Raw genomic sequence first — 116181 nt, 5'->3', positions numbered from 1 at the left:
GCAGTGATATGAGAAAACAGGTTCCCAGGAAAGATTTCTTGCAATTAGAATCATTAACATAGAGGCTAAGAAAATCATACCCATGATTAAGATATATTACCACTGTGTATTCATTAGCTCCAGCTCTAAAGAAAAGCTAGTCCTCCAAGGCAAGATACATTGTTGCACAAGGCTTAGGGAAAGTATGAGCAAGATATATGTTGCCTGTGCAGCCTACCCTGACTAAGGCAAAAGAATGTGAAAGGGCCTTGCACTCCCTATCAACCTGCCTAAGCTTTAACTCTCTCAGATGGAGCCAGACATAAAGAAAAATATGCTGTTCCAATTGTAACTAAAACATGGCAACATCCTAACTGTTCATCAGTGGAAGTGTAGATTTTTAAAAGTGCTTTATCATACAACAGACTGCTAGAGAGCAGTTGAAATGGCCTAACTAAATCAAGCTATATCAGTATGGATGAAGGAGAAGGCACATTGAAAAGCTTCATTAAGTATGGTACCACTCAGGAAAAAAAATACCAAATTTATTGTAGGTACATGGGTATGTAATACATGTACAAAAACATGCATCTATACTATCTTCTTTTGGAGGTAACTTTGGAGAAAGGAAGATAGGGAGTGTGTTCACCATGGACCTGAATATGTATCTGTATCAGTTTATTTAAGGGGAGCTGCAGAGTCATATCAAGTGGCTCCCACTGTGAAAATCTGGAACAATTTGAGCATCAAAATAAAAAACTGATAGTAACAAAAATTATGCCCATTGGAAAAAAATTCATGCTGATATAAACAATGATGTCAACTAATAAATATAGAAGGAATGATGGAGTTAGGAAATCACTGTTTGGCAAGCAGCATAATAACTGTTTCAGGCAAGAGCCATCAATAGTTGTTAAAATAGCGGATGAAAGTTTGATGGGTAACAGGAGATCTATAGCATATCAAAGTATCTGGCTTTTAGTATGTGTCAATGTGTCATATGATAAGTTAAAGAATTAGGAATATTTTACCCCGAAGTGAAGTGAAGTGAAAGTTGTGTTCAACTCTTTGCAGTCCCATGGCCTATACAATCCATGGCATTCTCTGAGCCAGAATACTAGAGTGGGTAGTCTTTCCCTTCTTCAGGGGATCTTCCCAACCCAAGGATTGAACCCAGATCTCCCGCATTGTGATCAGATTCTTTACCAGCTGAGCCACAGGGGAAGCCAAAGAATACTGGAGTGGGTAGCCTATCTCTTCTGCAGAGAATCTTCCCGGCCCAGGAATCAAACCAGGGTCTCCTGCATTGCATGTGGGTTCTTTACCAACTGAGCTATCAGGGAAGCCACTGTATAGTCACAAAGAGTAGGACATGACTGAGTGACTTTCTCTTCACCCTGAGAAGAATGGGGATATAACCATTGTTTTTTAATATGACTTTAAAATGCTGTCATGGGTGGTCTCAAGGAAGGATAGAAACTGTAAGAATTCCTATTTTAGCTCAATAAAGGAGCTACAACAAGTAAATAAAGGGTTTTAAAGAATATTCAGTTATTCCCAAATTGTAGCAATTTTAGCATTCATTTTTCTAGGATTCTAGGATTGTATCCTTCTATTAATTATGAGATTCTGGGACTCATAAGTATTTTATGATTCTAACATTCTACCCTTTTAAAATTCTGATTCTAAGATACAAAGATTTCACTATTTTGGTATCATTTCTGTGTCTGTGGTCATGACACTGTTACAAGAATGAAAAGGTAAGTCACAGACCTGGAGAAAATATCAACAAAAAGTGCATCTGAAAAAGGACTGTTATCCAAAATGCACAGGAACTCTTGACATTCAGCAATAAGAAAATGAACAACCTGATTAAAAAGGAGGCAAACTGAGCAGACACCTCCCCAGAGCAGATGCCTCCCCAGAGCAGACGTATGGATGGCAAATCAGCATATAGAAAGGTGCTCCCCATCATATCTCATTAGGGAAGTGCAAATTAAGACAATGAGATACCACTGCACAACTATTAAGAGGGCCATAATCCAGAACACGGGTATCCCAAATGCTGGCAAGGATGTGGAGCTACAGGAGTTCTCATTCATTCCTGGTGGGAATGTAAAACATCTTCCACAGGCACTGTGGAAGATAAGCACTTTCCACAAAACTAAATATACTCTTCTACTATGCAGTAACCATGCTGTGTTTACTCAAATGGATTGAAAATGTATATTCATTCAAAAACTTGCACAGAAATATTGATAGAAGTTTTATTTATATTTGCTAAGATTTGGCAGCAACCATGATATTCTTCAGTAGATGACTAAATGAACTACGGTATGTCCAAACAATGAAATATTATTTAGTGCTAATAAGAAATGAAATATCAAGCTATGAAGACATGGATGAACCTTAAATGCTTATTACTCAGTGAAAAAAAGAGCCAATCTGAAAAGATTACATGCTGAATGATTCCAACTGTATAATATTCTGAAAAAGGCAAGACTATGGAGACAGTAGGCAAGCCCTGGTGGCTCAGACAACAAGAATCTACTTCCAATGCAGGAGAGAGTTTCGATCCCTGGGTCAGGAAGATCCCCGGAGAAGGAAATGGCAACTCATTCCAGTATTCTTGCCTGGAGAATCCCATGGACAGAGGAGCCTGGCGAGCTACAGTCCATGGGGTCGCAGAGAGTCAGACACAACTGAGCGACTAACACAGTACTACATGGAGACAGTAAAAAGTTCATTGGTTGCCAGGAGCAAGGGGGAAGGGAAGGATGAATCTGCGGAACACAGAGGATTTTTAAGGCAGCGGAATTATTCTGTAGGATACTATGGTGGTGGTTACATGTCAAACATTTGTCAAAATCCGTGGAGTGTAAAACACTAAGAGTGAACCCTATTGTAGATTGTGAATTCTGAATGACAATTGTGTCAATGTAGGTTCATTGAGCATAATGAATATACTGCTCTGGTGCAGGATGTTGGTAGTTGGAGAGGCTGTATGAGCCTGGGGACTGACTGCAGTATATGAAAATTCAGTATATTGTATGCTCAATTTTGCTGTGAACCTAAAACAGCTCTAAGAAATAAATATATTTAAAATAAATATATACATAAGTAGGTAAAGTTCATTTAAAATTTCTAAAATTACACTTAGCACTTTAAATAGCAATCAATATATATTATTTCATATAATTTCTGTGGGTCAGGACTTTAGGAATGACTAGCCAGGTATTTCTGCGTCAGGGTCTTATGTGAAGATACAATCATGATGTCAGCAAGCACCACTATCATTTGAAGGTTTGACTGGAGCTGGAGGATCCACTTCTAATTTGGGTCACTCACATGGCTGAGAGCAGGAGGCCTCAGTTCCTCATCATTTGGAGCTGAGCTTGCCTGAATATCCTCCCAATATGGTGGCTGGCTTCCCCAGGGTGGGTGATCCAAGAGAGATCAAGATGAAGCCACAGTGTCTTCTCTGACCTGGCTTTGAAACTCACACGCCATCTTTTTCACAGTATTCTATTGGTTGCATGGCTCAGCTCTGAGCAGTGTGGTAGAGGACTACACAGAGCTATGCCTTCCAGAGGGTCAAGGTTATTGTGGGCCATCTTGAAGGCTCTTACCACACAAGGCTTATAAATTTATCAGCAGACAATAATTTTTAGTGTTTGCCAAAGAGTCTTTAAATCTCTACTGTATCTACAGTTGTCCCTCCTACTATCCTGAAATTGCTGCTGTGCGATTTTTGTTTCTGGATCAATCTGTCAGAGACTTGTCTATTTTAAAGAAGCAGCTTTTAGATTTTTCTTTTTTAAAGTCTCTAGTGTATGGTTATTTTATATGTATTATCTATCTTATTACTTTATTTTTTCCCCTTCTACTTCCTTTAGGTTTGCTCTGGACTATCTCTAATTTTTTAAGTCTAATCACTAGAGCATTCTTTATCTTTCTTTGTTTCTGAAGTATGCATTTAGGTTATAACTTTCCTGTGAATATTGTTTTTAGCTGCATCCCATAAACTTTGATGGATAATGGTTTCATTTTCTTTCAGCACTGACTATTTTCTAGTATCCATTATAATTTCTTTTTAAACCCAGGGATTATTTAGAAGTATTTTGTTAATTTCTAAACATGTGGAAGTACATCCACATGTTTAGAAATGTTTTTTATCTTTGTACCATCATCAGAAAAAGTGATCTGCATGAATCTTCGGTACTTGATTATGTTAGTTTTTCAGCCTACTGTATGCTCAATTTATATATATACATCATGAAAGTTTGAAAAATGTGTTTTCTCTAATTGTTGAATGTAGAAATCATCAGATCAAGCTTATTAACTGTTAAATCTTCTACATTCTGAATGTTTGTTACCAGTTACTTAGTTGTTAATTTTCAATCTCTTTTTTATAATTATGGAGTTGTGCATTTTTTTCTTAGAATTCTACCCAGTTTTGGGACTTCCCTGGTGGTACTGCTAAGTTGCTTCAGTCGTGTCTGACTCTGTGCGACCCCATAGACGGCAGCCCACCAGGCTCCCCCATCCCTGGGATGCTCCAGGCAAGAACACTGGAGTGGGTTGCCATTTCCTTCTCCAATGCATGAAAGTGAAAAGCGAAAGTAAATTCGCTCAGTCGTGTCCGACTCTTAGCGACCCCATGGACTGCAGCCTACCAGGCTCCTCCGTCCATGGGATTTTCCAGGCAAGGGTGCTGGAGTGGGGTGCCATTACAGTAGATAAGAATTCACCTGCCAATGCGGGGAACACTGGTTCAATCTCTGATCCGGGATGATTCCACATGCCTCGGAGCAACTAAGCACAGGTGACGCAACTACTGAGTCCAAGCTATAGAGTTCCTGAGCTGCAACTACCGAAGCCTGTGAGCCTAGAGCCTGGGCTCTGCAACAGGAGAAGACTGTCCACCACAATGAGTAGCCCCAGCTGGCTGAAGCTAGATGAAAGCCCTTGCGCATTAATGAAGACCCACTAAATAAATAAATAATAAATTTATTATAAATGTATAGCCTAAATAAATAATAAATTCTACCAAGTTTTGCTGTATATATTTTGAAGGGTATAGTGTTAGATACAAACTTTGTCATATATTTCTGGTGAATTGTTTCTTCTATTTTTATATGATGACCATTCATTTTTATCTCCAATAATGCTTGTTGTTTCAAGATTACTTTGTTATTAATATAATGGTGTCAACTTTCTTCTGATTAGTATTTACCTACTACATCTTTTTCTGTCACCTTCTGTTCACATTTATGTGTCATTGTTCTAAATATGTTTCCTACATACAATGCATAGTTGCTTTTTGCTTTGTTTTGTGTTTTTCTCCAATCCGACATTCGCAGTCTTTTAACTGGAAAGTTTTGTTGGTTTTTTTTTGTTGTTGCTTTAATTTTTTTTGTTGTTTGTTTGCTTTGGCTGAATGGGTCTTTGTTACTGTGTGCAGGCTTTCTCTAGTTGTAGCAAGCGGGGGCTGCTCTCTAGTAGTGACTTCTCTTGTTGCAAAGCATGGGCCCTAGGGCACATGGGCTCAGTATTTGTGGCCTGTGGACTTAGTTGCCCTGAGGCATGTGGAATCTTCCTGGACCAGGGATCAAACCCATGTCCTCTGCACTGGCAAATAGATTCTTTTTTTGTTTAATACCTATTTTTATTTATTTATTTGGCTGCCCCAGGTCTTAGTTGCAGCTGATGGGATTTTTAGTTGCTATATGCGAGATCTAGTTCCCTGACCAGTGATCGAACCCAGGCCCCCTGCATTGAGAGCTCTGAGTCTTAACCACTGGACCACAAGGGAAGCCCCAGCAAGTCGATTCTTAACCAGCAGACTGCCAAGGGAAGTCCTTATGGAAAGTTTAGGTCATGTGCATTTACTTCAGTCACTGATATGTATACTTGAAAATAGTCTCACCACCTTATATTCTATTTTCTATATATTTTATTTGCTTAGTTTTGCCCTTTTGCAGGCCTTAACGAAGTTTTCTATATCCGCTTATATTTCCTCCCATGTGCGTTTTTAAGTTAATAAATATTTTAGGTTAATAAATATTTTTGGTTAATAAATGAATCAATGTCTCTCTTCCTCACAAACAAATAAGGACTTTGGAATACTTTAACTCTGATCATCCTCTCCCATCGTACATGTATCTTAGTTTCACACTGTTTTCATGTACCTCATATTAGTTCAAGCATGACCAGATCCACATGCTCAAATGACTAAAAAGCTAAACAGAGACCCCAGAGCAGTGGTTCAGACAAAATAAAGTGTATTTCCTACTCACATGACAGGGCAGAAGCAGGCAGGTGGCCCAAGGTTGCTGAGAGAGCTCAGTTCCAGGAGATCACCTAAGACAAGTTTCCTCTATTTTGTTCTCTATCCTCCCAGACCCAGGGCTAAATCCTGGCACCAGAACTTTCTTATCCTCTAATGCCCAGGTGATAATTTACATCTGCCATGCCCGCATTCTATGCTATGGGAAGGAGAAAGATGAAGTTGAACCCACACAACTACCTTAAGGAAGTGGCCTGGAAGTACACACAATTGCTCTTTGCTGTAGAGAATTCGGAAAATGTCTCTGGTTGGGTAAACAAGAGCCCAACTAAAACGTGGAGGTTTCTGCTACTAGAAGGAATATAAGGAGAGAATGAGTGCAGGGGGGAAATTGCAGTTTTTCACTGACATCATCAGAATCCTGCATCCTCTTCTGATTTTCTCTGTTTGCTTCAGCTTTAGGCAGGCAGCCTCCCCCAGTGATAGCAAAGATGGTCAGTAGCCTCATGGTCTCCCATGTAGCAACTTAGTGAAAAAGAGAGTGGCTCTTTATAGGTGATTTCAGCTAATGTCTAGAATTTCCTCCAGTTGGTCTAATATGGATCATGTGTCAGTCACTAAATAGTCCCTTTGGCCAGAATGATGCAGGGACTAGTAAACAGGTGTGCGTCACAGAGTCACCTCTGGAAGGTGGACTGAGTAAGGCTAACCCCACCCAAATCATATGGACTGAAATTAGAAAAGAGGCATATCCAAAGTCAACCAATGAGGTGTTGTTATCAACAGAATTGATGCTAAGCAATCCATGTAACAGATAACCATTAGACTTGATTAGCCCATCGGGCCATTAGATGGTTCAAGGCGATTATACAATTGAACGTATTTTAAAAATCTAAATGAATGAATGTGGAAGGTGATACTGATGATGAAGATGCCTGAAGTGAAAAGTGAAAGTCGCTTAGTTGTGTCTGACTCTTTGCAACACCATGGACTGTAACCCACCAGGCTCCTCTGTCCATGGAATTTTCCAGGCAAGAATACTGGAGTGGATTGCCATTCCCTTCTCCAGGGTATCTTCCCAACCCAGGGATCGAACCTGGTTCTCCTGCATTGCAGGCAAATTCTGTACCGTCTGAGTCACTAGGGAAGCCCCTTAAAGAAGTTGCCTGAAGCATTATTAATGCTTACACCTTGACTAGGAGAGTTCCTGTTCAGCCATCATTAGTCATTCATTCAGTACCTTGTGAATGAACCTCTGTTATGCTGACCATACTATTTGCTAATTATTTATGTATGTCTCCCAGTCCTTTCATAATACACCCCTGTAATCGAGGGCTGCCCTAGAGCTAGAACCCATCTGTGTTCCATAGTGCCCAAGGCACAGAGTGGGCATCTAAATTAAGGAAGGGTAAATTCTCAATGACTCTTAATGACTTCCACCTCTGATTGCTAGTCCATCTTTTATCTTTGGAAATTGTTATTGGAAAGACATAAACCAAATCCCAGGGAGTTCCAGAACTGGGGAGAGGAAGGGCAAGACCAGATTATTTTGTTTATAGAAATGTATCCCCTAATAACTGGAAAACAGTGCCAGGCATCATTTTATTTGTGGAAATCAAATCAAGTTACCAATAGGCAAAGACCCACATAGGAGGAAGTTCAGCATTTAATTGACTAGTCAGAGCTGTCTTCTCATTGTGTTTGATTCTAAGTTTTAAAAAGAGCTATATTTTGAAATCGATTCCCAATCTAAACACATAAATGACTTTTCCCCCATAGATATCAATCCCCCCACCCCCAACTTAATTGATGTTGAAAACTCTGGCTGTATTGGAGAGAAACAGAGCTACAGGCCAGTGAATGTAGCTAGGAGTCAGAAGTGGAAGACAGTGCAAGGAGATACCAAAAGGAGACACTTGGAAGAACAAGAAGTCTTGCTGGAGAAGGTGTCCAAGAGGCTGGCCTGCTTGGGAAGCTCCACCTCTGGGTTTCCCTCGGTGGGTTCTGTGAATACAAATAGCTACCATTTATTGAACCATTGCTATATTCCAGATGTTGTGGCAAGGGTTTTTAGTGATTATCTTTTTAATTCTCAGAGCAACCTTGTGAGTTGAGAACTGGCACCCTCATTCATGGATGAAACTAAAGGTCAGAAACTTGCAGTAATGTGCCCATGGCCATGAGCTAAGACATGCAAAAGCCAGGATTTGAACTCTGAGCCCTTAACTATCCACAAAACCACTATGAGGTAGCTATAATTTCCTCCAGGTGAGGAGACTACAGTCTGGGATGACTCAGCTTGTCCAAGTGACACAGGTAGTAAGTGTCTGAGCAAAAGCAGGAACATCTGACTCCAAAATTTTTCTGCCTCCCAGATAGAAGAAGAGCAAAGGCCAGGGGTCAGGAACACGGCAGAAAGCCACTGCATGTCAGGCCCTACCCTTTCCCAGGATAGTATCTGGCTGTTTCCCACCCACCCCAACCTCCCCACTGAGGCCCCTTTTGAGAATTTTCTTCTCACTTCATCCCTTCCTGTGTAGCCCCCTGGGCTGAACAGGGACTTGGTAGTTGTTGGGATGTTCTAAGACATCCCTCTCTGCAAAGGGTCCCCCGGAAAAAGAACAGCTAAGGTACCATCAGCCTGCAGTTTCCTGACTCCACATATGAGCAAAGCCTATGCATAAGACTGACAAGTGCTTAGGTCAGAAGCCAGCCAAAGGGGTTCAAATCCAGGCCATAGAGTTTGGCCAATAACAGGAGCTCCTTTAAATATATATATATATATATTATATATATGTATATATATATATATATATTCTGGGACAGACATTTCACTAGGGGTTTCCTCCGTATTTTTAAACTGAATCTCCCTCCTTCCCCCATGTTTAACCCTTATTTCACAAAAGAGGAGCCTGAGGCTCCCAGTCTGGAGGCCAGAGTAAAGACTGCAAGTCATAAGGAGCCTGGGACTTGAACCCACCTAGGCCCCAGATTCTGTGGTTGCCTAGGAGCTGAAGAGGGAGGAGCTGGCAGATCAGAGGGAGGGGAAAGAGAAGGCGAGCTCCCAGCAGCGCTCGCTGACGACAGCAGGTGATTTTTTTTTCCTGCAGCGCTCTTTCTCTCAGCATCTTTCCTGGATTTTCCCCCCCTCTGCTGAACGGCAGAAAAGGGTGGGGCCGCTTCCCTGCAGCAGAGACAGCAGCGGCGGCTACGGCAGCGGCTGCAGCATCCTCGGGAGAGGCGGCGGCGGCAGCAGTGCTCGATCTCCTCGAATGGTGATCTCCTCCGAGCCCTGCTAGGTGGCTAGCTGAGACTGGACGCCGGCGGGGAGAAGAGAGAGCTTTGTCCGCGACCCTGCGACCGCACTGCCCGGCCCTTCTTCTGCGCCATGGCTTAAGCCTGCAGCCACCTCGCCTCGCGTCGCCTCGCTTGGCTGGGGTCTGCGCGCCGCCGCAGCCGAAGGGAGGGGCGCGTCCCAGACGCCCTCGCCGGCGACCCGGGTCGCCGTGTCTCCCGCTGCGGTGCCCGCAGCAGAACGCGCTCCCGAGACCTGTGCGGCGGCTCCAGGAGGCGTTTACAGCAAGGTATCGAAGGACTTTACCGACTTTTATCTCAGTGTTAGCTCTGCCAGCCCGACATTCCGGGTGCTCTCTGAGACAGGAGGGCGCGGTAGCTCAGGACACCAAGGAAAACAAGGTGGGAACCAGACTGGCCGGTCGAGGGGACTGAGGAAGATTAGGGACTTGCTTTAGAATCCAGCAAGAAGGAGGGCGAGTTCTGCAGCGAGCACCATGGCGTGGCCGTGCATCACGCGCGCCTGCTGCATCGCCCGCTTCTGGAACCAGCTGGACAAGGCGGATATCGCCGTGCCGCTGGTTTTCACCAAGTACTCGGAGGCCACCGAGCACCCGGGTGCCCCGCCGTCGCACCAGCAGCCGGCGCCCGCGCCCCCCTCGGCGCGCACGGTCGCCATAGAAACACAGCCGGCCCAGGCCGACGGGGATGCGGTTGCCCGGGCAACAGGGCCGGCACCGGGGCCTAGCGGAGAAAGAGAGGCTGGGGCCTCCTCTGGCCGGAGCGGACCCGGCCCAACCTCTGGCTCCGGCTCCACCTCCAGCGCAGGTCCCGCGGACTCGGTGATGCGGCAGGACTACCGCGCCTGGAAGGTGCAGCGGCCCGAGCCGAGCTGCCGGCCGCGCAGCGAATACCAGCCTTCGGACGCGCCCTTTGAGCGCGAGACCCAGTACCAGAAGGACTTCCGCGCCTGGCCGCTGCCGCGCCGCGGGGACCACCCGTGGATCCCCAAGCCCGTGCAGATCGCCACTTCTTCCCAGGCGGCAGCGCCTGCGCTCCGTGCCCCCCAGCGCCGACCGCAGAGCCAGGAGCGCTGGCCTGTGCCGGCCGGCGAGGCCTCGGAGCAGGAGGCGGCCCCTGGAGGAGCAGGTGTCCTTGCGGCTGGAAAAGCGTCCGGCGCAGATGAGCGTGACACACGCAAGAAACCTGGGCCCGCCTGGATGGTGCGGCGCGCCGAGGTGTCGCAGAGCCAGGAGCGCTGGGTAGTGCAGGCCGCTGAAGCCCAGGAGCAGGAGGCGGCTCCTAGCGGAGCAGGCGTCCTTGCGGCTGGAAAAGCGTCCGGTGCAGATGAGCGCGACACTCGCAAGAAACCTGGGCCCGCCTGGATGGTGCGGCGCGCTGAGGTGCCTCAGAGCCAGGAGCACTGGCTGGGGCAGGCCGCTGAAGCCCCGGAGCAGGAGGCGGCTCCTAGCGGAACAGGAGTCCTTGCGGCCGGAAAAGCGTCCGGTGCAGATGAGCGCGACACTCGCAAGAAACCCGGGCCCGCCTGGATGGTGCGGCGCGCCGAGGTGTCGCAGAGCCAGGAGCGTTGGCTGGTGCAGGCCGCCGAGGCCCCGGAGCAGGAGGCGGTTTCTGGCGGAGCAGGTGTCCTTGCGGCCGGAAAAGCGTCCGGTGCAGATGAGCGCGACACTCGCAAGAAGCCCGGGCCGGCCTGGATGGTGCGGCGCGCCGAGGCGCTGGGGCAGGAGCAGACGCAGCTGTCCGCGGCCCAGGACCAGGTCCAGGCCACTGGCCCCGAGGCGGGCAGAGGGCGTGCGGTGGCCGACGCGCTCAACAGGCAAATCCGGGAGGAGGTGGCGAGTGCAGTGAGCAGCTCCTACAGGTGAGACGCGGTCCACAGCTCAGGCCTCGGGGCTGGTCATCCTTACCCTCTCCCATAGATTCTCCTTACCCTCTCCCATAGATTCTCCGCATCGCAGGCATCCCTGGCCTCCACCTCCCATTCCAGAACACACCCCCTCCTTCCCCCAACTCCTGGCCGACTGCTCTTAGACTCTTTTGTGAAAGCTTGCTACTAACCACTTCAGCCATCTTTTCCCCATCCCCGCCCCACCCCAAGTCCCTGCCTGCCCAACAGAAACCGTTGCAGTCTCTTCACAGGCTTTGCGTCCATTCTGCCCCACCCAAGCCACCGGCTTCATTAGCCTGGGCGCTGCCCTTTGCTGGCTCAGCTGACGCCAAAGAGTCTTGGTGCCTTCCTGCAGGGCAGATTCTCCCCCAAAGAGAGTGATCTCTACCCCTTCCCCACCTCCCTAGCCTGGTTCACCCAGCCCTTCCTTCTTCCCTTCTCCATCTCAGTCCTTGGCAGACACCCAAGCACCACACCCTTTTCAAGATTCCCTGCCAGCCAGAGCTTATAGAGCACCCTCCTCCTCCAGTCCCCTAGGTTTTGAAGGCAGATTGCTTATGCTTCTATTTGTGACACATTGGGCAAGTTTCTTAACCCTTCTTGGCCTCGGGTTCTCATCTGTAAGATGTGATGGATAACAGATTCTTCTCTTAGGTTGTCTGCTCATGTACTGATTTAATATTAAATACTCAACTTATTTTTGAGCACCTATTATATGCTGAACACTGTGCTAGACATTTTGAAGATTAAATGAGATGATTCAGAAGAATTATGCCTGGCACATGGTAGGTAATTAGTACATCTTGGTTCCTTTCTGACCTTCTCATTATTTTGATTTCTATGTCCAAGACACTTCCAGCCTTCTCCCTTATTCCTTTCTTATTCATCAGATGTGGTTCTCATCCTGTTACCGTCAAGAACCCCCTCTTCAGCACAATTTAAATTCCCTTTAAATGAATGCCTTCAAACCTGAGCATATTCATTCACTCTGTTTCTTTCTAGAATTCTCCCTCTGCTGCAGCCTCAGCCCTTCCAGGCTGCTTTCTCACCATTTCTCCCTGTAATATATATTTCTGAATGCTTAGCTTTCAGTCCTGCCCTTATGCTTCTAACCAAAACAATTAGCTAACAGATTACTGTTGACTCTGAATACGTGGCATTGGGCTTGGGGTTTCCGGGGAAGTAGATGTTCCTGATGAGTGATTGAGCTAGAAGTGTGCAAAATGTGACTTATGGGGTCCTTCATGAATGCCACAGCCAGCAGCCTCCTTCCTGCAGAAGGGTGTGGATAGGAGGACTGCAGAGTTAGTGTCTTTTGCCAGGACCTTATATGTGGCCTCATCACACTGATGTCCCTCTCCAGTAAATATGACAGACAATCCCTCTTATGCTGAGGAGAGAACAGCATTGATAGACAAGGTCTTTTGTTAAGACTCCTCCCAGGTTTTGCCTCTGGAAAGCATTTCACAGTTAAAAGGGGCAGCTTATCAATTGGCCCCTATTCCTTCCTCTTGAATTCTACCTCCCACCTGGCATTTCTTTCTTCGTTGACCAGTAGCATGATCATACTGGTCACCCAGGAGTACACCACTTCCCTTTAAAGCTCTGGGTCAGGCAAGGACACTGATCTTTTCCCTTGGCTCTAGCTAAGAGAAAGTGGAATGTTCACAAAATCTTTATGCTGTTACCAAGGAGGATCTAAAAGAAAAGAAACGAATAAGCAAGGGGACTACAAAAGCAAAGTCAAGATACAGTTTTGTGACTCTGTCACGGCTTTCTTGTTTATAAGGCAAGAACCCTAAGGCTGGCCTAACATCAGTTTTCTGGACTGACCTCTTCATCATCATACTCCCAATCTACCACCCTGAGGCAGGTGGGAACTTACCACCTACCAGACAGAACCAACCTCTCCTCACGTCAATACTGGAGTAGGAAACAGAAACCCACTCCTGTACTCTTGCCTGGAAAGTTCCATGGACAGAGGAGCCTGGCAGGCTACAATCCATGGGATCGCAAAGAGTGGGACACGACTGAGCAACTGAGCATGAACACCTCAATATAGTCAGTACCAATCAAGGGAGATCCAGACTCTCAAATTTCATTTGACGATCCTACTCAGTTTATGTTTCCAGGTTGGTAGGACTTGCTTTGTCCATCAGCGATTGGCCAGACAGTCAGGGTATAAACAACCCTTCATAGGATAGTGGGGGCAGGCTCAAGAGGAAAGGGATATTTGTATACTTACCACTGATTCATGTTGTTGTACAGAAGAAGCCAACTCAACATTGTAAAGCAATTATCCTCCAATTAAACATAAATTTTTTAAAAAAAAACCACCCTTCAGACAATTCACTCCAAATATTTTGGTATGTAACTTTGTTCTGTATAGCCTCTTCCTCCTAAACAATACCTTAACTGTGCAGTAAGCTGTCATACTGCTAGTTAGAATTACATACATCCTGCAAGTGATTGGACTGAATAGGGGAACTATGCTCTTGCAGCTGTTAAGAACGATTTTTCATAGCTATCAGAATTTCATCAACCTGTCCAGAAAAATCTCTGCATACCTTAAAAATTTTTTTTTCTAATTTGAATCTTCTGTAAAATTTAATTATGCATATGACTTTGGGGTCAGTAGTTCCATTTTGCTGTGTAATCAGAAGGGTTTGAAAGCATTAAGAGAATAAGCATTGCTAAGAGACATCAATTTCTCTAATGGACAATTTAAGTGCATGACAAATTTGATGTGAAATTTAATATTTTTGTTCCAGAAGAAAAATTAATAATAGGGAAATGCACTTTGGGTAAAAGCAGATATGAAGAAATAAGATAATTAATTAAATGTACAATAAAGAAAAAAATGCCTGGAAATTATAGGCTTATCTGTAAACTTGATTTTTTTTCCTTTTTATTCTCTCACATCCTTTTCCTTGCTAGGATTTTGAGTATCTCTTGAATTTAAGTATGCTGTGTGTCTTACATCACCTTAGAAGCCAAACTGGGCTTCATTTTACCAATAATTTGATTGACAAAGCCATTTCTTCTGTCACTCTACATAAATAATTGTAGTTTATACCATGGTGACTGGTTCATCTTATGGACTTTACAAATGACATCAGTCATATAGCATCAATGTGAGTAGTTTGCTTAACTAGAGAAAGGATACACAATCCATCAGCTTAATATATCGGTATGTAATATAAAATATATATTCATCCAGAGTCATATATCAATACATGCTATTTGGTTTTCCCCTGCAGTATACAATCAGTAGTTAACATCAAATGTCCTTTGATGCCATGGTTTTGAGAAATTGTCCCTGTTCAACAGTTCTAATTCATAGCTTATCCAGACTAGCCAGGTATTTTTGCATTCAAATGGTATCTGAGGTATCTTTAGAATTATTTGTAATCATGAAATTGATTTTCGCTACATTCATATTACATAAATGATATTATAAAAATTGAGAAACATGTCTTTATTTTCATTTTAATGTTAAGGATGATCTCACCGGGCAGCTATCTGTGACTTTAGACCTAGCATTCTCAATCAGAAAATAGATAAGTCATAGGAGGGGATTAAAATTCCTCTCTCAGCCAACCCCATTGTCCCAGCCATTAGTTAAGAGTGATAGATGGGGTAGCAGGTGCTCCCCATAGAAATGTTAATAAGCAACTTTTCCTGGAAGAAATCAGCTGGAGCACCAGGAGGTAGAATTAATAAACCAGAGGCAAAATAGTACTTGAAAAATGAGAGGGGTAACAAGGAAATCAGAAAGAAAAGGAGTCTTTACTATCCCTACATTTTTCCATAAATTTTAGAGAAAGGTCCATCTGACATGGCTATGCTATTCAGAACTGCCCTGGGCTTCCCAGGTGGCTCATTGGTAAAGAATCCGCCTGCAATTCAGGAGATGCAGGTTCCATCCCTGGGTCGGGAAGATCCCCTGCAGAAGAACACAGCAACCCACTCCAGTATTCTTGCCTGGGAAATCCCAGGGACCGAGGAGCCTGGTGGGCTACAGTCCATGGGGTCGTAAGAGAGTTGGACACAACTGAGCGACTAAGCAGCAACGACACAGAACAGCCCTATACCTACAGGCAACTGCCTATTTCTCTAGTATCCTCCTGACTGAATCCCAGCAACTCTTCAAGGCCAGTCTCAGATACTAGCTTTCAACAATGCCCTCCAGGTCCTGCCACGAGGGACTATTTTTTCTCTCATTTCTTTTTCGTGTTCTGTGCACTTCTCATTGTCTGCTTGATTGGAGGATACTTTTGTCTCTATCTGCCTCCCCTACCAGATAGGAACACTTAAAGAGAAGGGCTATATTTTGTTCGTCTCTGTATCTCTCACAGCTTAACATTGTGCCTAACTACCATATAGGTTTGTTGACTCTAGTGAACTTTTTAGAGTTTGGTGAAGAATTTATTCACTTACATATTGATTCATTTCACTCTGTTTCATTTAGCTGAATTAATTTTGGAAAATGACCACCAAGTCCCTGCTATGTATCAGACAGGAATCTCAGGACACCAAAAGGTGATAACCCTTATGTAAAGAAATTGTGTTTTCCTTAGTCAAAATAAAGTGGGATTCCTACTCGGTTAGCACTAGAAGAAATGTTCAAGTGGGGAAGAGCAGCAAACCTTACAGACCTGATTCTAGGTGTACCTTCAGCAGGGCAGCTGTGGCCCTCGATCTGAGCTCTACAATGGAGTCATTAAGGTGAAGTCACTCAGTCATGTCCGATTCTTTGCGACCCCACGGACTGTAGCCTACCAGGCTCTTCCATCCATGGGATTTTCCAGGCAAGAGTACTGGAGTGGGGTGCCATTTCCTTCTCCAGAGGATCTTCCCTACCCAGGAATCGAACCCAGGTCTCCCGCATTGTGGGCGGATGCCTTACCATCTGAACCACCGGTCACTGGTGAACTATAAAAGTGCTGTTGCAAGGTCTTCCCTGGCAGTCCAGTGGTTAAGACTCCGTGCTTCCACTGTAGGGGAGGCAGGGTGAGGGTGTGATCCCTGGTTGGCAACTAAGGTGCCTCATCCCCTGCAGCACAGCCAAAAAAAAAAAAAAAAATGCTGTTACATAACTGCCTTGCCAGATATTCTGATTTAATGGGTCTGGGGTATGACCTGTGCATGTGAGTCTTTTAAAACTGCCCCCGGATAATTCTCATGTTCAATTCAGGTTATACCCTCTTCCCTTAAGGCAAAGTTTCTCAAAATTTAGTTCACAAGAGAATCATCTGGAGAGCTTCCTAAAACACAGATTCCTGGCCTTATCCTCAGACATGCTGATTCAGCAGGTTTAAAATGGAGCCTAAGAATCTATATTTTAACCAGCACTCTAGGTAACTTTTAAAATATTTACTTATTTGGCTGTGTGGGGTCTTAGCTGCAGCATGCAGGATCTTCATTGCAGTGCACAGGCATGTAGGATTTTAATTCTCTGCCCAGGGATCGAACCCACGTCTCCTACATTCCAAGGTGGATTCTTAACCATTGGATCACCAGGGAAGTCCTGCACTCTAGGTAATTTTGATGCAAGTGAACTTCAGGCCTTACTTGGGAAAACACTGCTTGGAAGATTTTCTGTCTTTAAGGTACTGTATTTTCCCATACACAAATATGGTATTTTTGCCATTTATTTGCCTTTTTGTCCTTCACTTACATTTTGTAATTTTCTCTGCAAAAGTCACACATGTACACACATACGGCTTCCCTGTTGGCTCAATAGTAAAGAATCCACTTGCCAAGCAGTGAACTCAGATTTGATCCCTGGATCAGGAAGATCCCCTAGAGAAGGAAATGGCAACCCACTCCAGTATTCTTGCCTGGGAAATCCCATGGACAGAGGAGCCTGGCAGGCTACAGTCCATGGCGTCACAAAAAAGTCAAACACAACTTAGCAACTAGACAACATATACACATACAAAATAGTTTTTAAGTAATAACATATTTATGCATGGAATGTAGTAGGGATCTAATTTTCCTTTTCCTGTATGGAAAGTCATTTATTTCAATACACTTTTTACAAGTTCGTTTCTGCATTAATATCCCCACTGATAATCTCTTTATCACATAGGTTGCGTATGCTTCAGTATTTTTGAGATCTCTGTTCTATTCCATTCATCTGAGCTAATACCATACTATCATTTTTTTCTGAGCTATTTAAAATTAGCTTTCTTGCTTTCAACATATATCTTATTACATTTTCTAATTTGTTGTTGCTCATATGTATTAATTTTTATACGTTTATATTATATTCAGCAATTTTTTACCACTAATTTTGTTTTCAGATTCTCTTGGACCATCTGTGGAGATAATGTATGCTTTTAGTAAATGTCAATTTATCATCTTCATTCTGATATTCGTGCATTTTTGTGTGTATTTATATTGCTACATTGGTGGGGATATCCAGTATAATTCTGATGGTAGGTGATAACAGGCATCTTTGTCTGAGACAAATGGAAATGCTCCTAAAGTTTTTTCATTAAGTATGAAGTTTTCTCTGTGTCTTTAGGAGACAGCATCGTATCAGGCTAAGAAACTTGCCTTTATACTAATTTCTAGGGGTTTTAAAAACTATGGATTTGTATTGAATTTTATTAAATGATTTTTGGGGCCATCAACTGAGAAAATTATATGGTTTTCACTTTTAGTCTGTTTATAGATTTTTCTGATGTTGAGCCATCTTTTCATTCCTAGGATAAATCTTACTTAGATAAAAATGTATCTGTGATGCTGAATTCTTTAGCTACTTTTTATTTGAAATGTTTGCACATGTATTCATAAGTAAAATTATTCTAAAACTTTTTTCTTTTTTATATCACTCTGGTGCAATATTGGGATCGTGGTTATAGCTATACAATTAGATAGGCAGATTTTCTCCTTTTCAGTTATTGGAACAGTGCTTATAACAAGTGTTCCTCCTTAAATAGCTGATAAGAATTGCCTGTAAAGCTCTCTGTAATCATGTCTTTTTTAGTGAATAGACTATTTTTTTAACTACCAATTTGATTTATTCAGCTTTTGTATTTCTTCTTGAGCCAATTTTAGTAATTTATATTTTTCAAGGTAATGTGATCACTTTCTTTATAATTTTTAAATTTATTGACATGAGTCCTCAGCGTTGTCTTGTGGATTTTATATTCAACTCTACTTATCTGCAGTTAAATCCTCTTTCACACTTAATATTAATTGGTGCGTTTTCTCTTTTTTCATAATTGTTTTATTAAGGTTTGTTTCCTTTTTTTCAGGGTCACATTTTGGTTTTGTAAATCATCTCCCGTTTTAGTAAGCTTTCCTCTTATTTTCACTATTTCTTTACTTTTTATGCTGTGAGTGGTCATGCTAGGAACAGTTTTATATCCCTGGCTAAGGAGTTTGGATTTTCTTTTTTAAAGAAATGAGTCACTGAAAGAATCTAGGCTCAGGAACTACATGATAGTTGAATATGATTTAAAGTTTATAAATGTCCCACTGGCTGGTGACCTAGGGAGGTGAGAGAAAGGGTGGCAAGTAAGAGGCTATTGGAATAATCCAGAGAGAATGATAAAGCCTGGACTGTGGCTTTGGGATCTGAAATTTAAAGCATAGTACATATAGTTACTGAAAAACAGGTCTCAGTGATCAATTGAGATGCAAGGAAGAGGATAAATTCAAAATAAATTTTTCTGGTTTGCATTTTTCTGGTAACAGTCCTAGTCACTGGAACAGACTTTTACTTAGACTTCTATGATGAATGTAGAGAAGAAAAAGTCAGGAGTGTAAGTTGAGCCTATTTTTAGTATCTAGAATTTGAATTGTCTATGAGATATCTGACAAGAAGTTTGAAGGGGCAGCTGAGTAAATGGATCTGAACTGTAGTGCGAGTTCAGGGCTGTGATTTGAAACATCCTGTGGAAATGATTAAAGACATGGAAGGAGGTGAAATCAACCCTAGAGACGAAGTAGAGAGAATTAGCCATCAGAGAATGGAGCCCCGAGGGATACGTTCATTGAGGGTACTGACAGCAGAAGGAATAACCATGAAAAAGACAACCCATTGATCAGAAGGGAGGGAAGAGAAGTAGGAGAGAAATTAACCATGGAAACCACATTGGGCCCCTAGCTCAGAAAAACCTTATGCCACCCTGGAAAATCTTACTGAGGATTTACTGTGTGCAAAGCATTTTTCTGGATCAGTGGTTGACCTTGCATAGTTAGATATAATGTTACTGAGACTAACCCACAAAGATGAGAGGAAAGGAGATAAGATATACACACTAATAGTTGGTTGATCTCCTAGGGGGGAAAAAAAGGCATCTAATGCATCTGTGAGCTTTTAAAAAAGCAGTCAAGGCAGTGACAGTTCTAAATCTATAATCACAAAGAACCACTCAGTGTCCCAGATATAAAACTCAAATAATCCAAGTGTCCACTAAAAGCTAGAGAGAGCCATCTCTGTGATCAATGCAGCTTTGGTTTTTCAGATTGTCAGCTGTAGACACATAGACAAGTGAGCTGCTAATTCTCTGCCAGACGGAGAAAACTGAAAATGGACCTTGACCAGCAAACTAAAAATTCTCTTGATGTTCACTAAAAATGCTCGTTTTCGCCATTAGAAATAATAATAATAGTTAATCAAGTGCCTCCCATGTGCCTGGCAGGCTGCTAGAAACTTTGGATGCATTTTCTGCTGTAATCTATGTAGCAGCTCTGCAGAAATGGTTCTGTCACTTCCCTGTTAGAGCTCAGGACCCACAAGTCCTCTTGCGTATCTTTAAGTGATACAACTTGAAGGCAGACTTTGTCCAACACTTTGTCTACACACAGCATGTCTACTACACAGTCATATTAACTTGTATTGTCTCAAATCCTCTTCAGTCCAGCGAATATTGATTAGTGTCTTCTCTATATCTGGGTAATTCCTAGGAAGACAAAGTAGGCCTTGCTCTTGGAAGGCTTATGTTTGTTAGGCAGATACAGATGTGCTGAAAAGTTATCAGCGCCCTAACAAAAGTCTATGGAGGGTTTGGTGGGGCACAGAGGAGACAGGGTTAAATCTACTTGATTTGAGGGTTATCAGGAAAGGGTTCAGTAGAGAAGCGACTGGTAAGCCGAATCTTCAGATGACTAGGCATTCAATGGGAAAGGGATCTATCTGAGTAAAAGTACAGAAGAGAAATTTTCAGCCAGTAGAGCTTAGAGGTCTCACTGGATGAGAATAGAATGGTGAGAAATAGACCAGGTAGGCAAGCTGGACCAGCTCCTTTGTCCTATGAGCAAATGAAGAAGCAGGACTGGGTTTTGGACATTAGCAAAGGTGACTTTGGTAGCAGTGGGAAAGATGGATTGGAGGGAATTAGACCAGGAGCATAGAGTCCAGAAAGGAAGCTGGAGTCTAGGTAAGAGATAAAGAAGACCTCCAGCCAGGAAAGGCTGTAAACAAGCACTGATGGTACAGAAAAACACGAGACAATGGCTAAGTGAAAGTCGACAGAAAGTTAAAGGGAAGAGTCTGGGATGTTTCCTTTGGATGCCTTGGATGTCTGGGGAAACAGTCGTGTACTTAGCTAGATAGCATAGTTTTGGATAAGTCAAATTTGAGATGTCTTTGGAAGGATTGCATGGAGGTATTCAATAGAAAACGAAAATGGAAACCCACACTGCTGGAAAGGGGTGTAAACTGCTACAGTCACCTTATAAAACTCTTTAGCATTATCTATTCAAATCAAACATATGTTTGCTCTATGACCCAGCAATTGCACAGTATGTACCTGACATAAATAAGTGCAGAAGACTTGTACAAGAATGTGTATAGCAGCTTTTTAAATAATAGCTAAAAAGTAAAACTAACCCAAATGTCCATCCAGAATAGCATAGATACTTTGTGGTGTATTTATACAATGGATTATCACCTGGAAGGATGAGATAGGTAGGCAGAATCATGGTCCCCTTCCACCACCCCAAAATGTCTGCATCCTAATTCCTGGAACCTGAATATGAATATGTTACCCAAACATAACATAGTCTTTACAACAAAAGGGACTTTGCAAATGTCATTAAGACTCTTGAGGTGGAATGAGTATCCTGGATTATCCAGACAAGCCCACTGTAATCACAGGGATTCTTATAAGCAAAAGAAATCTCACACCAGAACTTGTCACTGTAATCACAGTACACGGTGATGCAGTGTGATAAAGATTGGCTGGCCATTGTTGGCTTTGAAGACAGAAAAGGGGCATGCATCAAGGAATGTGCAGCCTCACAGAAGCTGGAAAAGGCAAGGAAGTGGAATCTTCCTAGAGCCTTCAGAAGGAAACCTTGCTTCTGCTGACAGCATGATTCTAGCCAGTGAGACCCATTTCTGACTTTTAACTACAGAACTATAAGATAATACATCCATGTGGTTTTAAGCCATTCAGTTTGTGGTAATTTGTTACAGCAGTATTAGGAAATTAATACACAGGGTTTCTCAATCTCAGCACTGCTACATTCTGGACTAGCTACTCCGTTGTTGTGGGGAGCTGTCCTGTGCACTGTAGGACGTTTGGCATATCTCTGGCAACTCCTTGCCTTGCACATCTCTCTTTCTACTCCTTACTAGTAACATTCCATACCACGTTACTCAGCTCTGAGCTGTGCAGTCAAAAACCTTTCTAGACATTGCCAAAAGCCCTCTGTGTATGCCAGAATTGATTTTGGTGGAAAGCCACTTGAAAAGAAAATTACCGCAATACTCAATAATATGGAAAGATCTCAAAGACATAATGATGAGTGAAAGAAACCAGATAGAAGTGTACTTACTGAATGATTCCATTTGTATAAAATTACAAAGCAGGCAAAGGTAACTGAAGATGATGGGTGCCAGAACAGTGACAGTCTCTGGGGGTGGGGTCGATAATTGGCCGACATGTTGGAAATGCTCTATATCTTGCTCTGGGTGGTGGTTGTGTGGGTCCATACGCATGAACTAGGGTTTCTCTGGTGGCTCAGTGGTAACGAATCCACCTGCTACTGCAGGAGATGAGGGTTTGATCCCTGGGTCGGGAAGATCCCTTGAAGAAGGAAATGGCACCCCACTCCAGTGATCTTGACTGGGAAATTTCATGGACAGAGGAGCCTGGTAGGCAAGAGTTCATGGAGTCACAAAAGAGTCAGATACTGAGCGACTAAACAACAACAACATCCGAACCATTAAGGTTTATGGACTTTCTTTATTTGCTTGTTATACCTCAATAAAAATAAGAAACAAATTACAGACTGAGGATATGGAAATACAAATTTGATGCTCAGGAGAAAAGGCATAACAGAAAAGAACTATCTGGATATCAAGCTGTCAGTGAGGATCAAGCATGTGGGGGTCAGAGTGGGTAGGAAGAAAGGGGGTGAGAAGAACAACGTGCTGCAGCCAGAGCCCAGCAACCCCGACATCTCAGGGATGAGCAGAAGAGTCAGCCAAGGGAGGAGCGTACATATCTGTGTCGTTCTCTTCTGAGACTGAGAGCGTGGGCCCGCCGTAGTCCTACAAAAGCTTACCCACACATTTATAGCATCGTAGTGTTCTTGTCCATCCTTCTGATCCCATCCCAGTCCATTGTCAGTGTGTATTTCTTTTGAAACTGAATGAAGAGGCTTTGTAGGAATGAGCCTGATATAATTCTTTCAGTGGGAAAATAGGGCCCAAGCCCCAAACCACAAAACCCATCCTGAGTGCCTTTCGCTGTGTTGTTGCCTGTGGTCACTGTTTATTTCCTGCAATGACTTCAAAATGCTGGCCCATGTTGTGGAATATCTTAGAGTGGCCCTTAAGAGTTGTTCCTCGTTAAACCATAGTAGTGGGAGAAAAACAGTCAGTGGCAGAAAGCAAAAAAAGCAGATTGTTCAAGACATAACTGAGTCTCAACCTCATTTACTGAGCACACAATGCCTTACTGATTTAACATACCTTTTAATTTAGACTTTATCATGACCTTTTAAGGTAAACCTTTCTCTCTTAAAAGATGAAGGATAGAGTCAAGGCCATCTAGGGGCTGAGATCACTGACCACCAGTCAGTAGCTGAGCTGGTTCAGGAGCCTGGCTCTCCTCATTCCAGCCTCCAGCTATATCTTTCTTGTGCAGCCTAAGCAGCCCTCTGCCTTGTTCCCACAGTTCAATACGCCATTCCTGGGAGGGCAGCTGTCTGTCCCCCAATTTCCACTCTCTTAAGCCCATACTCTCTTCCTTCACCATCTTCTGCAGTGGCTGAAGGACAAGTGGTTTCACTCCTCCTTGTCCTGGGCTCCCCATGGATGCTTTTCCCTTCCAGGGCGAGGTCTCAGCAGCTTAGCCTCTGGTCAAGGCTTCCCAGGCTCTGATGTATCTGGAGCAGTCATCACTTTTCCCCTCTGCTCCCTTCGCACACCTGATGCTTTTTCCTGAAGATTCTCAGTACTGGTTGAACATTAAAATCTCAGGAACGCCAGGGAGTGATATAGCCAGATTACCGGCTGAGCTGACCCTTGACAAGCTCCACACACAAACCGCTGCTGGATTTTGCTCACAATTTTCCATCCCATCCACCTTCCATCTTCTTTCTAAATCCTTCTATCTTTCAGGGCTTTTAGTTCATGGTGAAAGAGGCTTATATTTATAAAAGCAGGGAATTAGGTTGGATTTATTTGATCATAATATCATCATTATAATAATATAGTGGGCTTAATGTCATTTTTATTCCAAGTTCAGTGCAGCATCTTAAGAACATGCAAGGGCTGGGGCTATGGGCTATGAGGATTCAAGGTGCAGAGCACATGGAAATGGATGCCCACCGCCCCCACCCCTCTCCCCTCCACCACCCCGTACAGGAGCTTGCTGTCTTATGTGGAAGGCAACATGCATGCAAGGATCTAAAGTACCAGGCAGGGCCTGCTGAGGTTTCATCAGGATCCGAGTTCTCAAGGGCTGCAGTTAGGGCTGGTTAATTCTGTTGGAAGATTCATGGAGGGATGATTGTATGAGTCCTGGGTGATGTCCTGGAGCCCTGTAAAGCAGCGATCCCCAACCTTTTTGACACCAGGGACCAGTGTCATGGAAGATAATTTTTCTACAGACCAGGGAGCAGGGATGGTTTGAGGATGATTCAAGCTCATTACATTTATTGTGCACTTTATTTCTAATCTAACACTACTGCTGATCTGGCAGGAGGTACCATGTGGCCCAGGGCCTTGGGATCTCTGCTGTAAAGGATTTGGTGACCAGTAAAACTAGGATTTGTATCATCTCTCTCTGACTAAAAATCGATGACCCTGAGAAACCCTTTATATTTCTCGTCAATAAAGTGAAGTGAAAGTATGAGTCACTCAGTCATGTCCGACTATTTGCGACTCCATGGACTATAGCCCTCCAGGCTTTCTGTCCATAGAACTCTCCAGGCAAGAATACTGGAGTGGGTAGCTATTCCCTTCTCCAGGGAATCTTCCAGACCCAGGGATCGAACCCAGGTCTCTTGCATTGTGTGTAGATCCTTTACCGTCTGAGCTACCAGGGAAACCATCAATAAAATGGAGATAATTTTGCAGTAGTGACCTCACAGAGTCATGATGAAGGTGAAGGGAGATAATGCTTTTATGAGTGTATGCCCATCAGTAAGTGCTGCCCACTTTTGTTGTTATCATTGAGAGAATGAAACAGAGTAGGTTACCAATAAGACTTTCATCAGTTCATTTATTTAACATCTACCACATCTGGTATCAGGCACTATGCTAGAACCTGGGGATATAGAAATAAATTACACAGAATCTGTCCTACAAGGGTTCCTGGTCTGAAATGAAACATAATAAGAAAATTATAATAATGATAGTAAGTGCAATAATAGAAATAAGCAGAAGGCAAAACCACAAACACAGGACACTAATGAAACCAATTGCATGGACCACAGCCTTGTCTAACTCAATGAATCTATGAGCCACGCCATGTAGAGCCACCCAAGATGGACAGGTCATAGTGCAGAGCTCTGACAAAACACGGTCCACTAGAGAAGGGAATGGCAAGCCACTTCAGTATTCTTGCCTTAAGAACCCCATGGACAGTGTGAAAAGGCAAAAAGACAGGACACTGAAAGATGAACTCCTCGGGTCGGCAGGTGCCCAGTGTACTACTGGAGAAAAGTGGAGAAGTAAGAACTGACTCATTGGGAAAGACCCTGATGCTAGGAAAGATTGAAGGCAAGAGGAGAAGGTGAAGACAGAGGATGAGATGGTTGGATGGCATCACCGACTCAATGGACATAGGTTTGAGTAAACTCTGGGCATTGGTCATGGACAGGGAGACCTGGTGTGCTACAGTCCATGGGGTCGCAAAGAGTCAGACATGACTGAACTGATCCTAACTGAGAGGAAAGGGGGATCTGACTCAGTCTGAATTAGGGACCACTTCCTGAGCAAGTGGACCTGTGCAGTGTGTTAAGAGCAGAGTTAGTTCCACCAGGAAAGCAAAAAATAGGAACTAAGTAGTCCTCCCTAGAGGTTTTTCCCAATGAGATAAGAACAAAGAAGGCCTTTTAAGACTACAATACTTAATAGGAATTCCAGCTCCTCCCAGATATCTAGCTTTATTTGGAGATTTGCGTTCAAATCCTGCTTACCATTTATTAACTGTATGTCTTTGGTCAAGTTACTTAACCTATCGTCTCTGATTTTGTTTCCCAGTTGGTGAAATAGAACCAATAATATCTATCTTGCAAGGTTTTCAAATGACTTAATGTTTCATGAAATCTGTGACTCTCTCACCTGTCATATTTACCATTGCCCTCCCAGAACCAAGCTTAGTGCATGGTTTTTGCTGCTGCTGCTGCTGCTAAGTCGCTTCAGTTGTGTCCAACTCTGTGCAACCCCATAGACGGCAGCCCACCAGGCTCCCCCATCCCTGGGATTCTCCAGGCAAGAACACTGGAGTGGGTTGCCATTTCCTTCTTCAATGCATGAAAGTGAAAAGTGAAAGTGCAGTCACTCAGTCGTGTCCAACTCTTAGTGACCCCATAGACTGCAGCCTACCAGGCTCCTCCATCCATGGGATTTTCCAGGTAAGAGTACTGGAGTGGGGTGCCATTGCCTTCTCCGATGCTAAATAGATTTTAATTGAACAAATGCATGAATGATGTATGTTTGGCACTTAGCACGGTGCTTAGCCCATAGAAAGCACTAAATAAAGGGCGACTCTCCTCCTCATCACTCTCAGTAGGTTTGAGAACCACTTGGCTTCATATAAAGAGGTAGTTTTGCCCTTCTGTGTGCATACATTCTGAATTTCTGGGAACAGATCCATGAAATACTCAGATAAGAGATTTTCCATGTTTGTAGTCTGATATGAAGAATCAAGGAAGACCTCAGGATGGAGGGTATCACCTAAGCTGAACTTTGAAGGCTCAGTCCGATTTTGGTAGAAACACACTATCAGGTGGGCAGGGAGGTGACACACTGCAGGCAGAAGGGACAGCGGGAGAAGTGACAGCCGGAACAGGTGTAGCAAGGAGTGTATTTGGGGAACCACAGCTATTCAGATATGACAGATGTCCAAGTGTGAGGGATGACACGGCAGGTGGCAAGTCTGAAAAGCTCTTGACCAGTGATCAGCATCTGTTCTGTAGAGGGAAAAATAGTAAATATTTTAGACTTTGCTAGCCCTTATGTACGGAGAAGGCAATGGCACCCCACTCCAGTACTCTTGCCTGGAAAATCCGATGGACGGAGGAGCCTGGAAGGCTGCAGTCCATGGGGTCGCTGAAAGTTGGACAAAGTGACTTCACTTTCACTTTTCACTTTCATGCATTGGAGAAGGAAATGGCAACCCACTCCAGTGTTCTTGCCTGGAGAATCCCAGGGATGGCGGAGCCTGGTGGGCTGCCGTTTATGGGGTCGCACAGAGTCGGACAGGACTAAAGCGACTTAGCAGCAGCAGCAGCAGCAGCCCTTATATAACCAGAAATAATAAATTTCCAAAAAGTTTCATTGATGAAATTCAAAGTATGATGATAATAGGTCTACTAATGAGAAGATTGGATTCTTTAGGGGAATAACATTTGCTGAAAATGGATCCAAAATTAGTGTTCTTTTTCTTCATATTGATTGCAAACATGTATCTTCAGAAACCATTCCCAGCTCCTGGCCGAACAAAAGCAGCTTGAGGGCTGGATTTGATTCATGGGTCATGGTTTGCCAATCTCTGATCTATATCACTGAGGACAGAACACTGTGCTACCAAGGTTCAGGCTCTGAATTTAAGTAGCAGATCACCTCCTGAACAGAGTGCCTGAGAATACTTGGTTTGACCATGCCTGATTTAGCACATCATCTCTTCTTCCCAAGTGACATAGTCCCTCTCTTGTTTCCTTACAACTGAAAAGCAACAGGGCACTGATGTATGTGAGAGTCTCTTTGTCTTCATATATAATGGGTAACCAGCCCATCTCTCATAGCAACAAGGATACAAGGTACAGAAGTCGCCATTGTGAAATATATCAGTCTCTGGCTGCTATGATCATCTGTTTGGAGTTCCCCAGGAGTGGAACGTGTGCTTGTTTTTTGTTTTAAACAGACAAGGAAAAAGTGGTGTTAGAAAGTGCATTGAGACTTAACCCACTTGCCTAGGACTCAGCACCTAAGTAAAGTATGGAAGAAATCTCTCATAAGAGTTTTATCTGACTCCTCAAAGAAGCCCCTGATCCAGCATCCCTCCAGAGTTAGCCTAAGACTGGCTGAAGACTTGGAGACTTGGTGATTTTAGCTGCTAAGAATCTAATCTAATACCATTCTCTGGGGAGCCTTTTGAGCACATCCTAGTCCTACCTCAAACAACATTTGTATGAAGGTGATATTTTAAAAGTGCTACCTTAATCTCTATCTAGATGGAGGAATTTTGGTAGAGAGTATTACTTTATGAATGAGTAGATTCAATTCATATTCAATTCATTCATTCAATTTAATTCAATTCCTATTTATCAAGTACTTCCTATGTATAAGACACTGAGCTTGCCTCTGGGGAAATGATTGTGAGGTCCCCAGTTCAGAACATCCTAATTTACTCATTGTCTGTTCCTACTTCAATAACAGGGAGATAGATGAGGAGGAAGAAGATGGTGATGATGATGATGGAAAAGGAGAAAAAGCAAAAGATCTTGCCTTGGCAGAAGCATGAATGCTTTTAACCAGAGAGGTGTTTTGGACTGGGGGCAAAAGGAGGGAGGCGAGCTCTGAGGAGACTAGTGAGGAATATAAGGGAAATTAATAGTCACTGAGAAGGCAATGGCAACCCACTCCAGTACTCTTGCCTGGAAAATCCCATGGATGGAGGAACCTGGGTGGCTGCAGTCCATGGGGTCGCACAGAGTCGGACACGACTAAAGTGACTTAGCAGCAGTAGCAATAGTCACTGATACTGATCTGGTGGCCACAGTGCAGTAGATCAACCAAATGTCTTGGCATCAGATAAAACTCAGTTCAAATTCCAGCCTTCCTGTTTACCATTTATGTAACCTCGGTGTCGTTATTTCAAGTCTAAGAACTTCAATTTCCTCCTCCAGAAAATGAGCAATATTATATATCATAGGTTGTGTGGATGTGGATGTGTTCTGTAAACCATTAGGTTTGCAATTGTAGAATATTAATACTCAGAAAGAGCGTGGAATCCAAATGCACAGAAGCCTAGAGGCCAGGAGTGCAGTCACTCAGGGATTCGGCTCTGCACTTGAGTCGCTGGACTAGTGCTATGAGCAAGACAGGTGTGATTCACCATGGGTAAGCAGTACAACAATAGATAGCGGTGTTAAACATGCATTCCCTTAACTAATATTAAACACAGCTATGAGGAATTCTAGGCAGGGGAAGTACAAGGCACTAACAGAGCACTTAATGAGAGCTTACAGGCCTCACCTAGACCAGGAGTTGGAGCTGCCAGCTGAGGAAGCAGCATTTGAGCTGAGCCCGGAAGGATGAAGGTGAGCCTTGATGACTGCCTCCTGGGTGACCCTGAACAAGCCTCTCCTCCACTGACTTCATTCTCCTCACCTGTCACTAGAGGGCTGGCCCAGCTCCCCTCGTCCCCCAAAGTCCTTCCCAGTGCTGAAGGACCAAACTCAAAGACCTCTGGGCATGATGCCAAAGCACCCTTGTCCTTGGCTTGCAGTAGACAACCCCATGTAGAGGAGAGAGCATGACCGTGATGGGAAACCTCCGTGACATTGAAGAGGGAGCTTGTGGCCCGGGATTTGGTTTCATCCATTTGATACTGCTCTCATTCCCTTCTAAATAGCTGATGCCATCTTGTCTGAGAAATCTTCAAAGCACTTTAAATTTTTTTTCTTTTTTAGAACTTTAAAAAATACTCCACAAAGAATAGTATAACACCCATATTGCTGCTACCCAGAATTGTAAGAATTATTTTATTATGTTTACTTTTATTCATTTTTGCATTAAAACATCTTTTAGCCCACTTGGTCCAGACCCATTCTGCCCCTCCCTCCGACACCCAGGAGGTCACCACCGTCAACCTTGGTGTGCACACCTCTTTATTCATAAACTATGTAAGACATTGCTTAATGTGTGTGTGTGTTTTCTTAAATGAACTCCAATGCTATGTATCATTTTGTGACTTTATTTTTTTCACTCAACATTATATATCTTGAAAGAAATACAAATATGTACATGTAAATATCCATTCATATACAGTTCCTTTTTCTTAACGGCTGTATAATCTGCCAGCAAATGAATATACCACATATTAGTATTTTATCTTTATTTACATTTTGGTTTTCCTGAACTTTAATTATCACAAATAATGCCGCAATGAATCCTCTTGTATTTGTCTCTCTGTGAATATATTTAAGAGCGAAGTATGAAATGATTGGATCTTGGGTTATATGAACTTTACTAAATATTGGAAATTTGCTGAATAATTTTTATTTCAACTAATAGTGTATAAAAGTATCCCTTTTTCTTCTAATGTCAGAATTTAAAGTTTAAATTTTTGCCAGTTTCATAGTGTGGAAATGGTATGTTGTTTAATCCCTAATTTTCAGTGAAATTAAGATGCTTTTCATGTGTTTATTGGCAATGTGCATTCCTCTCCTGTGGCTTGTATATTCATTGTGGCTATTGTATTATGAGGAGGTTATCTTTTTTTCTGTTCATTTACATTGATTCTGATTATTAATCCTTTTTTTTCCTGTGGCTTGTCTTTTACCTTTATTTATAGTGTCTTTTGTCACACAGAAAATTTTTGTTTTAATGTATTTACTGTGTTTATTCCTTGCCTTTATGTTTTTACTCCTAATTGAAGAAATACTTCACTATCCTTAAGAGAGGGACAGATTATTTTATGTTTTCTCCTGACAGTTTCAAGGTTTATTTTTACACATTGAGGGCTGTGATATTTACACCAGGAATTAGTTTCCCTGTTTAGTGTGAGATAGGGACACGTTTTCATGTTCTTCTCTATAGAAGACCAGTGACCCAAATCCACTTGTTTGAAGGGTCATTTTCTCCCCGATTTAAACAGTTCCCTCTATCTCATAGCAAGTTGCCTCATGGACTTATATTTTTGCTTAAGGGTTATTGTTTTCCTGAGTTTGAAGATGCATTGCTTCTTCAGTTCCATGAATTTCTTGACCTATGTCTCTGAATAATGCTTCTCCCCATTTTCTCTGTTCTCTTCCCTGGAACTTACATATACTGTTTCTTCTCATATATGCTCTTTGTCTTTGAAAATTCTTCATATTTTTATATATCTTATCTCCTTGTGCTTAATTCTGGATAATGTCCTCAATATGTCACTAATTTTAACGCGTATGATTTTACTTCATTCCCTGAGTTTTTTGTTTCTATAGTATTTCATTTCTAGAAGTTCTATTTGATTTTTTCAAATATGCTGTTCTTTTTTTCATAGTCTTACTATGATTTTTTTTCCTTGTGTCTTTCAACATTTATTAAATAGTCTCTTTCAGGTCTTAATGTTATTTCAGGTTCTTAGGATACTAATCATTATGGCAAGCCATTTCTCACATGGTTTTAAAGTTTTTATTGTGGGTTGTAAAAGTGGCTCCCTAGAGCACTTATGCACAATTAGGGATTCCACCCCCACACTTAGGGTATTGATAAACTGTGACACCCCTACCTGGACCCTTAGCAGAAAGGGACTTCCTTGTTACTACTCTAGGTCAGCGACACCCTTACACAGCAGGGGTGCCTTTGTGGCCCTGTTCCATGCAGGAGTTTCAGTTTCCACTGCCTAGACTCCAGAGGCCGAGTCTCCCTACCATCGGAGCCAGTACTGGGATCCAAAGTCCCCCCTTGGCCTTAGTGGAGTCACTTCTCAGGCTTACTGCTCTGATGTGGAGGTGCCTTTGTTTTTGGCATCTGAGGTTTCTCATTTATTTCTTTTGGGCTCATCTCTCAATGTGGTGGCTCAGACGGTAAAGCGTCTGTCTACAATGCAGGAGACCCAGGTTCGAGCCCTGGGTTGGGAAGATCCCCTGGAGAAGTGGCAATCCACTCCAGTACTATTGCCGGGAAAATCCCATGGACAGAGGAGCCTGGTAGGCTACAGTCTATGGGGTTGCAAAGAGTCAGACATGACTGACCGACTTCACTTCACTCAATGTAAAAAGATTTTTATTATATTTTATTATAATTTATCCTGATTTCTATGTGTTTTAACGGGGAGAGCTTAGCTTACTCAACCAAATTTCCATTCTTGGATTTTTCTATGTAAAGATCATATTATTTGCTATTAATGACAATATTTTATCTGCCTTTATAACTTCTCTCCCTCTAATTTATTCAGTTTCGTCTTAATTCACTGTCTTGGAATACCGGTACAACATTGCAGAGCTTCTCCATAGACTAGTATAGCAGAGAAGGAGGCAGAATATAGTGGCTCATTTTGGTATCTAGCACACCTGGATGGATTCAAGCTCTGTGACTTAATACTTCTGGTTTTGTGCAGATTGTTTACTTAATTAAACCTGGCTTTCTCATTTATAAACTGGGATAATAGTATTTACCTTGAAGAATTATTCTTAGAATTAAATTAGTTACTATGGGTAAACCACTTGGATTAGTCCCTGACCCTAATTCAATACAAGTATCATAAATATTAATTATCAGCATTAATGTTGGGTTGGCCAAAAAGTTCGTTCAGGTTATCTATAATACTGCACAGAAAAACCCAAATGAACTTTTTGGCCAACCCAGTAGTTGCTAGTATACATTATAACTAGTCTTCCCAAATTAATTGTAGAAGTTTGTTGTCTGAGGCTCAGAGAGGTTGAACACCTTTCCTAAGGTCTCCTAGCTAATAACAGGAAGCATAAGTTATAGCCCTGAACAGGTCCTCTGAGACTGTATCTTCCCCTTCCTAGATCATGCTCCGCCTGACTGGAGCAGTAGCTTGTACACTGTTGCAGAATCAGGTCCTGGGCAGAGAACTTGGCAGGCCATCAGTGGGAACCTGGAGGACAAAGGTCCTGGTACCTTGCTCAGCACTTCCAGAACAAACTTGGAGAAAAGCTCAGGGCAAGGCAAGATTCTTGAGAGGGACCTCAAAGAAAGAAATAAGCTTATAGCCTTTCACCTCTAAGAATAAGAATTCCTGTTTTCCAGGGTGTTGAAAACATCATCTATCATATAGAGAACAAGAAGCCACATAGGAGAGAAGCTGCTTTGCAAATCGTCCATCTATGCATACATCTATTCATCCCTGGATACCTAAAGCTAGATGACCTAGGTTCTAATCCCAGCTCTGCTCCCTAACCTTGGCCATGCTTTTTGACTTCACTAAACCTCACATTCTTCATCTATAAAATGAAAATAAATCATAACAGCACCTACCTTATTGGGGTGGGGATCAAATGAGTTAATGTATATAAAACACTTAGAGAAGCACCCGGCACATAACATATGCAGGAAATGTCAGCTTTTATTATCATTACTTGTTTCTGCATATAATCAAGGGCCTGCTCTGAGTTCCATCTCTGGGACCCCCAGGAAGGATGTATGAGACACGTGGAAACTGCTGTTGTTGCTTAGTCACTCAGTCATGTCCAACTCTTAGCCACCCCATGGACTGTAGCCCACCAGGTTCTCTGTCCATAGGCTTTCCCAGGCAAGAATACCGGAATGAGTTGCCACTTCTTTCTCCAGGTGGGAATTGCTGTAGGTGTACAGAATTAGCTGGTTCTACCAACTGTGAATTTCAAGAAAGACATGATAGATGAAGTCAGATCTGCCTTCAACACCTACCAGTGTCCTCCTTTGTGCCAAGAACCTTGTTACTTAGCAGGGTTATAAGGTAGAAAGTTCTAGTCTCTGCTATCAAGAAGTCAGCATTCTGGATGAAGAAGAAACTGTGTGTTTATAGATGACAGACTCATAGTTATTTTTTTTAAAAGGCAAGATTGGGCTGCTGTAAGAAAACAAAGGGGGAACATCTTCAGTGTTGCACTGAAAAATGATTAACAACCAGCTCCCAATATAGCTTATTTACAAAAAGGATGTGAACACACACTTGACAAATAATAAAATACATAATATTATTTACTGTAAATTTCGAACACCTATAACTTCTGTATGACTTTATATTTCTAACACATCCACCATCAGTTTTTACAATTCCACCACCAGCAAAGCGATCACAAACCAGACTGACTATGTGCTTCATCACTACTTGACTCTGCAAAGATATTGATGTTAAGGCACACAAGTGTGGTTCTGACTAATGTCAGCCACTACCTTTGTTTTTATTAAAGAAGAGATTAAAAGGAAGCAATGAAGATGCAAAGATATGCCAGAACTTCACTCTTTAGTCAGTGCTGTGAGCTTCTTTGCTCAGATAATAGTTTTGAATGCTGGAAAAATATTTCCTCAATTTTTTGTGCTGTTCACAATGAAAAAGCCTCAGATATAGCACACTTTTAAGTTTAACCTGCTTTATAAACATTTACCCTATCACTTGCTTAAGTCTGAACAATCAGCAAAACAAGAAAGCACGTGCTGGTTTGTATTAATAGCATTTGCTGATTTCCATGGTATCAACATCCCAGCACATCCCACCATGGCAACGACTGCCCACCTGACATCACCTCCCAACAGGGTGGTCAGGAGCACACCAGTATGTAACCTTTTCATCCAATGCATACAATAGATCTAAATCACTCCCAAAGCACGGATTACAGTAACATATGGTAAAATAGAAAGTGGTGTGTTTTAAGCATTCACTACCGTTATTTTTAATGTAACTTAATCAATGTTTGTATTATGTAGTTACATTTCTATAAATGCTGTGCTTAAAACAACTGGCTCAGAACATCCAGCAGTTGGCTCTCTCAAGGTAGTATGAGCTGGCTGCAGCACATCACTGACCTTTGAAACAGACATGAAAATCAGAGAAAGCTTCTGAAGGACTGGTGTTAGAGCAGGGTTCTGAGGGTTGAGTAGAAGTCTACTGGGTAAGGTAGAGGGAGGCATCTCATGCAGAGGGGACAGAGTGAGGGAAAATACATCCCCAGGCCTCTGAGGACCAGGGTGGGAAGTAGGAGAAGGCCAGAGAAGATGGTCAGAGTTTGTAATCTTGAAGGTTCTTGTGAACTCCTTATTCCCGAATTCTAGGGAACCATGGACGGATATTAAATAAGAAAGTGAGTGATTGGATTTGCATTCTCAAGAAACCTGTCTGGAAGCTGTGTGGTGAGAGGTTTGGAGAGGGCCAAGGCTGGAAGCGGAGCATGCCTTGGTGCTGTGGTGCAGTCACTAAGGTGCCAGGTTAGGGAGGTCACTTGGTGGGGGAAGTGCACCCAAACAGCATGGGCAAAGGCTTGAGGCGTGAGAAGCCAAGCACAGGAAGCAGGGATGGCATGGGAAGCCTGGGCATAGACTTCCTGCCAGAGAATAGCAGAGATGTGGCTGGAAATCTGGGCCCTGCTAACACAGTAACGGGGAGCCTTGTGCCAGTGGATGTGTTGGAGAAAATCCTGTGCTTGGACTGCACTGGCCCGAAGTGGGGTCAGTGTTCTGCATTCTCTCTGAACCATACTACGGAATAATTGCTGAATCCTATGGCTTGAGATCTCCCTGGTGGCTCAGTTGGTAAAGAATCTGCCTGCAGTGCAAGAGACCAGGGTTCAGTCTCTGAGTCAGGAAGATCCCCTAGAGAAGGAAATGACAACCTACTCCAGTATTCTTGCCTGGGAAATCCCATAGACAAAGGAACCTGGCAAGCTGTAGTCCATGGGGTCACAGATTGGGCCGTTGGCGGCTAAGTCCTGCATGAACCAGCCTCTGGGAGACTGACCGTTTAGGTTTTTGTTACTCAAAGTGTGTTCCAATGACCTGCAGCATCAGCTGCATCTGGGAGCTAATCAGAAATGCAGAATCTCAGGGACCACCTTTGGTATCCTGAGTCAGACTGCATTTTAACAGACTCCATGGGTACTCTAAAGTCTGGGCATCCCTGAGCTAGGACAGGCTTTCTCTCAAGTGGTCCAGACCAACTGCATTGGAATCACCTGGCCCCCTGTGCAGAATCCTGGGTCCAATGTCAGATCTCCTGAATCTGCATTTTTAAGTTTGGACCCGGGAACTTGAAATTTCAGTATGCTTCTGAGATTATTCATAGGAACATCAAGAATCACATTAATCACAAAAAGACTTGGTCCAGATAATCATGTTTGAATTGGGTCAGAAAAACTGAACTCAGACTGTTTCAGTAAGGTATTTCCTTCCTTTCGTATGTAAAGTGCTTCATAGGTCAATGGCTGGCAGATGGTTGGTACTCAATAAATGTTAGCATTGTTGTTGTAGCATTTGTGATATTTGAAATGTCGTGAGTTCTTTGTCAAGGCCCAAACTAAGCAGGATCTAGGGAAAAACGTTTCTGTGTGTGTGTGTGTGTGTGTGTGTGTGTGTGTGTGTGTGTGTGTGTGTGTGTGTGTGTGTGTTCAGTGTGTTGGGAGGAGGGGAAAAGGAGGCTGCAGAGTGCTAGGCAACTCCCATGTCCCCCAGCCTGTGCCTCACCCAGAGCCAGCGACCATCTGCTCTGAGCAGCCGCCTGTCTGAGAGTCAAGGGTATCCATGGGAACCAGTGTGGAGGTTGCCAGGAGGGCTTCGGGGCCACCAGCCAGAGGGGAGAGTGGAAATCAAGTGGAACCAGAAGTGGCAGACTCGTGTGTTCAGTGGAGTGGGAGGCATCAGCTGTGAGAGCAAGGGTGAGGCAAGAGCGCAGCCAGCCCAGCGTCTGGCCCCGGGAGGACAGCTCCAGACAGCAGTGTGACTCACACAGCTGCGCCCAGAAGGGTCTCTTGAGGCTGTTTAAATGGTAGCACGTCTCTCTCTCTCTCTTCCTCCCTCCCTCTTTCCTTCTCTCTCTCCCTCCTTACTTTAATAGGCTTTTTTTTTTTTTAAGTACAACTTAGCAGAAAAGTTAAACATGAAATTTCTAATTACCTCATATCCCACCACTCAATAATGGGCTGCTTTAATTTTGGTGTGTGTTTGTCTTTTTCTCTATGCATATTTTTGTAAGGTTGAAATCATGCATTTTCAGTTCTGTATCCTGCTTTCTAAAAGGTTCTTTTGAGTCAGGCATTTAGCTTTGAGGGAAAATAAACCATTGGAATTGTAATGAAATGCCCCCCCTCCCCTGCTTGCATCAATGATCTGCCTAGTTGAAAATGAATGGTTAAGGACAAAATGACAAACTGATCTGAAGTGGATATTCCTAAGTGATGGCTTATTGTGCCATCTGAGCCAGCGGTGTCCATTTCAGCCATTCCACCGGTTTTTGAATCGAGCATTTCTTGTGCGTTTAAGCTACTCTGGTGAAGCCTAGGCATAAAGAAAAGCAACTTCCAAAGGAAGAAGAGAAAGGAGATTGTTTTGCGGAGATATTTCTGGGAAGAGCACTGACATTGAATTGATGTATTGGATATAGAACATGACATAGTGAGTAAGAACTATATATCTAGATCACTTCTCCGGATTTTCCTGATACAGCCAAGCCCAATCATTCCTGTCACCCCAAGAGTACTTATGCCACACAGCAGGTGCAGCGTCCTCGAGTGACCAGTCAAATTTGAGGAAAAGTGGCTCCACACACTGAAATGTGCAAAGCACTGGTGAGACCAAGATGCCATTTCAAACAGAGTGTTTCTCAGATTCGTTCACTGTTGACGCCAACTCTTTTCTGATGGGTTCACTCAGTTGTGTGTGACCTAGAACAAAACACTCCACAGAGGTGGTAACAGAAGAGCTGTAATAAGGGCTACTGGTGATGAGTGAGGAGAGTGTGAGCAAATGGGACTCAATAAAGGCTACTCTAGTAGCCTCAAAATTTCCTGAGGCATTAAACTCCTTATTTTTTTTGAAGAATTTATTTATTTACGGCTGTGCTGGGCCTTCGGTGCAGTGCGTGAGCTTCTCGTTGCAGTGGCTTCTCTTGTCGCGGAGCATGGGTTCTAGGCATGGGGGATTTCAGTAGCTGCAGCATGGGAGCTCAGTAATTGCAGCGCACAGACTTAGTTGCCCCATGGCATTTGAGATCTTCCCAAACCAGGGATTGAACCCATGTCCCCTGCATTAGCAGGCAGTGTCTTTACCACTGGTCCACCAGGGAAGCCCCAAGTCCAGTTTTAGACAGGCCCATCTAATGAGCACTGGACCAGAGCACTCTTCTCTCATCAAGCAGCCTTCAGCTCCATCTTTTTGTTTGGCCTGCTCACATATTTCACATCCTTTTCACAGGAATGCTCCCAGCTTAGTCTGTTTGAGACTGTATATAAATAGCTGAGCAAAACCAATACAATATTGTAAAGTAATTAACCTCCAATTAAAATAAATAAATTGATATTTTTTTGAAATAAATAAATAGCTGAGCTTATTTGATTGGATGTGCTTCTGCCTTTTAAATATTTCTGTCCTTTTACAAGTTTATTAATGAGTCAAATCTGTTTTCCTGGCAAACTGGAAAGCAGGAAATGTGTCTTTTTCAACTTAGTGTCAGTTAATACTGTCCTTGAATGACTGAGGGGAGCCTGTGATCCTGTTACCAAACCAGGTTCATTTTCCCCTGTGCTCAGCAAGTCAAAACACAGACGTCAAAGTTTGCTGCCAAGAGAGGGTTTATTCACAAGGCGGCCAAGGGAGGAGACAGAAGAACAAGTCTCAGATCTGCCTCCCAAAGGCAAGTACTTGGCTCTGGGTATTTAGAAGGTAAAGAATAAAGAAGCAAGGTGGGCTGAGGCTCAGGGAGCCGGCAAAAGTGATTGGGAAAAGGTGTGACAACTGTTGTTCTGCACACGAGAGACTGCACATTCAAAAGGGCACTGAATGGAGGGTGGACACTCACACATGCCCAGCTGAGTGGTCGGTGGTCCTATCCAGCCTTCATCAGCTCAGGTCGAAAAAGACACAGCCGACTCCATGTTCCTGGACAACAGCTCAGGCCAACATCACATTGTTTAGGCTAAGCGCTGCTTGGAGGACGTGCAGGTCTTAAAAGGACCTTGATTAATGAAGGCAGGCGAAGTAGATTCGACCCACAGTTTCAATAACTCAACCACCATATGACCATATGTTGTTTAGCTGCACACGTCTGCTTAAAAAAAAAAAAAAAAAAACAGTTTCGGGGCAGCTTCAAATTTTACTCAAAATTCAAATCCCCCAAAGTGAACAAAGTCACAGATAGAAGGCTCCTTGATTAAGTTTTTGAATCAATTCAACAAATATATTCAAATACCCATAGTGAACAAGACACTGAGTTAAGCCAATAGCTGTTCAGAGAGAGACAGTTTGCCCTTAGGTTGCTTCTGGTTTACTCTGGGAGGCTGCTAGAAAGTATAGGCTTTATTATTATTCAGGTGTGATAAGCTAACACATCAGGAGAGGAGCGCCATTACACATCAGGAAAAGAGAGTTTGTTCTCAAGAGGAAGGACAGGCTGCACCGGCACTGCAGGGCTCCTTAGGGGAGGTCCCAGGGCTGGTCAAGAGGCAGAAGGAAAACCTTGGCAGAGGGCTTTGTTGGAGGTTTCACAGAAAGGAATGGGTGAGGCAGAGTAAGCAGGCTGAGCAGGGTCAGGATTGACTAGTTTGAACAAGTCCAGTGGGCTCTGGGGCATAGAGGGTGTCCACCATTGACTGGGGTGGTTAGAGCAGGAGGGTGGGGGCCCAAGAATGAAAGCGCAATAAAGGAGGTGATGGGGGTGGGCACTGAATTTGGATGGTTTGCGTGTGAAAGGTCTGTTTGCTGTCTAGGAATGGCTAGCCCAGCAGTAGGGGTAGGAACAGTCTCCCCAAGGTCAGTAAAGCCCCAGAGGCCAAAACACCAGATTAAAACACATGCTTACTGCAGATGCCTATTCTAGGACTGTACAAGGAGAAAAACTGTAAGTAAAAAAGGAAAAAAAGGAAACACGCTTGGAGTATTAAGAGGAGAGGAAAGGATTATCTCAAGAATACTTGTCCTGACAGCAGCTAATGGAAGAAATGGCTTTTCAAATTCCCTGGCTGTCCAGTGATTAGGCTCTGTACTTCCACTGCAGGGGGCATAGGTTTGGCCCCTGGTCCCTGGAGGGGTGGAGGGAAGGAGGGGGCAGGGGAACTAGGGTCCCTCATGCCATGTGACATAGCCAAAAAAACAGGAAAAATGGCTTTTCAGCAAGACAGGGCAAAGGGAGGGAGCCCTAGCTCCCCACTCACTGGCAAGTTGCCCACCTTGGGCAAATCACTTAAACCCTCTGACCAAAGTTTATTCTGTTTATATCTTGCGTATATGTGCATCTATTCAGTTTATATCAAAGTTACTATGCAGAACAAATGAATACCTCAGTGTTTCTCTCCCTGTGACAGTCCATAGATTTGTGTCAGAACCACACGGAAGGTCTGTTTAAAATGCAGCTTCCTGGGACCCAGAATCAAACTGTGAGGGTGGAGCCCAGGATCTGCACGTCATAAATCCACTCACTATAAATCCACTCACTTCCACCCTAGCTGAACCTCAAGGACACTGAAGTTGGAGATCAGTCTAAGGAAAGTAAGCTAGGTGCATTCTAGAATCTACAGGGTAAAATACATACGTAAAGAGATTTTAGGTACTTATCCCAACCATTACCCTCCCTAGCCTTCAGCATCTTCTACAGTCAGCTCTTAAAACAAGAAACGTGTTTGGGTGGTCTGCCTCACATAGCATCTGCTGAGCTCGGTATTAAACACAGGACAGCAGAGATGCCGCCCCGGCCCTGCCTCCTCTGCCCCGGCTGTCTGCAGCTAACTGCTGGAGGAGGCTGATGGTACAGATTCTCTGATGGCCTGAGGAAGGACACAGCCAAGGAGCCAAGTCCCCCTCAGATGGCCAGTAGGCTCGACACAGGGCTTGGCCTCCAGCGTAGCTGTTTGGTTTTTCAAATTCCATGTTTACCCACAGAGTTTGTATTTTTAGCTCAGATTTTTAAAAATAAGATCTGACAGACTAACTGAGAGTGATTTGGGCACTTTTAAGGGAAAATATGTAAGAATTATGAGTAATGCTGGGTCCTCTGGCCTTGCCTAACTGGGGTCTTGGCAACTGGCGCTATAGGAACTGGTGGTGACTGGGAGAGGAAGACTTAGTGAGCAGTGTTGCCTGGCCTTGGCATTGCTGTGTTAATCCTCCTGGAAGGCCTCTGAGGTGTGTTTCCCCACCACATTTTTGTGTCTCTAATTCAGTAAGGCTCATGTAGGTTTCACGAAAGGAAGGGGTAAGGAGGGATTCCAGACAGCTGTTGGATTTCAGAGGCCCCTGCTTTCCCAGCCAGTCTGCCTCAAGAAGATGCTGGATCCCCGGTTCTTGCTATTGTTCAGTCGCTTAGTTGTGTACCACTCTTTCTGACCCCATGGACTGCTGCACGCCAGCCTTCTCTGTTCTTCACCATCGCCTGGAGTTTGCTCAAACTCATGTCCACTGAGTTGGTGATGCCATCCAACCGTCTCATCCTCTGTCACCTCCTTCTCCTCCTGCCATCAGTCTTTCCCAGCATCAGGGTCTTTTGCGATGAGTCAGTGCTTCCCATCAGGTGGCCTAAGTATTGGAGCTTCAGCTTCAACGTCAGTCCTTCCAATGAATATTCAGGGTTGATTTCCTTTAGGACTGACTGGTTTGATCTCCTTGCTGTCTAAGGGACTCTCAAGAGTCTATTCCAGCACCACAGTTCAAAAGCATGAGTTCTTTGGCACTCAGCCTTCTTTATGGTCCAATTCTCACATCCGTATTTGACTTCTGGAAAAACCGTAGCTTTGACTATACAGACCTTTGTCAGCAAAGTGATGGCTCTACTTTTTAATACTCTGTCTAGGTTTGTCATAGCTGATTCCCAGGGCTGGGGCTAAAAGGCATGATTCTAACTAATTACTTTATAAAACCCTGGATGTAGCTCTTGGTTTATGAACTGAAAAACTTTCAGTTACTGCCTTTCCTAGAGACCATTCTTACTGAATCTCTGATGAAACAACCCAGACCCTGGCTGCTGCTTCTGTTCTGCATTTCCCTAGCACTCCCCTAGTAATCATGCAGTAATTATCATGTTGATAATTACCTCATTAGTAATTTGGTGTGAGAAAGCCCTGCGAAAGAATAATAAAAGGGGCGTCTCTTTATAGCAAAGAAATTACAAATGACAAATGCAGTTTTCACAGTCCTTGAAGCCTCACTAGAAAGAAAGGGAGAATTTTCTCCTGCATGATATTTTGAAAAGTGTTGGCATAACTCTTAATCAACACATGTCTAAGTTTTTCTTGTGGTCAGAAGAGCCCATTCCTAAGTGAGCCCCCTAAAAGTTCTAGAAACGAAGAGCAGCAACAACAATGATGAGCGGCCTCACATGCCCCTCTGCCCCTCATCCCAGCCACGGTAGTGGCAGGGGAGGGGTGGAATGTGGGCGGAGGCCTCATAAAACTGGAAAAGACATGCCCAGTAAGGGAACTAGCATCCGGGTCATTGGTCCCCGGTGCCAGCACCTCAAAGTCCTTTTGCTGAAACCAGGTCAGAAGCCCCTGGAAGCCAAGCCTTTGTCCTGCCCAGACCTTCCCGGCCTGACTCTTGGCCTGGAGAATGGAGGAATGAGAAGAGGCTGCTCAGCACACCTGGTCTGGCTCCCCACCGTCTGGCCACTGACTGCCATACACCCCCTTGTTCTCTTCCCTCAGGACACAGACCACATGGGTCTTTGTGAATTTATTTTTACCATTTTAGCCATGAAAACCGTATGTTCCCCATCTTTGGCTCATTCTTAAGCGTCAAGATGGAACTCATCACCTCTTTGACATTTCTGCCCCCTTTCCCAGAAAGTGAAATAAGTTTTCTCCTGTATCTGCCTATAGCACTGTTCACATAGATGCCGTATAAGAAGACTCATTCGTTCAGCACCCATCTCCACTCAGAGCCTCATCTGCCTGGCCTGGGATGCGGACACAGCTACTGCAGCCCACTCACCTATGATCTCTCATGGAGACTATTGACATAGCCTTTCCCCCGCCTCCCTGATTCCTCCTTGCATAAGTAGTGTCTGTTCTTCGCCTCCTAAAATGACCACTGAATTGTGGTGCTCAGCACCCGGTGAGGTCTTTTCAAATGCTGCAGTGGCTCCCAGCTCTCACAGAATGAAACCAGATCCCTCACTCACATGTACAAGGCCCACCTGATCTGCCTGTTCTTTCCTGCTCCTGTCTCCCACGGCCCCCTCCCTGCCACCTTACTCCAGTCCATGGATGCTGGCCTTGGTTCCTCATATCTCAGGACCCTGTCTGGAGTAATCGCTCATTCACAGGGGTTGCTTCATCAGGTCTCTGCCAGGTGTCCCTTCATCGGAGACGCTGTCCTGGCACTTGCTAGCACAGCACACACAGACACAGGCACCTGTGACTCTCCGTCACTTTTATTAGTCTTGTTAGAACTCTCCACCATTTATTATACAACTGCTTATTGATCTATTGCCCATCTCCCCGCACCATAATGTATGCCACACTGTCCAAGGCAGCAGGGACTTGATCTGTTCTGGCCTCTATTGTATCCCAATCTCCTGTCCACAGAATCTAGGTTAATAATACACATCAAATAAACGAATGAGTTAATTACTGAGCATCACTCAGCCATCCCTCAGTACTTACTGATGGAAAATCCTGTTTGCTCAGTGTATCTGCCAAAAGAGAGAGATTTAATTTCAAGTCATGGGAGGATTAACCTAAAGAACAACGCCCAGGTGGATCTGTTGAAAGGATCATTTGCCTTCACACATCCTGTGGGATGGGGATTTATGAGCAAACGCCAGGGAACTTGGAGGACACAATGCGATGATTTCTAATGCCCTCTAAATGGTGACTCAAGTGAAATATTTCTGTAACCTACATTGCAACCTGTTTGTTAGCTTTTGTGCAAGTATTATTTCTTGTTTTTAACAGCATATATTAGCAACTTTAAAATAATCAGTCTATTCTGAAACTGTCACTACATTGCTAATCAGCTATACTCCAATGTAAAATAAAAAGTTAAATAATAATAATAATCAGTCTATTCTGGTTCAAGGAAAAAAAAAGAAAAAACAACCTGGACTAGGAGTTGAGAGGCTTGAATGCTGGTTCCATCTCTGCCACTAGTTTGTATGTGACTCCATGGAGTTACTCTCCCTCTCACCACTTCATTTTCCCAATCTGTATAACTAATATATTGGGTTGAATCATCTCCACAATCTACCAGCTCTAAAATCCCACCACATTTCCACAGTATTACCTCTCCTGGTAGGTTCTAGTTTCTTCTTTCCACCTTTTCCTGGTCCAGAAGATTCCTACTCTTTACGTGAAATTTTGTTATGTATACTCGTGAGGTCACTCTGTCTTTTTTGAATAGTAGACGGTCAGAAAACAGTAGATTGTAGATTGCCAAAAAAAGCAGAAATGGTGGTAACCGAAGTATATTTATTCTGTGAGAAAAGAAGAAAGAAGAGGAATAAACATATTGACTTACATCTAAGAATTGGGGGAGAAGATCAAGTTCATGGAGCCGGCTTTACTTGTTACTGTCCGTTTTTGAGAGGCATTTCTTTACACACCTTTGCACAAAAAAATTCTGGCAAATTATAATCCCAGATGGTTGAATATGGAAAGACCCAGGAAAAAAACTTAAAGGAGACCTTGCCCACCTGACTTGGTACCCTTGGGCAAATGCCCAGAGATGGCGTAAGTGAGAACACAGAGAAGCCTGTCCGATCTCTGTATGCCACTCGCTTTCTAGGTGACCTTGGGTAAAGTACCCCCTGTACCTCATTTCCCTGAAGAATATAGTTAATAGAATTGAAGTGAGAATTAAATACAAGGTTCGATGAGGTAAAGTAACTTGCCTTCAAGGTCACAGAGCTAATCTTTCAACCCCAAAGCTCTAGTAGGAAGTGGGTATAAAAGGAATCAAAAAGAGACTCATAATTTCAGAGTATCTGTTGATTAGCTGATTTAAAGTAAAAATGCCTATACGATTCCTGCAGAAGTAACTTCACCATTCCTAGACGTTTACTCACTCACACACTTGGTGTCCACTGCAGCAAAGTACGCCAGAAATGCCTCAGCAGGTAGCATTTACGGGATGGAATTGTATGATTCCATCTAAGCAGCATAATTGGATACTCAGTGCCTCTCTCCTGGGGTGGCAGAAATGATCACTTCTCATTGATCTCCTTTTAGATCTGACCTTGGTATTCCTTTCTGTCTCCCCCTAAATATATCAAAGCACCCATGATTTAAGTGTTTGCTCCTTCACTTGAGTTTCAGTGCTCTCATGCTGAGGTTTGTGTTCAGAAGTAAGCCTGTGATCTTCTAGTCACCAGCCTTTTAATCTGCCTCTTTTTCGCCCCTTTTCATGTTTGAGTTTTCTCAGCTGAGGGAGCCACCCGACTGCTAACCATTGTCAGAGTTGTGAAAGTGCATCTGTGCTGTGTCCTGACAGCCCTGTGCTAAATGTTCCCGTCTGGGGGAGGGGCAGGAAAGGGGGTTAGCAAAGGGCAAAGGCAGATAAGAAAATACTGTTGCTGAATTCCATTAAATCATCACACTATGAGAGCAAGGTAGATTATATTACCACTGTTTTACAGATGAGGAAACTGAGGCTTAGAAAAGGCAGGTGTCTTTCTTGGGTACACAGCTAATGAATGGCATGTTTGGGATTCAGATCCAGGCTCTTTCTGATAGGCCAGGCTTTGCTATTGTTGAGAATGAATGGAGATTGTGTAAGAGTGACCGAAAATACCTGGATATAGTCTACAAGCCTATAACAATTAACTTTCCACCCAAGTGCAACCCTCTTTGAGGTCATTCAGGTTATACTTAAACTAGTCATACTGGCTCCAGCATGTGCCTTGAGCCTGGGCTGTGTGAGGCCCTTCCCAGACACTGTTTCTTTACTCATTACTTTCCATCCATACAATCATGGTAACTTTCAAGTGATGTTTCTCAGATTGAAAACTGTACTAGACCTACTGTATTAGAATACCGTTGACCAACTCTGTATTAGATCTCTGACCAACTGTATCAGAATCACCCCAAGGAGCCTGGTAAAATACAGATTCCAAGACTTTACCCCAAGGAAAGAAGCAGTGGAATTTTCATTAATAACAGATTCGCTGGTGATGTTTGCCAGTCACAGTTGGAGGACAGTTGTTCTTAAAAGGTGATAAATTCTCTTAATTAATGCGACACTGAAAATCACCACCTTTTTTGAAGACTTTCTAAGCTAAGCATTTTGTATTTGAAGTGCAGTTATGGATTCTTCTAATGAACAGGGAATGAGTTTAGAAAAGGAGGAAGCTGGAACTCAGTACCGGCTGCGTCAAGTGAATATTTCTGGGCAGCCAGAGGAATTTGAGGGAATTTATTTTTAGGACTGATTGTAGGTCACAACTATAAAAATTCAAGTTCTGGTATAAATAGTTGGGAAAGTGGCCTCTGTTCTGGACTTTTGTAATATTCTATGATATAGCAAGTAGCCTCTCCCATGTTTAAGTAAAATATTTATAATAAGTTTTATCAGATAAGACACAAAATTATCGAAACAGATTTGTTTCCTCAATATCCATTTTTAAGTTAAAAAAAGTTTTCATAGAGCTGTAATAGTATATGTAGGCTTCCCTGGTGGCTCTGCTGCTGCTAAGTCACTTCAGTCGTGTCCGACTCTGCGCGACCCCATAGACGGCAGCCCACCAGGCTCCCCCGTCCCTGGGATTCTCCCGGCAAGAACGCTGGAGTGGGTTGCCATTTCCTTCTCCAATGCATGCAAGTGAAAGGTGAAAGTGAAGTCACTCAGTCGTATCCGACTCTTAGCGACCCCATGGACTGCAGCCTTCCAGGCTCCTCCATCCATAGGATTTTCCAGGCAAGAGTACTGGAGTGGGGTGCCATTGCCTTCTCTGCCTGGTGGCTCAGCGGTAAAGAATCCACCTGCCCCTGCCAATGCAGGAGAGCCGGGTTTGATCCCCGGGTCAGGAAGATCCCCTGGAGAAGGAAATGGCAATCCACTTCAGTATTCTTGCCTGGGAAATCCCATGAACAGAGGAGACTGGCGGGGCTACAGTCCACTGGGTTGCAAAAGAGTCAGACATTACTTAGCAACTAAATAGCAACAATATTAATATTATATGTACAATGTTATATGTTCCAGGTGTACGATGTAGTGAGACTGGATTTTTAAAGACTACACTCCATTCATAGTTACTGTAAATTATTGGCTGTATCCCTTGTGCTGTACAGTATACGCTTGTAGCTTCCTTCCATTATACATAGTTTTGCCCCTCCCTCCTCCCTCTCCCCACTAGTTTTTCCTCTCTATCTCAGTATCCTTTAATGAATATCAATTCTGTGCTAAGTGCAATGGGTTTCCCAAAAATAAATCAATACATACACTAGTGAATTCTACCAAATACTCAAGAAGAATTAATACCAATCCTCCACAAACTCATCCACAAAATAGCAGAGGAAGGAGCACTTCACAACTCATTCTATAAAGCCAGTGTTCCCTGCTACCAACATCAGGTAAAGGCATGAGATTCACTGAGGAAGGTGGGAGGTGTGAGCCCGAGTCACCTGCTCGTCCTCTGACTCTGGCAAGTGGATTTCAGGGAGCAGATGAGACAGACATCAGTTGCAATGAAGACAATGACGGCGACTGTGCTGGTGATTATTATCACAGCCGAGTGTGCATACATGCACACAGGCAGAGACCGGAATCCAGCCCTGTGTTTTTGTCAAGCATCTTTCTAAGCTAGATCCTGGTCTTTCCCTTTCTCTAGAAAGCTCCTTTCTGTGGATAATTATAATGTATTAACAGAAGATATTAAAATAAAATGTTTATCTTATGAGCGAGGATCAGAATTCTTGCTCCTGTGTCAGCCAGACTTACTCTCCCTGACATCTCTTCTCCCCACTCAGCCGTCACTCCCCTCCTACCCACTCCTGCCCTGTAATTAGAGCTTGCTCTATAGAACACCAGCACACCCCTGCCAGTAAGAGCTAAGCCTTGTTTCCCAACTTGATTTCAGATCCAGATCCAGGCTCTTTCGTTGTTTCATTTAGTTATGGCTCCTGCCGCTCGTGGTAGTCCTTTGACTGTCAGTCAAGCGACGGCATCTTCAGAATGAACTGTTTCCTTTCCAATCCCTTTGACTCCCTTTGAGTCACTTAGTATTTGGACCAACACCTTTTTACAATTTTTTTAAAATGTTGTATTGGGCTATAACTGATTGACAAGGTTGTGATAGTTTCAGGTGAACGGAGAAGGGACTTAGCCATACATATTCATATATCCATTCTCCTCCAAACTCCCCTCCCATCCAGGCTGCCACAGAACAATGAGCAGAGTTCCATGTGCTAGACAGCATGGACCAAAGCCTTTTATCCTTTGTAGTGAAGTCCTTATTGAGTGAGAGCAAAATTAATGGAGAATAAATGTACTGGTGATTGAGAACGTCACAGAAGCACCCATCCCAATTTTCCTCGGCTCAGTTTGACCTGACAGCAACTAGATACGGGAGAAAGATCCCGGTGTGGAGTCCCTGTGAGTCTGAGTCACTCTGCCAGCTCTGTGACTTTGGACTTTTCTTTTCTGAGCCTCACGTTCTAATGTGTGAAATAGGAAATAGTAACTTCTATCTTGAAGGACTGGTTTGAGATTCAACTAGATCAAGTATGTGAATCAACTATGAAAGCTTCCAGCACACAGTAGGTTTTCACTAATTGTAACTTGCAAGATAGGACAGAATAGTAAGATGATTTTATTTTTGCCTCCACTATCCCTTTAAATTTGTTCTGTGGGATAAGTTTTTTCCCCACCCTGCCGCAAAATTGTGGGCAAGTCCCATCACTTGTACAGCAGATTTCAGTGAATGAAAAGCCCTCCAGTCAATAAGAAGTCCAGTCCCACATTGTAGTCAAATGTCGTCTATTTCAAGTTAAGACTTTTCCCCTCCTGCAGCTCTGCCTGCTGCAGAACAAAGGTCTGTGTTGGAGCTTGTACCCCCACTCTGCCCTGCCTGTCCTCCTCCCCTCCTGCAGCATTTACCCTGCTGGCGGTCAGTATTCAGGGAGTAAGAGCCAAGAGACGGAACCAGGAGAGTGTTAGTCTGGACAGGCACGGTCGTGGTGATCGGTGCTCTCTGGACCGGCAGGTGTCGGGGGTGGACTCTCCTGTGGGCACTGTGTGGGGTTCCCTTGAGGCCCCCACTTATCACGACAGATCTCAGCCTAGAAGTCACTTGATAAATTACCTCCAGCAACTCCTCTTATTGCCATCCAAGGTCACAGTACTTAACACCCTCAGCTCCTGTTTCCTCATCTGTGAAATGAGAATGATGATAATGGTGCGATCTTCGTTAAGTCCTCCACGAGGCTTAAAGGAGAGCATGCACAGAATGGACTCAACAGCCCCTGGCACCGAGAAGTTTCTCTGTAAAGTGAGCCACCTTCACTGCGATCACCATCATGGTGATTAATCTCTAAGCAAATCGGTCTCCAGGTGAAAAGATCACTCGTTTTCATTTTCCTTTTGTTGCCAACTCTCCCTTCTCTTACAGCTTGGCCAGAGCTCACGCACACACACACACTGATGCATATGAACACACAGGGGACGTACGGCCATGGCTGCTTGCAGAGAGTAGTTGCTATTTGGGGGTGTCTCAGTCCCTGACCCCCTTTGATGTTGGCTCTCACGCAACAGCACCCTAGGTGCCCTCTCCCCCACCACCCCTAATTCATGTGTCTCTTACACTGCCCCTCACAGCACCCTAATTGAGTGGTGGCCCATGGGGAGCCATCTGCTGCTGGATTATCAACCATCTTTCTCCCAGAGTCCCTGGGACTCTGCTAATGGCCCCAGAGTTTCCTGAAGCAGAAAGACATTCTTATCCCATTGTTAGGAAATCACGCACAGGAGCCTCTGTGTTAAATGATTATAAGCCTGAAAATGGTTTTAGAATCTCACGCAGTGATGCTCTTCATACTTTTCCTTCTGCTTTTAGTTGTTCCTTTTCAGGTTCTGCATAGTCTGGTTTCACTCCAAAAAAAAAAAGAAAAGAAAAGAAAAATAATGCGTCTCTCCAATCACCTCTCACAGTGAGACTGTCCATCACCCCCTAAGAACAGTTAGAGCCCTGCTCTGGTCTCCCCTGTGTTTGTCGATTGCAGCACCTCCCACACCACAGGTCTCAAGGCTGCTTATCTTTCGCCTCTGCCCTCACAGACAGGGAGTGCCTTAGCCTCTCTCCCTGGTGCCTGGCGCCCAGGCTCTCTGAGGCCTTAGACAGTCACTTCACTCTTCCGAGCTTCCTGTCCTCACCCTTAAAATGGAAAGGAATCATGTCCATCTGGAAAGGTAGTGCTGAGGATTAAATGATTAAATAATGAGTGCAAAGCACCTGGCACAGCACAGGCCCTCAACGGAGGAAAACCATCTTATAACTGCTGCAGGTACTCAGTGCGGAAGTCAATGGTTTGTTAGCAGAGCTGACACTAAGTTTGTGATTCTATCATCATTTACTAAAACATACGTGAGAGTGCAGTCTTCAGTCTCTCCATCTCCCCCATCTCTAATTGGCCCCAAGTCACCCAAGCAAAGTACCTCGCAGCCACATCATCACATCACCCCCTGCTCGGAAGTCTCGAGTGTCTTCTGCCACCTCTCCCTTGTTACTCCACGGCCCCGTATATGAGCCTCTGAGAGTCTCGGCGTGGCTGTCCAGGGCTGCTCCTCTGTGATTCTCCTGCAGTCGGGTTCACCTGACAAGCCTCTTCTGAATGTCTGCTCTGTGCCTGGCCCTGGACTTGCTCTGGGAACACAGCCCCTTCCCTCAAGAACCTCCAATGAGAGAAAGATGCCAGCTTGTCAGGAGACAAAGACAGCAGAGAGGATGTGCTATGGGGCTGAGGTGGGGATTTACATGAGAGTGGGACTTCCCAGGTGACACTGGTGGTAAAGAACCTGCCTGCCAATGCAGAAGACGTAAGAGATGCAGGCTCGATCCCCGGGTCAGGAAGATCCCCTGGAGGAGGGCATGGCAACCCACTCCAGTGTTCTTGCCTGGAGAATCCCATGGACAGAGGAGCTGATGGGCTACAGTCCACGGGGTTACAAAGAGTCAGATATGACTTAGCACACACATAGCACCTGTTTTTGTGAAACACATGGCTCACTGTTGGCCCAACACATTCCTTCTCTTCTCTCCCCCTCAGTCACCCCTCTGATGACCTGCCCAGTGTGTTAGATAAAGAAGGCAGGTCATTGATCTGAAAGAAGTTACCTATGAAATATTAATTGCTTCCCCCGAAGGGCTTTGTTTGCCCAGCTGAAAGCTCATGACCTTCCCAGCTAGAACCTGCCATTCCAAGCTGCTTCCGGGGATGTTTCTGAGATAGCTCCAAGTACGGGCTGTGTTCCTGAGTTTATGGATGGGATCTTCTTCCTCTCAACAGCCCTGGAGAGCTCAAAGAGTGAAAGAAATCCCCATGCTGCTTCCAGAAATGTCAGTGCCTCCCCTTCTCTGTAAACCCCCACTCACCTTCTGAACCCCCTCAGATTCCTTGGGGTGGGAGGCCTCCAACTCTGGAGCACTTGCCCTCCTCAGGCCCTGCCATTCGCCTGTGCTTCCCAGTATTGGTGGGGCTCCTGCCCTAAGAAAGTTCCTGTAAGTCAAGTTCATACTTCATGCTACTCATTGAGACTGCACAGGTGCCTCTTGAACAAAAGAGCTAGCAGAGGTTCAGAGGCGTGAAACAGGACTCGAAATATTGTTTGGGTGCCTGCTGTGTTGTGATGTGCTGGGTTCAATCCTGTTTGCTCAATCGAGATGAGGGCAGGGGTCAGGCAGGATCTAGTCACAGCCCAACATTTGCCTGTGTCAGAAACACAGACCTTTTCCTAACAGCCCCTGTGTTATACATGCTCATGTCTAACCTCTTTAGGGGCCTGTATTTGAATTGCATCTTGACATAGCAGTTTTTCCAGCCAAAAAAAGGGGAAGAATAATATATCCCAGGTAAGGACAGGCATGTACAACACACAAAGTAATGGGAGTGTTTCAGGTTTCACAGGGCAGCCTGTGGGGTTGAAACGTGGAATTGCACAGACCTCGGCTCAGATCTGGCTCTGCCGGACAGACGTAGCCCAGGTAAGTTCTTGCCCCAGTCTTGGACTCGGGGGACCTCCAGCCATAAGGACTACACAGAAGGTTGAAGAGTGAACAAGTCAATTCCTCCCACGCTGGAACAGAGAGGAAGAAAGACAGACACAGTGCAGCCCTAGATTTTCTCCGGCCCCCTAGCAACCGGCCTCTAAAGGCGTTGGCCACAGCAAATCATTGTTATGCTGGCCTCTGACCCAGGCAAGCGACACACTCTACGCGGTGGCTTCAGGAAGAGATTCTGGACCCCAGCTTTGAAGAAGCCCCTCCAGACTGTGTGGCCTGAACATGGGCTCACGTTCTCTCAGCCTCTGATGCCTCTGAGGATGGTCTCTTGCTTCCTCAGACATGCAGGTTGCTGAAAGACTTCCTGGAAGTAAACTTACAACATAAAGAGAAACAATGGTATTGAAGCCATACAAGGTTAGTCTGCCTGAGTAAATGAAGTCCTTTATTCACTCATCAGACCACCCACCCATTTCCTGCCAGGCTGCCCTCTCCCTGCTGCATCTCAGGGCTCCTCTGACCTCAGATGGGTGGAGCGTGGGCAGTCAAAGGGAGAATTTAAGTGGTGTCATTTCCAATGAATCGTTAGCAGCAAGAAACAAACGCATTAAATGCACAAAAAATGGCATCATGGGGATCATCTGTTTAATACTGTTATGCTCAATATCATTTAATAATTTCTGGAGCCATGCTCCACTGTCAGACTAAGAATGTATTCCTGTTTCCAAACAGAGCAATGATCTGCAGCCTTCACACATGATGATAACCAAGTGTGTTATGATACATGAAAAAAAAAAATTTCTTGTCCAGTTATTTCTTTAAGGCAAGCTCCTAGAAATGGAATTGTGAGATCAAAGGATTGCAATTTTAAAGCTTCATTCACTTCATTCACTAAATTCACAAATTCAGCAAATATGCGGTGATCACGTGTGATGTTTCAGACCCTCTGCTGGGCCCTGGGATTACAGAGAAGCCCTGTTGTGCTGGACAAGGCTACAGTTTCCCCACATCCTTGCCAATAGTGGGTACTGTGACGCTCTGTCTGTTTTGGCAGTCTATGTAAAAATAGTAATATATTCCCAATGGCTCAGGATTTAAAGAAAAATAAATACATAAATGCACAAAGGCAAAGTTATAAATATTTATATGATTTTGACATAGAGGACTTTTAAAGCATAACCTCAAGAGTAAAAGGATAAAGGAAAAAATTTATAGATTAGGCCCTGTGCAAATTTAAAGCTTATGTATGGATGTAACCACAAGCGAGGAAGCCACACTGACTCTTGTCCTTTCTCAGGCCTTATGTATACAGCTTTCCAGTGATGCTCAGGAGACTGCTGTAGAACACTGGGGTCTCTCATGGACTCATCCAAACACCCTGAGGCCCCAAGCAGGAGGGCTCTAGTCCCAACAGGAGGCCATGGCAGGCCACTGGGATTTGCATAGACATAGATAGAGCCATAGAGATGTAGGCAAAAGACAAACTGGGGAACACAGTGGCAGAGAAATATTATGTCATATTTTTATTTCTAACACTTACAGAGATTCTTACCAATTAATGGGAAAAAGGAAAATGGACAACTACGTGTTACTTTTACAATCAAAAAAGGAAAGACAAGGGACCTCCCTGGCTGTCCAATAGTTAAGACGCCATGCTTCCGCTGCAGGATCACATGTGCAACCCCTGATCAGGGAACTAAGATCCCACATGCTGTGCAACCAAAACAGCAACAAAAAAATCAAAGACAAGAGTACATGACTACTTGTTCAGCAGCACTGGTTGAGGGCATGATGAAAGGTTCCAGCCTCCAAACCAAGCACCTGGGTCACAGAAAGGGCTTAGAAGTCCCCATCGTCCTCCCAAGCCTCCCAGATGGTCTTGGAAACAACCAAGAGCCCGCTGTGAGCAATCAGACACAGAAGCTGGCACAGAGAAGTCCCAGGGCACCAGAGGAGGCAGGAATCAGCTCTGCAAGATGAGCGGGGATGTGAGGAAAGAGGATGATCCAGCTGGATGTTTTAACAGCTTTATTGAAGTATGGTTTACATGACAAATAATTTACCCCTTTTAAGAGTCCAGTTTGATGAGATTTAATGAGTTTATGCATTAGGGCAAGCAAACAGTGTTAGAATATCATCAGCCCTCCTGCTAGCCAACCATAGATCATTCTGTTTCTACAGTTTGTCTTTTCTAGTAATTTTATACAAACAAAATCAAACAATGCATTGTGTCTCCTGTCTGGCCATTTCATTTAGCATGATATTTTTTGAGATTTCATTCATATTGATTCATTCCTTATTGTTGCTGAGTATTGTTCCCTGGTGTGGACTTACCATTTTCTTTATTCACGTATTAGTTGTCCAATATTTATGTGGGTTGTTTCCAGCTTTTTTGGCTTCCATGAGTAATACTGTTATTAACACTTCTGTGTCTGTTGTTTGCAGTGTATTTCTCTTTGGTGCTTAGAATTGCTAGGCCATATGCTGTGCGGCTTTCCCTGGTGGCTCAGCGGTCAAGAACCTGCTTGCAAGGCAGGAGCCACAGGAGATACAGGTTTGATCCCTGGGTCAGGAGGATAACATGGAGGAGGCTATGGCAACCCACTCCAGTATTCTTGCCTGGGAAATCCCATGGACAGAGGAGCCTGGCAGGCTACATCCCATAGGGTTGCAAAGAGTTGGACACGACTAAAGTGAATGAGCACAATGGTGTGTGGCTAACTTAAAAACAAATTTTTTCCAAAATAGCTGTGCCATTTTACATTCTCATCAGCAATGTATGAAAGATCCAGTTGCTCCTCATTCATGCCAAAATTTAATGTTGTCAGTGATCTTTATTTTAGCCAGTGTGTAGTGGCTTTTCACTGTGGGTTTAATTTGTATTTCTCTACAAATTGTGGTGTTGAACAAATTTTCACGTACTTATTTGCCATTTGTATGTCTTCTTTAGTAAAGTGTCTATCAGCAGGTTTCCCATTTTAAAATTGGGTTGTCTGTCTTTTTACTATTGAGTTTTAAGAGATCTTTATATATTCTAGATACAGATATTTTTTAATCAGATACCTGTTTTGCAATATTTTCTCTCAGACTCTGATTTGTCTTTTGAAGAGTAAAAATGTTTAATTTTGATGAACTGCATTTATCATTTTTATATTTTATTGTTTTTTGGTTTTTGTATCATATCTAAGAAATCTTGGTCTACTCCAAAGTCACAAGATTTTCTTCCATGTTTACTTTATGAAGTTGTATCATTTTAGAGTTTACCTTTAGTTTAGGTCTATGGCATCCTAGAAACTGATCTAGAATTTCATCTAGCTCCATTTTAATTAATTTTTGTATGTAGTATAAGGCAATGATGACTGAGGTTAATTTTCTTTCCATATGGACACCCAGTTTTCCTGGAACAATTTATCTTCTCCTCCATTGATATATCTTAGCACCTTTGTCAAAAACAAATTTATGAATAGTAGTATGATGATAAATGTTTAACAACTAACTCCCTGGGGAAAAGAAAGGGCTTAATTTGTAGTATTGGCCAATTTCCTAGTATGAATACATTCACATAGCTAATGTCAAGCTACCAAAAATTTAACAATCAGGTCACCAAATTTCTGAAAATCTGATCGTCAGCTCTGTGAGTTAAGATAGGTCAACTTCAACACACTACTGTATATAAAGATCAATTTCTGGATCTATGTGTCCATCTTTATGCCAGAAGCACACTTGATTACTGTTGCTTCATAATAAGTTTTAAAATAAGGAAATAGCAATACTCACTTTGTTTCTCTTTCTCAAAAATGTATATAAATTCTAGGTCTCCAGTATTTCTATATCAATTTTAAAATCAGATTGTCATTTTCCACAAAAAGTCTTGCTGGGATCTTAAGATTTGCTTTGAATTTATAGATCAATTTCTAGAATGCCATCTTAGCCATATTGAATCTTCCAATTTAAGAATGTTATGTAGGTCTTCATTTGTTTAGGTCTTCAATTTCTCTCGGCAATATTATGTAGTGTTCAGCATTCAGGCATTGCACTTCTTTTGTTGAATTTGTTCCAGAGTATTTTATTCTTTCTGATGCTGCTATGGATGGAGTTTTAAATTTTTTATTTTCTTATATCTGTGACTAGTCTGTAGGAAGGTAGTTAATTTTTGTATATTGAGTGTGTATCCAGTAACCCTGCTACTCATCCATTTGTTCTGGAACTTTTTGTGGTTTCCTGAGGATTTTCTAAATGCAAGTTAATGTTATGTGCAAATAGTGATCGTTTTACTTCTTTTCTAATCTGTATGCCTTTAATATCTTTGTCTTTTTTATTATTCTGGCTATTGACTCCACTGTAATGCTGAATAAAAATAATGGCAGTGGACAACCTTATCTTACTCTAGATCTTAGGGGGAAAGCGTTAAGTCTTTCACCATTGAGTACGATGGTAGTTGTGGTGTGTCTGTAGATGTCCTTTATTAGGCTGAGGAAATTTCCTTCTAGTCCTAGTTTACAGAGTTTTTCAATCATGAAAAGGTGTTAGATTTAGTCTAGTGTTTTCTCTGTATCTGTTAAAAATGATCGTATGATTTCTGTTCTTTATTCTATGAAAATGCATATTACATAATTTTTGTGTGTGTGTTAAACCAAACTTGCATTCCTGGGGTAAATCTCGCTTGTTAATGCTGCTTTAACTTTTTTTCATACATTACTGGGTTTGATTTGATAATCTTTTGTTAAGGTTTTAATATCTATATTCAAGAGTAATGTTAGCCTGTAGTTTTCTTATAATGTGTTTCACTGGGTTGGTATCAGGGTAATACCTGATTTCACCCATCTTAAAATGAGTTGGGAAGTGTTCTCTCTTCCTCTATGTTTAAAAAAGATTGTTAGGATGGGTATTTATTTTTTCCTTAATGTTTGATAGAATTCAACAATGTGAATTTTAATTCTAATGTTTGATAGAAAAATCATCAGGCATTTGGATTTTCTTTGTGGAAAGATTTAAAATTACCAATTCAGTTTCTTTACTTGAAATACATTTCTTTAGATTTACTATTTCTTTTTGAGTCAGTTTTTGTGTTTTGCCTCTTTCTCAGAACTTGTCCACTTCATCTATATTGTCAAGTTTATTGACATAAAGTTGTTCTTAGTATTTCCTTATAATGGAGCTATACTTTAAAGAGTAAATAGCATAGATCTCAAAAAGTCATAAAATGATATCTTCAGCATCAGCTTTATTTATTTAAAAAGATTTACAAATCCCTCCTATACACAAAACAAAGAATGAGGAAACATATTTATTAGGCACTTCAGTAGGTATATCGTACAATGTGTATCAACTACTTTTTATAGATCATCTCATGGGAATGTTCTCCCAGAATTCTAGGTTTACCCAGAAGGAGGCAGCACTCTTTGCCCCGCTTTGGGTCAACTCTAAGCGTTCCCATTTCCTGTCCTAGGAACCATCTTTCTGCTAGGAATAGACAAGTGTCCTTGGGGACACAACCATCCAGAAGAGAGCAGCCTCAACCAGACAACTGTGATCTTGCAGCTCAACTAACCCTGCATTTCTGCAACCAATGAATCAGGATAATAATGCAAACATGGGAGTGAGGGATCGAGGAGGGAGTTAACTGTGATTTTCTCACAGCCTCTCATCTAGCTCTTATTCTGTTTTGCATGAGGCCTATTTGTGTGTGTACTTACCTTCACCACCAAGCTTTCTCACTCTGCCAACTGTAAGTTTCTAATTTTGCACCCTTTTTCTTCCCTACAGTTCCTAGCATAGATACTGCTATCTGAATTTGTATAGAAACAAATGTTTGACTCCTAGTTCGAGCAGTTTTCACTTTTATCTATCTGTATTCTAAATTATGGGCTTCCCTGGTAGCTCAGCGGTAAGGAATCCGCCTGCCAATGCAGGAGATGCGGGCTTGATCCCTGGGGTGGGAAGATCCCCTGGAGAAGCAAATGGCAACCCATTCTAGTATTCTTGCCTGGGAAATTTCTGTGGGGAGAGAAGACTGGTGGTCTACAGTCCATGGGATCGCAAAAGAGTCAGACAGGACTTAGCGACTGAACAACTCGTGATTATATACAGTTCATGCACGTGTCTGTCTCTATGTGAGGCACTGTTTCCCAGTGCACAGGGGCCTGTGAGCCCCACTCAGCCCATGACAGACCGAGATGGCAGTGACCTGCAGAATGAGCCATTTACCTGTCGAGGGGACGCACGTCCCGACACTTGTCTTTGCCAACTGATGTCCATGACAGATATTTCCATGTAAGAGAAAGGAGGATTCTTTTCCTTTCATTCTTTGTTCACATTAGATTAGCTTCCAACTTTACATACTGACAATTTATTTTTTGCCCAGTGTGTGCTTTCCTAGCTTTAGAAAGCCATCGTACACAGTGTTGCACATGCATACCAGATCTTAATGGGTAAGAAGAGCAATCTTAAATGATTAGAATGTTGGCATTCTCCATAAGAGTCCCTTTTCTTCCTTTCACACAAAAGAAACGGAAAGATGCATGAAGCACATATACCTGCATAGATCATGACACTCCTCTCTTGACCCAGACGTCTCTGGCTGGAAGAAGCGACCATCCACTCCCCTCTGGAAGAAGAGAACTTCTAAGCCTCCTGCCACCCTCTAGGCTCAGGGATGTTCATTTCTTTTTATCTACAAATCTTGCGTCCTTTAACCAACTCCTGACAATAGCTTGGCAACCGACATCACTCTCTGCCTCTGTCAGAGTTCAAGAAGGAGCCCGCTTCCCTTCTAGAACACTTTAATATAACAAGCGTAGCCGTGATTTTTGAACGAAGACAGTGTTTCCATGACAACACAAATCACTGATGCGCATCTGCAAGAAGATTTTAAACCATTAAGATTGTAAAGTGTGGTTTTCTTTCCTCATAAAGCAGTCGAGGAATGTTGTTGAGAATTCCGTTGTCAAGAGAATGGAGAAAGAATTCTCTTTCCCAAGGACTTAGGACACATAATAAATAAATCTGAGCTTATGGGCAGAGAAGCAGAATTTATATTTGATTGTAGTTGGCAATAATCTATTATTCTGCCTTCACTTCTGCTAAGAAGTGGTTTATACCAATTAATGCATGTAGATATTCTTCGCAGCTATAAAACTGTCCTTCTATAATTCTCTTCCATTGTTTCTTGTAAACGTCAGGCTTTTCCACATGAGAAACGAAGGGCTAGCCTCTATTCTCTTCTTGTACAATGTCTCCGCAAGGCCAAATCCTCCCTGCATTCCCCAGACGCCTTCCCTCCCCCTTCCTCATTTGGGACCTGGCTTCATCAATCACCCAGCTCCCGCCTGTCTTCCATCTCTGCCTCTGTAATTGCTCTTTCAATATCTCCCCTTGAATCACTGCAGGAAAATGTGCTTAAGTGGGACAAGGCCTTAAGAAGTGAACATCTGCTTATAGTGGACCCTCAGTATTGGAGATTCAATTAATCAGGCATTCGTTGAATGCCACTTTGTTTGAGTTTAACATGAAATGCATTCAGAATGAATCATTAGAAACAAAACGAAATCGCCACTGGGAGCTTCTGTCCACATTTTGTGCATTTCGGGCACTGGAACATTGACTGCAGTGGTCAGAAGAAAACAATAGCCTTGACGGATGTTTGATGTCTGTGTAATTGTTTAGACCTCCCCACTGACTGCAAGGTCAGTGAGGCAGAAGCAGCATCTGGCTTTCACACTGTGTTTCCAGCTCCGTGACTGGAATGGAGAAGACATGCCATCATTTTTCTTGAACACGTGACTGTGTAATGAAAACCAAATACATTAATATATAATTATCCACCATAGATTTGGTAATTCTGATGTTCAGGCCTTCTACAACTAATGCATTCTCACATAAACCCTCATCAATCCTGTGAAACAGGCCCTGTCCAAGAGTTTCCAGATGAGCTCACTAAGCTGTAGAGCAGATGAGAGACTGATGGAGAGTGCCGAGATGGCACCCCAGTTTATTTAATTTCTAGAGCCTGCGCTCTTGCCACGGAACCACCATCTCTGTTCTTCTCTGGTTTCTGTGCTTGTTCCCACCTCCCTGACCTCCCTACCTGTGCTTCCCTGAGCCCTGCATGTGCTGTGTGCACTGAGGCATCATTTTCTCCCACGAGCGCCTGAGTTTCTTTGTTTCTGCTTGTGACCATGCCCCGAGGCATGTTATTTCTTAACCAACTTTTCTGCATCGGAGGCTTTCCTACCTCCAGTGAAGGCTGCAAAATGTTCTCCTTCAGGTTCTTACAACCCAAGCAATGCAGGAACCCTGGGTTCGATCCCTGGGTTGGGAAGATCCCCTGGAGAAGGGACTGGCAACCCACTCCAGTACTCTTGCCTGGAGAATTCCATGGACAGAGGAGTCTACAGTCCATAGGGTCACCAAGAGTTGGACATGACTGAACGACTGATTCTAACACTGATACTAACTAGGAGTGTGGAGGAATTTGTGGACATACTGTGAGAAGTGGTGTAGAGGCCATGAGATGCTTGTGTAGCAACTTTATCTCCCCTCCCTAGCGGGGGCAACCCAGGAACTTCGTGTTCAGCTGTTCACAGGGGTGAGATGGGGGTGGCATTCTGAATCCCTTTCCAGGGCACAGTGAGGGTTACACAGGGATGGAGAGACAGTCCTGACGTTCAGCAGAGGCACAGTCTGGGAGGGAAGGAAGATGTCTCCACAGGGAGCCTAGGACAAGCTGGAGCACAGTGAGCGCTACCAAGAGGTGAAGGTCAGAGGAGGCAGGCTGGATTCAGCAGTGAACCTGGGAACTCCCTAGAGGGGAGCACACTGGAGCCTGGCACGGAAGGTCACGCAGTGCTTCAGCGACTGGAGGTGTGGAGGGAATAGCGTGCCAGGAAGGGGAACAGCATGGCAGAAGAGCACAGTCTGTGTCTGGGGATATGGGGCCATGGCGTCCTCCCAGGCACAGGGTCCCTATGAGGACTGCATAGGACAGCGCAGTCTAAGGGCATTACAAGGTGCCTGGCATGCAGAAAGCGCTCACTCAGTGATGGAGCAGATGAAGATAAAGGAAGCTGGAAGGGTCACCTCAGGCCACATCATAGGGCCCTGCATATCATCCTGAGAAATCATGATGTGTGGCAATCAGAAGGGCCCTCAGCTGGGAACTTGGTCCTTCAGGACCCTGGGGACAGCTAAGGTGTTTCCAGAGGGGAGCAGTGTGCCCACAGCTGAGCTGGAGTCAGGTTTACCCTGCAGCGTGTCTCATGTGGGTCAGAATGAGGAGACAGGGACCAGGATGCCGATGCTAGGTCCAGGGAGAGAGAAGAGGTGCTGAGGGCTCAGGTGAGGTAGGCAGAGGGGCTGGACAGGAGAAGGTGAAGGTAGGGTGTTTGGTGACCCCTTTAAAAACTTCACCTGGTTCAGTTCAGTTCAGTTCAGTCACTCAGTCGTGTCCAACTCTTTGTGACCCCATGAATTGCAGCATGCCAGGCCTCTCTGTCCATCACCAACTCCCAGAGTTCACTCAGACTCACATCCATCGAGTCAGTGATGCCATCCAGCCATCTCATCGTTAGCACGATCTAAAAGCCCTGCTTCAGCAGCCACTCTGGACATGACCGGGCTGGGATTTAAAGGTCGTGAGGGAGCAGGTCAGGAAAATCTTGTCCACTGAGTCCCCCTGAGACAGCACGCATCCCTGGCTAGAGCCTGGGGACCAGCCCAGGCTTTCTCCATAGGTTTTCCTAGCACATGGAGCCATCAGCAGAGTCCTTTAAGGAGTCCTTAAGCCCAGATCTGAACACAGAAGTGGAGCCACTTCTCTGTGCAGCTGACCCACCATAGAGAGACATCACAGTCCCAAACCCTCTCTGCCCCTTCAGGGATTATTAGCACATCAGTCATGCACTGACCCTCCCATGGGTCCATCTGGGGGTCTGCTATGGCAGGCACAGGGGGTCCTTGGCAATGCGGTTGGCAAGGTTGGCAACGCGTCCTGTCCCCGTGACTTCCTTAATCCTGATACAGGAAACACTGTGGATGAGGAACAACTCCAGGAGGCCAGGGCAGCAGCCTGCAGATGGGGGGGGACGCCCTCCAAGTTTACCCAGAGCCTTGCTGCAGTGCGCACCAGATGGCCTGAAGAGCAGTGCTTTCTTGTGTTTACTGCCAGGAGCTAGAAGTGGGTTACACACCCATCCCCAAGTGCAGGGAAGCAGATACAAGAAGGCCTTTGAGTCAGGCAGACTGCGGTCCAGTAACTGCCTCACCGCATACCAGCTTCTACTGACTTGGCGTCGCTTCCCTTTGCTGTGTGCTCAGTTCCTCATATTCGGCATGGGGTGAATAACAGTGACCGCTCAGGGTGTTCACAAGCTAAAGCAGGATTAGATGCTTAAAGGGCTCAGCCTTTTAACAAGTAGGTGTTGGGCAAGTGTTTGTTAAGCCTTCTTCTCCTTACCTGCCTTGAGTCTCGGCTGCTCCCGCTGCCCCCAGTCAGCCCCTTTCCTATCAGGGCACTCAGTGGGGTGCTGGGCTCCTCCCATCCATCTAGGGAGGATGGAGTCTATGCAAGCTGGGTGACTTCACATGTTCACCCTAGGAAGGGAAACTTCCCAACAAGGACTTAAGACCTGCAGTTCATGGGTTTTAGGGAGGTGGTTTAAGCAATAATCTGCCTGCAATGCAGGAGACCCAGGTTCAATCCCTGGGTTGGGAAGATCCCCTGGAGAAGGAAATGGCAACCTACTCCAGTATTCTTGCCTGGGAAATCCCACGGACAGAGGATCCTGGCAGGATACGATCCATGGGATCACAAAGTCAGACACAACTGAGCAACTAACACTCTAAGTAATAATAGAAGCCCTACATATAAGCAGCCTTCACAAGTCTCTGCAGTAGAACAGAACACTTGATTTTCTTTGATCCTCCAAATACGTCTTGGATGTTTTGCTGTGCTTTGCAGGGCAGCAGGGAAACACAGGTAACAGAGCTTGGTACCTGGTACAAAGGGCCTCTGGCAAGGGCAGGAGCCACGCTGGTGAGGCCGTCATCACTTCAGCATGATGGACACTAGATCGAAGTCTCTGATGTTCTCTTGTCTCCAAGGAGCAAGCACTGCCCCATTTGGGTGGACAGGAGGAGCTCAGAGGAGGCCCAGGAGCTGACCAGAAAGGAACTCCAGTAACAGCTGTTTCTAGTAAATGCCTACTGAATGCCAAACTCTTCAGTCTTAACGAAGAATATAGGAAAGACACGGAGTATGGCTCTGAATAATGGCCCAGGGTGAGGGAAGGGCCCTGGCAGGGAGGTGGGGACTGGGGTCCTCACGCAGCCAGGCCACTAACCTGCAGTCTGCCACAGGAAAAGGTAAAGAATATGGCTCTACAGCCATGCAAATGGGACTGGACCTGAAGGAGAGTTCTGTTCTGAGTTTTCTCTTAAGTATCTTATCTCCCAAGAGAGACAAATAGAATCATGAAAGAATTAAAGCATCATGAGAGTCAGACAGTACAGTAGAGGGCCCAGGAGCCAAGAACTGGGAGACTTTGGACTGAGAAATCCAGGAGGGGGTTCCTGGAAGAGGAGAGCCCTGAACTGGGCCTTGAAGAATAAAACTGGGATAGTCCACAAGGAGGGGATACTGTCAGTGGAGGAACAGGAACCATGAGTCAGCTCACTCAGCAGTGTTCAGTGGCTCCCCAGGCCTCGAAAAAGCATCCTGATGTGGCATTCCAAGCTCTGGAGCCTGCTCCCAGCTCCTGCCCACCCAATCACCTTGCCGTCCCTCCAAGAGCCCCAGCCGCCCACTCCCTGAGCACGTCACCTGCCCTCTGAACCTGCCCCACACACCTCACTGCTGCCCAATTCCCCCCACCCACGTCTCCAGCCACATCTTTCAGTGTCCCTTCCCCACCTGACCCCTTAGAACAGAGCATCTTTCCCCCTCTCTCCTTCTGGACTCTGTCCCATTTGCTTCATTCTGGTTTTTCTTGGGATCCCACATGGACAAACCGTGCCTCACTAACTGTAGAGACCTCTACCTTGGCTTCCTCGTCTCTGTGGGCCATGTGCCATGTCATGGCTGGAGTCTGGCAAATGCCAAACGAATGAGTGAATGAACACACGGGAATCTAGCTGCAAGAAAGGGGAATCGATGTTGACAGGTGACCATGAAACTCACGGCCAGAGACACTAGATGTGACTGACCTGGGAGTGTGGCCCACACTGCTCTGGGTGGAGCATCTGAGGGCCAGAGGAGCACAGGTATTCTCTGTCCAGTCTGCATCATATAAAGCCTCCAGGGCGTTGCAGACAGCAGGCCCAACCCTACCCAGGCAGGGGCCTCGGGCACGCTGCAGCTCCAGAACATTCTCCAAGTGCAGTGGGAAGGAGGTGGACTGTGGGGCCCAACTGACCTGGGCTGAGAATCAACTCTGCTGTTTGGCAGCTGTGTGGCCTTATGCAAGCCACTTAACCTCTCTGAGCCTTGGTGACCCTCTTTCATAAAAAGAAAAATAATACTATCTCCTTTCAAAGTCATTGTAAGGATTATAGAAAATATATAAAAACAATCTTCCAGCTTATAAGAGGTAACAAATGAATGGTACGTAATTCTTTTTTTATGACATATGATTAGTTGTTCCATGTGGCTGGGGAAGGCTTTGTGGAGCATTCAAAGAAAGTTCTAGGTAATAAAATTTGGGTTTAAACCTAACAGCCTGTCGTAACTGTGGTGAACTTATTATGAGACTCATTAACACATCCCACATAGAGATGATGCACCAAAGTTGTTCAAGACCAGGGTTACTGAGCTGTCCGCTCAAGGACACATCCCATTGATAATGCTCACAGTGAGACCTTTGCCAGCCACTGCAGAGAGAAAGCTGCGAAGCCCGGCCTAGGAGAGATGGCCCAGAAACAGTGCTTAGGGCCGGTGTATACCTACCTCAGCCCTCATTCTGTAGCAAGCAGGCAGAGGTGGGAGAAGAGAACCCAGGTTTCTGCCATCATATTTCAGGAGCCAGGTTCTTATTGCTTTGGCTACTGGGAGACCTGGGCCAAGTATCAGGGCTTTGGAACTGGGGGTGGAAGGAAGGAGGGAGGGCCTGGCACCTCAGGCAGGTAATAGTGATCAGAGACCCAGCTACAACCCGAGCCAGAGCTGGGCCTGTTGTGGAGGCAGAATGGCTCAGAAGTCAGGTTGTGGTAATGGGTTGAGTCTACAGAGGTGTAGGGAAGAGGAGTGGAGAAGGAAATGGTAACCGACTTCAGTGTTCTTGTCTGGAGAATCCCAGGGACTGGGGGAGCCTGGTGGGCTGCCGTCTATGGGGTCACACAGAGTTGGACATGACTGAAGCGACTTAGCAGCAGTAGCAGCAGCAGGGAAGAGGAGAGAATCAAAAAGCTCTCTAGAAGCTAAGTAGGTGTTGTCGTTAACAGAATCAGGAGGGTCTCAACCCTCCTCCTAAATCCCCTCTCTTCCAAGGTTCCCTGGCTCATAGGTAATATCCCTTCACCCCATCCCACAAACCCCCAAATCTCTCTCTGAGCCTGGCCTCCCCCAGCTCAACGGAGTTCAAGTCCTGCCCATCCCCTCGGTGCTGTGTTCCGAGCCTACCCGCCACCTTCCCAATTCAGGCCTCTGCTTTCCTCCCAGCTCCCTGCACAGCCCTCTTGGCCTCCAGCCCCACCCCTCCACTCTGTCCCCATTCACACCGCTTCCAAAGTTCTCTTCCCCAAAAGGAATCTGGCCACATTCACCTTGAACTCGTTTGGCATCTCCCTGTTACAGACCATCCCCTCAGCCAGACTGGCAGGAACTTCATGACCTACCCAGCCTCTCATGTCCCCACCAGGTTTCAGCCCTGTCACCTCAGCTTCCCACGCATCCCCCTGGGGGGCTGCGCCTCTTTGTGTGCTCCTCATCCTGCCTGGAACCCACCCCTTCTCTCGGTCAGCTCCCACCAACCTCTGTGATGCCCTCCAGAACCTGTCCTTCAATTCCCAACCTGGCCCAGGAGCTCCTCCCCTGTGCTCCCAGACCCTTCTCCTACACGAAGCCTCCCTTATTGTCCTCCCATCCCTCCCACTCCCACGCCTTGAGCTCAGCATCCTAAGCAGAACTAAGCACTCAGTACATGTTTAATGAATGAATGAATGGTGGGTGGGTGAGTGAGAAGGAGCAGCGAGGGAATCCAAGAAGAAAAGACGACTTGGCAGGGGAGACAGAATGATTTGCTTCGAGGGACACTGAGTTTGAGTTGGTGGGGGCATCTAGGTGGAGGTCCCAGCTGCACTGGAAAGGTGAGCCTGAAGCTTGGGGAAGGTCTCTTAAGAAACTGTAGTCTCTCTGTTCACACGTGAGCCTGTGCCCCTCGGGAGCTCAAATGACCAGCTCAGTGTTGCCAAACCAGCTGTATCAACTCAGAGAGCCTCTGAGCCTGAAGGACACTCTAAAGAAATCATCTGGTCAGCCTTTTTTTTCAGACAAATGAGGAAACTAAGACTCAGGGAGGGGAGAAACCTGCTCAGCAGCTACCTAGAGGTAGAGTGAGGGATAGAATTCGTGTGTCTCCATCACAGTCTGAGCACTCTCTCTACTGTCCCCTGGGGCCTCTTGTTGGTGGCACTCATGTCTGAGCCCCGAAGGAGGGAGTTACCATGAGGATGAGAGAGGGCACTGGAGAACCTAACTCGACAGATAGTCGTACACTGGCTCTTCCTCTCCCCCAGCTTCTCACACCCCCAGATGAAGGGAAACCTGATAAAAACCTCAGAGCCACAGAGCTTAGGCACTCGATGTCTTGCACTCAACAAACAGGACAGACCCGGTGGCCTCCATCAGCAGCGATATTAATTTCACCCTGATTTGAACATTGTCACCATCTCCTCTCCAGTCCTGTAACAGATTAGAAACCAGGAGAGAGAGTGCTATGAGCAAGCAGCCTGACACACTGACCGTAAAAAGCAGCAGATGGGGATCGCTGGGGGTAAGAACCAACAGCCATTTACACCAGCCCCACCAAGACTCTCCTGTACATCATATATCCCAACACAAGTCCTCATGGTGACATCCAGTTGTGCTCAGTACATTTCGCTTATGATCTGCAGGCATTTAGACATTTCATAAGGATTTTCATCTAAAGTGATTGAGATTGTTCAGTTTCAGACAGCACACAAAAATCAAGCCCTCTGCTATCACAGGGAGGAATAAACTTTAAGGATTCAGGTTTACAAAATATCTTCATCACAACAAAGGAAGGAACAGAACTGGCATTTTTTTGTTTGGCCACAACCTACTGGGTACACCGTCCATGTAACAGTCACAACTCTCTCACCTCCCACATAGCAGCATTGGGTCATATGTGCTGAACTCATAAGTGACTGAAGATTGAGTCTTCAGCCTCATTTTCAGTTCAGTTCAGTCAGTCAGTCATGTCGAACTCTTTGCCACCCCATGGACTGCAGCACACCAGGCTTCGCTGTCCATTACCAACTCCTGGAACTTGCTCAAACTCATGTCCATCAAGCTTGGAAACCGCCCAACCCTCTCATCCTCTGTCATCCCCTTCTCCTCCTGCCTTCAATCTTTCCCAGCATCAGGGTCTTTTGCAGTGAGTCAGTTCTTCGTATCAGGTGGCCAAAGTATTGAAGTGTCAGCTTCAACATCAGTCTTTCCAATGAATATTCAGGACTGATTTCCTTTAGGATGGACTGGCTGGACCTCCTTGCAGTCCAAGGGACTCTCAAGAGTCTTCTCCAACACCACAGTTAAAAAGCATCAATTCTTCGACACTCAGCTCTCTTTATGGTCCAACTCTTACATCCATATATGACTACTGGAAAAACCATAGCTTTGACTAGACGGACCTTTGCTGGCTGCTTTTTACTCTGCTGCCTAAGTTTGTCACAGCTTTTCTTCCAAGGAGCAAGTATCTTTTAACCTCATGGCTGCAGTCACCATCTGCAGTGAGTTTGGAGCCCAGGAAAATAGTCTGTCATGGTTTTCACTGTTTCCCCCTCTATTTGCCATGAAGTGATGGGACCGGATGCCATGATCTTAGTTTTTGATCTTTTTTTTTTTTCTCAGCCTCATTTTAGATATTGTGAAAAGGAGGCCCAAAGATTAGAACTGCTTGTCCATGATCACGCAGTGGGAGCTAGGAGCCTGCACTCTTTCTCTGAGGTACTACTGCTGTTGCCACAATCTACCTTGACTGGGCCAGAAGGAATGTTTACATTTATGCAAGAGGAGAGAGAGTTCACTCTTCGGCCACACATCAGTCAGAATGACAGACACTAACAGAGAGCTTGCTGTGCTTGCAGCTCTGAGAGAAGGCCCTGCTGCCAGATAGAGGATGTATCGAATCACTTAGCTTTTCTTTGATTTGCAGGAATGAATTCAGAGCATGGACAGACATCAAGCCTGTGAAACCCATAAAAGCCAAGCCCCAGTACAAGCCCCCAGATGATAAGATGGCTCATGAGACCAGCTACAGTGCCCAGTTCAAAGGGGAGGCCAATAAGCCAACCCCAGCTGACAATAAGGTCATTGATCGCAGAAGAATACGCAGCCTCTACAGCGAGCCCTTCAAGGAACCTCCAAAGGTGAGACAGATCTTCTGGGGACCCATCAGCAGTCTGACATGGGAGGGGTTAATGGTAGCAGAGATGGGGGAGGGGCTACTGCCAACTCTGCTCCTTAACCTTCTAAAGTCCCTTCTTTCCGTCTTAGCATATAGAGACAGAGTGGCTTCTTACCGTGAAAGTGAAAGTTGCTCAGTCATATCCGACTCTTTGCAACCCCATGTACTATACAGTCCATGGGATTCTCAAGGCCAGAATACTGAAGTGGGTAGCTGTTCCCTTCTCCAGGGGATCTTCCCAACCCAGGGATCAAACCCAGGTCTCCCACATTACAGGCGGATTCTTTACCAGCTGAGCCACAAGGGAAGCCCAACCTTTGCTAAATCAAAAGGAAATTTCTAAAGGAACATTACCTAAAACAGGGATTCCCAGGTGGGTCAGTGGTAAATTCAGGAGACTGCCAATTCAGGAGATTCAAGAGACAAGGGTTTGATGCCTGGGCTGGGAAGATCCCCTGGAATAGGAAATGGCAACGCACTCCAGTATCCTTGCCTGGAGAGTCCCATGGACAGAGGAGCCTGCTGGGCTACAGTCCATGGGGTCGTAAAGAGTAGGACACAACTGAGCGGCTGAGCACACATTACCTAAAATGAAAACAGCTTAAAAACTGTTAGATTTCCAGAGAACTAGCTTCTGATTTTGAGAAACTCAGAAAGAAATGGTAGAAAATCTCACCTGGGCCCTAAACCCCCTTGTCTTAAAATAACTGTGCTTTTGCCCCTGAAGGGCTAGCCCAGACATGGGGGCATCCTCGCCTGACTTCTTTCCCACCCAGCCCCTGCCTCATCCTCTGCTCCAATCACTGGACACTTTCTCACCTCCCGAGTCCCTGAAAATCACCTGCTCTTTCTTGTCCTTTCCCTCCATCCAGCAGCAATCCTTAGTCTGTCAGAACACACCTGTCACATCAGCTGCAAGAAGTGTTACAAGTAATCTGTTACTATGATGAACCGTTTGTGAATGATTTTCGTTTCTAAGTAAGATACAGTGGATTCAGGTGTTTTCCTATGAAGACAATTGTTGTTGTTGTTGTTCAGTGACTAAGTCATGTCTGAGTCTTTGTGACCCCATGGTCTATAGCACACCAAGTTTTCCTGTCCATCACCATCTCCCAGAGTTTTGCTCAATCTCATGTCCACTGAGTCAGTGATGCCATCCAACAATGCTTTGCCTTATTTGTATCCCTATGTGCAATCATGAGAGGGGAAAAGCCTGTTGGATTCTGCTGTTGAGGCCGGAATCACACATGCCATAACTTATTATATGATATCAAGCCACATGGAATCATGAAAATATCAGCTCTCCTTTCTATAATAGCAGAAAAAGTCTGAGAACCTATGTAGCCTTTGCTCTGCTTTGACCTAAAGTCTTGCAGTCCAGCGGAGTTTCCTCTTTGGTCCAGGACCACTGGTTTACAGGTAAGGGAATTACCCAACCCAGTTTGCCTGGACTATTCCAGTTATAACATTAATGGTTCCATATTCCATGAAAGCCCTCAGGCCTAGGCAAGCCAGGATGATCTTATTTATAGGTTGACAGTGACTGAGAGCCCCTGAACCTCATTGAGTGGATGACCCAGCTGGTGAGGCCCCGCATCATCTCTGTCCCCCTTCTACAGATGAAGTGGGACTGAGATGTAGGGTTGGCTCTGGACAAAAGATTTGAGTGGAGGAAGGAGGGAAGATTGGGGAAAGGAAATCCAGAGATGGATGGGAGGAGGGTAACATATTGGGGGACCATATCCAGTGGCCCAGAATTGCCACTGAGAAAGAGAAGACACAGCCATCTTCTAGGAATTGGAGGGAAGAACTAGCAGAGAAAGCTTGGGGAGAGTGAAGTGGGCTTGAACGGCAGCTCTGGAGAAGACCATCTGGGGAGCCAGCCAGGGAGAAGGAGGGGACGCTGAAGCCCTCACTGGGCAAGACTGCCCGCCCAAGCCTCTCAGTGAGGACGTCCTTTCCCCGGAGCTCAGAAACAGGGAAGATTGGCTGCTGCTGTGAATAAAAGACCAGAATCCTGATGTCTTCCATCAACAAAGGTTGATTTCTTATTACCATGTGTCCACCGTGGGTGGGCTGCAGCTCTCCACATCCATACCCCTTCAGGCTGAAACTCAGGGTGAGGAGCAGCCTCTCTGCGGCAGAGGAAAGGAGTAGGTTGGGCAGCGTGGGCTGACTCTTGGCCTTTTGTCTGGAGGGGGAGTCCTCACCTCTGCTCACATTTCATTGACTAAAGCCACTCCTGTGCCTGCCTGAGTTGAGCAGGATAGTGAGGTACAATCTTCCCACAGGGAGGGGCAGCAGCCCAGAAATACAGTCCAGTGCCTTGGGGGGGAATGGGGGCCAGAGCTGGGATCAGAAGCCAGAGTGGCTAGAAAGTGGGCAGCTAGAACGGGGGACCAGGGGCTCCAAGTGAGAGACGCCAGGTGACCAGGCATCAGCAAAGGGGCTTTACATGCCATGCTTCTCAGAGTCCTGTGCTTTCATTAAGGTTATCTTTTCACTAATCACATCTTCTCTCTAAATTCTCCCTCCAAATCCCGCCCCTTCTGTGTTTCTGTTTGCGGTCTGTCTGTCTCTCCGTGCAGGTGGAGAAACCTAGTCTCCAGAGTTCCAAACCAAAAAAGACCTCAGTGAGCCATAAGCCCCCGAGGAAGGCCAAAGACAAGCAGGGGGCGTCGGGCCGGGCATCCAAGAAGAAGAGCGCGGAGGGTGCGCGCCCCGCCCCGCCCACCGCCGACAAGGAGCAGAGCGCGGAGATGAACAATAAGCTGGCTGAGGCTAAAGAGTAATGCACTGCACTTCTCTTTCTCCTTCTCTTCCCTTTTTTTTTTTTTTTTCTTTCACTAATCAACAAAAAAGGCCACAAAATTGATTAGAGGCTTCCCGTCTGCATGGGTCCTGAGTGTTCTAGGAGCTCTTTGGTTTCTCTGAGCAGGGGGATCCTATTTCAGAGACCAGGCGACCTGCCTCCTGTCCAGATCTAGACAGGGCCACGCCACGGGGCCCCTGGACCCGTCAGCGGCTGACTTGCAGGGCAGTGCCTCCCTCCGGGCAGGGGCAGGCACGCCTGGTGAGGCAGGCGGAGGACACCGGAGGAACTGCCCTTATACTTCGGCATGAATGTGGGGCATCCTCCTCCTGTTCCTCCCCAGCATCTGCGCCGGTGATCAATTTTGAACTTAGGTAAAAGGTGTTCTTCTCCAAAATTCGCAGTTATCTTGTGCTATAGAAGCCTGACCTGGGCTTCAGCAATTGACAAGATTTGTGGAAATATTAAAAAAAAAAAAAGAATTTTTTTGGCCTTAATCTCAATAAAATGGGTTGTGTTTGTTAAGTAATTTTTTCATAGACTCTTTTGCTTGAAACAGATGACTATGTTTAGTTTCCTACCAGTGGGCTTTAAACTCTATGCTGAGTAAGAGATGTGCCAATGATGACCAAAACGACGCCAGGGCAAAATAGTTAGGTGTCATAGGTACCCTCCAGACATCATAGGAAGGTGACAGAAATGAGACTGTTTTCCTGTTAACCCCCAACCTATCCAGTGCTGCTGATTTTGCAAAGTGACTGGTTAAAGGGACTGGAGGAAGGAAGTTCAAGGTGTAATAATAGTGTATTTAGAATGTGGCTTCTTTCTTCTGAGAAACACACAGCAGGAAGCAGACATAGCGGCTACTGTGTTAGTGGTTACTGTCCCTGCCTGGACTGTTCTTGCCCTGTTTCTTGGAGAGGACGGAACGTGCTGAACTTCAGGTTCTGGGAGATTTCTGTGACTTAGCCTAAGACAAGGAGTGTTCCCTGCTCGGTAATTAGCAAGCTTTTTTTTTGTTTGTTTTAACCTCATTCCTGAAGAAAAGCAGCTCTCCCTGTATTGTGTGTCTTGCGTCTGTGTGGCCAAAGCAGCCAGGGGTGGCAGTGCCACCCCAGCTGTGCTTGAGTTGTGTTGTGGGCATTAGTCAGGGAGTTGTGGAAAGGCCATATACCTACCGGAACAATTACATTTGCAAACCCCACGGCGTGTCCGTTCCTTGGTACCCTTTATTTCTCATGTATGCAGGGTGCTTCCTGTCGCCAGCATTCGGAAGCTGCTGGGGCCTCTTCAGGAGTACTTTTGTTTTGTCCTGAAAGCGATGAAGAGTGAAGTCCTCACAGTTCCCTACCTCAGAAGTCCCTTTAGGTCCTTCAGGTTGGGGGAAATAGAGCCTCCACAAGCTCTCTCATATTCTGACTGTTCAAGCAGCAAAATCCCCATTTGCACCATTTTATTTGTCCCCTTCGGGCTTATTAATATGTCTCTTGTAAATTAACTGAGCCTTCACTATGAAGGCCCTATTTCCTAAGAGGACAGGACCTGCAGAAACAAAGCCCTGGGCCAGGCAGGCCTTTCTGCCGTCTTCCGAAAGGCAGCTCCAGAGAAGGAACTGTGAGGATGAAGAACTGAGGAAGGTAGACCATGTGAGTGAGTGTCAGTGTTTGTGAATCACGGATTTGGATGCCTCGATGGAAGGGGCTAGAGTAGATCTGAGTACTGATTCAGGTGTTTGCTAGCTGGTCTAAACAATGTCAGGGAGCTCCATCAACAGGACCTTAACTTTGTCCAGGAAATTTGCTAATGTACGTTCGTTCTCTTGAGATATCTGGTATTCATCAAACATGTTGTTGTTAGCCACAGTTTGAATTTCTCCATAGAATCTGGTTTTCTTTGCAGATCAAGTAAACCAAACTTTACATCACACAAGGGACCATTCCCTCAACATTCGATTGTTCTAGGCCTGTGTGCCTGACCAGGAGCCGGCCATGATGGGCAGCGTGTATAAATCTGGCTCCACCACAGCACCACCAGGGTGCATAGGGCTTATCCCCGTGTCTGATCCAAGTTTGTGTTGTCCAAACTGTAGTGCCTCCTGCCCCCTTGCAGCCCCAGGCACCGAGCTTCCTCCCTGCCCCACCTGAGGCTTTCCGGGACCTGTAGGGTGTCTCTTCGCGACGTCTTCAGTCTGCCCATCTCTTTAGCCTCCCGCTGAGAAAATCCGTTGGTACTTCACTTTGACTCTTGAATGTGTCACTTCACTGGCAAGAAACCTTTGATTTCTGCTGTTTACAAATAAAACTCAGTCGGTCTTGTTCTGTACCCCAAACATGCTGACTGAAACTGATTTCAGCCTCACAAGCAGTGTTTCTGTCTCGCCTTTCTGAAGGCGGCCAAGCTTCAAATGCCTGTTCGGCCCATTTTTGTACACTTCCCTGTGGTTCCCTGAACCCCCCTGATGAAAGAGCGAGGACTGGAGCCTCCCCCCCATCTGCTTCACTCGCCCGCAAACCCGAACCCCTGTAGCTGTGCGTCGGGTCCTTAATGCTGTCCCTTTTCCGCCGGTGCTCCCATGATGCCTTTGCTCTCAAGGCAGACCGGAAGCATCTAATTACGATTTTGTGGCCTGGGTTTTGTTGCGTACCACAGATTGTCTATGTATGTGTAGCGCACACCTTTCTTTGGTGCTATTTCATTCCTGCTGTTAGTAAGAAAATGACAAAAATATTCATGTATAGCCAATTGATTGTGCCGTGCTTGTGGTCTGTGCTTGCTAAGAAACAAACAAACAAACAGTTTTTCCAATTATAAATAAATGCTAAAGACGAACACCACTTTCTTGATCTTATTTCCTTGGTAAGGCCCAGCTGAGTAGGTGAAGGAACCACCTTTTGCCATTTGAGCTGCTCTCCCCGAGAGGAGCTGTGCCCTGCAGTTTCTCTGGGGGTCCTCCATAACACAGCTTGACTCTTTTAGATACTTGCCTCTCAGATACTAATTGCAAGCAGTCAGAGCTAAGTGTTGGGAAAGGCGACGATGGACCAGGAGACCCAGTGGCCAACAAGGTAGTGTAACGATTTGATACCCTGTTGCTGGGGGTGAGCGGCCAGCACTGCCTTTCCAGGCTGGGAGGCTGGCCCCTGACCCCCACCCTCTTCCTATCAACCTGCAGGACTCTGTTCTGGTTTTTCTCCTCCCAAGGGATGGCAGAGATGCCTTCCCATGCTCATTTAATCTCGTCATTGTGGAGGCTCCACCCCCTGGGGGCTAGCTCACTGTGTGGATTATGGGATGACGGTCTTGGCGTGTACCTAACGTGGGAGTGTGGAAACTGCCATAAGAGAACCCAAACAAGGCAACAACAGACCGGGTAGTGGGGAGCTCAGATGGAGGTCAGGATTCTTCCCACCAGGAATGGAGAATCAGAAAGCTTCATGATGAGTGGGGGGAAGCTTGGAGAGTGGGTGGGATGTGGGTGTGTGGGGCATGCAGGGGCTGGCCTACAGGCAGGAGAGCAGAAGCATGGGCACCCCAGAACCAGGGCCAAAGGGTGCCCACCTTGATATCCTTCTGCTGAAACGGGAGATGAAAGATTCTGTACTTCGGGATCCCACTTCCTTTTTCCAGTGCACGTTGATTGAATACCTATCAGCGGTGGGCATTGTGCCCTGAGCAGAGAACCAGGATGGCTGAGACCCCCACCTCCAATCACAGTGAGACATGAAGAAGGAATCTGTTCTAGCAGATTCCGTGTGTCAGTGGATGGACAGGTGGTGACCAAGTGAACAGAGCCAGGGCTGGCCAGAAGCAGAGGTGTGGGGGCCCCACACCAGGCGAGCTCAGTCCTGGGGAGTGCTTCGTTCGGGGAGGGTCAGGGCAGTGTTGCATCCTGATGCCATGGCGGGGGCTGGGGTCACTAACCAGGGTCTCCATCCACACCCCCAGCTAGTACCCCACCTGTGCATGCTCCTACCATTACGCTGCTCAGCCTCACCCTCACCCTCACCCAGCACCAGCCACAAGTCCTCCGTTGCCCTAGGCTCGGAGCTCTAGGTTGGAACTCATTCTGTTGCTGGTTCTCAAAATCTGGACTTTGGGGAGGAGCTGTGGTCAAAATAATCAAGGGTCACATATATGAAAAAATAAAAAAGCATTATATATTTGTTTTCCAGATGAACAGAAAACATTCCACCCACCTGCCTGCTTTTGTATGAGGCAGAAATGCAAAATACTGTTTAATAATAAAACACATAAAAGTATACTATTTAACTCTCTTTTGATCAGTTAAGAAAATTTTTTATCAAAACTAGTGCTTGAGAGAGGTGAAAAGGCAGAAGAGGCAGAAACAGAAGCAGAGAGAGAAGACAACACGCTGAGATTAACCCAGGAGAAGGCAAGATCTCTCGAAATCAGAGAATGGGCAAGGATGGGCAGTGGAGGAGCAGGAAGGTGGGCACCACTCAGTGGTCAGGCTCACCCAGAGCCTTGGCCTCACTTCCACTGTGCTCTCTGATGCTTCCCAAGCCCAGGAGGCAAATCCTCACCCATTACTATCACCACCTCTCTGAAACAGCAAAGTTAAAACCAGCCTCTGATTTTGAAATAGGTTCCCAATGCTATTAATACATTAGTTGTAAGTGTAGTTTAATCCTTCCTTAGAGTTTGTGTGTTCTTAGTGAAGTTCTTCCCTCCTTGTTTGTCCACTGTGGTTTAAAAATGCACAGCCTGCTTCCTGGAGACTCACAGGGACTGTCCAGTCTTCTTTAACAAAGGCTGTGAACCCCCTCTGTCTGTCACGGTGCTTTCAAGGCTCTCTCCCTGCTAAAATGCCTTAGGGCAGTTTACATTTTCAAGACCTCAGATATAGAAAGTTTCCTTCTGGAGATGGGCCATGGACTATCTACAGTTAAGGGGAGACCCCACCGCAGTCCCAGCTGAGAACAGCAAGGCAGGAACAGCGGTGGGCTTGTTGGTGGTGAGAGCCGAGCTGAGACAGGAGAGGCAGCAGTTCCCTCCTCGGCCTCCCCTCACGCAGAACCGGGCACGTGATCCAAAGCTCTCCATCCCACTGCCATTAATGCATCAATCCTCATGACACTAGACCGTCCTAGAGTAGCTCTAATACCAGGATTGCCTTCATCACTTATTTGCTTCTTCAGCATGTGAATACAGGTTAACAGTGGCAGTGCCCTTAGGCCTTTACCAGATTCATGGATGGAAGTCGGTGCCAGGTAGGCAAGTCTGTGACATACACTTAACTCCCTGAGCTTTGGTGTCCTCCTCTGAAAATGGGGACACTAATACCCACCTCAGGTGAGAGGAGTGAGGATGAAATGACTTGATGGCTCTAGGGAACCCGTACTGAGCACTACGTAGAGCTCTTTTCAGGCCCCTCCACCGTCCCTGTACAGTACTGGAGAGGTCTGTGTTCTTCATCTCTTCATCTTTCTGATAATTAATCTCTGACAATATATGAAGTGGATTGAGGCAAACACTGATTAAGAAGAACGCTTTTGTAGAACTCCAGCTACTGAATTACTTTGAGTCCACAAACCTAAACAGTAGCATTCTAAGAACTTATATTTACTGATTGCTTACAAAGCATTCCCTTCTGTGTGATCCCACTGACCCTTCGTGATGTAGTGAGGCAGGCATTTCCACCAGGTAACAGACAGGACCAGGCAGCTCAGAGGGAAGGGTGTCTGCCTGCGCCGCAGCCTGGACTGCTTCTCCCCTCCCAAGGTGGGGCGGGCAGCCTGAAGGGAGACAGGGTTCAGATAAGGTGGATTCCTAACTAAGTTATGTCCTCCCTCCCTCGAGGGGCCCCATCTGTTCCGGCATCTGCAGGCTCACCTAGGATCCCCTTTAAATCTTGGGAACTAGATACAAATGAGGGGAAGTAAGGGTTGGGTGAGGTCTTCACACACAGCTGGCTCAAACATCCTGAATGAACTGACCAATTGTCTTCTGCTAAATATATAGGTATTCTCCTTGGGGTGCTAGAATAACTGACCGGGTGACTAAAATGCATGGTTACTGAATACAGAATGTTCCGACAGTTTTCATTCGTAAAAAATACACTTGGTACCGGAGATACCAAGATAAAACTGGTGTCCAAACCTGACATAGAGACCATCACCTCATGCTTTTTATTTCAGTGGAACTGAGCTTAACTCTGTGTCCGTTGTCCTCATGTAAGTGGCCCTCAGTCGCTGGTTGATTTGGTATTGTCTGTATCTATCTCAATCCAAACATCTTATCTGGGGCCAAGGGAGCTTCAGATACTGAGATACACAAATTGCTGTCACTGGTACTGGTTTAAGCTGCCAGAGGGATCTATAGGACATGCAATTCTGACCATGTCACATCCTGCTTTAAACCATCTGCGGGCTCCTCTCGGCCTGCAGAAGCTTGTGTCTGCTCAGCGCACCATGCTGCTTCTCACCTCCATGCTTTACCCACGCCGCCCCACCTGCCCAGACTGCCCTTCTCCTGCTTCTCCACCCGGCTAACTCATCCTTCAAGACTCCGCTCAGGGGACAGCTCCGGGAAGCCTTTCCCGCACCTCCCAGGCTGGGTAAGATGCTCCCTGTGTGTTCTTCATCATGGAACTTAGCACGTGTGCTGTGTCTGCTCATATCTGTGTACGTGTCCCCCACAAGAGTGTGCTTCCGCGGGGCGAGGACTCAATCCTCCTGCTCATCTTTGTAGTCCTGGCTTCCGGCCCATTGTCTCCTGCAGATAATGTCTTCCAAAGTGCTTGTTGAATGAAGGGTGAGTGAATGAATGAACGAAGATATTCACCGTCTGCCTCCATACCCACCGCCATGCCTCCACAAGGCTTTATTCTGCCTCGTAACCGGCTCTGCTCACATGACAGGGGTGGTTTTGAGAAAGGTCATGGCACCAGGAGAGCACAGAGGTGCCAACGGCTGGTTTTAAAAAGGCCAGACTCCAGGTCAGCCCCCCTGTACTTTATGTGGATGCTTTTCCTAAACAGTCCTGGCTTTATAAACATAGATTTGGGGTTAGAGGGTAATCTTAAGAGGCTGGCTGAGCCCAACCCTTGCCCAGTGCAGAGCTCCTAATTCTGAGATGGCAGGGGCATCCCTTGAGGGGCATGTAAAGGGCTGGGAATTAGAGCCGACAGTGCTCAGTTGCTTCAGTCATGTCCGACTCTTCGCGACCCCATGGACTACTGCCTGTCAGGCTCCTCTGTCCATGGAATACTGGGGTGGGTTGCCATTTCCTTCTCCAAACACCAATAGTCCTGGTTCTAAATCCAAGCTCTATTAGTTACTAGCTGTGTGACCTTGGTTGAGTTTGTTACTTTCTTTGAGCCTCAGAGAGGATAACAAGCATACAGGTATCCATCACCACCCAGATCTATGTGACTCCCAAGATTCAGAAAGTAGGAATTTGGCCAGCAAGGGATATAGTGTGATCCCAATCTGTTTGGTTCCAGTGTAGTATAGCTGGTGGTAACAGAAAATCGTGTTTGTGATTCAGAGGACTATTATGAGAGGGCCTCATGGGGTTGCATGCGAAGGCCTCTGTGAACTTTCAGAAGGCCTCTGAAACACCCTTGTCATAGTTGATTTTTGGGGTAGCTTGCTGACCACCACTTTCCATTACCACCTTTCACCCCAACAGAGTGGTGGTAGCTGGGGTGACACGGCAAATCCACTCTTTCTGCCACGCAACCGCTCAAGGTGAAGCCCTTCCAGCACTGGCTGTTGCTGCCCTCTGCCCTCCCCAACCGTTCCCCAGCCCCTCCTCCCTGAGCACCAGATCAATCAATCTCCTGGCGCAAACTCTGTATCTGCAATTACATGGTCATTTTCACTGATTCACTCTGGACACACCAAACCAATTTTTGATGCTCAAGAGCCCATCCTTTGCTTTAGATGGGATGGGGAGAAAGACAAAGATGGATTTGCAAGTCCCCAGCTAGACAAGAACTGAGCCATTACATCTGGCTGCCTTAGTCTAGCACTTCACATTTTTAAAAGGGTCTTTAGCAGGATTATCAGATTCATGATAGCTGATTAAGGCAGTCAACTATGCTCTTGACTTAGCCTTCCTGGTGTTAAGACAACCAAAGAAGCTTTTAAAGTATCTACTATACAACTGGGAATTTATTTAGTTCATAGCAGGTTATATCTAGAAAAGGTATTTAGCAGTAAAAAGGAAAAAGTGGGGACTGCCCTGGAGGTCCAGTAATTAAGACTCCAAAATTTCACTGCAGGGGTCACGGATTTGATCCCTGGTCAGGGAACTAAGATCCCAGATGCCACACACAGAGTGGCTAAGTTAAAAAAAGAAAGAGAAAAAGAAGGAAAGGAAGGAAGGAGGGAAGGAAAGAAGGGAGGAAGTAAGAAAGGAAATAAAAAAAGAAACAGGGATACATCTGTCTACAGGGGACTTGGTTAGTGTTAGTTGGTGTTATTCACTCAGCCATGTCCAACTCTTTGTGACCCCATGGTCTGTAGCCTGCCAGGCTCCTCTGTCCATGGGATTCTCCAGGCAAGAATACTGGAGTAGATTGCCATTTCCTTCTCCAGGGGATCTTCCTAACCCAGGGATTGAACCCAGGTCTCCTGCGTTGCAGGTGGATTCTTTACCATGTGAGCCACCAGGGAAGCCATCAGGAGATCTGGGAGTGGTGGAGAAAAATCCAAACTAAGAAATTGCTCCAGCTGTCTAGTGCCACTTTGTAAAAGGCAGAGGTGGCACAACCTGGGGGAAGAGAAGGAGCATGTGTTTGACCTTTACACACTTGTTCCCATTTAATCCTCACAATAGGGCTAGAGAGTCTGTTGTAGACACCATCCCCATTCATAGATTTTTTTTAAAAAAATGAGACTCAGTGATTAGATAACAAAGTCACACAACTTGTACATGGTGAGCCAGGATTTGGAGCCAGGTTTGGGTGACTGAAACCCATTCCTTGTCCAGCACTTGGGACCATCTCTAGGATTCCTACTGTAAAGAATTCCTGCAAGAGCAGTCTCCTCCTCATCCTGTCCTTTCCTTGCTCCAAAGACTTCAGTGCTCAAATCATCTTTGGAAAATGAGTCAGATGAGGGTCACAGATGCTGAGTTTGCTCAGACAGTTACTACCCACTACCTACCCCTCCACCCCCTCAGCTCCCGCCCAGAATTAAGCCTTGTGGTGGAGCCTTTTTTCTAGCCATGGTCCTAGTTGCTCTTCCTGTGCTGATAAGCCACAAATAGATGGACTCTGTGTAGCCCCAGGCTGATCGACTGACTGGCAGCCATACAGGTAGGGCTTACAGGTGTGGGTGCAGATGGGCATTCTTAGACCAGGATGTACAAGCTTTCTGAGACTATCTTCTTTGCCAGGGTCTGCTGAACACCAGGAGGTAAATTAAGGAAGTCTTTGTGCAGCAGATGCAGGAAGGGCCGAGGCAAAGGGGAGCTGGATGTTGGAGTCCCAGAGGGGCAACTCTCAGGAGATGCAGTTGTGAGCTCGGAGCTGGGGACCTGTAGAATTCAGCGGCTGTAGCCTTCTGGACCATGCAGAACCAATCAGAGTTATGTCAAGCCAGACCTAGTTCAGACATCTGCAGACAGATTTGGGATCTCTGGGGCTGAAGTCCCATCCCTAAGGGATATTGTTGCAGAAAGGAAAGAGCTTGACTGCAAGTCTGTCATCCTCAGTTAAGGTCTTGGCATTAACAGACTCACTATGTGACTTTCTGGAGCCCTGCTTCTGCCTTTGGGAAACGGGGACACAAGTGAACCCCATCTACCTGGGTGACGGGCTGCTGTGAGAATACAATATGCCACCTTGAATATGAAGTCCTCTTAGAAAACCATGAAAGGAGGTTGCAGTTTGGGAGGACAAAAAAGGTGCTAAGCAGTTAAAAATAGGGAAGCCTGTGTGTATCATGTAAATACAGTTGTTAGAATTTTATCTTGTGTGAGTTTGTTTGTTTTTTAAGCTTCCCATCTGGGGTGGTGTCCTCTTGTGGTGCTAGCCCGATGCTATGGCACTCTAGCTCTCTGTCAGCAGTTTGTCACTTAGGAGGCATTTATTAAATGTTGTGGAAGGATTATTTAGTCACTCAGTCGTGTCCAATTCTTTGCAACCCTATGGACTGTAGCCCGCCAGGCTCCTCTGTCCATGGAATTCTCCAGGCAAGAATACTGGAGTGGATTGTCATTCCCTTCTCCAGGGGATCTTCCCAGCCCAAGGACCAAACCTGGGTCTTCTGCACTGCAGGTGGATTCTTTACCACTGAGCTGTCAGGGAAGCCCTATGGAAGGATGGAGGGAGTAAAAAGGAGGGGAGGGTGGGGGATGGGGAAGGAGCTGGGGAAGGAGGGAAAGAGAGAGGAAAGAGAAGGAAGCATATGTGGTCTCTGCCCTAAAGAGCCCCCTTCTGGAGAGGCAGCTTCAAAACTGTTGACAGCTGACCTGATGGGGGCTGCTGTGTCCAGGCGAGGGAGTGGGAACAGGGCAGGGACGTGGGGACATAGGAGAAGGGGTATTTGACCCCTGATAGTAGAGGGTCCGGGTGATTTCACTAGGGAAGTGACCCTGAAACTGAACCATTAGTTGCTGAGGAGGGTGGTGCTGTGCCTGAGAGATGGCAGCAAGGGGCTGTATCCAGGGAGGTACAGGTGCTGGGGCAAAGGAGGGGTGTGCTGTCTGGAGACCTAACAGGGACATCCCTTTCAGTTCTGGGGTCACACTTTCCATAGAAGGGAGCCAACCAAGATGTGTAGTGAGGAGAACAGTGAGGGCTCCGGGCCGCGGTGGGGCACATGTTGCCCGGAGAAGTCAGGGATATGGACACGATTGCTCTCCTTTCAACTACCCTCATGTATCAGTCAACAGGGCATTCTCTGGAAGGATTACCCCAGAGCACAGGATCCCGAGCAGGGAAGGGATGGGAGGGAGTGGAGCTGACAGAAACCCAGGCTTCTGCTCACGGTCCTGGCTACAGGGCGTGGGCTGCCTCATGCAGGGGTGTGCCCGACCCCCCAGACCTGAGCAGCTCAGGCAGCAGCTGGGGCCTGCTGCTGGGGAGACAGCAGCCCAAGTTCAGGAGACCCCATGACCCTCCAATCTGCCCTTCCAGCCCAGGCGCCTTCAGATCGGTTCTGCAGAGTTGGGCTTTCTGGGACCAGGGAGTGAGGACTTGCCCAGCACAGTGATGTCTTTGCACTGAAGGAACTTAGGCCTCTCTGGTTGGAGAGACATGGGCAGATGAGGGCTTGGGGCCAAGGCTGGTGGTCCTGGTGTGCTGGGAGCTTTACAGGGTTTGTGGTGTGGTCCCCACAGGGGGGGCTCCCGCCTCCCTCATGCCCGCCTATGCCCCCCAGCACACGGCCTAACCCAGAGCACAGGCACGGCAAACTTAGTCCAATGAATGGATAAAAGAGAAAAAACATCAAATATTGATAGAATAAAGAGAAACAGCTCTACGCCAGCTACCCAGTACTCCCACAGAAATCTGCCAGGTACTAGGAGCCAGACACTAGATACTCATGATGCACGAGCTGGCGGGGAGAGGCAGGTCATTACCAAACACCATGATAATTGCAAAATAGAGGCCTTGGAGCCTCATGGGAGACAGGGGCGGGGCAAGAGCTCTTGTTTTGAGAAAGCCTTGTCTCCCGCAATTCTTTATAAGAATAACAAGCCTTTCAAAGGCAGTTTCCTTGACACTCTCCCTCGGGTAGCTGCATCCCTTATAATGTGTTGGGAGATCTGTCTGTGTCTGGGAAACGTGCGTGTCTGAACAGGGCCCTTGGAGGCAGACAGAAGGAGACAAAGCTGTGAAATCGCCTGGCCCACTGCCCCCCTCCTCCTCCTGCAGGGCCCGTGAGGCACAGACAGCCTGGCCCCTCTCAGTCTCTCCTGCCCAGCCTTGCTTCAAGTGATTTTGCTCCATCCCTTCCACCCACCCAGTGAATTTTGAGAGGCCTCTGTTGAGTCCTGGACCTGCTATTTCTTAGCTGTGTGGCTATGGGGAGTTGCTAACCTACTCTGGGTCTGGTTCCCTGTCTGTAGAATAAGACATTGGATCAGATCACCAAGCTCCTTTTGGAACTAATGTTTATGAAATATCTCCTGTATTCCAAGGGTCATGCAATGAGTGTTCCCATAAATGAAGGGAGAATTCTCCCATTTTATAGATTAATAAACTGAAGCTGGCAGCCTGGATGTCCATGCTGACATCCGCGGCTAGGATGGACTTGAGTCAGCCTTTGAACCCAGCTCTTCTGGCCTCAAGTCCTGTCAGTGTACTTTCTCCTCCAGCAGGCTGCTCTTTACTGAACAAGAAATAATCTAGGTTTAAAATACCCAGTACCTAGACTGACATATGAGTTTCCTTCTTTCTCAAAGCTTTTCCAAGCTGAGGAAGCAGGGGTTTCAAGGACAGGGTCCACAGGCCCCTGATTTCTGAACAAGGCCCTACACAAGGAGCACGGCCTCAACTGGGGCCCGCTGTGGTGGTGCATCAGCAGTCAATCTGGGAAGTAAAATAGTCACAGGTGAATTATGAGATTAGAATTGTGTGCAAAGGCAAGAATCAGTGGGAGGGAAGAAAGCTTTTTCTCCAGATAGTCTCAGGCAGGGCTTAATAATCCTACTTCCAGACTCTAATAAAGCTTGGCTTCAAGGTCAGTGTGTGTATACCCACGAGGCATTGCCTGTCACCATGGAAACAGGAAAACAGGCAGAAAATTGAGTTTTTAAGACTTTGGTTTTCTCATATAACCTAGGAATATTACATTTTGCAAATAAGACAGAGTCTGGCACAGAAAAGCCTCTCATTTATTTGTTGATTGGACAAGTCAGAGATTTCCCTGAGTCAGGTACTGTTTTAGGTACAATGATTTACAAAATGGACATGGTCCTGCCCTGTGAACACTTCAGTCTAGAAGGGGGAAACATTAATGGAAAAGAATGCAAGTAATTATCTGTGATAAAGGATAGGAAAGAAAATGTCAGGGACCAAGAGAGCCTGTACAGTTGCCTGGTCACATCTGCTTGCCTGGAGGATGAGTCGGATTAGCAAGGAAGAGGGAGCAAGAGAATGTCCCAGAAGGAGACAGTAACATGTGCAAAGTTGTGAATGAAAGGAGCAGGGCATGCTGAGAGGCTAGGGCACAGATGGCTGGAAGGCAATGGAAGCAGACTGGTCAGCGAGGGAGGGCGGTGGAACAGGGTAAAACTTCTTTATTCTCAGTGCAAGGAGAAGCCTTGAAGATGTCTCGCCAGGAGGAAAGACTTCCTTTGAGTTTTTGTTTGCTTTTTTTTTGGCTGCACCGGGTCTCAGCTGCAGCATGTGGGACCTTTAGCTGCAGCATGTAGGATCTAGTTCCCTGACCAGAGATTGAACCCTGCACCCTGCATTGACAGTGCAGAGTCTTAGCCACTGGGCCACCAGGGAAGTCCCAAGGATTTGCTCTTTTTTTTTCTTATTTCTGTATGAAGACTATGTTGGAGGAGAGACCAGAGATACCAGTTAGTGGGCTGTGACAGTGGTCCACAGAGACAACGGCACAGCTTGAGGGGAAGGTAGGGGGGTAAAGAAATGTGAGTATTTAGGAAGTACATGTTAGGAGCCAGAAAAGACGGTTCCTCATGGAATGAGTGAAGGCTTTGAGGGAGCAGACGGTATTTAGGATGACTCGGAATTTCTGGCTGGGGCCATGGGATAGATGATGAACCAGGTTTCAGCAACAGTAATTTGTGATTCTGTTTGACCTCTTTTGTTCCAGGTACTGACTGTGCGGGGCACTGGGGCTGCAGGCCAGGTGGATGGTCCCTGCCTTCAGGGAGCACACAGCCAAATGGGGCAGGGGGGAAACTTGACATGCAATCAGGGTATCTATGAATGCAGGGAAAGACTGTGAAATGGTGATCCAGGAAGACCTTGTGAGGAGGTGGATCCGAGCTGAGCCATCAGGGACAGACAGGGGAAAGTGGGTGAAAGAGGGCAATGCAGGCAGCAGAAACAAAGAAACAAACATTGAAAGTATGTCAAGCAGCAAGGGTGGCCAGAGGACAGTGCAGGAGGGTGAGGCTGCAAGGCTGTCCACCACCTTCCTGCCTTCCTCCAGGGCTGCCAGAGGCTCCAGTGAGCTAAAATAATGCACCTGTGAGCGTCTGGTAAACTCTTACATGGTTACTGTGGTTATGGACTTACTTACGTGAGGCACCAAAGTGAAAGTGAAAGTCACTCAGTCATGTCCAACTATATGTGACCCCATGGACTGTAGCCTGCCAGGCTCCTCTGTCCATGGAATTCTCCAAGCCAGAATACTGGAGTGGGTAGCTGTTCCCTTCTCCAGAGGATCTTCCCAACCCAGGGATCAAACCCAGGTCTCCTGCATCGCAGGTGGGTTCTTTACTGTCTGAGCCACCAGAGAAGCCCATAAGGCACCAAAGCTCTCTTCAAATGTCACCAATTATGATTTCAGATCCAAACAGGATCATCTGATCCTCTGTCTAATGCTCTCTGGCATTTGTATTGTCATCCAGTTTACAGATGAGGAAACTGAGGTCTGTTGTGGTCGAGTAATTGCCCAAGATCTGGCAGGGAATAAGCAGCACAGAAGCCAAGAAAAAGCCAGCAGGTCATTCTAGTTTCTGAGAGAGTATACAGGCTGGGAGGTGGGAGGAGCCTGTCCTGTGTGCTGTCTTGAGAAGATGTGCAGCTGGCTCAAGGCACCAGACACAGACTCAGTTGTGCAGCCTGGACCAGGCCCCTAGGCAGCTGGCCTGTGGGCTGAACATGGCCCTTCACCACTCACCAACCACACACTGGCTTCCACCCTGGGTGTGCGGCTGTCTCATTCACACAGAGGGCACTGTGAGTGGCGGGGCATTTTACAAATGGGGAAACTGGCAGGCCACCACGGAACCAAGTGATGGCCAGTCAATGTCAATGAGAGTTTTATGTTGCACTCGAGGGTGGTTTTGTTCGCAGGAAGACCAACCAAGACTGCTTTGGTTTTAAAAAGAAATGTTTAATTTATAAAAGTAACAAACTTAAAAATCTAGTAAAATGGAACAAACCCTTTTAAGGAGCATTTTATAACTTAATTCAATTCCCCTAACTTTTTAAAATTATTAGTAATTTTTTTAAAAACTAAGCTTAAAAATATGTTTACTATCAATTTGTAATAAAAGTTCATCATTATTTATAACATTTATAAAATTGTCTTATATCTTTCAACTTAAAACTACAACTCTAAATTAATTATTCTATTACACATTTTATACTGAATCACAAAACTAGTCTATAATATTCCAAATTATATTATAATAATGTATATTATTATTATTTAGATATAATATGCAAATTATTTCAAACAGTGTCAATACTTTCAAACTAAATCTACACAGATATTTTTCCTAAATTTAATATCCCCAAAGGTAATATTATTTAATTTATCATTTCTAATCTAATTCTAAATCTTTCCATGATTAAAGACACTTACTAAGGAAACAAGTTTACTAACCAAATCAATATAGAGGTGTATATCAGAGCAATTTTGGGGCTAGCTCACAGCTGGCTGAGAACGTTCATTAAGCAGAAAAATGAGGCAAGTCATGGGAGCCAGTGACACAGACATCCAGGGAAAGGTACTTTGCACTCCATGCTGTGGGTCTGGCCCTCTTTAAAATCTCCATGCCAGCAGAGGACACTGGCCCCATATCCTGCCAGTGGGATAGGTTTTGCAACCCAAGCCCCAAGATCAAGTTGAGCCATAGTCACCTCTTTTGTCCCATGTCTCAGCTTTATCACCCCATTTGGGATGACTCCATCCAGGTAGTTCACGTCCAGATAGGATTATCTAATCAATTTCCTGCTGGATTCTACTCTGAATTAGGTTTTTATTTTTCCTCTCTGGCCAACCAACAAGTATTACAGGTATTTTAATGCCATTCTTAGATTTTGCATGCTTCTCGTAGCCTTGCTCCCTCCATAAACACTAAGGTCCTACTAACGGTAGCCAGCTGTGTCCATGTGACCAGGGCAGTTGTGCTCTGTGTCATTCTGAACTAGGGAGCCACCCTGGCCCCTCTCTTCCACTGTGATGCTCAGAGACATCCAGAGGGACCGGATGGACAAGCTGCCTGTGGCACTCTGTGTTTAGAAATGTCAGTTCCTAGGAGGTTCAAGATGCTAAATATGGTAAGAAGCTTCTGGACTCGGATGACATGTCAGAATAAAAATAGTCCAAATATATGTAACTTTACATCTAAGTAGACAGAAAAATAATAGCAATATTACATAGAACACGGTACAAGGTGCTGTATGTATATAATTTCTAATCATCATAAATTTCTGAGTAAATATCATTTTACCCAATGAAATAGATGACACACTTGAGGCCCAGAGAGACAATACCAGAATGAGCTAAGAAAGTGTACAACTAGAAGTCTTACAAGACCCACTTTAAATGACAGGAACTGTTCCAATGCTGAAGTGGGTTCAAGTATAAAGACTTGATTGGCCCAGGGAGAGTAAAGAGGGCCAGAGTGGGGACAGAGCGAGGGGAGCAAGGCCTCTTCACTGTCTGAATGGGGAGTCCCAGCCAGTCACCACCAAATATGCTGCAGGTGACAATGGGGTGCATGGTCTATACGAGAATTTAAAGCTATAATAAAACTGATTAAAAGCAGGTCTGCTTTTCACTGTCACTCCAGGCAGCTGTTCTAAACAATGTGATAAAATACTTTTCACCCTTTTAGGGGAGGTGGGGAAGAGAGACCTTCCCACTGCCCTCTTTCTCTCATGTGTGCCTTGGGAGCCCTTGCCCCTCCCCACTGAGCACTTAACAAGGGGGTCAGGGAAAGGGAGGAGTCTGGGAAGCCCTGAGAACAGAAGCACTCTAGCCTGTAGGGTCACCTGAGTGGAGAGCAAAGATGGGCTCCCAGGATGGACCCCACCTATTCTGGAGAAAGGAAGAGAGGCCTGGGGCGAGTGTGGGGTGGACAGGCTGCTAGGATGCCCACTGGACGACTCTGAGTCCCAGTACAGTACTGCCACTGTCACCTGGGGGCCGCCCTCCATGCCACCTGCAGGTTATAATCAATTGGCAAACACACTGAATGACCAGTTCCCAAGCCTGCCCTTCACCCTACCCCATATTCTGTACTAAGGGTCTGGAGATCAGATCCTCCTCCTGACTCCCCAGCAAGAGCTGCCCTGCCCAGGCTCCACTGGGCAAGACTTAACAGGCAATCTGTGCTCTGCCCTGTCCCTGGTCTTAGTGCTGGCCCTCACAGTGACAACCTCTCTCTCCTCTGCAGGAGCCAGGTCGAACCCACCAGGGATTCGCCTAAGAATCAAGGTCCTGTAGCCACAGAGCCAGACAAGGATCAAGGTCCAGTGGGCCCGGGGCCTCTGAAAGATCAAGGTCCTGGGATCCAAGAGCCTTCAAAGGGTCAAGGCCCTGCAGTCCCAGAGCCTCTGAAGGATCAAGCTCCTGTGGGCCCAGGGCCTCTGAAGGATCTAGGTCCCATAGTCCCTGCATCAATTAAGGATCAAGATCACATGGTCCCTGAGCCTTTAAAGAAAGAAGGTTCTGTGATCCCAGCACCAGTCAAGGACCAAGATTCCTTGGCCCCCATGCCTGTAAAGAATCAAAGTCCTATGGTTCTAGCAAGAGTTGAAGATGAAGGTTCCATGGTACCAGAGCTTCTGAAGGATCAAGGCCCCATGGCCTCTGCACCTGTCAAGGACCAAGGTCCCATGGTCCCAGCACCTGTCAAGTACCAAGGCCCTGTGGCCCCTGAGCCTGTGGATCAAGGCCCCCTGGTCCCAGCACCTGTCAAGGACCAAGGCCCCACAGTCCTTGAGCCTGTGGATCAAGGCCCCCGGGTCCCAGCACCTGTCAAGGACCAAGGCCCCACAGTCCCTGAGCCTGTGGATCAAGGCCCCCGGGTCCCAGCACCTGTCAAGGACCAAGGCCCCATGGTCCCTGAGCCTGTGGATCAAGGCCCCCTGGTCCCAGCACCTGTCAAGGACCAAGGCCCCACGATCCCTGAGCCTGTGGATCAAAGACCCCTGGTCCCAGCACCTGTCAAGGACCAAGGCCCCACGATCCCTGAGCCTGTGGATCAAGGCCCCCGGGTCCCAGCACCTGTCAAGGACCAAGGCCCCACAATCCCTGAGCCTGTGGATCAAGGCCCCATGGTCCCAGCACCTGTCAAGGACCAAGGCCCCACGGTCCCTGAGCCTATGGATCAAGGCCCCCTGGTCCCAGCACCTGTCAAAGACCAAGGCCCCATGGTCCCAGCACCTGTCAAAGACCAAGGCCCCACGGTCCTATCACCTGTCAAGGACAAAGGTCCTATGGTCCCAGAGCAACTGAAGGATCCAAGTGCCATGGTCATAGAACCTGTGAAGAAGGAAGGTTCTGTGCTCTCTGAGTCTGTAGAGAAACAAGGGTTAGTCGTCCCACAGCCGGTCAAAGATCAAGGGAGAGGGGTCTCAGAACTTCTGAAGGATCATGATTTTGTGATTGCAGCGCCTGTCAAGGATCAAGGCCCTGTGGTCCTGGAGCCTATCAAGAGTCAAGTTCCTATAATCCCGGTGCCTCTGAAAGATCAAGATCCTCAGGTGCCACCACCAGCAAAGGACCAAGGTCCTGTGGTTCCTAAGCCTCTGAAGACTCAAGGTCTCAAGAGCCCTCAGCTGCCCACGGTCTCACCACCACCTCCAGTCATGATCCCAACTGTTCCCCATGCAGAATATGTCGATGGTTCCCCTTGACACTCACCCCTTGACATACCAAAGAAGTAGCTGGAGGTGAAAGTGCTCCCTCCCAGGGGCAGCGAAGACACTTATTTAATCTGCATGAAACATGTATTGTATAGTCTTGCTGGAATCTAATAAAACTGGTCCCTCTGGCCCACCAGTGTCTCTCTGGATTCGAGTGTGTGTGTGTGTGTGTGTGTGTGTACCGTGCATACAGGAGTGTGGGCATGCAGGGCTCTGCATTTATTCCTTCAGGCCATCTGAGAAATCCCCAGCTCCTGTGAGTTGTCAGCATGAGATGGGAGTGGGTGGGAGATGCTAGGATCCTAACGACCAGACCCCATTGTGAGGGTGCAGGCAGGACATACTTGTCTTTCCCCTTCACTGTCACACTCCGACCACATTTCACTTGTGACACCACAGGTAGGGGGTAGAACTTCTGCACATCAGGCAGTTATCTACCACTAGCTAGGGATCCTATATTTAACTCAGTTCTGACACTATCTACCTAGAGACAGCATTAGCTCCCACAGGTTAAGAGCTTCATCCTACAAGACTGCCTCCTTGTCTCCCCAACTTCAGATGCCAATTGCAAGTCCCGGGCTATCCCTTGTACTTCTAACTGACTTGCTTTAATCAGGGTTCCCACAACTCCCTGCTTGGGTTCACTAATTTGCTAGAATGGCTCACAGAACTCAGGGTAACATTTATGTTTCCTGATTTATCCTAAAAGGATAAGTAACACACCAAGGTGGAGAAAAGAATAGAGTAATGTATAGAGGAAAGGACACGCAGCCTCCATGCCTTGGCCAGGCACACCACCCTCCCAGTACCTCCAGCAACCTGGAAGATCTTCGAACCTCAAACTTTGGGGATTTTTATGACAACTTTATCATGTTGGCATAATCGAACATTAATTCGTCTCCAGCCCCTCTCCCCTTCCCAGCAGATGGAAGGCGGGGCCGAAAATTCCAAGCTTCTAATTGTGACTTTGTGTTTCTGGTGACCAGCTTCCATCCCAAAGCTATCCAGGAGACCACCAAGAGTCTCCTCATTAAAACAAAAGACATTCCTGGACATACCTGGTGGTCCAGTAGTTAGGAATCTGCCTGACAAAACAGGGGATGTAGGTTCAATCCCTGGTTTGGGAAAATTCCACATGCTGGGGGCAACTAAGCCTGTACACCACACCTTCTGAGCCCATGCTCTAGAGCCCACGCTCCGCAACAAGAAAAGCCACTGCAATGAGAAACCCACACACCACAACCAGAGAACAGCCCTCACTTGCCACAACTGGAGAAAGCCCGTGCACAACAATGAGGACCCAGTGCCGCCAATAAGTTTTTTAAATTTTAAATAAAACAAAAGACACGCCTATCACCGAGGAAATTCCAAGAGTTTTAAGAGCTCTGTGCTAGAAACCTGAGGCAAAGACCAACACCTATATTTTCTATTATTTCACAGGTCAAGTTCCATGAAAGCCTAGGTACCAAACAGATATCAAACCGCAGCAGGCTGCGCCCTAGATTATTCAGAGCAGAAGCCTATCGAGGAAAATGGGAGCAGGGGCCCAGCTGGCCCAGGTTAATTCTGGATGGCAACTGTTTGCCAAGGGTCCTGAAGGTCATCCAGAGGTCATGCTTCTTGAGAAAACTGGGCCTCCGATCAGAAGAGTCCCAGGACACTCATGAAGCAGAACCTAGCGTCTGCTAGTCCTCACTCAGTATCCAGGACAGCTCAGCCAGGACTTCTCAAACAGTGCCTGAAATCCCCCACTCATTCACGCATGTAGTTTGACTTGTCCTTAGCACCCACTTTGTGCCTCGCTCCATGCCGGGCATGAGGTCACAGAGGTAAAGAAGTCCCACTTCAGACAATAAAAGCTGGTGTCAGATAAAGCCCTAAGCCAACTAAAGCCCCGACTTTGAGAGGAGAGTGAAGAAAAAATGTCTAGCCGGGGCAGTCAGGAAAGCTTCTCAGAGAAAGTAGCCATGAAGTACAGACAGCAGAGGTAGGAAGGGGTATCATGGATGTGGCCGGGGTAGGGGTAGGTGGGCAGGGTAAGCCCCCTCTGGAAGTCCTTGAATGAAAGAAACCTGATTTGCATGAGCGATTGACCAAGGAGCGTAGCAGGCCTCTGGGGTAGACAACTGAGAGCAGGCAGGGGTGACCAGGATGTCGGGGGGGAAGTCGGGTGGAGGGGAGGCAGTCCTGTAGGCTGTGAATGTATCACTGGGAAAAAGCCTGGGGGGCTGCTGAAGGCTAAAGCCCAGCCTTGCCCATAGATGCTTCCTGCTGGAATCCCACTGGTGTAAGTCACAGTAGCCTCCCCTTTAAAACCCAAAGCCCTGGGACTTCCCTGGTGGTCAAGCGGTTAAGAATCTGCTTTCCAATGCAGGGGATATGGGTTTGACCCCTGGTCAGGGAACTAAGATCCCACATGGCACTTAAGCCAGTGCCTTCTAGAGCCTGCATGCCACAATGAAAGATCCTGCCTGCCACAACAAAGACCTGATGCAGCCAAATAAATGAGTATTTTTAAAATAAATAAAAAGGAACCAAAGTCCTCAGGGGCCTGGGACCCTTGGGGAAGCAGCAACTGTTGCCCCCACCAAAGCTGGCTCCCAAGGAACACTCCTACCCCTTTAAGACTTTTGAGACCCATTATGGTTATTAACCCCTTTAAAGGTCTCTTCTTTTTTTTTCTTTTTGGTTGCATCCTGCAGCTTGTGGGATCTTAGTTTCATGATCCAACCCATGCCCCCATGCATTGAGTCTTAACCACAGGACCACCAGGGAAATCCCAAAGGACTCTTATTTAAAGGGCTCTTTTTAAAGGAGTGCAGGTTGGTTCTTACAGAGAAGTCACAGGAAATACTGATGATTTCCAAATGGTCCAGTTTTCTAAGCAACTGACCCCAAGCCTGTCTCCTCACTCTATTCCCAACAGCACCAGGGTTTTCTGCTCCCACTAGCCACTTCTATGGAGAAGGCGATGGCACCCCACTCCAGTCCTCTTGCCTGGAAAATCCCATGGATGGAGGACCCTGGTGGGCTGGAGTCCATGGGGTCGCGAAGAGTCAGACACGACTGAGTGACTTCACTTTCACTTTTCACTTTCATGCATTGGAGAAGGAAATGGCAACCCACTCCAGTATTCTTGCTGGGAGAATCCCAGGGACGGGGGAGCCTGGTGGGCTGCCATCTATGCGGTGGCACAGAGTTGGACACGACTGAAGCGACTTAGCAGCAGAAGCAGCAGCCACTTCTATAAACACACACACCGATTATGAGGATTCTTCCTGGCCCATCACAAGTTTGCTGCTATATGAATTTTAATAGGGCCCTGCAGACAAGACAAGGCCACACTGAGGCTAAAGCAGTATCGTGTATGGATACCACCCCTCCTCCTTTCAGCTCTCCCTTTGACCCACACACCCAGTCCCAAGTCACACACATTTCTGTGGCCCAGGCAGATGGTGCTATCTCTGAGTGGGCAACATCTCACCCAGGGAAAATGTCCAGAAAGCCATAGGCCACCAGGGCTTCCCCTCTGAAGTGAGAGCTGCCTGGAAACAAGGTCTGGGAGTCAGCCTCCCATGGCCCCTGCTAAGCTTCCTCAGGGACAGTGTCAGAAGGAAAGAGAAGTGGACCCAGCCTGAGGCTCTGGTGACTTGTCAAAGGTAGGAAGAGAAAGGCACAAAGGAAGCTGAGGAAGTGTTTGTCCAAAGCTGTATGGAGAAATCAGGGCCTGTGGTGCCAAGAGTGATTCAATACAGAGAATGATGCCCAGCGTCAAAGGCTGAGGGAGAGAGTGCAGCTCAGTCGAAAGGTGAGGGAGGGAAGCTGTGGGATTCGGCAGCTTCCACTTAGGAGCAAGTCGCCCTCCAGTCCAGCGCCAGCCACCGGTTTCCTCATCTGTAGAATGGTCCTGATGATAAGAGGAAATCCCGAGGCCGAAAACCTCCAGCCCAGGGTTGGGCTGCAGGCCGCCGCCTCACCGGCATCACGCCCAGCTCTCCACTGCATCGGAAGAATGCCTAGTGAGAGAGGTTGTCGGCTCAAGGCCCCCGTTCTGGGCTGGGGCAGGGAGAGGCGGGACATTAACTAGATGCTCAGCCCTTCTCAGATGCAGACTTCATCCTTGACCTCGTTCTTCCCAGGGGCAGCCATTTCCCAACCCCGCCCCTGCACGCATCGTCCCACCCCCTTCGCTGCCTGGCGAATCCAGACTAAGGACCCGGACTGGCCGCAGCCAGCAACCCCGCCCGCACAGACGCGGCTGCCTGAGAGAGGGCGGCGCCCCTGCTTTGGAAGCCTGCAGGGATCCGCGACTCGGAGCCCCAAGATGCTCAGTCTCCGCCCAAGAGCCTCGAATCTGGCTCCAGGCTCCGAATCTGGGGATCGGACGTGGCCCCAGGGCTGTAGACCCTCAGCTTGCACCGCCAGCCCCAGTTCCAGTTGCCAGAGCTTCGGGGCGCGGGGCCTGGCCCTTGGGAAGACAAGGACGGGGAGAAGGCTGGCTAGAGGAGCCTGGGGGCCCGCAGACGCGCGCTGCCCGAAGGCGGGTCCCGGGGCCCTTTAGGAGCTGGGCTGAGGCCTCGCTGGAGCCCCTGGTGGCTGATCTGAGGAAAGACTGAGATTTCGCTCCTCTCGCGCTGTGATCCCCGCCCTTAACACCTGGGGGTGCGAGGGCGGGTACCGTCGGGGCACAATTTTGGCATTTTCAGGTAGCAAGGAGACGGCGCTTGCGGATTCGGGGCAGATCACAGGGCCAAGTCCTGCTGCAGCAGCACCTTCCGCAGTCTTTGTCGCGGCGAGGATGGACATCTAGAGGAAGGGGATGGGGAATGCGCCCCAGTCTCAGTCCAAAACCTGGGGGGTAAATTGCATCCATTTCCAGCCTCTGCTTACAGTCTGCCACTAAGACCTATGCCCTCTGCCAGCTAAATAAATAATGAATCTGCCCTCTTTTTTCTATCTCTATGGCCACCCCCTCTTACCTCACACACATCACAGTTTGTAAATCTGTATGTGAATTACCTGATGGCACTCAGGATGTAAGAAAGGAGGACTTTTCTTATTTTGACAAATCAAATTAAACCCAGTTGAAGCTCCTCCTCTCCCTGCCAGGGTAGGCAGGAACTCTAATTAATCTTAGTCACTTTCCTGAAGCCTCCCCCTGTCCCTAGGGCCAAGAGGCTTATGCCTCTTGGAAGACACATGATGGTTGTCATGATGGCTGCCCCAGTCCAGATAGAGGGGCGCTGGAGGCCTCATGCTCCCTGAGTCATGCTTGGCTGGGGAGCTCCCTAAGCCTGCCCAGGTTGTGTGGTGTTAACATCGTTCCCCAGACATTCCTGCCACCACCCACATCCCTCAGAGGCCCCATAATCCAGACCCCCAGCTCCCCGCCCTTTCTAAACACTCCTGTTCCCAAGTCAGGCCGTTGTCAAAACCTACATTTTACCCCCTCTCCATCTAGACTCATGCATTTAACATCCTCCATGGACTTAGAACTAATTCCTGGGGGGCAAGGGCTGCACCATTGTGTATTCTCACTTGCAACATATGAACATTCCAGTTTCTCCACATTCTTGTCAACACTTGTTATTGTCAATCTTTTCTATTATAACAGTGATTTCTTTGCCTATTCCAGAATCTTCCAATCTTTCTTATACACCCAATAGATATGTAATAACTGTGTGTTGAGCAGATGAATAGGAAAACAGGAAACGGCAGGTTTAAGCAGGAGGACGAGCTCAGTCTGGTACATGTTGAGTGGGACATGCTTTTGAGACAAGGAGAGAGGTATCTAGGAGACTTCTGGATACAGTAGTCTCAGTCTGGAACAGGAGTCTGAGATGACGGCAGAGATGGGGATCTCATTAAAATGTGGGCTTTGCTAGCCCTGGGAAATTATGTGAGGCCATGAGAAGGGCTGCATTTATGCAGGGAGAGTGTGGAAAGTGAGGGAAAGGTCCAAGACAGAGTTTGGGGAAGCACCAACATTTCAAGGGTAGGAGAGGAAGGAGGCTCTGAGCAGAGCATGCCGCAGAGCAGCAGCAAGGTCAGAGGAGAACTGGAAAAGATTCACCTTGGAGAAAGCATCAAGGAAGTACAAGTCAACAGGATCAGAGACATGAGTGCTTCCCTATGAGACAGATTACTAAAAACATGCACTGAACAAAGTGGGTAAACTGTCGATACAGTTGAAATTGAAACTGTCGATACTATTGAAGTTTTGTGATGGGTACTTAGAAGTTCATTACACTATCCTCTCAACTTTCATGCACATTTGAAATTGTCCATATTTGCAAAGTGACTTTTTAAAGTATCCATTGGACTAACAATAAGGAGATTACTGGTGAACTTGGCAATTGCATAGTCTCTGGAGGGAGAAGAAACCCAATTCCAATAACAGAGGATTTTCTCGTACCTGACTCGGGACTCACCAATATTCCAGTAAGCAATCACTGGGCGCAAACACCCAAGTATTCTTGAGAAAAGAGAAGATTGTGTGTGACAGTCATTAATTTTTCATAGCTGTTGGTACCTCCACGCAGGGAATTTTTCTCAGCAGGCCCAGCAGCCAGCCAGGAGCTCTTCCTCAAAAGGAGGAAAATTGTTTACCAAGAAGTGCCTGGCTTTGCTCCTGACTCCTAGACACTCCATTGCGGTTCTTTTCTCAGGGTTTGCCACAGGCTGACTTCATCCCCATCTGCTGCAAACACATGAATCACTTTGCATCCGCTGAGTCATCAAGGCTATGAGAAAGAGCTGCCTGCCCTTCAGCCTGGACACCTGGAAGCCTTCTTTTGCTCTAGGCTCCACTTGAAGCTGGCAGCCTTACCGGCTTCTCTGTAAATGAATCAGAGCAGCACTCCAAAATATGACATACATTGCCACCAAAATACATGGAAACCCAGCAAGTATGCTTCTTTCTTACTACTACTAGGAAGCAGAAAGCACAGCAAGTTCCTTTTACTTTGCAGGATGTGATAATGTTACATGTTAACTTTACTGGGCCACTGGGTGCCAAGATATTTAGTCAAACATTATTCCAGGTGTGTTTGTAAAGAATGAGATTAACATTAGACTTATAGATGGAATAAAGCAGATTGCCCTTCCCAGTATGGGTGGATCTCATCTAATCTGTTGAAATAGAACAAAGGACTGAGTAAGGCAACATTTGCCCTCTGCCTGGCTATCTTCAAGCTGGGACATCGGTCTTCTCCTACTTTCAGACTGGAACTAACCACCTCTCCTGCTTTTCAGGCCTTCAAACTTGAACTGAAACTATACCACTGGAACTCCTAGCTCTCCAGCTTACATCACAGGACTTCTCAGCTTCAATAATCCAGTGAGCCAATTCCTTATAATACATCTCTTTGTATCTCTCTATCTCTATATATACATATCTATAGCTGTGTCTTCTATTCATTTTGTTTCTCTGAAGAACCCCAGCCAGTATCTCTTTCCTGGCATGATCCAGAGCACTGAACACCCAGAAACTTCACTCAGGTGGCAGGCCCTTATGTTCTTATGGGATTCATCTCCCAGTATCAGCACATTTTTTAATCTTAAAGTATCTGCTACTTTTAACTCTCTGAATCCTAGGAACATGATGTCATCAACGTAATAGACATTCTGTGTCTGTGTTATGGAAGGATGATCAGGTTACATTGTAACAGAAATCAGAGTTTCAAGACAAGATGAGAAAGCTGTATTGCTGCCCCTGCCAAGAAAAATAAGGCTGCTTCTGGTATTTTCTATAGAGGAAGATTTAAAAAAAAAAATTCTTTTTCAGATAAATAGTTTCATATTAAGTGACAAAAAAATATGTATATTTGCTCCCATAAAAAGGCTACACCTATTCATTCTTTTAAAAAAGACTGCACCTAGAATGGGAGCTGCTGGAATCATTATTTGGAATCACCTGAGTAAGTTTATGGTAATTCCCTGTTCATCCTCCAAGACTTATGCCTTCTGCAGAGACTGAAGGAGTAAGTTAAGCGAGATGCAATAGAAAGTAGCTTGCATCTCTCAAGTCTTTGATGGGGGCACAAATTTCTGTAATTTTCCTAGATTTGCACCATTACTTTGGGTTATTGATCAGTAAGAAGAAAAAGTTCGAGAAGCTTCCGCTTGGCCCTTTCTACCATAACGGCCCTTATCCACAGTCTACAGGGGCATGTATGCTGTAGATTTCAATTATACTCCCTGAAACTAAAGACACAACTGCAAGATGAGCCCAGGCACCATGCCTGGACTGAAGGCAGACTCTGGTTGTCGCCTGACACTTGTGAACCTCTACACAGTGGTGTTCTGTGTTCTCAGGAATTAGCATTAGATAGACTCAAGTCCTGCTAATCCTGAAAAGCCCGTGTGTTTTCCTTTCACAGAGCACAGTTCTCTGGCAAACGGTCTAGGACCCTTTGTGGAAGGTAGGCTAAAAGGAAGATTTACAGTATGTATCTGGGGTTCTATTGAAGGGCTCACTCTGAAGGGTACTGGCCTCTCTTCCTTTCAAGGGTTACTTTGGGTGAGGGACCAAAGTTCTCTTTCATAATGGGTCAGATCAGGTTTTTGCTAGCAGGACTGGAGGGTTTTATTTGTGGTTTTGCTTTGTTGTTTCTGTTACACAGATTACGGAGGACTTAGAGGCTGCCTGTCTATTCCCTTTGGTCTTATTTGGCCCTTAAACAATTGGTCTTTGCTAAAGACATCTGTGGGTTAGATCTTTCTGAGTATCACTTGGCATCTGCTGTCCCAGGTGACGAAGTGTTGCTGTGTGTGCTCTGCTCCCCTGGGATCCCATCATTTCCACTAAAATTATAGAGTGACAGTGTCTTTCACTAGCATCCTTAGCCTGCAGAGGAAAGTACTACATCAGGTTCAAAGATGCTCCCCTCACTGACATGTTTCTCTGTGCCTTGGTGAAGGGAATTTCCTCCAGGCTAAGAGGAAGTTGGGACTGTGGAACTTGGCTTGGGGGGGTATGTGAGTGGATCACACAGGGTAAATCCACATCAACATTGCTTCCTCCCTTAGCACTGGATTCCTTCCTCTATATTAAAGCAAAGAATTCTGGCATTTCAATATCAAGCATAGACCTCAGCTGAATCCAGGTTTCTGTCAACCAACTAAGCAAATAATGAAAACCACTCGTAGGTGCTCAAACTAGCACACTGACTCTGGGATCGGCGGTAAACATACTCACACGGATAGTCCAGCCCAGTGAAAATTATGTTCCTCCGTCCAAGGACTAGCACCCACAGACAACATCCCCACAAACATTATCCAGACTTTTGGGTGATATATTAATAAATTAGCAAAACCTTGCAATTCTTCTGATGTGGATGCTTCTTCCTCCCCGATCTGACTCTGGAACTAGTCCCCTGAGGCAGGAAAGCATCTAAATCCAGTTATGGGACTAGAGAAAATGGGGCTGGGACATGAAGAGGGTTGGCCGCCCCTTGCGAAGTAGATATTTTGCAGCTCCTTTCATCCATGGGTAGAGTCTCTTCCTCACGCCTTGAATCCTGGCTGGCTTGGTGACTTGCTTTGACCAACAGAATGAGATGGAAGCAACATGATTGAAGCTGCAGAGCTCAGGCCTCAGAGGCTTAGCTCCTGCCTTCATCATCTGAGAATCCTGAGGCCACCACTGTGCCAGGAAGAAGAGGGAGATGCAGGACCACATGAGAGAGAAGCTCAGCGCCCGGGCATTCCAGCTAAGCCCAGCGTCTAGTGGATGCAGTCACCGAAGCCAACCCAGACCAGACCAGTGGAATAAGCCCCCAGCCAACCCACAGAACTGTGAAAAAGAACGAATTGTCATTTTAAGCCACTATGTGTGGAGTGGTTTGTTTCTCTACAATAAACAACTAAAACACTTTGCAGATAACTTCCAAGACAAGGTCATTTCAAGGTCTTCAGGGAAGGCAGCTTGTGCTGCATGGGGATTTAGTGGAGCTAGGGGTGTTCTAAATCATTCAAATCCTCCCATATGGCCTCTAATTCCCACCCTGAGCTCAGTGCCCTAAATTTCACCCGCGATCTAGCAGTGACGTGAATGCAACTGACAAACTGACAATGTAATTTGTTGACTGCAGCATCAAAGTCCCGTCTTGGTTAAGTTATATAACATAGCTTAGCACACCCCTCCTGTTCTCGGGCCTCTTCTCCCTTCCCCTGCTGAGTTTGTCATCTCTGGCTTATACCAAGACTAGGTTAATGGAGAAATGACATGGAAAAAAAAAAAGAAAAGTCTGACCACTTCTCAGTAGGTGTATTTGAAGTGTCAAAACACTTGCTAATTCTTGCTGAAACAGCGGGTGGGTTAGCTCGTGCCTAACCACGTGGACTGTATGCTCCCCTTAGAAATGAGACACTGGAGGTAGGCGTGTGGAGGAGCTGAGAAGACATGTCCTTGACAGAGAGGAAGGAAGAAAGGTGACAGCAAGTGGTAGTGAAGGTCCAAATACCGCCCCCTGCCAAGAGCATCTGGAGGGAATGTTCGGTGTGTGCTGCCCAGAGATGCTTCCATAAGACCCTGGGAGCGCAGAGATGGCCAGACTTCTGACAGGGCCCAGGGAGGGTCTCCAGGGAGTCAGTAACCTTTGAGACAGGCTTTGAAGGATGAGTAGGGCATCCATGGGCAGAGGTGAGGGAGGCATGATGCCAGCAGAAGAGGCTGCAGGAGCAAAAGGAGAGGGAGGGAAGTCCAGGGGAGGCATAAGTCAAGCTCTGGGGAGAGGAGGGAAATTGGAGTGGGAGAGGCGAAACCAGCTGATCTGCTCCGGCAAAAACATTCACTGAAACAGTGAAAAAGAATAAACCATTCACTGACCTCAGGGCCTCCCCATCAGCCTCTCCTTCCAGCCTCTCTGAGCGGTTCAGCCCAAAGCCTGGCAGCCAGGCCTTCCTCCACCTCACCAGTCCCCTGCCCCCACCCTCCCCAGGCCTCTCACTGTGTCCCAAGCTCCCACGACCCTCCCAGTGGCCACATCTCTGTTCAAGCTGGGCCTTTTTTCCAGCATGCCTCTTCCTCCCTTTCCTACCCACCTCTAGCACTCTTCTTCCAGGGAGTCTCCACTGACCGCTTCAGCTCAGCCTGATCCCCAGATTGTATGGCATAATAGAAATAATCAGGCTTCAGGGGACTTCCTTGGTGGTCCAGGGGTAAAGAATCTGCCTTCCAAAGTGGGGGACGTGGGTTTGATCCCTGGTCGGGGAACTAAGATCCCCCATGCCACAGGGCAACTAAGCCTGTATGCTACAACTAGAGAGAAGCTCTTGAGCTGCACCTAAAGATCTTGCATGCCCAACTAAGACCCAATGTAGCCAAATAAATACATATTTTTAATTTAAAAAAATCAGGCTTTAAAGTTGTAGAGATCTGAGTTCAAATCCCATCTCTGCAGTATGATCTTGAGTTACTTGCCGTCTCTTTTTAATAGTTAGTATTTCTCAGCTACATATTGCCAAAGTACCATGGGTTACTGGGAAAATTCATTCTCATTTCATTATCACCACGACTCTATGAGATATGTACTGTTATCATTCCCATCTTATTAGTGAGGAAACTGAAACTCACAGAAGTTAAGCAACTGGTCCAAGGTCACACAGCTAGGAGTGGCAGAGCTGGGTTTCCGGCCCCAGTGTCTCTGCCACTAAGCACCAGGGGACCCACTGAATCACTTCCTTTGAATGAGCATTTATTAGGCACCTCCTATGTGCCAAGGGTACACTGGGTCTTGAGATGTGGCAGGGCACAGGCAGACAAGGGCCCACTTTCAAAGAGGTTTTAGCTGTAATCTGTTTCCTCCTCCATAAGATGCAGGATAATGAGCCCCAGGTGCATAAACTGGGGTAAAGATTATATAGGATCCCATTGGTTACTGACTCCCTCCTATAAACGAGGACCTCGTGCGTATTGACCCCCTCTCTCCTCCACAGCCAGCAGACCTGCACTCCCATACTTGCCAGGATCTGTCATTGACCTGCTAGGTGGCCTTGGGCAGGTCACGTTATTCTCTAAGCCCCAGTTTTCTCATCTATAACTTGGGGCTACCAAGTTAGTAGTAATAGCCACCCCTGAGGGAGGCTCTAAGAATTAAATGAGATTATACACAGCATTGCTGGGCACACAGTTGGTGCTCAACAGAAAGTTAATCCCCATCTCCTCACACTTGCACTCACACCCAGGACCCACACAGTGAAGCAGGGTCATCGTTTCTCTGAGACTTAACAAGCATTGTGGTGGAAATAGCAGAGAGGTCCCTTCAATGGCCTCAAGGTGGCAAGAAAGCTCCACACTGGACTGTGATGGGCCATCAGGGGCACTGACAAGGCTGGTCCAACCCTGACCTATCTACCCACCTCCGCCACCTGCCCTGCCATCCCTCACTGTGAAGGGGGAGCACGGACCTCTCACCACCCTCCCACCTGTGCCCAGACGGAGGCAGGTGGCCTCAGGGCCCCCTTGGCGTCATCTGGGCAGCCCCACACTCAGCCCTGGCTTCCTTCACTGTCCCATGCCCACCTGCTAGGGGCGCTGTTGTAGGCTGAGCTTTGCGTCCAGAAGTCCTGAGTTCTAGTCCAGTCTCCCCATCTCTGAGCTATACCTGTGGGATTAGGAAGACCTCCCACCTAATTGGGCTATTATGGGGATTAAGTGGGATAACGTATAGAGACTGTGAGGTTATACAGCTTTATTATTAAAATCTGGCCAGTTCCTTTCCAACCCTTCCCATGTGGCATGGAGAAAGAACTCTTAATTGACTAGGAACATTTCCCAGCTCACCCCCCTGGCTGGGGAACCTCAGGTACATCACTTAATCTCTCTCAGCCTTGGTTATCTCATCTGTAAAATGGGAATAATCCCTACCTAGCCAAGGTGTCAGGAGACTGGGACAAAATATATATATTAAGTGACTGACATGGTGTTTGGCACATAGTAGTTGGACACGACTGAAGCAACTTAGCAGCAGCAGCAGAAGCAAAATACAGAGGTAGGATCCGCTGGTATTATTAAAATCACTATTCTGATCAAGAAATGCCTACTTACCCTTCAAGGCCTACTTACCCCATGTCACTTCCTCTTGGGATCTCCCCATAGCAGTCATGGCTTCTTCCTCTGGATTCCCAAAGCCCTGGTGCCCTTCTAACACAGATCTTCCACTTACTAATGCATGTTTTGAGTGTCTTATGTGTGTGTGTGAGGCACTGAATTTGGGTGCAGGACATAAATAAGATGAACAAGACATGGTCCGTATTCCCACGGAGCTTCCATTCTAGTAGTGGGGACAGACCGTGAATGTGTCAATAGGTAGAAAATTTAAGAGCAGAGTCAGTAAAACAAGAAAACAAAGTTAAGTAACATAGACTTTAGTTTCTTGGGCTCCAAAATCACTGCAGATGGTGACTGCAGCCATGAAATTAAAAGATGCTTGCTCCTTGGGAGAAAAGCTATGACAAATCTAGACAGCATATTAAAAAGCAGAGACATTAATTTACCAATAAATGTCCATCTAGTCAAGGCTATGGTTTTTCCAGTGGTCATGTATGGATATGAGAGTTGGACCCTAAAGAAGCTTAAGCGCCAAAGAATTGATGCTTTTGAACTGTGGTGTTGGAGAAGACTCTTGAGAGCTCCTTGGACTGCAAGGAGATCCAACCAGTCCATCCTAAAGGAAATTAATCCTGAATATTCATCGGAGGGACTGATGCTGAGGCTGAGGCTCCAATACTTAGGCCATCTGATGCAAAGAACTGACTCATTTGAAAAGACCCTGATGCTGGGAAAGATTGAAGACAGGAGAAGGGGACAACAGAAGACAAGATAGTTGGATGGCATCACCGACTCAATGGACGAGTCTGAGCAAGCTCCAGGAGATGGTGAAGGACAGGGAAGCCTGGTGTGCTACAATCCATGGGGTCGCAAAGAGTTGGACACGACTGAGTGATTGAACAACTGACTAAAAATCGAAGCTGCTTATATAGTGAGGTTACGGAATGCTTTGTGGAGTAGATATTTAGGCTGATTTCTGGAAGACCAAAAAAAAAGCAGTCTTGCAAAGATCTAGACGAATCATTTTCCAGAAAGAAGTAGTGCAAAGGCCCTGACTCAGGAGAATAAGCGTGGCATGTCTGGAACACCGTAGTGAGCATGCTTGTCACTGTCTCTACGTCTCCACTTCTAGATGAAACCTTTTGAGGGCAGAGATCTAATTTACAGAGTCCACAACAGAGAACAGCCCTGGAGCTCTGAACAGCCATGGCATTATGGTAATAATGAGAATGAATGGGCTGGCCCTTCTGCAGCCCATTCACTTCTTGGAGGACTCTACCTAGGTTGCCCAGTCAGGCAGGGACTTCCTTTTGAGACCAACACCACCCAGGGCAGAGTTGTTGGCAAAAGGAAGCAGGAGAGGTGCCCAAAGTCACACAGCCAGCAAGCAGCAGAGATGGGTCATGAACCCAGTTTCCTCTGTTCCTCTGCCTCGCTGGCCACTCCTCTTCTGTCCTGTGCAATCCACTTGCCCTCTCCCTCCCTGAGCTGTGAGGTCAGGAGCCCCAAGCCTCAGAAGAGGTAACCATTGTGTTTATCAGGACTCTCCTCGGCTCCTGCTCCAAACCGAAGTACAGAGCAAGGACCCTACAAGTTCCTCCTTCACAAAGTCCTGCCCAGTCAGGGAGCCTAAGCTTGTGCCCTCCAGCCCTGGATGTGGATGAGGTCAAACTGAAAGGAAGGCCTCGGGGCTGAAGACTGGGATCCTGAAGGCAGCAGGACAGCAAAGCCCTGGGCTCCATTCTGGCCCTGCAGCCTCCACCTCTCCAGGGCAGCCAGAGCCACAATTCCCAGAGTCAGCACACAGTGGGCCTGCCACACAGTATTATCTCGTTATCTGCCAGGATTTGGGGGCCTGACAAGGACTATTAGTAGCAAACAGGGCTTAACAGAAGGAATCCTTGTCCCCAGGGAAGAATGACATGGTAACCTCTGATCCAGTCACCTTCCATAATCCAACAAAATTTCACTGGAAAAGTTTTATTGAAAAAAAAATTGTACAAATAAGTTCTTGGTTTGATAGCAACAAAGGCTCATTTCCCCACTTTCCTCCCCATTTTTGAAAATCTATAAAAGGAAAAAAACAATGTTCATCCCCATGATGCCTGATCGGAGTCTGCCCAAACCCACCCCCCTCCATGAGCTATTTCTTAACCCCCTCTCAGGGGTCAGACTCACTGTGGGAGTACCTGTCCCAGGGACTGCAGCACCTAGTTTTATAAATGAGGGAAGTTGGGAGAAGATTGGGAGGGGGCTGAGGTGGTGGTCGTGTCAGGAAGAGGGCCCCCATTCCATGAGGGCTTGGCTGAACCCCCAGCTCGATTCCATCTCACAGATGAGAAAGCACTGGGCTATAAATATGAACACTGATTGAGGCAGGCTGGATCCCAGGACTGAGAGCGGGGCTCGACGACTGCCGTCCAGCTCCCATGGGACACGGGGTCTCCGGGCTCAGCATCATGACACCTGGGGGACCGTGTCCAAGCAGAGTGAATCCAGGCAGGGAAGGGCTGCTCAGACACACAGGAAGCCCCCTGTTTTCCCACCCCCACCCCAGACTATCCAAGGTCGGTACCTCAGCTCCCCCACCCCTGTAGCACCCATGTGTCTCAGGAGCCTCCCACTGCCCCCTGCCATCCCACACCCACCCTGGGGCCCTACAACTCGTCTCGCATCTTGTCGCCCTTGGGCCGGACTAGGCGCCCGATGAACAGCAGAGAGCCGCTCTGGGTGTCTCGAACCAGGAAGATGAAGGGGTGGTCCGCGTAGAAGAGCTTGGGGCTGCGCAGCTCCTCACGCCCGTAGATATCCTGGTCGAAGGGGTTGCCGTCCGTGTCCCACTCGAAGGCAGTGGCATGGAACACGCTGGCCAGGTACAGGTCCTTCTTGCCCGACATGCGAGACAGGTCTGCCTTGTTCTTGTCGATGGCCTCGGTCAGACCCAGTCCAGCCAAGTGTTTCTGTAGAATCAGGTGGATGATGGTGAAACCATGGTAGGCAAAGTTCCTAGCCCCTTGCCCTCCACCCACACCACCCACTGTCTCTCCTCTTCTCTGAGCAGAAGTCACCATTCCCTGGCCACCTTCTGTGTGCCAGACATGGTGTGGAAACTGCAAACCACTTTCCTAATTCTTGACAGCCCTGCAAGAGCTTCCAATCACCACTTCACAGATGAGGAAACCAAGACTCGGGGAAAAGGCAGAATATATGCCTGGACCCGCTGAGCAATCTTGACCTGTGGTATGAGTAGTAGACAGCCAGCATCGGCCTCCCCTGGGGGCTTATATGAAATGCACGTTTTCTGATCCAGCCCAGAGCCTCTGAATCACAGTGTCTGTAGGTAGACCAGGAACCCTTCTTAACCAATGCTCCAGGTAATTCTTGACACACTCATGTTCGAGAAAGACTGACCTAAGGACAGCTCTGACCACATCACTCTGGGGCTTAAGATCTTTCCAGAGTGATATGAAGGCTGGGATTTGCTTCAAGATAATCTGATGGGTGTGACAGTTGATGTTGAGTGATGGATACATGAGGGTTCCTTACATTAATCTATTTTTAACATATGTTAATGTATTTCCATAGTATCTCAAAAGTTAAAACACACACACACACTCTCTTTCTCTCTCTCTTTCTCTCTTTCCAAGGCTCTGCACAGCCCCTGGAAGCCAAGGACAAGCTCTTTCCTAGGAACTGTGCTTGCATCACAGTTTCACCCCCTAGCATGCACCACTCTGCTCTCCATGCAACAGCTTCCCTGAAACTGCCTCCTCAATAGCATCTTTGTGTCTACCCTGTCTCTGTAAGGCCCTTTAGACACCACGTCTTCTGGGGAGCCTTCCCAGCCCCACAAGACTGGAGCCACGCAGCCCTGGCCTCGCTCTGTGTGGTCCTGTCGTCTCTCCCACCTGGCTCAGTGCTCCCTCAAGGCAGGGCCCATGTTTGGGGCTCACCCTGCTCTCAGTGCAGAAGAGGCGGTGGTAAAGAACTGTCGGCTGAGTGAACAGCTGCCCTCAGGGCCCAGCTTCTGGAGGACAGTGCACCTCCCCAGCATGGCCAAACCGGCCTGATACCTAGGGCCTGAGAGTCCAGGTGTCCCGAGAGAGGCATTCGAGGCCCAGCTATTCCGGTCCCCATGACTTTGCACAAATTACCACTTGGAATTTTCCACCTCAATCTACTGTACGGTGGTAGACAGTGTGTCCACCCAGCGTGCCAGGAAAACACGGGAGAAAGAAGACGAGTCAGGTGATGGCAACTGCAGAACGGGCTGGGGGAGTGTCAGAACAAGCCCAGGAGGGAGACGGGTGTGGCTTCTCTCTGGAAACCTCATGCTATCTACCGCACAGACCACACAAGTTCTACCAGTCTCCAGCTTGGAGTCTAAGCCCCATCTCATCTTAAGCTTTCTCCTCCACACTCCCTCAGCAGCAAGTCTGAATCAATTCTGCAGGCAAGGGTTTCTGGAACCTAAGGGAGGAATGAGATGAAAGTTTTCCTTTTTGAACAGAGAAAAAAAAAAAATCTCTCCTGATTGACAAAAAGGCCACCCTGAGTCTCCACCTGAGAACTGCAGCCCCAGCACTTACTATCCAGGGTAACCTGAGCAAGTCACTGCTTCTCTCTGAGCTGCTGCCCACCACCCAGGGTGGTCATGAGGGGGAAACGATGCTTAGCAGGTTGGTTAAGTTTCCAACCAAGTGACTCAGAGCTGAGAGCTATTATTATTCTTACTAGTGCATGGGGAACAATCCTCCAGCTTAATAGTGGAGGCATACCCTAGAGACATTGCGGGTTTGGTTCCAGACCACCACAATAAAGTGAATATTGCAGTAAGTGAGTCAAACAAATTTTTTGCTTTCCTGATGCATATAAACGCTATGTTTGCACTATAGTCTATTAAGTCTGCAACAGCATTATCCCTTAAAACAATGTATGTACCTTAATTAAAAATGCTTTATTGCTAAAAATGCTAACCATCATCTGAGTCTTTAGGGAGCTGTAATCTTTTGCTGTTGGAGGCTTTGAAATATCGAGAGAATTACCAAAATGGAACCCAGAGACATGAAATGAGCAAACGCTGTTGGAAAAGTGGAGCCAGACTTGCTTGATGTAGAGTTGCCATAAATCTTCAAAAATTTGTAAAAAAAAAAAAAAAAAAACTGCAATAAAGAAAAGCACGATAAAATGAGGTATGCCTACACCTTGTGCTGAGAGGCAGCACAGCATAAGATTAAGGACATGGCTTGGTGCTAAATGTCTGAGTTAGAGACTGTATGACTCTGGATAAGTTATTCAACTTTTCTGAGCCTCAGTTTCCTCATCTGTAAGATAAGGCTGATAGTCCTGCCTAATATGGTGTTGAGGATTAAGAATTTAATACATGCAGAGTGCTTAGGAAGTGTGCCTTGCACACAGCAGGTGCTCAATTAAGTACTGCTGTTGTCACCATCTTCCCAAAGGCAGGGACCCATGCCCCCCTCCCTCAGCACAGCCCAGTACTGCCTGGACACCCAGAGGGGCTCAGGACAGACCCGCTGAGCTGATGACAGACCACCCCCCTGCCCAACTCTAAGCCCTGCAGGCCCGAGTTGGGCCTCCCCTCACCTGCAGGTCGTGGGTCACCTCCACGACTCCCTTGGGCAGGGAGATGGCCACAGCCTTCTTCTGCATCTTGCCCATCCAGACCTTCAGCTGCTCTTTGGTCAGCAGCTTTTCCAGGCGCTCAAGGGGCTCCACGTGGTGGGGCATGATGATGATGAGGCTGGACAGCTTGTGCGCCAGCGGCATCTCCACCATCTGCAGCTTCTCCTTCTCGTCGTCATAGTAGTTGTAGAGACCTGGGAGAAAAGCCAAACGGGTACTGGGCATGCTGTGGGGCGAGGGCGGGCCAGGCCCTCAGCACCCTCAGGGCCTCACATTGCCCACCCGCCCGGCCCACCCTACTCTGCAAGGCACCTACCTGTCCGGTGCATCATGGTGACACCCACGGTATAGGAACGGGTCACCATGAAGCCTCGGTTGTCCACCATCTTGTGGTGGAATCTCTCGTCCCAGTGCGCTGTAGCAGGAAGTAGAGCACAAGATCAGAAACAGATGCGCTGCTCCCCTTACCCTGTAAAGACATTCTCCCAACTGAGCATCCCGGATGATTCACCCCTGCCACAGGCCTTCGTTCCAGTCTTTGAGGTTCAGCTGCAGCCCACCTCCTCGCTGCGCACCCAGTCCCCTAGAGTACATGCTCCTGCTTTCGGAATGGGGACATGCTGCCTGAAGACAGGGCTCTCTACACATAGTCAGGGCCTGGCAGTTTCCACATGACAGGAAATATCTCCAAACGGAGGACCCTCAGTCCAGCCACTGCCATGTCCGCCTCTGCCCTGACCCCTGCCAGGCATTTGGGCAACACGTGCTGAGCTGAACTCCCCACACCCCCTGCCAGCTGAGGTTTGTGCCCCAAGATTGCCTTTAATTCTTGTCTGCAAGCCCTGTCCCTGTGACCAAAAACCATGACCCCCAAAACCTTGCATTTGTGACAGTGGCCTGAGTCCTGACCAAAGTCACATCCAGACCCGTGTTCAAGTTCAGTCTCAGTCACCAACTGGCTGCAAAACCTTTCAGCGCTCCTGTCTTGGTCCCCTCATTTGTCAAACAGGGGCACCTCATCCTCACAGCAGCCTGTAAGAGCAACAGTGCTATCCATATAGGTACTCAGAAGTACACATTAAGCCCGAATCAAATCTTCAATTCAAGATGCACTTGGACATGAGTCTGGGTTCTCTCCTCCTAGCTCAGCCTGTTTTATCACCTATGAAATGGAGGTAACACCTCCTACCCTCACAGTTGCTTTGAGCATTAGGCATGATCACAAGTGTGGAGCCAGCTCATTACTGAGGCAGAAATGATTACTGAATTTAATTCCAAGACAATCAACAGCACTCTGATGTGATGCAACACATCCTGTGGAGTCCTTTGGCTGGGCTTGTATCTGTGTCCCATTCCTTTAGACACAACACTGTGCTGTGCCGTGCTGAGTCACTCAGTCGTGTCTGACTCTGCGACCCCATGGACTGTAGCCTGCCAGGCTCCTGTGTCCACCAGGATTCTCCAGACAGTAATACTGGAGTGGGTTCCCATGCCCTCCTCCAGGGGATCTTCCTGACCCAGGGATCGAATCCATGTCTCTTGCATTGTTCTTTACCATCTGAACCACCAGAAAAGCCCAAGAATATTGGAATGGGTAGCCTATCCCTTCTCCAGGGGATCTTCCTGACCCAGTAATGCAAGTGAGGTCTCCTGAATTGAAGGCAAATTCTTTACCAGCTGGGCTACCAGGGAAGCCCCAGACACAACACTACACCTCCCTAAACCTAGTTTGTCATATATGAAGAGTTCAATAACTGCCTCCCTCCACGTCCACGGGTTGCTGTTAATGAGGACTGGTGCTTGGCACAGAAATACTGATTGATCGGACTTGCCGGGGGCGGGGCCTCAGGGAGAGGAGACCCCGCCCCACCCTGCCCCGCCCCACTGGACTCACGCTTGAAGAACATGGCATTGACTAGCAGCGCGCCATCGGTGCGCTCCACGTCCTTGGTGACCTCGGGCAGCTTGCCGTCGGTGGTCTGCGCCGCCCACTCGTTGATGGACTGCAGGGCGCTCCGCTTGTCGCGGAAGTTGATCTTGGAGTGCTCACAATTGTAGTGCTGTTTGCTGCTACGCACGAAGTCCTCTGCGAAGCTCACGGAGCTGGGCCCATACAGGCGGCTGCCCAGCTTCCAGGTGACGTTGCGCGCCGTGCTGTTGCTGAGCGAGCGCAGCAGCTCGCCCAGGCCCGCGTGCACCTCATCGTCGCGCAGCTGCTCGGCGCTCAGCACCGCCTTGGCCTGCGACGCCGTGGCCGCCTTGCCGCCCAGCGACACTAGCCCCAGGGACGAGGCCACCACCACGGGTGACAACAGGATGTTCTCCACCGCCTGGTCCTTGGCCATGGCCTGGTATAGGCTGAAGGCCAGGCCAGCGCTGCGCTCAGCCAGTGTGGCCGCCTTGGGGCTCAGCTTCTCCGCGGTGCCCGGAGCTGCTGCAGCGGCGGGTTTCTTCACCTCAGCGGCCAGGGCCCTGGCCAGGAGGCAGATGGTGCTGATGAGCAAGAGGGCACGCATGGCTGGGAGGTGGGTTGTGAGCACCGAGGAGGACCTATGAGGGTGGCAGAGAGAGGGCACTCCTGAAGCCCCAGTTGTTCTTCCCCTGCACCCATCCCCACCCTTCTGGCTGCCACGGAGTCCCCTGGAGACGGGAGTGGGAGAGTCCAGAGCTCTGGGGAGCCCAGACCTAACTCCAGGTTGCCCAAACTGGGGCTCTCCATCTGCCAGATCTCTGAGGCCTTCTTTGACTCCTCATCTAAAGCAAGCAAATAGCCACCTCAGCCGTATTTATTTCTTACACTGAACTTAACATTTACACTCATGTGTCTGTTACATATTGTTTCCATCACAGACCTGGAAGTCTGTGTCCTCCAGGAGGGCAGAACACACAGCCCGTCTGGCCCCCCTTTATAGTCCCCTGTGCCCAGCATGCAACAGGCCTCAGCTATTCCTAAATGAACAGAAACCAGGGCCACCTGGCCAAACCCAGGCTCTTCAGTTTGCTCAGATCTCTTACAACCCTGGGACCCTTTTCCAGTGGGTGGGGGAAAGTGGGAGACGAGCTGAGGGTCTGCATGAAACTCAGGGGCCTGGACAGAGCATGCCATGTGGGCGGAGGTACAGTGTTCCTCCCCCATGCCTTCCCTTCTGCGCTGGGATGTTAATGAGTCACCGGTAGGTTCACTGATTAAATGAGAGAGAACCCAGATGCTCTACTCTGCTGCCCCAAAGGGTGACCTTGAGTCTGAAAACGTGCATGTGTGTGTGTGGCCACCCCTCACTAAGTCTCGGGCTCCCATTTTCCAAGTTGTATGGGTCTTGGTCTCCATGCCCAGGCCTCTGTCTTGGCAGGACGTGCCTGCCCACCACCCCTCGAGCAGATGGGAAATCCCCAGGACAAAAGCAGGAGGGGGATAGGAGGTGGGGTAGGTTTCCTGAGAGGAAGGATATTAAGGGACAGGGCACGTTACAGCTCAAAGGAACACTGACACCCGCTCCCGTTCACCAGAGGCTGGTGGCCAGCTGTATATTCAGTCTCCCAGGAAGCAAGGGCCACTCAGATTCCATTCTGCCCTCCCATTCCCATCTGGCAGAGATCGCCGCACATGCCCACCTACACTGTGGCTTCAGGACTGCCATCCTCAAACCACAGCTGTCGCAGGGTCCCCTACGACAAGCCCCTCGCCCCTCTCTGGGGCCTCCCATCAGGACAGTCTCTCCACATTGACTTATTTCCACACTCGCCCCACTTTGAGATCATTTCCGCCTCTCCTTCGGACAGCACAAAGAAAGACGAGATGATAGGGCAAAGAAAAGGGCTGGAAGGAACTGTGGTAGAAGCTGGGATCCCACTGCGCTGGCACATCCCAACTCGTGGTCCTCAAAGTGGGAAACTCAGAATCCTGGTGAACGACCCTCAGTATTTGGGAAGGAGGGAAGGCCACCAAGACCCACAACTGCCTGGGAGAAGGTACCAAAGAGAACTGTAGCCTAAAGTAGGGATTGCATAGGTAAGATAGTTTTACCCTATAGAATATCTCTGGGCCCAGGTCACCTTCCTCCCACCAGGCCTAGAGCCTCAGAGGCAGAGGACCTAAATAATTATTGTACAAACAAGGACACTTGGACACTTAAGAGAGTAACGTGGTAATCAGTTCAGTTCAGCTCAGTCGCTCAGTCGTGTCTGATTCTTTGCGACCCCATGAACCGCAGCACACCAGGCCTCCCTGTCCATCACCAACTCCCAGAGTTCACTCAAACTCATGTCCATCAAGTCGGTGGGAATACTACTAATTATTATGCCAGGACAACAGGCATATGGTCATCCTATTCAAAGGCCGCCTTTAGTCCAAACAGCGGATGCCAGAGCTTGGACCTCTGCAGAGGTCACCAGCATCCCCCGGAGAGATAATCTTGTAGCCCAGTTCACAGTCCTGCCACGTGGCAGGCACTATCTCGACAGCCCCCACCCCTGGCCAACCAGAACCTCAAAGGGCTGGGAGGGGCTTTTCAAGAAAGCTCCAAATGACTAGTTTGGGATTCCTCAGGCAGCCACATAGCTGCGCTCCTGTTCCTACTGCCGGCTCCGGGTGACGTGGCAGGCTGGAAACTGAATTATCTCCACCCGCCTGCAGAGGGGGGCTTCCAGCCCGGGGAAGCCGGAGGCCTGGGTTCAGGTCCCAGGGCGTGGGGTGCCACGGAGCCTTTCTGGCCCTAGTTTCGAGACCACAACATCAGACTTTGCAGGGAGATGTGCGGCTAGGGTGAAGGGCTGTTAACCCAGTGTCAGGAACGGAGGAAGGCAAGTCACTGCAAGCAAGCCAGCCTTCCACAGCCCAGCCCCTGTTGCCACAGAGAAATCCCAGCCCTGAGGCCAAGGTTAGATGATTTATGGTCCCACAAAGAAAAATACACAATCACAGAACCAAGGCCTGTGCCCACAGCTAGCAAGAAGGAGACTGGATTCCAGGCTTTTTAAGTAGATGAAAGGGAAGCGGACTGGCAGAGGGGTGGGAGCACCAGAAAGGGTCTCAAACACTTGAGGAGGTCTAAAGTACCTTGAAACTGCCTCAGGGGGAGGTCAAGGCCTGCCTTTTTCATTCTGAAAGAAAGCAAAAGAGTGAGGAGGATGGGGTAGGGCAGAGCTGGGTGGTGGTGAGGACAGGCCTGGAAGGCCCAGCCCCGCTAAGGGACCCCCATCTATTCTGCCCCTGACAGAAGGCAGGCACAACCAGCTCCAGATCTGGGGGAACTCGGATGTCATCCACTTCACTGCATAGCAGGAGAAACTGAGGCCAGAGAGGGGCAGGGAGCCACCTCCATCGTCAAGGATCAGTGGGGGTCGGGCTTCCTAGCACAGGGCTCCCTCATCCCAGAAGCTCCCACAGAGCCCCTCCAGAGGGCTGGATTCAGTGTCCGGTTACAGCCAGTTTTTAAAAAAAACATTTCTGCTGGGAATCCCAGTGCCCAGAGACAAAAGGAGGGGACCAGGAGGCCTCAGGAAGGGGGGATGGGCAGATGAACTGAGGGCAGGAGGGTGTGGTCCCAGCCAGAGACTTCCAGAGAACCAAAGCCCCCAGATTTTCCTGCAGCCTCCATCCGGGCCCTGCAGACCAGAGGGACCAGCCGGAAACCCTGGAAGAGGCGGGGCCAGGCTTTCTGGCCATGCTGGAAGCCGGTTTCATTCTTCTCCCTCCACTCCAGTCACCTCAGGAATGTCCCTAAGCTGGGGGCAGGGAACCCCGGCCTTTGAAGTAACCTTAACGCTGCAGTGACTCCAGGAACCAGGTGGCGGCGGACAGAATTAGAGCGGGTGACCAAAAGCATTCTAGGGAGCCCCCTCCATCCCTGTCCGTCCTCCCTTCTCTGGGGGGATGCAGACCTGGTCACCTCCTCAGCCTCTTTTTGGAGGGAGGTTGGGGAGACTGGTGCTAGCCAAGTCCCTCTTTTAGTTGCCATCACCTAGGCATACAGGCTGCTGATCAGAAATGGAGTCGCGGTGGGTGACTCCTCCCAAACCGTGGGGACCCCGAAAGCCAAGACAGGCTCCAGGAAAAGTCAAGGTTAGTTCACCTCCTCTCCCCACTACCCTTCCTCAGGAGGCTCAGATACCCCCCATCAAGCCTGTGAGGAGGCTGGTCCACTGGCCCTTGGGCCTCAACCCACAACTGGAGGCACAGGGACATGCAAAGCCAGCCTGGCCTCCCTGTTCTTGCTGGAAGGAAATGCAGACCCGGATCCTCCCTCCTTGATCCTGCAGAGAGAGGAGCCTCAGCATCGTGGCCCCCAGCTCGCCTGTTCCCTCCTAGCCACCACCACTCCTGTCCCACACTTCTGGGGAACCCTGCACTTTCTCCGGGCCCTGGGAGTGTCCCGACTGCCCATCCCGGCTCCATCGCGGCGGTGGCCCTCAGGCTCTCTCCGCCGTCACCATCTAGTCTCCATCTCCAACTCTCCAGCTGCCCCCAAAAGTGCTGGGACTCCAGTCTGCGGGCTTAGTCTGTGGCTCTGGTTGGCCCCTAAACCCTCGCCCGGGCCGCTCTCCCCTCTCATTCCCTTGAGTCCCCCTAAAAAACTCCCCCTGCTCCCCGCCGCTCCCCCCGGCCCCCCCCCGCCCCTCACCTGGCCGGGCTGGGCTGGCGCCGGGACCGCAGTCACAGTGCCACACTGGAGCCGCGAACGGATTCCACTCTCCGCCGCGCCCCCGCGCTCCAGATCTATATATGGCGTTCCCCCACCCCACCTCCCGCCCGTCCCGAGAAACTTCTGGAAAGTTGGAAAAGCTTCCGGAGGGCGCCCCTGCCTCGCCAAAAAAAGCCAGAGACCTCCCCCAAACCACCCCGGCTTCCGCCCCCTCCTTCTGCAGGCAGTCAGCCGGCCCCTGGGTCCTACTGCCCTGCTTATCGGAAGCGATCGCAGCGCCCAGGAGCTCCGTGCTGGGCGCCCCGGGGCCCGCACGACTGCGGAGCGAGCGGGCATCCTTCGACTCAGTTGAGACTTGAGTTCGGACCGCTTAGATGAAGGGGACACGGGGCTCCCTAGTGAGAGTTCCGATCGCTTAGACACAGGGCTTCAGGGT

At 46.9% G+C, this 116181-nt stretch overlaps 2 protein-coding genes across 3 annotated transcripts; one reads left to right on the top strand and one right to left on the bottom strand.

The window, feature by feature from the left end:
* Positions 1-9334: 9334 nt before the first annotated feature.
* On the top strand, positions 9335-90534 carry MAP6 (microtubule associated protein 6). The gene is made up of 4 exons (XM_042233263.2): positions 9335-11444; positions 68560-68773; positions 71400-71599; positions 88931-90534. The coding sequence occupies exons 1-4, from the start codon at positions 10060-10062 to the stop codon at positions 90393-90395; spliced, it is 3264 nt and encodes a 1087-aa protein (XP_042089197.1). The 5' UTR covers positions 9335-10059; the 3' UTR covers positions 90396-90534.
* Positions 90535-105422: 14888 nt separating this feature from the next.
* Positions 105423-115797, bottom strand: SERPINH1 (serpin family H member 1). Of its 2 annotated transcripts, XM_027978979.3 has the most exons (6): positions 115725-115797; positions 114161-114204; positions 110999-111654; positions 109421-109519; positions 109066-109298; positions 105423-106418 (listed from the first exon to the last, which is right to left on the bottom strand). In XM_027978979.3, the coding sequence occupies exons 3-6, from the start codon at positions 111618-111620 to the stop codon at positions 106116-106118; spliced, it is 1257 nt and encodes a 418-aa protein (XP_027834780.1). In that variant the 5' UTR covers positions 111621-111654; positions 114161-114204; positions 115725-115797; the 3' UTR covers positions 105423-106115.
* Positions 115798-116181: the final 384 nt, after the last annotated feature.

The sequence above is a fragment of the Ovis aries genome, chromosome 15 (assembly GCF_016772045.2).
Source record: "Ovis aries strain OAR_USU_Benz2616 breed Rambouillet chromosome 15, ARS-UI_Ramb_v3.0, whole genome shotgun sequence".
Classification (NCBI taxonomy): domain Eukaryota; kingdom Metazoa; phylum Chordata; class Mammalia; order Artiodactyla; family Bovidae; genus Ovis; species Ovis aries.
This window is presented reverse-complemented; position numbering and strand designations above follow the sequence as displayed.

What these genes read in the sequence shown, in the direction of transcription:
- MAP6 (XM_042233263.2), top strand. Translation starts at nt 10,060, where the DNA reads ATGGCGTGGCCGTGCATCACGCGCGCCTGCTGCATCGCCCGCTTCTGG. An exon ending in GCAGTGAGCAGCTCCTACAG is followed by an intron (nt 11,445 to 68,559) that starts GTGAGACGCGGT and finishes TTTGATTTGCAG; the next exon opens with GAATGAATTCAGAGCATGGA. An exon ending in CCTTCAAGGAACCTCCAAAG is followed by an intron (nt 68,774 to 71,399) that starts GTGAGACAGATC and finishes CTCTCCGTGCAG; the next exon opens with GTGGAGAAACCTAGTCTCCA.
- SERPINH1 (XM_027978979.3), bottom strand. Translation starts at nt 111,620, where the DNA reads ATGCGTGCCCTCTTGCTCATCAGCACCATCTGCCTCCTGGCCAGGGCC. An exon ending in CAATGCCATGTTCTTCAAGC is followed by an intron (nt 109,520 to 110,998) that starts GTGAGTCCAGTG and finishes TTCCTGCTACAG; the next exon opens with CGCACTGGGACGAGAGATTC. An exon ending in CACCATGATGCACCGGACAG is followed by an intron (nt 109,299 to 109,420) that starts GTAGGTGCCTTG and finishes CTTTTCTCCCAG; the next exon opens with GTCTCTACAACTACTATGAC.